At 39.2% G+C, this 144,179-nt stretch overlaps 4 protein-coding genes and 10 non-coding genes across 14 annotated transcripts; all 14 read right to left on the bottom strand.

Annotated features, from left to right (window-relative positions):
* Positions 1-13,971: 13,971 nt before the first annotated feature.
* TRNAE-CUC (transfer RNA glutamic acid (anticodon CUC)) lies at positions 13,972-14,043 on the bottom strand. The gene has a single exon. It is a non-coding gene; the product is annotated as a tRNA-Glu (tRNA).
* Positions 14,044-15,205: 1,162 nt separating this feature from the next.
* TRNAE-CUC (transfer RNA glutamic acid (anticodon CUC)) lies at positions 15,206-15,277 on the bottom strand. Its single transcript has one exon. It is a non-coding gene; the product is annotated as a tRNA-Glu (tRNA).
* Positions 15,278-34,416: 19,139 nt separating this feature from the next.
* Positions 34,417-34,489, bottom strand: TRNAP-AGG (transfer RNA proline (anticodon AGG)). The gene has a single exon. It is a non-coding gene; the product is annotated as a tRNA-Pro (tRNA).
* A 248-nt stretch (positions 34,490-34,737) lies between these two features.
* Positions 34,738-34,809, bottom strand: TRNAP-AGG (transfer RNA proline (anticodon AGG)). Its single transcript has one exon. It is a non-coding gene; the product is annotated as a tRNA-Pro (tRNA).
* Positions 34,810-35,058: 249 nt separating this feature from the next.
* Positions 35,059-35,130, bottom strand: TRNAP-AGG (transfer RNA proline (anticodon AGG)). The gene has a single exon. It is a non-coding gene; the product is annotated as a tRNA-Pro (tRNA).
* Positions 35,131-35,537: 407 nt separating this feature from the next.
* TRNAP-AGG (transfer RNA proline (anticodon AGG)) lies at positions 35,538-35,609 on the bottom strand. Its single transcript has one exon. It is a non-coding gene; the product is annotated as a tRNA-Pro (tRNA).
* Positions 35,610-50,606: 14,997 nt separating this feature from the next.
* Positions 50,607-51,034, bottom strand: LOC149655830 (uncharacterized). Its single transcript, XM_089845048.1, has 2 exons — positions 50,834-51,034; positions 50,607-50,768 (listed from the first exon to the last, which is right to left on the bottom strand). Exons 1-2 carry the CDS (start codon positions 51,032-51,034, stop codon positions 50,607-50,609), a joined length of 363 nt encoding a protein of 120 aa, XP_089701174.1.
* Positions 51,035-53,995: 2,961 nt separating this feature from the next.
* TRNAE-CUC (transfer RNA glutamic acid (anticodon CUC)) lies at positions 53,996-54,067 on the bottom strand. The gene has a single exon. It is a non-coding gene; the product is annotated as a tRNA-Glu (tRNA).
* A 1,300-nt stretch (positions 54,068-55,367) lies between these two features.
* TRNAE-CUC (transfer RNA glutamic acid (anticodon CUC)) lies at positions 55,368-55,439 on the bottom strand. Its single transcript has one exon. It is a non-coding gene; the product is annotated as a tRNA-Glu (tRNA).
* A 1,300-nt stretch (positions 55,440-56,739) lies between these two features.
* Positions 56,740-56,811, bottom strand: TRNAE-CUC (transfer RNA glutamic acid (anticodon CUC)). Its single transcript has one exon. It is a non-coding gene; the product is annotated as a tRNA-Glu (tRNA).
* Positions 56,812-57,973: 1,162 nt separating this feature from the next.
* TRNAE-CUC (transfer RNA glutamic acid (anticodon CUC)) lies at positions 57,974-58,045 on the bottom strand. Its single transcript has one exon. It is a non-coding gene; the product is annotated as a tRNA-Glu (tRNA).
* A 4,824-nt stretch (positions 58,046-62,869) lies between these two features.
* LOC149655825 (uncharacterized) lies at positions 62,870-63,458 on the bottom strand. Its single transcript, XM_089845047.1, has 4 exons — positions 63,408-63,458; positions 63,209-63,345; positions 62,971-63,140; positions 62,870-62,895 (listed from the first exon to the last, which is right to left on the bottom strand). The coding sequence occupies exons 1-4, from the start codon at positions 63,450-63,452 to the stop codon at positions 62,870-62,872; spliced, it is 378 nt and encodes a 125-aa protein (XP_089701173.1). The 5' UTR covers positions 63,453-63,458.
* Positions 63,459-63,583: 125 nt separating this feature from the next.
* Positions 63,584-102,141, bottom strand: LOC149655823 (uncharacterized). Its single transcript, XM_089844918.1, has 5 exons — positions 102,077-102,141; positions 101,878-102,014; positions 101,640-101,809; positions 63,808-63,897; positions 63,584-63,723 (listed from the first exon to the last, which is right to left on the bottom strand). Exons 1-4 carry the CDS (start codon positions 102,119-102,121, stop codon positions 63,860-63,862), a joined length of 390 nt encoding a protein of 129 aa, XP_089701044.1. The 5' UTR covers positions 102,122-102,141; the 3' UTR covers positions 63,584-63,723; positions 63,808-63,859.
* Positions 81,729-82,876, bottom strand: LOC149655824 (uncharacterized). Its single transcript, XM_089844960.1, has 4 exons — positions 82,746-82,876; positions 82,399-82,475; positions 82,130-82,327; positions 81,729-81,848 (listed from the first exon to the last, which is right to left on the bottom strand). The coding sequence occupies exons 1-4, from the start codon at positions 82,816-82,818 to the stop codon at positions 81,729-81,731; spliced, it is 468 nt and encodes a 155-aa protein (XP_089701086.1). The 5' UTR covers positions 82,819-82,876.
* Positions 102,142-144,179: the final 42,038 nt, after the last annotated feature.

The following is a 144,179-nucleotide window of genomic DNA, read 5'->3' as shown; positions in this document are numbered from 1 at the left end:
TCTTATGCCGCGGCGGAGAGTTACTTTCGCGTAGTTTTACACAAGGTACATGCGTAAGTTGGCTCGAAAATATAGTTCACTTATTTCTTTATTTTCATGTCGTCTGCTATAGTTTAATTCCAAGGCCTAATATAATCTAGTCATTTAGGTAGTCAGGAATCGGCGCATTTGTCAAAATGTCAGATTTGAATTTTGCAAACATTTTAGAAAGCTACGAGAAGGATGACTTTTTCCTGATTGATAAAGACGGAAAACTTAAAGGTGTAATAGAATGCATGAAAAACAATATCAAAATTCAACTTAGCGAAACTTGAAAATTCAACGACGATTGAACCGAAAGAGCGCTAAAGAGCAACCGTTAAGCCTAGTTAAGCAGCCGATTTCTCAATAGTATTCCCCACTATCCCCAGGAGCCGCTAGCATCGCAAACTACTTTCCGCTTGCCACGTGACATTAACTATGACCTAATATATCTCTGATTCGATTGGTAGTTGAAAACGAGGCTCACCAACCACCCATTTGTGTCCCCCCTTTCTTCTCATTTTACACGAATACCGTTGCTAAAGGCTGGAAAGGTTTAATGTTCTTCACTTTCTGATCTATGCGCTTTTGGTTTTACTAAATTCAATTAAAAAAATGAAACTTTTGTCAAAAAATGGCTATAAAGCTCGACCGAAAACGTTCTGTAAATTTTTAGCGCATGGTCACGAAAGGGTCTACCAATGCCATCCCATATTACTTCCATTCCCTCTTGAATTTGGACAGCTGGCAAAAGAGGCAACACCATCATTTTGATTAAATCGCGGATGTTGTTCTGTTCCCGTGGCTAGTCCCTCTCTGTCTTATAATGACGATGAAGTTCAGGGCTCGCGGCGACTCTGCGATAAATTGCCTGAAGAAATTTTCACGGGGTTGGCATTTTTCTATTTTTTTGAAATGGAATTTAAAAACGATAACCTGTGTAGTGGAACCAACACCCACGTAGCCTCGCCAAAGGGAAATGGTCATGCTAAGTCCTTTGCATTCCCATTTCAAAGTCAGTCATGATGTCAGTAGACTGAAAATCGAGGTATTCTCGGCATAAGAAATCAAGAACCTCATCATACGCCCCCGCTGTTTTTCTGGTCATGAAAGCGTACACAAAAGGGATTACGTATTTAAAAAATAATAAGAATAAAATCTTGCTATCGCGATCAAAGGGAAAAAAATCGCTGACGTAATGCTTTGGTGGGCCGCCTTCAAAAAAAACTTCGAAAGTTCCATCTAAGAAGATTGACTTCATATCCGCCATAAAATGCTGCATCATATACCATGATACGAAAAAGTATTCCACACAGGTAGAATGCCCTGCAAAAAAGATTACGATTAAGAATGTTCTTATCATACCTGTATTGTTCCGCTTTGGGATCCTTGTTTAGCGCTTGAACAAGGCCTTCAAAAGTACTGACACTGTTAGGTTCGTTCCTTTCCATGGCGCGGTGCATTGAACGACAACTTGGGAACGATACACCCATCACATTGTGGCTAAATTTGTATTAACGGGGTATATGGTCAGTAAAATACAGTATCGTTAATTATGAATATAATTAATACAAGAACGAAAAATTGCTAGGCTCCAATGTGCTAAGATAGTAAAGCTGGCTGAAGGTGCTAAGGCCTCTTTCTCTATTCCATATACAGGGTGATTCTAAAATGGTGGTATAACCGAACTACTGCGGGTTCTATGAGCGATTTTAAGTCGAAAATGTTCTATGGCATTTTGTCATCCAGGCCACCGTTTAAAAGTTCTGATAAGGATCATTTACGGATGACCCCTTAAAATTAATTAAATTAATCAAAAGCCCAGCGGGTTGAATACATTTTTTAAGGGAACTCACGTGTTTAGTAATCGCGCTCGCGATTTACTTCCCCGTGAACTCCATAAAGAAGTCCTCCACCAATGTAAGCTTGAAAATGGGTTCAAATGGGAAGATTCATGCCGAATTGAGAAAAACCTAACCCAATGGGGAAATGGATTGCAAATTAATAAAAAAGGACCAAATGGGAAGATTCTTGCCGGATTGAGAAAAACCTTACCAAAGGTTTAATGTTTTATTTCCACTCTCTTCTGAGAATCGCAAAATGAAGTGAAGCTTTTCAAGCAAAATTACACGTATTTTTGTTTAAAGCGGATCAAAACTTAATTTTAACAATTTGATCGTCAAAGGAGTAAGAAGTTACGGAACACATGGGCTCTACTGCAATGTAACGTATAAATTGTAAAGTCAGATGCCAAATTAAGAAATCAACTAAATGCCAGTTTTTGGCGGTGTAGCGTGTTTTGCCTCATGGAATGAGAGTCTGTTCTCACATTCGATTCTCAAAACTTGATGCATCGCTGGCTTTTGTTTGCTTTCGTGGCCGGATTTAAAATACTAACTGTAAAGTCAGTTGGAATTTGGAAGGGTATTAAAGCTGCAAAACGCGCAAGAGTTCAAATTGTAGTGGTTTTCTGACATCTTTGGCGGTAATTTGGAAAGTTTATGAAGAGTGGACGTAATAACCCGCCAATTCTTTTCTGTGGTGAATCCAAGAGTTAAAGTAGCATCGCAACGACCTTGACGACAAGTGGCCATTATCAGTTTAGTTTTTGATTAAGCGCTGTAATTAGTGGAGGGCCATACCAGCGCCCTCGAATCGCTTTTTACTCTCTACCATCGGGCGCAATGTAACCGCAGCAATCAGAAGTAATGCAGGAAGCTAGGAATGAACCAAAGCATTTCCCAGGCGAGGGCGAAGTGAAGTGGTCGAGCATACCTCTCGCGGATTCTTATTATAGGAATTGCTGGAACTGTCCCCCTTCATGGTCTACGCATAGCCGTGACCGTCGGACTATGGAAAAGCATGCCCTCCTTGTCTCACCACTTTGTCTGATGATGTCAAACGCACCAAAGATCCTCGCGGGAAGGGTTTCTTCGTCAGGGACTTCCGTTGCGTAAACTAAATCCTTCACGCGGCCCCAAAGGAAGTAGTCGAGTGGTGTAAGGTCTGGCGATCTGGCAGGCCAAGGCGTGGGTCAAACGCCTCGTCTAGATATGCCCGCACTTGACGGCCAATGTGCGGCGGTGCCCCATTGTGCTGAAACCATAGTTGCGCACGATCAGCCAATGGTAGTGTTCGTCCAACACATCTTGAACATCCGTTTGCAAAAACTCCAAATAACGTTCCGCGTTAAGACGAAACGGAAGGATAAATGGACCAATCAGGGTGTCGCCTAGCATACCGGCCCAAATGTTTATACGCCATTTTTCTTGAAAACTTGCGTTGCGAATGAGATGCGGATTTTCGTGAGCCCAATAGTGCAAGTTGTGTAAGTTTAGAATGCCCTTCCTTGTGAACTGTGCCTCATCCGACCAGAGAATACGGCCACGGAAATGGTCGTCCACATCATGATGTTCCAAGAGCCATTGGTAGAACAATTAACGCCTTGGAAAATCGAGGGGTCGCAATTGCTGCACTCTTTGGTAATGGTATGGGTGTTGATTATCATCGTGAATGGTTCGCCAAACGATCGGCTGGGGAATGTTGAGCATCCTACTGACACGTGTAGTGCTGAGAGTGGGGTCGTTTGACACCATATCCAAAACATTTTCCTCGACTGCCACTGCTCTTAATGCTGGACGTCCACGATCCACCCCTTGAATCAAAACGCTTCCAGTTGCCCGCAATCTTTCCTGTGTTCTTGATATCACGCGAGAATCTGGGTGACGCCTATTATATGGAAACAATTCCGCGTAACGACGCGATGCGGCTTCGTAGTTTCCTTCACAATAGCCTAAAGCTAGTATCATATCGGTGTATTCACCGGTTGTATAAACTGCCATCAGTCGTTCTAGGCTCAAAAAGCGGTTTACTAAAACTTGGTTTTTAAAAAAGCGGGTTGGTTTCGTTCACTGTCTGCGCTGTTTAAAATCTAATTTTAAATAGGCTTAAGAATTGTTGGGAAGATCCTAGTCACGAGACTTTAGCACAGTAAAAGGCTGCACGTGCCATTACAAAATTTTTATATGTTTACGCGCGACGGCGAATATCAGTTTGAAATTTCAAGAAAACCAAGGCTTAGCTCAAAAACACAAGCAAGGAGCTTTAATACCCTTCCAAATTCCAACTGACTTTACAGTTAGTATTTTAAATCCGGCCACGATATTCTATATGATTCTAGTTGGCGGAGGAAGGACACTGAACCAAAAAAATCAATGAAACTGAAATATCAATCAATCATCTACTGAAAGAGGTACCAACCTACTTTTTTAAAAAGAAGGTAAATAAGGATTAGATGGCTTGCTGCTTCAAACAAGATTTTTAATCATGAAGAGAATATTTTGTTAATTTAGGTCAAATTTAGAAATTAGGTAATCGAGTTGATATGAATAAAGCACTTTTTGCCCGTGTCTATTTTAAACTTTAATCACAGATTTCGCTTACCATTTCACAAGCATAATAAACACTACTGAAGGATGCAAATCTATCTGTGATAGGTAACGGTGACCAATGTAGCAATTTTCCCAATTTATCGGCTTCAACTTCATTTGCACATTTCTAGTCTTTAATTTGAAATGTTGCGAGAAATTTGAATTGAATATAAGTAGATATCTCTTTCAGTAGATAATTTTTGATGTTGATATTAAAGATTTATTAGGTTAAAAAAAATTGGTATTGGTATTTCAATTAAGCTTTGATATCAACATCGGTTAATTTAAGATATGGGCTTATGATGGTAGTCTGTTTATAAGATTAAATCGTTACTTTAAGTGTCACTAGACAGTATCTACCTACAAAATCGAAAGTTAACTTTATAACCATCTCCTCATCACAGGAATCCGAGGGTCAATTTCTTATATCATTGACATTTGATAATCTGACGAAGGCTCACTATAGCTCAGACTGCTCAGTCAACTTTTGGCAAGGCCTAATACCGTTTTGCTTGACTGTCGCCGTCAAATTCCTTTTAAAGCATAGATCATATAGTATCAACCCTTGATTTTCATTTCGCAACACACGTTGGATTCGTAAACCTCGACGCGTACCACGATTAGAAGCATTAAAATGTAAAAACAACACACTGACCGCATACATTTTTAATAAATTTCTCACCACAACGGTTTTCGGGGCTGAAGCGACCGAAAACAGCCGGCGATAAAGAAAAACCCTCCGGCCCGTTAAAGGGGGTAGTTTCGAGGGAACGAAATTCAAATGCATGGCGCGTCCCTTCAACAAAAAACATTGAATTCGTAAATGCGGATGTTTTACGCAATTACAATATTGAAATTTTATACAATTAAGTAATATCAGAAGGGGATAATAGAGGAAGGACGACACTCTGTAGCCTCTTAATACTTTAGTTATGTAACGTCATTCTTCCCAGGCTCACCCTTTTCGTTTGCTTTCCCGCTCTTCAAACTTCAGACGGGAATCGCACCGTAAGATGAATTTTTTAACTGTTTGGAACTAAATCCCCAGAAATCCACTCCCTAACGTCGTCCCATAACGTGGGACAAAAATCCACAAGCGCGTCTTGCCAAATATTTATACGCTAATAGAGTAATGATGATGGAACTATTTATCATATATGTGATTCGGTTTAGTAACCTTGATCCAAATGTTCCGATGTTGAGAAGAATGACGTTACACTTACCCCGCTTTGTGGTACACTTCTCTCGAAGAGAAGTATTATATACTTCTGGTAATATTTAAGAAAACAAAGCACTCATTTTAAGTCTAAACTTTAAAAATACGACGCTACGAGATGGACAAGTATCGGGCCTTAAAACGAGGGGCAAAAAATATTTTTTATTAAATGCCAAAAATCAACGGTGCGAAGTTTAGAAATAGATTATAGGTGGAAAATTATGAAATTAGGCTTATATTAAAGCTTGAAACCTAATTTATATTATATTTAAAATCCAGCCATGTGCAAATCCTCAAAAAATATGAAACTGACAACGAAAAAGGACCCTTTCTCAATTTTTTTCCCCTTAAAGAAAAATGGCGGACACAAACGGGGTGAAAATGGGGAAAAGAGCTATCCAAATGACAATTTGGCCGAAGATTGTTTTAGAGAATCGAAAACGAAAAGTAAAATTCTTTGGAAAACGTGCCAATTTTCGTTACATCACGGGAGGACAGATGAAAGACAGAGTTAAAGTATTAAATAAAAAATAAGGCGTTAAAAAAAGGAATAATGTATTGGAATTGAAGGTAAAGAAGAGCTTTAAAAAGGACGCAATTTTTATGTTGTAGAGGCAAGTCTTGATTTTGAAGAAATAATCAGAAAAACTCCATTTGAGAGCAAATCGGTTTTCCAAAAGTTATTGATGAGCGAACAATTGAAATTACTCCAAACCAAAAAATCCAGGCCAAGAAAATGGCATCCAGCAATAATACAGTGGTGTATTTCGATAAAAGCTAGGTCTCCTTGTGCATACGAAGCCGTGCGTTAAGTAATTTCATTGCCTTCTCAGCGTACTCTTTATAAGTACTCTGTGGACCTAACTACAAAAAGTGAATTTAACGATGCCAGTCTCTTGGAAATGAGAGGAAAAATTGATATAGAAAATATGGACGAACACCAAAAGTATTTCACGTTAATCCTTGACGAAATTCAAATAAAACAGGAACTGGCATTCAACAGCAGTACAGGAGAATTAATTGGAGCTGCAAATCTTAATGAATTCCGAAATAAATTCATTGAATTAGATAATTACTTTAAAGGAAAGGTTGAAATTGCAAACATAAACTTGGCAAATCAAATTCTTCAGTACATGGTCAGAGGACTGATGACCAATTTTAAGTATCCATTCGCGTTATTTCCTTGTGGAAATATATACGCAGAAGAGTTATTTCCTTAATTTGGGAGGGAATCGAGAATTTACAAGCAGCGGGATTTCGAATTCTCGCTGTAATATGTGATAAAGCTTCCACGAATATGAAACTAATTAAAATTTCTACGGAGATTGATAAAGAAGTAAACAATCACAGAGTGGGGTATAAAACCAAAAATCCTTTCAATAACGGTGAAACCTTGTATTTCGTGTCGGATGTTTGTCACATAAAACATCTAAAAATGGACTAAACAAGAGTGGTAAAATGAAGAAACACAAAGGTGGTTCAGTTAAACCAATCAGACTTTTAAAAAAATGGAAAACATTTGCTATGGCAGCATATAGTTGATGCTTATGAAATTGATTCAAAGTCCTTGCTAAGGTTAGCGCCCAAGTTGACATACAATCATGTGTATCCTAATGCGCACAGTTGTATGAGAGTAAAGCTTTCAACCCAAATCCTGAGCAGTACTACCGCCAACGCTGTCGAGCAATTGGTTGGGAGATAAAGCGGAAGAGGCTGTCAAGTTTTTAAGACTTTTTGACGCTTTTTTTGACATCTTGAATATTTCTAACACCTACGCATTCTTCACAAAGAAGAAACCTGAATTAGAACCATTGATGAACATAACCCACTGGCGTTTTAAGGTATTAAAGTACAAAAACTAACAAAATGTATAATTCCAGAAATTTTAAGAACTTTAAATTATTTCTAGTGGCTAGAGGATGATTTTCTCGGTTACTTAGACGAATGGGAATCTGAAGTAAGCCAATTGAAGTTGAAGAAGATTTCGACAACAATAAAATGCTACTTAGTAGGGAAACTCTTGAAGGCATAAGAATAACAGGTAAAATAAACTAGAATAATCCCAAATTCGAACTCTCTTTAATTCTTTTAGTTTATTCAACTATAGAGATTGTAAAATTTTTGATAGAAAAAGGAGCACCCTACATATTAACAGCGAATTTAAATCAGGATTTGGTTGAAAACTATTTTGGACGTCAGAGAGGATCTGGTGGTTCTAGGGAAAATCCCACCGTTAGTCAATATGGGCAAGAGGCTAAAAGACTTAAACTCATGAAATCTATTATACCTAAAGTTAAAAATGGAAATTGCACGCCAACCCAGAAAAAACGGTGTAACCGAAAAACAATTGCTCGTAAGGAACTTCATGAAGAGCCACAAGATGTTGCACAAACCCATAATAAATCAGAAAATTTATTGGAGAAATAAATAAATAAATACATCTATCAATCAATCAAGTTTTCTTTACTCTTAGTGAAAGGCTTATTTAAATTTCTATGGGTTAGAACTTTAAGCTCTTTCCTTATACCGCTGCTAGTTAAACTGTCCTTTTTTGCATTCTGGTATACATTTTTATGCTTCTCGTTAATCCCTTCAAGTGACAGTTAATAAGAATTCTAAAACATTTTCTCCTGGCCGATTTCAAATTTTTCTTCTCATCCCCCCTCAAATTTTTCTTCTCATCCCCCCATCGTTTTTCCCAATTTTCCATTATAAATATATCTTCCTCTAAAATATCAATGATCTTAGCATTTCTACTTTCATTGTCTCTTAAAGGTGCATCAGACTGCACAAAAGGAACTATCTTCTCACAGGTATATTTAAAAAATCATATGCTAGTTTTGACAAATATAACAACCCTCCCTATCTTGAGTTGCAGTCCACCGGTGATATGCTTCGGTTGCATCACTCTTCTTAACTAAGCACTTTCTTGAAAATTTTGGGCTTCCGTAGAGGCTAATTAATTGGTTCACGGTGTACCGAGATATCTGATGAATTATTTTCAATTCTTTGTCTCTTGCTGCATCACTTAAGTCTGACTTTTTGATTTGTGTTTCTTTGACCTTCTTAGCGAATTTTTCTTTTTCCAAATAATTAGAATAAAGTTCATTGAAAAGACGTTGAGTAAACATTTAAGTCGATACACCCTGATCCTTTGGTCCAAGCATCCTAAATGGCTCCATATGTAAAAAAGACATTTTTAACTTCTCGGCAAATTCTCCTTTGGTAAAAAGCCCGTGTCTTTTACTGTAAAATTTTCTTTATCTAAAAGCCCCGGTGTGTCATCCATAAATACTGATAAAAAGTCGAATCCATCTTCTGAAAGCTCTGTAATTTTACTTTTCTTGATTTCTTCTAAAGCGTCCTAACACAAGAGATATTATTTTTAATTGGGAGCTAACATTATAACATGGCACTAAGAACTTACAACAATTGGCTTCGGCCTCCCAACAAAAGTCACCTTTTGTAAATCTGAAGAACTACAAAGAATCGCCCCTAAATTTTCTTATAAGTACTTTTCATCAAGTTTAATGCCTGAAAAAATAAGAAAGTATTATATTAGCACGCGCTTTATACAAGTTTGTCAATAGATAGTTGGGTACTGGCAAGCTGGCTCCCAAGTTTTGTAAATATTCACTTACCTTCTTCACTCTTTTTTCGTTGGGCCTTTGTGGGTTTCTTTGAATTGTATTTTTTGATATAATTATGATCTACCGAAATATCCTTAATTACGCTTTTATTCTTGATTTTATAAAAGAGAAATCGCGTCTACATCTCCACTGGTAAGAAAAATGCACGTGTCATGGTCTCCTTGACAGACCAAGGGCCAAAATCGAAGATTTTCCAACCGGTTTTAACATATGTTTTTTGTTATTATTTTTCTGGGGCGAGATGGCGCGAAGCAGTGTATCCAATGAATGACGTCATATTTTTTATCAGGATATTCCCCCGTTTTCGAGCCCCCCATAGCCATTACGGACAGGGAGAGGGAAAGGCTTTACAAAACAACTCCGTACCCAGGGACAGGCTCCAACGATCCCCGTTGGCTTCCAGCAGCCCCTTTTATCGGAATTGTATAATATAACTGTAAATTTTAACCTTTAAGCAATAAATGATTTATACCACGGACTCGTCTTCGTTCTCTTGTAGCAAGCCCGAGTGGCCTTACCGACATCCTCTACCACGGCCTCGGGATGGCATGATATCCCCACGTTCTTGGGGTGGCACGATACCACGGCCTCGAGGCCTTCCAATACCACGGCCTCGGGGCCTTCCAGATCGCATTCCATGTGGAGGGATCGGCCCAGGGCCTTTGGGCCTTCCAGATCGTCGACCGATCGCCGCCCCACGGCCTCGGGCGGGTCGACCTATGGCCCTATTATCACCTCGGCGGCCTCTTGCGCGATTAGCTTCATCCCATTTAAAGAGTTGAACTCTTACCGTGCAATTTTCGGAAATTTGAAATAGGCGATCCATATTGTTAACTAGTAGATGGATTTGACTTATGGATCTTCGGCGACGCAGTTTGATTTTTTTTCGGCGCATGAGCAGCCGGTGTGTTCGTCCAACAGCCATTCACTGGCTTTCAATTTAAAGGACGATTTTCGACAAACTGTCGTCAGCAATTTGCGAATGGTTTTTTCCGCATGCGAATGAGATTTTAGTTCCTAATCGGGATAATTTACATTTAATAAATTATTATAAGATAGGCAAGTTAGAAGGCACATTATAATTCAATTATCCGTTTTTAACAACTGCTCTTTGTTAAGATTATGGCCAAATGAATATTAATATAAAAGAAGTGTGATTTAATCCGTGTACACACCGTTAAGCGACTGATTTGCTCCTCGCATAAACATTTAAAGATAATTATTAAATCTTACTTCTTGGGCAGCTTGATTACCGAACCCAAATACCATTACCTTAGCGTTACCCTCAACGCACATTTTACCAATAATGCTTAGAAGACGTTTTTCAATCTCGGTTAATTCTACGGGGCTTTTCTTCCCACCACCGGTCCCACAGGCTGAATTCTTAATTGCAGCTGCCTTCCCTTTGGTGTCCGATTTCCAATCAGCCCATGACTGAAGCAATAAACAATAGTCAAATGACTGTACTTAACACAAAACCACGTCAAAGGTGTACCAACCTTCCATTTTTTCACGTCTTTCACTGCACCAAGTGCATCCGTATTTAACATCTCTGCCAATTGAGCCCACGATCTATCTTGCGCGAATTTTGTGTATTCCGCAGATAACCTCGCAGAAACTAATTCAGGGTGAGCCTCAAAATGGTCTAGTATCACTAGACGTTGTTTTTCCGATACTTTTATCGCAAGTGGAGCCATTCTCAGCTTTAAATGTAGAAGAAAGTATACCATGAATTTATAAGATATATTCAAAATTCATGAAAATTTTATTTTCATACAGCATTATGACATTTATAATTTGGACTTCTTTGTCAGCCTATTTGAATTAGTTAAGAAACCACTTTATTAATTACAAATGCAGACTATGTGGATAAACTAAGAATTGGATAGTTAACTACTATTTAATGTAATGTCATTTAGTAATTATAACCAAAAAGCCTATTATATGTGAGAGTGGAAAATGTCCTCACATGAGATTATTTAACTTAGGTTTACCGTAAAAATAGCAACTTCTTCACCATTAACTCGGTAAAGCAATAATAGTATTAACGCAACATAACATATAAACACAATTTAAACATATTTTCATAGTTAACAATAAAATATTCAATTGTTACTTATAATTTTTGTTGATTTAATGGCCTAAGATGGGCGTCTTGAGGACGTTGGTTGCGATTCACTTGTCCTATATTTCTTGGCAAATTTTGCCGACCACCTCTAGGTCGGCCAACAGGCCGCCGTATTTGCGGCTGTGCGGCGGGTTGTTCCCTAAAATTCTCCTGGTCCATTTCTTCTGGTTCTAGAGGCGGATCTTGGTCCTCTTCAACCTGGTCTTGTGGACGGTTGATATTATCATGGGGGGGCTCGAACAACTGGGCGTCGCCCTTCATAAAGTCTTTCTCCGCGGCCCATTTCAGGTCATTCGTAAGCTCCTTCGTAATATACGTTCATAGTAATATTACAATTATCCGAAGTAGATATCAGTCTATCCATGTTGTTGACTAGATTGTTGTTAACGGTAATAGTTAGTATAGGGCGCTGTAGGTTAGCGGTGGCATAGGGGCTAGCCACCACCCCTCTATGCATTGTAAAGGGGCCCACCTGTAAATAAGTCGCGAGTTGACTTAGTGTGGACATCCCTTCCTAGACCAAGCTTAGATTATTATTATTAGATTTTGAAATAAAAACATTTATTATTTTGGTATTAACCTTAGTTTTACTTAAGGGTAAGACTATGAGAAATTTCATCCTGTATTGCTTACAGACTAGGAGGATTCATACCATTTACATTAGGAGGCCTGGTTTTAGACTCATTCAGTGAGTCAGGCCTCCTTGCGTAACACCTTAAGCCTGGCCTCCCGTGTAAATGGTATGAATCGTCCTAGTCTGTAAACTATGTATAAACTGAAGCTGCACTATCCCTTTAAATTTTAGGCGGTGGAAAAATTGGAAAGATTAGGGTGCCATAGCCGAGGGTAGAGAATGGAATTGGCTAGACCGAGCATGGATAACTCATAAGTTCATAAGATATGTTCACCAAAAGTTTGTATCTGGAGCTTGTCATGAAGTGGCCAAATCTGGACAATAACAGTAAACACTGATTTCAATAGAGATTGAACTTACATGGTAGCAGCAACAGTAAAATGCACAGAATTCTTTTACACAACAAACTAGCTAAGCCTAATCCTTCCGTAAAGAATGCGCGTGCTGAAATAAAATATCAGTTGTCAGCACGCGCAAAGCTATAGAGCTATTTCAGAGGGGGTAATGGCTACGTTAAAAAATGCTATTTGCTCATTGTAACAGATACATAAAAATATCTGAGAACTGAACCCTTGGCCATTCTGATGCTTCACTGGTATAATTATCAAGTTTCTCCTCGTAAGGATCGTTGACTAATAAAGTTTTTAGAAAACTGACCTCCGATACCGGGAATTGAACCCGGGCCTTCTGGGTGAAAGCCGGATATCCTATCCACAAGACCATATCAGATCCGTTCAGTTTTACACAATTAAGCTCCTAGTATCGTTGATTAATAAAATTTATAGAAAACTGACCTCCGATACCCGGAATTGAACACGGGCCTTCTGGGTGAAAGCCTGATATCCTATCCACTAGACCATATCAGATCCTTTCAGATTTTCACAATTGAGCTTCTAGTATTGTTGATGAATAAAGAATTTAGAAAACTGACCTCCGATACCGGGATTTGAACCCGGGCCATCTGGGTGAAAGCCAGATATCCTATCCACTAGACATTATCGGATCCAGTCAGTTTTTCACAATTGAGCTCCTAGTATCGTTGATTAACAAATAATTTAGAAAATTGACCTCCGATACCGGGAAATGAACACGGGCCTTCTGGGTGAGAGCCAGATTTCCTATCCAATAGACCATATCGGATCTGCTTGGGTTTTCACAATTGAGCTCCTAGTATCGTTTCTTAATAAAGTTTTTGGAAAACTGACCTCCGATACCGGGAATTGAACCCGGGCCTTCTGGCTGAATGCCAGATATTCTAGCCACTAGACCATATCGGATCAGTTTGGTTTTTCACAATTGAGCTCCTGGTATCGTTGATTAATAAAATTTATAGAAAACTGACCTCCGATACCGGGAATTGAAACCGGGCCTTCTGGGTGAAAGCAAGATATTCTATCCACTAGACCATATCGGATCTGTTTGGTTTATCACACTTGATCTCCTAGTATCGTTTCATAATAAAGCTTTTTTAGAAAACTGACATCCGCTACCGGGAATTGAACCCGGGCTTTCTGAGCGAAAGCCAGATATCCTAGCCACTAAACCACATCGGATCTGCTTGGATTTCACAATTGAGCTTCTTGTATCGTTTCAAAATAAAGTTTTTTAGAAATCTGACCTCCGATACCGGGAATTGAACCCGGGTCTACTGGGTGAAAGCCAGATATCCTAGCCACTAGACCATATCGTATCCAATTGGCCTTTCACAATTGTGCTCCTAGTATCGTTGATCAATAAAATTTATAGAAAACTAACCTCTGATACCAGGCAATAAACCCGGACCTTCTGGGTGAAAGCAAGATATTCTAGCCACTAGACCATATCGGATCTGTTTGGTTTATCACTAGTGAGCTCCTAGTATCGTTGACTAATAAAATCTATAGAAAACTGACCTCCGATACCGGGAATTGAACCCGGGCCTTCTGGGTGAGAGCCAGATATTCTAGCCACTAAACCGTATCGGATCTGTTTGGTTTATCACAATTGAGCTCCTAGTATCGTTGATTAATGAAATTTATAGAAAACTGACCTCCGATACCGGGAATTGAACCCGGACCTTCTGGGTGAAAGCAAGATATCCGAGCCACTACACCATATCGGATATGTTTGGTTTAGCACAATTGAACTCCTTGTATCGTTGATTAATAAAATTTACAGAAAACTGACCTCCGATACCGGGAATTGAAACCGGCCTTCTGGGTGAAAGCCAGATATCCTAGCTTCTAGACCATATCGGATCTGCTTGGGTTTTCACAATTGAGTTTCTGGTATCGTTTCATAATAAAGTTTTTTAGAAAACTGACCTCCGATACCGGGAATTGAACCCGGGTCTACTGGGTGAAAGCCAGATATCCTAGCCACTAGACCATATCGTAACTAACCGGCTTTTCACAATTGTGCTCCTTGTATCGTTGATCAATAAAATTTAAAGAAAACTAACCTCTGATACCAGGCAAAAAACACGGACCTTCTGGGTGAAAACAAGATATCCTAGCCATTAGACCCTATCGGATCCGTTCAGTTCTTCACAATTGAGCTCCTAGTATTGTTTCTTAATAAAGTTTATGGAAAACTGACCTCCGATACCGGGAATGGAACCCGGGCCTTCTGGGTGAGAGCCATATATTCTAGCCACTAGACCATACCGGATCTGCTTGAATTTTCACAATTGAGCTTCTTGTATCCTTTCATAATTAAGTTTTTTAGAAAACTGACCTCTGATACCAGGCAATGAACCCGGACCTTCTGTGTGAGAGCAAGATATCCTAGCCACTAGACCATATCGTATCTGTTTGAATTATCACAATTGAGCTCGTGGTATCGTTGATTAATAAAATTTATAGAAAACTGAGCTCCGATACCGGGAATTGAACCCGGGCCTTCTGGGTGAAAGCCTGATATCCTAGCGACTAGACCATATCGGATCTATTTGGTTTATCACAATTGAGCTCGTAGTATCGTTGATTAATAAAATTTACAGAAAACTGACCTCCGATACCGGGAATTGAACCCGGGCCTTCTGAGTGAAAGCCTGATATCCTAGCCACTAGACCATATCGGATCTATTTGGTTTATCACAATTGAGCTCGTAGTATCGTTGATTAATAAAATGTATAGAAAACTGACCTCCGATACCGGGAATTGAACCCGGGCCTTCTGGGTGAGAGTCAGACATCCTAGCCACTAGACCATATCGGATACGTTTGGTTTATCCAGGGAGCCCACTCTTAAATTTAAATTCCTTATGGGAAAAATAGGAATTTTTTTCCGGAATTATAGGATTTTATAGGAGAAAAAATGTGTTTTTATAGGAAAATATAGGACTAAAAATGCTCATATATAATACAAATCGCAAAAAATAAAACATAACAAATTGGATTTTACTTTGAAAACTCAGAAGAACTTAATTAAAATATAATATAATATTTAAAAAATTCTAAGCGAGCTCCGCAATTTCGGTGTCTATTCAAATGTCATCTCGATAAAAACAGCTAAATTTTGACAAATTTGATGCTAAACTATACGAAAACTTCGACTTAGTCAAAAATATAGGATATTATAGGACCTTTCATGAAATTATAGGATAATATAGGACTGCTTCAAAAATATAGGAATTATAGGACCGGTGCGCTCCCTGAATGGTATAAACTGAGGCTGCACTATCCCTTTAAATTTTAGGCGGTGCAAAAATTGGAAAAATTAGGGTGCCATAGCCGAGGGTAGAGAATGGAATTGGCTAGACCGAGCATGGATAACTCATAAGTTCATAAGATATGTTCACCAAAAGTTTGTATCTGGAGCTTGTCATGAAGTGGCCAAATCTGGACAATAACAGTAAACCCTGATTTAAATAGAGATTGAACTTACATGGTAGCAGCAACAGAAAAATTCTTTTACGCAAAAAAACTACCTAAGCCTAATCCTAAGAATGCGCGTGCTGAAATAAATATCAGTTGCAAGCACGCGCAGAGCTCTAGAGCTATTTCAGAGGGGATAATGGCTACGTCACTAATGCTACGTCACTATGCTAACATGGCTTTCACAGCAGAGCAAATTCCTCTGGCCAATTGTTGGCTTGAATAAGGCGAATTTAACGGAGGAATATGAATAAAAGCCGTAGCTTATGGGTTTATGTTGAGTGAAGTGTAAAAAGTGAATTCACACAAATACCTTAGGAAGAAAATGTTATTTACACACTTATTGATTTTAAAACCTGAAATTCTACCAGTTTACACTACTTTACCTTCCAGCATCTTTGGAAACTGCGGCTATTACATCAGTTTCACATTGATTAACCTCTTGGCTGACTAAATCCATGTTAATTTTAGCAATTAAACAAGTGTCTCCGCATTAACAACAACAATTTTCATCAGGCAAATTGCCACAAACATCAGGGGCAACGTAATTAACGTTAAAAGCTCTTGATTCCAAAACTATCGAAGTTGCTTGGTGTAATTAGCTTTTTTAATTCGTTAACCACAACCCAACTAGGGTTAACGTCAAAATTACGCAATGGTCCAAAACCTATTGGATATAATATAAGATCAAATATAGGCAAATAATAAGTTAATTAGGGCCAATTAAATTAATTACCAGTTACAACAATCTTTTCATTTTCCATCGTAATTTCGGTACAAGACTCTTCATCAGAGGTTACTAATTTATTTTTTAATAATAGAAATCAATTAGCTAAATATTAACAATTAATATGATTTACAAATGCACTAACCTTTAGGAGAATTCTTTTATTAATTTATTTCTTTATTATTAAACGATGCTTAAAGATAAGAAAAAATAAAAACACCCCCTACAGATTGGACTATTATAAAAAAACTATTTATATTTAAGCAAGTGTAAAATTAATTTCGAGAGAAAGTAATAAACAAATAATTGTTAAAGTTAAAATTATATAAATTTAAAATGAATATTAATATATCCTAATATTCATGGCAACAGAAAAAATTTTTTTGTGAAGTTTATGAAAATTGTGAAGAAAAAAAGACGGGACAATGTGCTCCGTCACTCTCTCAAATTGATACACCGTGGACATTGACATGGTCTATGCCCTCTGGGAAGATAATTTTGAGGGTCGGCGTTAAAATTAAATTGGTTGGCTCGTTGCGGATTTCGAACGCGAACTCTTTCTCCAATGTTTCTTGGGAAATTTTCCTGTTCCGCTCTTGGTCTGCCCACAGGCCTCCTTTCTCGTGCTGGAGGATTGTTTAATAGTTCCCTTTCCACGAATGGTTCATTTTGACGAGCTGCCCTAGCTCTACCCACAGGCCGCCTTCCTCGTGCCGAAGGATTGTTTAATATTTCCATTTCCACGAATGGTTCATTTTGATGAGGTACCCTAGTTCTACCCACAGGCCGCCTTCCTCGTGCTGGAGGATTGTTCAATACTTCCCTTTCCACGAATGGTTCATTTTGACGAGCTGCCCTAGCTCTACCCACAGGCCGCCTTCCTCGTGCCGGAGGATTGTTTATTATTTCCCTTTCCACGAATGGTTCATTTTGATTAGCTGCCCTAGCTCTACCCACAGGCCACCTTCCTCGTGCCGGAGGATTGTTTAATATTTCCCTTTCCATGAATGGTTCATTTTGATGAGCTGCCCTAGCTCTACCCACAGGCCGCCTTCCTCGTGCCGGAGGATTGTTTAATATTTCCCTTTCCACGAATGGTTCATTTTGATGAGCTGCCCTAGCTCTACCCACAGGCCGCCTTCCTCGTGCCGGAGGATTGTTTAATATTTCCCTTTCCACGAATGGTTCATTTTGATGAGCTGCCCCTAGCTCTACCCACAGGCCGCCTTCCTCGTGCCGGAGGATTGTTTAATATTTCCCTTTCCACGAATGGTTCATTTTGATGAACTGCCCTAGATCTACCCACAGGCCGCCTTTCGTGCCGGAGGATTGTTTAATATTTCCCTTTCCACGAATGGTTCATTTTGACGAGCTGCCCTAGCTCTACCCACAGGCCGCCTTCCTCGTGCCGGAGGATTGTTTAATATTTCCCTTTCCACGAATGGTTCATTTTGACGAGCTGCCCTAGCTCTACCCACAGGCCGTCTTCCTCGTGCCGGAGGATTGTTTAATATTTCCCTTTCCACGAATGGTTCATTTTGACGAGCTGCCCTAGCTCTACCCACAGGCCGCCTTCCTCGTGCCGGAGGATTGTTTAATATTTCCCTTTCCACGAATGGTTCATTTTGATGAGCTGCCCTAGCTCTACCCACAGGCCGCCTTCCTCGTGCCGGAGGATTGTTTAATATTTCCCTTTCCACGAACGGTTCATTTTGATGAGCTGCCCTAGCTCTACCCACAGGCCGCCTTCCTCGTGCCGGAGGATTGTTTAATATTTCCCTTTCCACGAATGGTTCATTTTGATGAGCTGCCCTAGCTCTACCCACAGGCCGCCTTCCTCGTGCCGGAGGATTGTTTAATATTTCCCTTTCCACGAATGGTTCATTTTGATGAGCTGCCCCTAGCTCTACCCACAGGCCGCCTTCCTCGTGCCGGAGGATTGTTTAATATTTCCCTTTCCACGAATGGTTCATTTTGATGAGCTGCCCTAGCTCTACCCACAGGCCGCCTTCCTCGTGCCGGAGGATTGTTTAATATTTCCCTTTCCACGAATGGTTCATTTTGATGAGCTGCCCCTAGCTCTACCCACAGGCCGCCTTCCTCGTGCCGGAGGATTGTGTAATATTTCCCTTTCCACGAATGGTTCATTTTGATGAACTGCCCTAGATCTACCCACAGGCCGCCTTTCGTGCCGGAGGATTGTTTAATATTTCCCTTTCCACGAATGGTTCATTTTGACGAGCTGCCCTAGCTCTACCCACAGGCCGCCTTCCTCGTGCCGGAGGATTGTTTAATATTTCCCTTTCCACGAATGGTTCATTTTGACGAGCTGCCCTAGCTCTACCCACAGGCCGTCTTCCTCGTGCCGGAGGATTGTTTAATATTTCCCTTTCCACGAATGGTTCATTTTGACGAGCTGCCCTAGCTCTACCCACAGGCCGCCTTCCTCGTGCCGGAGGATTGTTTAATATTTCCCTTTCCACGAATGGTTCATTTTGATGAGCTGCCCTAGCTCTACCCACAGGCCGCCTTCCTCGTGCCGGAGGATTGTTTAATATTTCCCTTTCCACGAACGGTTCATTTTGATGAGCTGCCCTAGCTCTACCCACAGGCCGCCTTCCTCGTGCCGGAGGATTGTTTAATATTTCCCTTTCCACGAATGGTTCATTTTGATGAGCTGCCCTAGCTCTACCCACAGGCCGCCTTCCTCGTGCCGGAGGATTGTTTAATATTTCCCTTTCCACGAATGGTTCATTTTGATTGTGTAATATTTCCCTTTCCACGAATGGTTCATTTGGACGAGCTGCCCTAGCTCTACCCACAGGCCGTCTTCCTCGTGCCGGAGGATTGTTTAATATTTCCCTTTCCATGAATGGTTCATTTTGATGAGCTGCCCTAGCTCTACCCACAGGCCGCCTTCCTCGTGCCGGAGGATTGTTTAATATTTCCCTTTCCACGAATGGTTCATTTTGACGAGCTGCCCTAGCTCTACCCACAGGCCGCCTTCCTCGTGCCGGAGGATTGTTTAATATTTCCCTTTCCACGAATGGTTCATTTTGATGAGCTGCCCTAGCTCTACCCACAGGCCGCCTTCCTCGTGCCGGAGGATTGTTTAATATTTCCCTTTCCACGAATGGTTCATTTTGATGAGCTGCCCTAGCTCTACCCACAGGCCGCCTTCCTCGTGCCGGAGGATTGTTTAATATTTCCCTTTCCACGAATGGTTCATTTTGATGAGCTGCCCTAGCTCTACCCACAGGCCGCCTTCCTCGTGCCGGAGGATTGTTTAATATTTCCCTTTCCACGAATGGTTCATTTTGATGAGCTGCCCCTAGCTCTACCCACAGGCCGCCTTCCTCGTGCCGGAGGATTGTTTAATATTTCCCTTTCCACGAATGGTTCATTTTGATGAGCTGCCCTAGCTCTACCCACAGGCCGCCTTCCTCGTGCCGGAGGATTGTTTAATATTTCCCTTTCCACGAATGGTTCATTTTGATGAGCTGCCCTAGCTCTACCCACAGGCCGCCTTCCTCGTGCCGGAGGATTGTTTAATATTTCCCTTTCCACGAATGGTTCATTTTGACGAGCTGCCCTAGCTCTACCCACAGGCCGCCTTCCTCGTGCCGGAGGATTGTTTAATATTTCCCTTTCCACGAATGGTTCATTTTGACGAGCTGCCCTAGCTCTACCCACAGGCCGCCTTCCTCGTGCCGGAGGATTGTTTAATATTTCCCTTTCCACGAATGGTTCATTTTGATGAGCTGCCCTAGCTCTACCCACAGGCCGCCTTCCTCGTGCCGGAGGATTGTTTAATATTTCCCTTTCCACGAATGGTTCATTTTGATGAGCTGCCCTAGCTCTACCCACAGGCCGCCTTCCTCGTGCCGGAGGATTGTTTAATATTTCCCTTTCCACGAATGGTTCATTTTGACGAGCTGCCCTATATATATATATATATATATATATATATATATATATATATATATATATATATATATATATATATATATATATATATATATATATATATATATATATATATATATATATATATATATATATATATATATATATATATATATATATATATATATATATATATATATATATATATATATATATATATATATATATATATATATATATATATATATATATATATATATATATATATATATATATATATATATATATATATATATATATATATATATATATATATATATATATATATATATATATATATATATATATATATATATATATATATATATATATATATATATATATATATATATATATATATATATATATATATATATATATATATATATATATATATATATATATATATATATATATATATATATATATATATATATATATATATATATATATATATATATATATATATATATATATATATATATATATATATATATATATATATATATATATATATATATATATATATATATATATATATATATATATATATATATATATATATATATATATATACCTTGTAAATAAAATAACTAATCCATTTTTACCTCTCCGAGTGACGATGACGTCACGGAGAGGTATTGCACTGGACCTGTCTGTGTGTGTGTCTGTCTGTCTATATTTATATATATATATATATATATATATATATATATATATGTAAAAAAATATAGCGCGCTTAAAAGAGAAAAATGATAGTTGCGAAACTTTTATTTAGAGAACTCTTTGAATATATTAATTTTAATCAGTATTTATTTAAAATTTGAATACGAGTGGTTTAATCTCAGCTTAAAAAATCTGTTCAATGTTAACTAAAAGGATGCGTTTGTCTTAATAGTTTCACCAGCTTATTAAAGAATTATATTTAATCACATAGCATTACCAACAGGGGTTACGTTTTTAGCGTGTTTTTTACATAAAACACCATTGGGGCAAGACTAATACAGAGTACTAAAAACCCTTCACTAGAAAATTCTAAAATTAATGCAAGAATCATCGCCTTTTTTTCGTAACAATAGCATGGCCCTACAATCCTCCCTCCTCTCCCTTTCACGGTTATTATAGTAGGCAACATCAAAATTACTCCAGAACCATCGTTAACCTTAATTTTGCTCGAGGATTAACAATCTTACCCAGTCATAAATTACTTTAAAGGGCTATGAAACTATTAGTATATCTTTGACAGATATGATGCTCCTTTCTGGTACAAATATTGAAATTTTGGACTTTACTCGGGGTAAATTTGATATGGATTCTTCAAGCACGCTAGATTCCCTTTAATGTGTCTGGACTCTTTCCAAGAGCAGAACAGTGACGTCAGTCAAGTAACTGACGAATCTCTCCCTTTTTCTGATCATTGTATCACTGACCTCGTACCAGCCGTTGTCTTTTCTCACAAAGTTCACATAACGTCCCTCGGCCAACGATTCACCTTTATGAATAATCACCCCTTTAGTTTTAAAAAGCATCTTGCTCATAGTGACATTTTGATTTTCAAAACTTGATATTTTGGTCGAAATCTTAATTGGTCGACCATCTTTGTAATCGCCACGGAGAAGACACAAAAATACGTACTTCCCGCTGGATATCAATACATCACGCTCTTGTATTTTTGGGTTGTTACAAAATACGCATGGCCCCTCTGTTAATATCATACTTTTGTCTAGAGATTTCCAATCAATTTTATGTCGGTTTTGTAGTGGAAGATTGAAAATGTTGCTTTCAACAATATTCTCCGAATTTTGTTCAACTTGACATTTGGGGCATTTGGTAACGTTTCGTGACTTTGACCAAAAAAGATCTTTTAGAGCCTTAGAGTAATCGGCTTCCATTTCTTGGCTTAGTGTCGTCAAAAGGACCATCAAAAATTCACTGGCGTCTTGTTGATCGTTTTGCGTAAAATGATTTCCGACAGCCATTCTCAGTTCCAACCCTTTACGACTGAAACTTCCTTGAGAACTCTCGATGTCGTTTATCGTGTTATGGAGGCAACGTAAAACTGGTTTTTCAACGAATGATCCATGGTAAGATTTAACCAATTCTCTTAATTCCGGCACTAATAAGAGTAGTTGCAAAACGCTATTAGAATAGCACGTTACTTGGTCATCGTTAGCTAAACCCTTCAAGGACAAACTATCCGAACTATCTTGGGCTTTCCTTTTCTTCTTCGGTGTTTCTGCACATCTCTCTTCCTCGCCTTCTAAAAGGCTTTTAGATAGTGTAGGCGCACTTCTTTTGCCACCTCGACTTTCCTTCGACTCCGTTATTTCCAAAAGAGGCAGATCTGGCCTAAATTTTTTGCGAAGCCTGTTATACTCCATAATGGCTCGTCTATCCGCCTTAATTTTAGTCGGATCGAACTGTAATAGATGGAGTCCGGCCTAGGACGTCACTCTCGATAAAGCCACATACGCCATGCCCGTTCCGAATAAATTCGGACCCAAATCCATAATGGCGCATTTTAAACTCATGCCTTGGCTTTTGTGTATCGTAATAGTGTACGGCAGGATGACGGGAAACTGGGAGCGCTTAATGTAAATGTTTGCCATGAGCAAAAATTTGACGCAAATTTTCTCAACTAAAAAGTCAGTGTTAGCGTCGTCGTTATTCGGTTCGCGATCTACTCTTAGAAAAATCCCAGTAACGTTTCCTTGTTCGTCCTTCTTGAACCCAGTTACGAAACCCATCGTACCATTTACAACGCCTTTTTCAAAACTGATATTCCTTCTGACCATTATTCGGCAGCCAACGCAAAGAACTAACTCGCTCTCCAAACCGCCTGTTTTGGACGGTTCGTTTTGTAGCCCTTGCAGTCTCCTGAGAATGTTTTTATTCATTTTTCTGCCATAGTCAGCGAGTCTATCCTGACAAGGAATGACTTCAACTTTCTCGCCGTTTTTTCGCAGCATATCAAAGTTGAATTTTACGCACATGGCTAATTTAGGCATCAAACAAATTGGGTGAAACCCTTCATTGGACAGCCACCTCGATGTTTTTTCCTCTAGCAACCAATCTAGTTCCTAAGGTTGCAACATCAGCTTCGGAAATATTTCCAATTCTAACTCTGCTTTGAATGTCGCCGTAACTTTGGTCGTTGGCTTGTCTAACATTTTGCGTTAGTTCATCTTATTTAAAAAACTTCCAAAGATCACTTCCTCCGATGCAGTTGAATCCAATTCTGGCTTCTTCGGAAGTGATTTTGATAAACGCGGGATTTCCTTGAACCGGAGGCAATTGAAAAAAGTCTCCTAAAACAAGAATAAATACAACTCCACCAAATGGTTGGTTCATTTCCCAAAATTCGTTCAGCCTCAAATGAACGTGAGTCAGTAAAACCGATGACACCATAGAAATTCATCAAATAATTAACAGTTTTAAATTACCCAAAGTTTCTTTCATAATGCTTATATTCTCACAACTCAGGGAATGGTATTCGGCGATACGCCCATGATCTACCGGCAACATTAGTAATCTGTGTAACGTTACGCCATTAACATTCAACGCTGCCAAACCCGTTGGCGCGGCAATGGCCACGCTAGCAGGATTTTGAAAGCGTCGCCTTACAGCGCTGGCGAGTGTCGATAAGAAACGATTTGCCAGTTCCACCAGGTCCCGACACAGAAAGGCACTTGTTTCTAGATTTTTCTCCCTCTTGGGAGAAGTGATTCATGATCTGACCATAAATTCTCTTTTGATCCGAGTTTAGTGACGCCACATTGTCAACATCAGTCTCGAAATTCATTTCCATGGCAGCTTCCACATCAGCCATCGCGTGTTCGGTTTCGATAACAATTTCTTTCCCTTGCAGCGCATTTTCATCGTCCTCACTTTCTGCCTCCGAAATTATGGTTTCTGGCTCTTTCGCCTTTTTAGAAACCTCCCGTTTCTTTTCAACTTCTTTGGAAACCGAGAGTTTCTCGTGATATTCTCTCATGTCCTTCAACACCGAAAGCGAGTTTTCGAAAGCATCGGCGTATGTTTCAAAATCGCCCAATAGCTCAGTTTCAGCACGCCACGGTTTGAATAGGATCAATAGAGCGTGACAATACTGTTCTTTCTCCTCTATCGGGTCGTGAATAAAGTGCTCTATTATGTAGGGCTTAATGCTCTTTCTCATGAAACCCAGATTGTTTTTCAACTGGATTACATTCGCATTTTTCTCGACACCCTCAGAGCGCATCGCATAATCGTAAAACTGACCAAATTCCCGCAAACTAAGATTTTCCAAGCTGTCAGGACGATTCGGATATTTGTCGTCGACGAACCCTTTTTGGCAAGTGTCCTTGCTTTCGGGGTCAGTTTCCCTCAAACAATCGAGTTCCTTCGAGTTCCTTGTAACCTTTCAAAACTCTCGATCGGTTTTCTTTCAAGTTAGTGTTTATAAATTTAGTGCTGTCAGACTTGTTGTAAAGGTCTTGGCCCAGCATCATATCGAGAGCTTCATAAATTCCTATTTGCTTGCACGTCAAAGATTTCAATCTATAGGCAAATAATTTTTTGGACAAACTTTCGTTGGTCAACTAAGCATAAGTTTGGTCCATGTCAGCCCAGTCTCCCTTTGTCACGTACGCAGTGACATTGTTTGCCACTATTTCCGATTTGTCAGCGACAAATTGCAAATCCATATTGGCTTTTGAAGCCAAAAGAAGCGTGGGATTATAATCATTTATTAACTCTTCGTGCTGTTTTCTCGGCAAGTCGTACAGTCGTTTCTGCACCTTTTTCATTTTACGGTGACCAGTAACTGATCTAAAAGGTGGTTGGACGTTCACCGGATGAGTAGAGTAATGATCGTACAGATCATTGGCTTCGCCTTCAGAAAGTTTTCGCAACAAAACCTCGGGTTGTGTTATAATTGCGTAGTCATCTGCTGCATAGGTCAACTGATTTTCACCCTGAAGGCTCATATTTGAAGCGTTTTGGTCAACTTGCATGTCATGACTGCAATCCACTGGAAGCGCAGCGGAACCACGTAGCACCGCGTCACAGCCATCGTTGATCAGCGGAAGTGGATCTGCAACGCTCGGTAATTCATTGGAAATCAATGAATTTTCCCCGCCATCGATATTTTGCGTCCCACAAATACAATCCTCGTTCATTACCGAAATATCAATGTGTTTGTAAAAAGGATTAATTTTTTTCAGCACATTGAACGCTTTCAACACTTTCTAGGCAAACAACCTGCTGCCAAACCTTTTTGTCCGCGGTGGGAACGCCATTCACCAAGATATGCAGTTCGTGATTTTTGGGCAACGTCTTGGGAATCATCTTCAATTTTTTTTCCACTGGTATTGGAAGATAAATTACTCTTCCCTTTAAAGCTTTAACCGTACCAAACTTCACGTTGGAATTGGTTTTAGTGCCTAACCGCACCACAGTGTGGAAGGGCTTCACAAGCTGAATTAAAACTTTTTCGAACATGTTTAAATTGGTGACATCTGGCGGAGGATTGTCAACCGCCAAGTTGTTCAGAAAACATCTAATGGGAACTTTACCCTTTCCCAAATCCGTATCGCAGTAACGACATAGAAGCATGTCCGCTTCTCTAGCGTCCGAATTATTAATTATCCAGCCAGCTCTTAAAATCAGATAGGCCTCGTTATCAAAAATAGCACTGTTTACTAGTTTTTCTACAGCTCTTAAATCAGTTTTTTTCAGTAATCTAAAACAGCAGTCGCAGGGCGTGTCGTGAAACTCGTTGGTGTTTAGCAAATTGATTCTCGTAAAGACTGAAAATTTCACTTTCATCGAGACTCGGCCGAGGAGCGTTAACGCTTATTGTAGGAGCATCGTTTTGTTCCTTATTCAAATTTTTTCCACGTGTGACAAGGATTTTTCTCAATTCCGCCATGACATTCGTCAGAGAATCGTAATCACCACGTTCAATTTCAGTTGAAATTTTAGTTAACGCGTTGAGCAAGGCTTTGACTTGATACATCTTATTCAGAATAGTTCTAATTCCGGAATAATGAGGAGCCAATTCAGCGAAAGAACGCAAATAACTTTGGCATTCTTCGCTATCAGCGCAGTAAGAGGTGTGTCCTAGGAACGGAACTATTCTCACCACTACTTCGTCCCCATCTGGTGGTATAAACACGTTTGATTTTTTGCAAAATTCTTTTCTTAATTCGCAAAGGTCGAAATCAGACTCAAAAATTTTAGTCAAAGATTTTTCATTAGCATTGGCAACTGTGTTTATGAAAGCTAGTACTTTTGCAATGGCTCGAGTTCGAACATTACAAATATCACTGCATTCCCAGTATACAGTTTTGTTTTGGGTTTCAATAAACCCCCCTTCATTGATCACAAAATCTGCTTTCGGATTCTTCTCTTCAGTTTCAACAATTTTGAAAAGATTCGTAACAATTCCCGACTCATTAACTCGTTCTACGTTACTAGTCTCGTTATTGTTTTTTATGTCAACGAAATTTCCCATTTCGTCAACAAACAATTCTTTAGTCGAATTCGTAACACGGTCTCTCAGAACTTTTCGTACACGACCATTAGAATCCAATTGAAAAATTTTGCCGTAATGTGACTCATCGCCAGTTTTCAATATTTTACCATTATTCCAATCAGATAATAGGAAGTTTCATGGAAATAGGCCTCTTTCATGCTACTGTGAAGCTTTTTCCCACCCACAACTTCTGCCAAATTGTCAGGATCAATGGACCCAATTTCTTTGATTTTCTTGACAAAATCCTTAAATTCACTAACAATGGCCGTTAGTTGGGCGTGATAAGCGGAATACAATTGCCTTTTCAAATGCAATATTCTACCAGCTAGCACTTGGCATTTTAGCTTGTGAGAGATGGACTTTGTGCGTCTATTTTTGGTCTCGGTGTCAAAAGACTTTGACGCCGCCAATCTTTCAGTGAGACGTTTTACTAAAAACCTTTTATAGCTTTCGGCTATAATTTTTTTGTTTTTCGTTTTGAAAATTCCCGCATTGAGGAGCTTTTTCGCAAAACCAAATTTATCTACTTTAGTTGGTTTATGTTTGGGTTTTAATTTTTTTGAACGGAAACCCACATTAGTGGTGCGACCTGGTGCCATGGCCCTTTTACCACCTTTTGCTGTACCATGCGCAAGTTTATGCTGAACATGGCTATTTGCTTTTCTTTTCTGCAAATTATCTTTGTTTTTCAAATAACATTCCTTATTCTTAACTCGCTTAGCTTTCTTTTTTGCAAAGCTTTACTATTAACTAACAGTTGCAATTTACTTTGCGCTCTTTCTTTTTGCTTTGCTAAGCATCTACATTGCATGCTGGGAAATAAGGTTTTTTTCATATGCCCCCTGCGCATGCGCGAGCGGTGTATTTTTTTAAGTCAGAAAGACTAGAGTAAAATGGACGTAGTTCAGGATATAGTTTTTATAGTCCCATTTCAAAATAAAAATTCTAGATTTGGTAAGACGAGTGCTTGGAGGGTAAATTTAACATTAGTTTCAATTGCAAAACTTCAAGCACTATACAGACTAAAGAATCTATACCACTCTTGGCCTCTTGGGACTTATATTTTGAATGGGCCAAGGCTTAGTAATGTATATACTAACTAGTGCAAAGCTTATATGTTTAGAGCTTGACACAATATCGTGAACCACCTTTCACACTCATTTTGATATTATCTTAATTAAATTAGACCGGTCACTGATAATATGATGCTCAATTTATAATAACTACTTGGAAAGACGCTAAGCCTAGGTCTGAAAACATTCAAAATTGATGAAGCAGACGATTGTTAGCCTATGTTCCCAATAAAAATATATTATTTTACTCTCTAGATAGCACCAGCATCGTAACAAGTTTCACCCCTCTTGCAGCCCCCTTTATGAAAAAAACCTTTTCGGCCTCGCGCGACAGGCCAACTTGTTTAGTTTATTTCATGGTCTATTATAAAAAGTATATTGCACACAATCCAGCCAAAGGTGTTAAAGGCTCTAGCATATTTATACCATAGATATATATACGGGTCTAGATACACTTCCCCTCTGTTAGGCCCTTTAAAAAATGCGGAGGTGAGAACTAGCAGTCGACGCTTTATGGCGGGGGAATTAGATCCAAACGCCATCTATTGAGAGTTTCAAGAAACAAAAAACGAAAAATTCGAATATGGAAAGCGCGGGAAATTCGAATATTAATTAATTAAATAAATAAAACAAACTAAGATGAAGAAGACTTGATTCACTAGAACAATGATTTTAAGACTTCGACAATAAAATCAACTATTTTGGTTTGAAGCAACAGGTTTTTATTTACAAAATGATTTACTTACGAACAGAATAAGAGGACCTCCCCTTCAGATTAGGAAATAGTTTTACTTTGAACAAACATTCGCTTAAATCTCTTTAAATATCAACTGTTATTGCAAAGCATCAGCACGCCCGCTGGCATAAGTTATTTATCCAATTTTTTAGCTTTCAAAGTTCAGCGATAGATGGCGCACTAGGTATCTTCCCCCGGGAAAATCGCGTCGACTGCTAGCTGTCATCTCCGTATTTTCCCCGATTCAGTAGGGTATCTAGACCCGTATATATATATCTATGATTTATACTTGACTTATATACGGTTGCATGGTAGACGACGCGTTGCCGGTTTCACCGGCGGAAACCGGTTCGGTGGGCGTCGAGTCGCCTGTGGTAGTGGTGACACCCCCACCATCACCACCACAATCATCATCAACAACGGCACCACAAGAGGGTGGAACAATGGAGGCGTCATTGTAAATATTTTGTAGGGTTGTAAGTCGGAAAATTTTCCGCGGAACATTTTCAGCTCGGAAAATTTTCCGGAAAATGACCGAGCTATATTTTTCCGGAAAATTTTCCGTATTTTTCCGCTACCGGTTTTTCAATTAAAAAGTTAAAACTTTAAAATTTTTCAATTGCCTTTCTTTTCAAAACATTCATTATTTTATTTTAGGTGAATTCGGAGGGGTAAAAAATTGTCCAAGGGCACAGAGTCTAGTGACCCCTATTCTCTATAGGAAAAGCTCACTCATTTGCTATCGCTTGCATGCATAGGGTTACTGTTTGCTCTTATGACGGTATAAGGCGTTAGAGAGTCGAGACCTAACCGTTAAGAGACCCAAGTGAAACTAACATTATCAGGCATAAAGGATAGTGATCGTCTGCGTCATTGTAAGGGAAACGAGGTGTTTTGTTGTTAATGTTATTAAGTTTGTTAACCCTGTTTAAAGTCACAAATTATGGGAAAATCAACATACTAATATTTGGTGGTACTTTAATAGATCTACTAAAGATGGCAAAATAACTGGAGAATGTTTTAGATCTTTAAAAGTTAGATAAATTGACTCAAAGCTCACATAATTGCTAGTTTTATATTTTTCCGATTAGCGGAAAATTTTCCGCGAGCCGTAAAATTTTCCGCGTTTTATTTTTCCGGAAAATTTACAACCCTAATATTTTGTAAGTACTAAGCCACATTTAAAAAAGTTAACACTTTTATTAAATTGGGGGACAGGAAAAGAAGTTACATTTGGTTTTTTTCATGAATCTTTTGAAAGCCCTAAGTCTTAAATACGTTTACAACCTCAATTCTTTTCTAGAGTTTCAATTAAAAATTTTCGTTGAAGATAATTAATATATATTTCTTATATTTTTGTAGCATGATCACCATATTAATCTTCATTTAATTTTTATGCCACAATTTGTTTTCAATTAAAATTTCATTTAACCAAATAAATTAATTTCATCCATAATTATTCCATTCTTTTTAATTAATTTTAATTCCATTCTTATTAATCCATTTTAGTAAATTTTTATTTCTTTTAACATAAGAAATGGTTTTCGAGCCATTTTTTTTTTATCCTTTGAACCTGAGAAATGCTTTCGGAGCCATTTAGTTATACCTTAAAGCATAGCGCGGCTCCAGTGAATCCCCTACAAATTTGCTTTCCTTACGAACCCCAGTTTTGGCTGGGCAAAGGCAAGAGGCATTTGTGGGCGAGATTTATAAGTGCACTTATAAATCCCGCCCACTAGTCTTTGCCAAGCCAAACCTGGAGTTCAGGAGGAAAGTCGCCTTGTAGGGGATCCACTGGAGCACCGCTATGCTTAAAACTTAAGGAAGTATTAATGGTCCGTTTAAATCAATCCATTTTAATAAAATTTATCCTTTGAACTTAAGAAAACGTTTCCCAGTTATTTCTTTATCCCTTGAATTGAAGACTCATTTTCCCAGCCATGTTGTTATTTTTTTTAAAAATTTAATTAACTTTCCCATCATTATTCCATTCTTTTTGATCCATTTTAATAAATTAATGTTCGTTATAATTAATCCATTTTAATAAATTTTATCCCTTTATCTGAAGAAAAGGTTTACCAGTCATTTCATTACCCCTTGAACATAGGAAATGATTTCCCAACCATTATATCTTTTGAAAAAAATAAACTAACTTTTCCATCCTTATTCCATTCTTTTTGATTCGCAACCATTTAGTTTTCCAATTATCTAAAAAATGGTTGACCCGTTTAAAGCTACAAATATATTTCATAAAGAAATTTTCTTATCCCTTTAACTAATATTAACAGAAATAAACAATTTATACTAATATGAATGGATCATTAATTGCTGTAAGCAAATATTAACAAAGTAAACAATTTCTTTATCAACTCGCGTTAATCAATTTCTTCAATCTTCATAACTCAATGAAATCTCGTCGAGTTTTAAAGCAAATAAATGGTGTGGTTTCGATTAAAAAAACGCCACTAGATGCTCCCAGGGTCGAAAAGGTGTAGCAAACTGGCCTGCTAAGCTCAGTAAAATTAAATTTCCTAAATTATCATGTTTTTTGTAAAAGATCCGAAACTTATTATTTCCTGATTTTAAAAAAATATCTACCTCTTTTTAGTTAAAACAAACGCCACTACATGCTCCCGTAGTCCAAGAGTGGAGTTGACATGGTTTATTTCTTTATTAGTGTGTAAAGGGATTTAATTAGCCTCTATGCCTAATTGCTAATTAAGTCATAATTGTCCAATTGCTAATTCCAATTCAATTAATTGCCAGATAATTAGCACAGCTCTGGTTTGTTTGGTGACAGGGTTTTGTGATTGTGTGATTTAATCAATCATTTATTCTAACAGCAATTTGACAAACAATTTATCTTCGTAGCAGTTATCATTGGCACCTGGTGAGAATTAAAAACCGGCTATAGACGATATTTAAAATTGAATCGCGCGCGCTCAGAGCAGCTCCAGTGCAGACACAGTGCAGAGCAGCCGCTAGGGTGCAGTCAAGGTATTGTCGGTCCCCAGCAAAACATACGAGAAGAGTGTTAAATTTAAAAATTAAATCTAAACTTATGATAGGGTTTAAGAAATAAATTGTAAATGCCTGCTGTTTGTTGCGTTCCCTTGTGTACCCAGCGAGGGTATAAAAAGGTTTTGGCAGATGGATCAGTAACAAAAGTAAATAAATAAACCCAACCGAGGCTTAGACCGTCAAGATCGCGATAACACGGGCACGTTAAACTGATAAAATTTGAAATCATTATGTTAAAAATTGAATACCTGTAGCGAAAACCGATGATTTAATATGCAATAATACCGCTAAAAAAGAAATCGAACCCCTAAACTAATTTGTATAATTTATAATTAATCTCAAAGTTTAATATACTGCCATAGACTTTACATTAGCTCCATTTTTTTTTGACTGCACCCCTCCCCGACAGAGTACGCTAAGTTCTCAGTGCAGCTCGCGCGCAATTTTAAATATTGTCTATTGCTTATTGTTTTCTTGGGCAATGTTAAAATAATCATTATATAAATAAACTGGTCATCGTTTAATTTTTTCTTAGGTAACTTAAATATAAGCACTAAAAAGAAATAATTACAAATTTAATAGTTACCCAACAAAAATGATTGGAAGAGTTCGAATAAAAAATATTAATTGGTTTTTTGACAGGGTTTAGTGATCGTGTGATCTATCGATTAATTTTCCAGCAATTTAAACGAACAAAATGATCTACGTAGCACCAGTTAAGAAACCTGGTAACGAACCCTTATGCGTAGAGTTTGCATTAATCTACTTTAAACAACAAACATTTATTTAATTTAGCAAAAAATTAATACTAATCAGCGGTTATCGTTGGCCGGTAACACACCTAAAGACGAACCCCACACGGCCAATTGGTCTTCTAACTACAACAACCAGCTGACACTGACAGCAGACAGCTGTCTTGAACTTTTGACCGATACTTACTAAAATCAATGAATTTATAAATTATCGGCTAAAACCTAACTTTAAATTCTTTTGAAATAAATTATAATTAAGTTTTATTTACGAAAAAAAATAAAATTAGACCTAATTAGCCCCTTCTTTTACATGAAAAGTGAAAATATTTCCCTTAAGGCTCAAGCTCGAGCGATAGGCAGAGCGGACCATGGAGCGGACGACGTATTGTCTATACAAAAAAATGTCTATAGCTGTATATCTCCTACTTACCGTACTACCTACAGCCGAAAACTACCATTGCTAAGACCGAGGCTTAGCAATAATAAATGAAATTCATTTCATAAATTATTGACTAAATCGTACCCTTAAATTTTTTTTGTATTGAATCAAAATAAAGTATTACTTACGAAAATTATTAAAATCAGATCTTTTAAAGCTCAACAACGTTCTCAAAGTCAAACATATCGTTTCTCCCTCTATACATAGTTTTCATACCTACGTCGTAAATGACGTGGGCTGCATAACGTCAGTCAAAGCATGATTAAAAACCATGAAATTTGGCACTTAAACTTAATTTTTCTCAAAAACTTTAAAAATGGTCCTAGAAAAAGGTTTAAATTTTGATATAAAACCGTTCCCAAACGTAATAAACGTATATTTCATTGCAAAGGGTTTGCGACAAAATGGGTGAAATGGAGAAAAACTCCATGTTATTTCTATGGGAAAATTTAACTTTTTCACAAAAAGGGCTGAATCATTTTATGCAAATGAAAACCACCCTTAGCAACTTTATTTTCTATAAAAGAAACTAATGGAGGGATCTCTTTGCAATTTTAACCACATATTCAGGGTCCGAATTTTAGTTCAGTGGAATATTTTTCAAAACAATTAATACAATACAAAAAAAACTACATCCAAACAAAAAACCCTCCTTTTACATTAAGAGCAGTATGAGGTCTTATCTAAGAGAGCTATCGCTCTCCTAGAATACTGAAACATGCTAAACTCGTAGGCCTACCTTGTTGTTAGTTGCATTTAAATAGTCACTAAATTACTTCTGCAAAAACTCGGGTTCGTCCGGGATTTTAACCCGGGACCACTCGCACCCTAAGCGAGTATCATACCCCTGGACCAACGGACAATGTTTGTAACTTACAATGCTCAACTATAGGCCTACCTTGTTGTTAGTTGCATTTAAATAGTCACTAAATTACTTCTGCAAAAACTCGGGTTCGTCCGGGATTTTAACCCGGGACCACTCGCACCCTAAGCGAGTATCATACCCCTAGACCAACGGACTATGTATGATACTGAAACATGCTAGACTCGTAGGCCTACCTTGTTGTTAGTTGCATTTAAATAGTCACTAATTTACTTTTGCAAAAACTCGGGTCCGTTCGGGATTTGAACCCGGGACCACTCGCACCCTAAGCGAGTATCATACCCCTAGACCAACGGACTATGTATGATACTGAAACATGCTAGACTTGTAGGCCTACCTTGTTGTTAGTTGCATTTAAATAGTCACTAATTTACTTTTGCAAAAACTCGGGTCCGTCCGGGATTTGAACCCGGGACCACTCGCACCCTAAGCGAGTATCATACCCCTAGACCAACGGATCATGTGTGTAACTAAATATGCTCAACTCATAGGCCTACCCTGTAGTTAGTTGCATTAACATAGTCACTAATTTACTTCTGCAAAAACTCGGGTTCGTCCGGGATTTTAACCCGGGACCACTCGCAGCCTAAGCGAGTATTATACATCTGGACCAACGGACAATGCTTGTAACTAAAAATGCTCAATTCATATGCCTACCTTGTTGTTAGTTGCCTTTAAATAGTCACAAAATTACTTCTGCATAAACTCGGGTTCGTCCGGGATTTTAACCCGGGACCACTCGCACCCTAAGCGAGTATCATACCCCTAGACCAACGGACCATGTATGATACTGAAACATGCTAAACTCGTAGGCCTACCTTGTTGTTAGTTGCATTTAAATAGTCACTAAATTACTTCTTCAAAAACTCGTGTACGTCCGAGATTTGCACCCGGGACCACTCGCACCCTAAGCGAGTATCATACCCCTAGATCAACGGATCATGTGTGCAACTAAATATGCTCAACTCATAGGCCTACCCTTTAGTAAGTTGCATTAACATAGTCACTAATTTACTTCTGCAAAAACTCGGGTTCGTCCGGGATTTTAACCCGGGACCACTCGCACCCTAAGCGAGTATCATACCCCTAGACCAACGGACCATGTCTGTAACTAAATATGCTCAATTCATATGCCTACCTTGTTTTTAGATGCATTTAAATGGTCACTAAATTACTTCTGCAAAAACTCGGGTACGTCCGAGATTTGCACCCGGGACCACTCGAACCCTAAGCGAGTATCATACCCCTAGACCAACGGATCATGTGTGTAACCAAATATGCTCAACTCATAGGCCTACCCTGTAGTTAGTTGCATTAACATAGTCACTAATTTACTTCTGCAAAAACTCGGGTTCGTCCGGGATTTTAACCCGGGACCACTCGCATCCTAAGCGAGTATCATACCCCTGGACCAACGGACAATGTTTGTAACTAAAAATGCTCAACTATAGGCCTAGCTTGTTGTTAGTTGCATTTAAATAGTCACTAAATTACTTCTGCAAAAACTCGGGTTCGTCCGGGATTTTAACCCGGGACCACTCGCACCCTAAGCGAGTATCATACCCCTAGACCAACGGACCATGTCTGTAACTAAATATGCTCAATTCATATGCCTACCTTGTTGTTAGATGCATTTAAATGGTCACTAAATTACTTCTGCAAAAACTCAGGTTCGTCCTGGATTTGAACTCGGGACCACTCGCAGCCTAACGAGTATCGTACCCCTAGACCAACGGACAATGTTTGTAACCAAAAATGCTCAACTATAGGCCTACCTTGTTGTTAGTTGCATTAAAATGGTCACTAACTTACTTCTTCAAAAACTTGGGTTCGTCCGGGATTTTAACCCGGGACCACTCGCACCCTAAGCGAGTATCATACCCCTAGACCAATGGACCATGTATGATACTGAAACATGCTAAACCGTAGGCCTACCTTGTTGTTAGTTGCATTTAAATAGTCACTAATTTACTTTTGCAAAAACTCGGGTCCTTGCGGGATTTGAACTCGGGACCACTCACACCCTATGCGAGTATCATACTCCTAGACCAACGGACCATGTAAATAACTAAAAATGCTCAATTATAGGCCTACCTTGTTGTTAGTTGCATTTAGATAGTCACTAAATTACTTTTGCAAAAACTCAGGTTCGTCCGAGATTTAAACCCGGGACCACTCGCAGCCTAAGCGAGTATTATACCCCTGGACCAACGTACAATGTTTGTAACTAAAAATGCTCAATTCAATGCCTACCTTGTTGTTAGTTGCATTTAAATAGTCACTAAATTACTTCTGCAAAAACTCGGGTTCGTCCGGGATTTTAACCCGGGAACACTCGCACCCTAAGCGAGTATCATACCCCTTGACCAACGGACCATGTATGATACTGAAACATGCTAAACTCGTAGGCCTACCTTGTTGTTAGTTGCTTTTAAATAGTCACTAATATTGTGATAACCAAGCTGCCATTTACTTCACCAAAAACCCCGTCGAAAACCATCGGACGAAACACATCTATGTCAGATACCACTTTATCCGTGATATCCTCTCCAAAGAGACATTCATTCTGCGCTATGTTTCCTCGAAAGAAAATATAGCAGATATATTCACGAAGGCGTTACCAAAACTTAATTTTGAGAAGTTCGTGCTAATGTTAAAATTAACTGCTTAAAATGTCACAATTAATATTTATTAATGTATATTAACAGTAAGATGTTGACCGAAATGTAATATAGTTAGGGGGAGTTTTGTTGACCTTTGACCTGATAGTGAACTATATTACTAGCCTAGGTGGCGTGACGGCATCTTTTATGACTGGTTCAAAGGTTACCTTTACGCTAATCTGTTATAATACTTATCAGTTGTTTTTTTGCTTCGCTTCTTGCTAGTCGGTTTAATTTTCTTGAGCTGTGAACAACCCCAATTGTATATTATATTTTGATGCCTAATTAAATTAACTCTATGTTTTCTATAAACGAGTTTCATTTACTCAATGTTCACCCTAACCCTAATTAGTCTAACAAAAACTGTATTTTGAATGCGCGAGCTAAAGTAAAGTTTTTCCAATGTAGCAATATTTTGAAGTAAAACATACAATTTTGGAAAAGGGGGAAATTTATTCAGTTGATTTAACTTGATAATAACAAAAACAGGCGCACATTTAGCTGCTTATATAAAAACTTGAAGGTCTTACCTTTGCTGGAAAATTTTGTTGACTTTGCTGGAATATTTTGAAATTGAAGTTAGGCCTAGCAATTTTGAATCGCGCGTGATTTGAAATATTTTAAAATCACGCGCTCCTATAATCACGTGACAAAATGTAAAGGCAACGTGTATGGGTGTGTGTGATATTTTCAAAAGGGATACTAAAAGCTAAAATTTAGATATTTTGTTAATCATATATCATAATGACGCAACGTTCAATTAAAGACACGTCATATCTCGTAAATTATACATATAAGTCACGTGAAGAGTTCCTTTTGTAATTCCAAAACATCGGATGCGAATCCGGACAGACATAGCTAACGATCTCGTAGACAGACGCTATCTCAGAAATAGGCCAAAAAAATTAATATAAATAATATAAAATAATGAAGTTGAACCCCAGGCGTGACCCGAAGTTTAAATACTTGACATCACTGTGAAAACTAAGTACTAATCATACGACTGCGAACAACGATTTCCATTTCAAAGAGAATAGAACTATTCGGTAATGAAGAACAGTCAACCATGAAAATTTCACCGACGCTGCTGTAAAGACCTCGGTCACGGCCAACGAAAGTGTACCTACCTCTCAACTAAGAAAACAAAGAAGGGACACATGATGATACGTTCCGTAAGTTTGTCACTGGTTACTTAGAGCTTGTCATGATGTGACGTAGGTGAAACGTCTAAGATTCTCTGGTGAGGCGCTGTCAAAAATAGGAAAATGGACTGAAATAACGCGTGTAGTCAATTCTGCCGTCGTTCTCGAACTAGCTCTTAGTAAGTCTCTAGTGTTACGAAGTATAGGTAGTGTCATACTTATGAAACACATCTTATAAACTTATGATGATACTTATAGATATATGAGGCGCTTGTACTGTATCCCATTTTGACGTCACCATGGTTCAAGCGTCAAGCTTATTAGAGTACCCACCAACATCGCCTTTGACAGCGACTAACCAGGCGTGTCTTTACGAGAATCTATGACGTTTCACCTACATCACTTCATGACAAGCTCTCAATAACCAGTGACAAACTTATGGAACATATCTTATCAACTTATAGTGCACTACCCGAGCTAATAAGTAATCAGTATGTGTACCAACGGGTAAAATCACATTGACAAAGAAAACAATTTTGTAATTATTATATAATTATATATTATTATTTAGATGTAAGGAATACTCACATTGACAAAGAAAACAATTTGTAATTATTATATAATTATATAATATAATTAATAGTTATCCATTTCGTTAGCTGAAGTGTCATTGAAGAATACTCCCGCGTTAGTAGGCCAATTGGCCACATTTCTGCCAGCGTATCTCTCATATCCCGGTATGTTATGGATATTTTCCCAATCTGCGAATGCTTCGTCAAGTACAAACGTCACGTTTAGATCATGACCAGCACTGCTGACCGCGACAGTCAAATTAGGATCAGGTTCGTATGACCCATCCAGTCCGTGTATAAAATCGTTTTCCATGCCGTAACTCGCGTTCAAAGATTCTCTATCAGAGATGGGAGATTCGAGTGGTCTAAATGGTGTGGGATCATCGTCGGATATATCCAAATTAAGTGAGCGTGGCATCAACCTTCCTTGTGATTGTGCGGGCGAAGATTTGTATCTTATTGCAACTGGAGTATTGGAGTTGTTCATGAAGAGTGTAATGTTTGGCGGGGTCCCGATGTGCGATTGAGCCTCGGAACTGATGTCGTTGATGAAACTCAAGTTGGGTGAATGCACCTTACGTATCGAAGATGGACCCACGGTGGGACTCGAATGGAGCATATTGGGTTTAAAATGTGCACTTGGACTTGAATTCATAGTGCACGCATTGTTTGCAAATGACGTTTGCACACTCGGACTTGAATTCATAGTGCACGCATTGTTTGCAAATGACGTTTGCACACTCGGACTTGAGTTGATGATAAATGTGGTGTTACCAGTTCTGATACCGATGTTGGAAGAAAATCTGGTCATTTCGATAGTTAAGTTTGGTTTTGGGCTATTGAAAGTTAAACTATGTCCTCTGCGTCGTATTCTTCGACGATTTATTGGCGATATTGAGGTCAGGTTGTGATTTATTCGAGAGTTTGATCTTGGTGAGCTGGCAGCTCTCTGTGGTGTTCTGAATGCACCATGTCTCCATACTGGGACACGTGAACCTTCGGGGATGTTCGGGGCGGGATTACCTGTCGAGTTGGCGGACTTCTGAACGCTCCACTTTGCCGAACGTTCCGCGATTGACGAGGAGCTCTTCGTTGACGATTTGGTGGACTCATTGGTATTGTAGATGGCAATAACCGTAATCTACGGCGGTTTTCCAGCGCCAGTGTCGTAGCTCGTTGTAGCCATATAATTGGTGAAATAAATCCATAAAGCTAGATGGGTCTGGAAAAGTACCTTCATCAATTGCGTAGATGAATTCCCTCATTCCACGTAATAGATGTTCTACTTCATCTGATGTTGCTTCGACGTTTACACCAAGCTCTCGTAACTTGGAGATTAATTTCAAGTATTTCTTTTTTTCTAGTTTTCCAATATTTAGAAGGATGAATCTTAAGGCGTTTAAGAATGGTACCCAACATTGTCCGATAAAATGGGAAGATGCCGAGAATATTATTTCGAATGCTCTCGAGTTCAGATAAACCACTCTGTGGACCTGACGCTTGTTAAGGAACCTCACTAAAAACACGTCGAGGGCTTCGGCTCTGGCTACGGCCTCTTCGATGGTGTTAACCATTGGGCCTTCTAAGTAAATCCGTCTGAAAAGACAGCGTGCGCTTCTCATGATGTTAAATCGATCTTGGTAGTCATCTTGAATGCTGTTGATTTTGTGGCAGAGTTCCTGGTAATCGATGGGGTGAGCGTCTGCCATGGGACTGTAAAGGGTGAAATCGTATTTGGTCAAACAATATAAATTACTAGCTCTTAGCAGCGGCGTCGCTCGCGTGTAATAAGAACTTCCATCAAAAGGATATAAAGAATGGGTGGATTTTACTGATGACTAATATTATTGCAGCACCCTAGGAGCGAAGGCACTCGGCGTTGCCCGTCAGCCCGTTGGAACATTTTTTATTACTATTCACGCGGACATTATTCTATAAAGAAGGGTTTTTAAGTTTTTGGCCGCCATTTAAAAAGATGGAAACAAATCGAAGCCAAAAGACCATTCAGCCCGTCTATAGGTTAAAGGAAACCAGTGTACTAAATATTTTTGAAATCGGTTGAAACGCGCGGACTTTGTTGCATAGAGAAATTTTTTACATTTCTGGTCGCCATTCCTTAAGATGGCGGCGGATTAAAAAATCTTTCTTAGTACGCGCCTACTACTTATGAGTAACGTTCCTGTAAATTTTCAGCCTTCTAGGGCAAGCGGTTTGGGCTGGGCGTTGATTATCAGTCAGTCTGTCAGTCAGGACTTTGATTTATATAGATATAGATGTTGCTTTAAACAATAAGCACTTTGGTGGATTGGTAACTTTGAATCCCTATCAAATGAACGTCTTTGGATCCACGTCTAAGTTCTTAACCCTATATCTAGCAGATAATACGGCGGTCTAATAAACCTAACAGCTAGAAGACGGCAAACGTGACCAGCTCATTGAGCCTAATGAAACCGAAGCAAGCCAAATATATCCTACCTATTTTTAGAGACTACTTAACCTAATCTAACAAAACGTAACCTACCTATTTTTAGACTACTTAACCTAATCTAACAAAACGTAACCTACCTATTTTTAGAATACTTACCCTAATCTAACAAAACGTAACCTAGCCTAACACAGTAGTATAAATACTACGGGGGGTTAGGGGTCAGGTTGCCATCTTATCTCTAACCTATCATAACTAAACCTAAACGTAACCCAAACATATACTTTACCGCAGTCAAGCTTAACTTACCTAACAAGTCATCAAATGAGCGGCTTAATATGCGCCTCTTTTTAGGATAGAATGTTTTGGAAAAGGTGGCAATAAACAAGCTAATTAGCAATTATTTATAAAATGAAGCAACATTTTGGAATAAACTATACAATTTTGGAAAAGGGGGAAATTTATTCAGTTGATTTAATTTGATAATAACAAAAACAGGCGCACATTTAGCCGCTTATAAATTTTAAAATTAGGGATAAAATGATGTTGCCGAGATTCTATTGGCTATCGCGAAAGGGTGACGCGACACCTAGAAGTAGTTTTGGAAACTACTCTAACGGAGTATTGTTTATCTACGAAGGCGAAGCTGTACAGCCTGTATTGCGTGTAGCGAATGTATTATACAGTGACAGTATATATACACATTGGTATTGTATATTTCGTTTGGCTTAAGTTATCATATGAATCATTACATGGCGCCTAGCAAAAAGTATTGCTGTGTCCCACAGTGTAATTCTAGATTAAAACTAAATATCCCAGGGTTAAGTATGCATTATTTTCCCAAAAGAAATCAAGTTGCGTAAACAGTGGCAACGCGTCCTAAAAATTGGAAAACATATTTCAAATCACATGGTTTTATGTAGTTTACATTTCAAGAAGACTGATTACTTTTTTCCTGGTAAGTTTTCTTTTCAAGTATTAAGAATTGAAGAACGATATTTAATGTACTTGTTACTTCAGATATGCCGACAGGGAAAAGGAAAGTAAAGCTTGGAACTTCCCCTTTCCCAATGTTTGCCTATATTGAACGACGACAAAATTATTTCTGAAGATACCAGAATTTTAATGGTTTGAAGAAAAGGCTTGATAATCGACAAAGAAACTTTAAAAGCTATGCAAAACCTTCAATTTATAGCCAGTCGAGTTCAGAAAGAGAAATAGAAGATGCCCCAGAATCCACAGACAAACAAGCAAACATTGAAATTGGTTTGAATGCTCTCGCAACTGAGGTTTGTGAGACTTTGCATCAAGAGAGAAAAGATGTTTCAGTGCAAGTCAACACTTACTATTCTGAAACCTTTAATATTATGAATTCAGTTAAAACTGACACGGATTTAAGTCCTATGACCGGAATCACCAATTTCAAATAATTTTACGCCATTGTGGAATCTATGACAGTGTTAATAAATTTTAAAACTCAGATCCCAATAGATGGACTTTCTCTTCTTGTTTTAACGTAAATTTAACTAAACTTGACGTACGGGGTTCTTTCTACTATGTTTAATATGTCTGAAACAAGTAGCCGCCGATACTTTAAACAAACAGTGTTTATTGTCGCGCAAGTTTTTAAATGGCACTCAAAGGAAGAAATCATTAATAGCATGCCCCAATGTTTTAAAGGCTTTGAAAAAACTGTGTTGGTATTGGATTGTACTGAAATTCCAATAGAGAAACCAAATTGTCTTAAATATAGAATCTTGTCTTATTCAAATTATAAATGTAACCACACTCTTTAAATTTTGGTTGGCTGGTTTTATTTCTTTTTTCAGTAGAGCTTATGTAGAAAGAGCATCCAACAAAGTTATCACTTTGCACAGTGAAGTATTGGACAAATTAACGGTTCACGGGTAGTTGAGCGGTTTTCAAAAGAGCGTTTTGGAATAAAGCGGTTCCTAAAACAGCGGTTTGCAAAACCGCGTGGAAGCAAAACCGCGGTTATTGTTTCCGCGTTTCTCAATACAGCGCTCTTTCCCAAAACAGCGGTTGCTGTTTCCGCCCAAACTGTGATTGATAGGGAGGGAAATATCTATTATATTAAGTATATAGGACAAAAAGGAGTAATGTTATATCGGAAGTAAATATAAAATATAATTTTTTGGAAAAGGCATATTATTTTAGGAAGTTAATGAAGATAAACAACAATATTTTGGAAAGGCGTACTTTCGTACGCTCAAGATATAAACGCTGTAATCAAAATGCGCTAAAACGAGAAATGGCTATATGGCAAACGCGTTTATGAAAAAGCCGTTTTGGACAATGCTGTTTTGATAACACGCCCAATCGATAACATACCCAAATGAACACCCTATGTAGACACATGCATGGTAAGTAAAGGATTCAGAATAGAGACTGAATGTTTAGAAAAAGGTATTGATTTTTTCATGCCACCATTTCTGATAGGATCTAATCAGTTTACGGAAACAAAATCACTCGATAACTTCAAAATAGTAAAAGCAAGAGTGCACATAGACAGTTTGATACAAAGATTAAAACTTTTTTCAATCTTTAATGAAAAACTGGATTGGAAGATGACGTCTTTCATTAACCCTATGTTTTTAATTGCAGCTGGTATTGTAAACTTGTCATCACCAATATTAGATAAAGTTAGATTTTAATAAAATGAATATTTGGTTTTTAAAAAATTATTTTAATTGTAACTCAGTTTTACAATTTTATAACACTAAACATGTTTTTACTTTTTTTGCTACAGTGACTAGTATGTCATTGAATTTCTTGCTTTAAGTGGCCAAGACATTGTTCCAAATTTAAAAATGCCATATCCTGCCCAAACCTGTTTGTGATATTTTTTTCCTTAAAAATAAAATTGTCTCCTTACGCTTATAAATATGGAATCTGCGCGTTTCATTAACTCAGCGATTGAAATGGTGGCTTCTTTTGTGGTGTGTCAAACAGAAAATAAATATCAATATTGAGTTACCTTTCTTGTTATTAATAATCTAGGCTTTGTCTATATTATTGCGAAAACCATTGATTTTAAAGAAATAATTCTTCATTAAAGCCTTGCTTGAGTACATCTCCTAGAGGAGACGAAGAGGGTGTTGGCGATCCGGTGGCAGACGAAGAGGGTGTTGGCGATCCGGTGGCAGACGAAGAGGGTGTTTGCGATCCGGTGGCAGGCGAAGAGGGTGTTGGCGATCCGGTGGCAGGCGCAGAGGGTGTTGGCGATACGGTGACTCGCATAGAGGGTGTTGGCGATCCGGTGGCAGGAGAAGAGGGTGTTGCCGATCCGGTGGCAGACGAAGAGGGTGTTTGCGATCCGGTGGCAGGCGAAGAGGGTGTTGGCGATCCGGTGGCAGGCGCAGAGGGTGTTGGCGATACGGTGACTCGCATAGAGGGTGTTGGTGATCCGGTGGCAGGAGAAGAGGGTGTTGGCGATCCGGTGGCAGGAGAAGAGGGTACTGGCGATCCGGTGGCAGAAGAAGAGAGTGCTGGCGATCCTATGGCAGACGAAGAGGGTGCTGGCGATCCGGTGGCAGGCGGGGAGGGTGCTGGCGATCCGTTGGCAGGATAAGAGGGTGCTGGCGATCCGGTGGCAGGATAAGAGGGTGCTGCCGATCCGGTGGCAGGAGAAGAGGGTGCTGGCGATCCCGTGGCAGGAGAAGAGGGTGCTGCCGATCCGTGGCAGGCGAAGAGGGCGTTGGCGATACGGTGGTAGGAGAAGAGGGTGTGGGCGATCCGGTGACAGGCGAAGAGGGTGTTGGCGATCCGGTGGCAGGCGTAGAGGGTATTAGCGATCCGGTGGCAGGCGTAGAGGGTGTTGGCGATCCGGTGGCAGGCGAAGATGTTGGCGATCCGGTGGCAGGCAAGATGGGTGCTGGATATCCGGTGGAAGACAATTTGTGCTGGCTATCCGGTGGAAGACAAAATTGGTGTTGGCTATCCGGTGTCAGGCGAAATGGGTGTTGGCGATGCGGTGGCGGGCGAAGAAGATGTTGGCGATGCGGTGGCGGGCGAAGAAGATGTTGGCGATGCGGTGGCGGGCGAAGAAGATGTTGGCGATGCGGTGGCGGGCGAAGAAGATGTTGGCGATGCGGTGGCGGGCGAAGAAGATGTTGGCGATGCGGTGGCGGGCGAAGAAGATGTTGGCGATGCGGTGGCGGGCGAAGAAGATGTTGGCGATGCGGTGGCGGGCGAAGAAGATGTTGGCGATGCGGTGGCGGGCGAAGAAGATGTTGGCGATGCGGTGGCAGATGAAATCGGTGCTGGCGAAATGGGTCTGGCGAACCGGTGGCAGGCGAAATGGGTGTTGGCGATCCGGTGGCAGGCGAAATGGGTGTTAGCGATACGGTGGCTGGCGAAATGGGTCTGGCGATCCGGTGGCAGGCAAAATGGAGGCTGGCGATCCGGTGGCAGGCAAAATGGAGGCTGGCGATCCGGTGACAGGCGAAGAAGATGTTGGCGATCCGGTGGCAGGCGAAGAGGGTGTTGGCGATCCGGTGGCAGGCGAAGAAGATATTGGCGATCCGGTGGCAGGCAAAATGGGTGCTGGATATCCGGTGGAAGACAAAATGGGTGCTGGCTATCCGGTGGAAGACAAAATGGGTGCTGGCTATCCGGTGGAAGACAAAATGGGTGCTGGCTATCCGGTGGCAGGCGTTGTGGGTGATCTCTTAAGTCTCCTTTTTGCCTCGCGCCTTTTCTCTTTTTTTTTGCTTGTTCACTTGCTGGTGGAGTTCTTCACCAGTTAATTTAATTGTTGGAATCTTCAATAGTAACGTCATTGAAGAGAATTGGTGAGCATGTAATCATTCATCTTATAATTGAATTTGCGTCACTCGTTACTTGAAATTCTCCTTTACCGGGCCAAGGAGAATGGGTTACGGAGTCGTTTTGAAGAGTTGAAATCGTAGCTAGCTGTGATGTGAACTCCCACAACGGGTGAACGGGGTGCGTTGAAAAAGTGTAGATCGCATACTAGTAAAACGTTTACCCAAGTTCTACATTACCATAGAAACCAAACCTCTTGCCAGAACCCTGTAGCTCGCACCATCTAGTGCCGCGGTTTGGAGATTTAATGATAAAATAGAGAAAGGCTTAGTTTTGGCGGTTTTGGGTTTGGCAAGGTCTTCATCTGTCTTTGATTGAAAGTTTTTCCAACAAATTTTTAATGTGAAAATGGGAAAATATTGTGTGTACAAAAGTTGTAAAAACTACAACACGTCAGATGAGTCCCGTAGTCAAAGCATAAAATATTATCCAGTTCCAAAACCAAGGAAAAACTATTTCAAATGTATGCGGTGGCTTATGGCAATAAACCGTAAGGATATAAGAACTCATAATGATGTTAAGTCACATCATTATGTCTGCTCTATGCATTTTATTGTTGGGAATGGGCCCACAGATTATAATCCTGATCCAGGGAATAGTTTTAGTTGTAGTACTAAAATTACAATCATAACCATTTATGATAGGCGAACATTACTTTGGAAATCAAATCTTATTCAAATTCTCAGCAAGCCCAAGGAACAGGTAAGTTTCCTAATATTTAACCTGGGTTGTGCATATTTTAACAGGGTTCAAATTTTTCAAGTTGTTCGAAATTCAGCTTCAGGTGAAGCAAATCGGTTTTCCAAAAGTTATTGATGAGCGAACAATTGAAATTACTCCAAACCAAAAAATCCAGGCCAAGAAAATGGCATCCAGCAATAATACAGTGGTGTATTTCGATAAAAGCTAGGTCTCCTTGTGCATACGAAGCCGTGCGTCAAGTAATTTCATTGCCTTCTCAGCGAACTCTTTATAAGTACTCTGTGGACCTAACTACAAAAAGTGGATTTAACGATGCCAGTCTCTTGGAAATGAGAGGAAATATTGATATAGAAAATTTGGACGAACACCAAAAGTATTTCAAGTTAATCCTTGTCGAAATTCTAATAAAACAGGACCTGGTATTCAACAGCAGTACAGGAGAATTAATTGGAGCTGCAAATCTTAATGAATTCCGAAATAAAGTGATTGAATTAGAAAATAACATTAAAAGAAAGGTTGAAATTGCAAACTTAAACTTGGCAAATCACATTCTTCATTTCATGGTCAGAGGACTGACGACCAATTTTAAGTATCCGTTCGCTTTTTTTCCTTGTGAAAATCTATACGCAGAAGAGTTATTTCCTTAATTTGGGAGGGGATCGAGAATTTACAGGCAGGGATTTCGAATTCTCGCTGCGGTATGTGATAAAGCCTCCACGAATATGAAATTAATTAAAATTTGTACGGAGATTGATAGAGAAGTAAACAATCACAGAGTGGGGTATAAAACCAAAAATCCTTTCAATAACGGTGAACCCTTGTATTTCGTGTTGGATGTTTGTCACATAAAACATCTAAAAATGGACTAAACAACAGTGGTAAAATGAAGAAACACAAAGATGGTTCAGTTAAACCAATCAGACTTTAAAGCAAATGGAAAACATTTGCTATGGCAGCATATAGTTGATGCTTATGAAATTGATTCAAAGTCCTTGCTAAGGTTAGCGCCCAAGTTGACATACAATCATGTGTATCTTAATGCACACAGTTGTATGAGAGTAAAGCTTTCAACCCAAATCCTGAGCAGTACTATCGCCAACGCTGTCGAGCAATTGGTTGGGAGATAAAGCGGAAGAGGCTGTCAAGTTTTTAAGACTTTTTGACGCTTTTTTTGACATCTTGAATATTTCTAACACCTACGCATTCTTCACAAAGAAGAAACTTGAATTAGAACCATTGAAGAACTTAACCGACTGGCGTTTTAAGGTATTAAAGTACAAAAACTAACAAGATGTATAATTCCAGAAATTTTAAGAACTATAAATTATTTCTAGTGGCTAGAGGATGATTTCCTCGGTTACTTAGACGAATGGGAATCTGAAGTAAGCAAATTGGAAGTTGAAGAAGATTTCGACAACAACAAAATGCTACTTAGTAGGGAAACTCTTGAAGGCATAAGAATAACAGGTAAAATAATTTAGAATAATCCCAAACTGTTTAATAATTCTAACTCTCTTTAATTCTTTTAGTTTATTCAACTATAGAGATTGTAAAATTTTTGTTAGAAAAAGAAGCACCCTAAGTATTAACAGCGAATTTAAATCAGGATTTGGTTGAGAACTATTTTGGACGTCAGAGAGGATCTTGTGGTTCTAGGGAAAATCCCACTGTCACTCAATATGGGCAAGGGGCTAAAAGACTTAAACTCATGAAATCCTTAATACCTAAAGTTAAAAATGGAAATTGCACGCCAACCCAGAAAAAACGGTGTAACCGAAAAACAATTGCTTGTAAGGAACTCCAAGAAGAGCCACAAGATGTTGCACAAACCCATCATAAATAAGGAAATTTATTGAGAAAAAAAATAAATAAATAAATAAATACATCTATCAATCAATCAAGTTTGCTTCACTCTTAGTGAAAGGCTTATTTAAATTTCTGTGGGTTGGAGCTTTAAGCTCTTTCCGTATACCGCTGCTAGTTAAACTGTCCTTTTTTGCATTCTGGTATACATTTTTTATGCTTCTCGTTAATCCCACCAAGTGACAGTTAATAAGAATACTAAAACATTTTTTCCTGACCGATTTCAAATTTTCCATCTCATCCCCCCATAGTTTTTCCCAATTTTCCATTATAAATATGTCTTCCTCTAAAATATCAATGATCTTAGCATTTCTATTTTCATTGTCTCTTAAAGATGCATCAGACTGCACAAAAGGAACTATCTTATCACAGATATATTTAAAAAATCATATGCTAGTTTTGACAAATGTAACAACCCTCCTCTATCTTGAGTTGCAGTCCACTGGTGATATGCTTCGGTTGCATCACTCTTCTTAACTAAGCGGTTTCTTGAAAATTTTGGGCTTCCGTAGAGGCTGTGTACCAGCGAATTTTTCTTTTTCCAAATATTTAGAAAATAATGTTCATTGAAAAGACGTTGAGCAAAAATTGAAGTCAATACACCCTGATCCTTTGGTCCAAGCATCCTAAATGGCTCCATATGTAAAAAAGACCTTTTTAACTCCTCGGCAAATTCTCCGTTTGTAAAAAGCCCGTCTTTTACTATAAAATTTTCTTTATCTAAAAGCCCCGGTTTGTCATCCATAAAAACTGTTACAAAGTCCTTCTTGTGAAAGCTCTGTAATTTTACTTTTCTTGATTTCTTCTAAAGCGTCCTAACACGAGAGATATTATTTTTAATTGGGGGCTAACATTATAACATGACACTAAGAACAATTGGCTTCGGCTTCCCAACAAAAGTCACCTTTTGTAAATCTGAAGAACTACAAAGAATCGCCCCTAGATTTTCTTTTAAGTACTTTTCATCAAGTTTAATGCCTGAAAAAATAAAAAATATTATATTAGCACGCGCTTTATACAAGTTTGTCAATAGATAGTTGGGTACTGGCAAGCTGGCTCCCAAGTTTTGTAAATATTTACTTACCTTTTTCAATCTTTTTTCGTTGGGCCTTTGTGGGTTTCTTTGAATTGTATTTTTTGATATAATTATGATCTACCGAAATATCCTTAATTACGCTTTTATTCTTGATTTTATAAAAGAGAAATCGCGTCTACATCTCCACTGGTAAGAAAAATGCACGTGTCATGGTCTCCTTGACAGACCAAGGGCCAAAATCGAACATTTTCCAACCGGTTTTAACAAATGTTTTTTGTTATTATTTTTCTGGGGCGAGATGGCGCGAAGCAGAGTATCCAATGAATGACGACATATTTTTACCAGGATATTCCCCCGTTTTCGAGCCCCCCATAGCCATTACGGACAGGGAGAGGGAAAGGCTTTACAAAACAACTCCGTACCCAGGGACAGGCTCCAACGATCCCCGTTGGCTTCCAGCAGCCCCTTTTATCGGAATTGTATAATATAATTGTAAATTTTAACCTTTAAGCAATAAATGATTTATACCACGGACTCGTCTTCGTTCTCTTGTAGCAAGCCCGAGTAGCCTTACCGACATACTCTACCACGGCCTCGGGATGGCATGATATCCCCACGTTCTTGGGGTGGCACGATACCACGGCCTCGAGGCCTTCCAATACCACGGCCTCGAGGCCTTCCAGATCGCATTCCATGTGGAGGGATCGGCCCAGGGCCTTTGGGCCTTCCAGATCGTCGACCGATCGCCGCCCCACGGCCTCGGGCGGGTCGCACTATGGCCCTATTATTACCTCGGCGGCCTCTTGCGCGATTAGCTTCATCCCCTTTAAAGAGTTGAACTCTTACCGTGCAATTTTCGGAAATTTAAAATAGGCGATCCATATTGTTAACTAGTCGATGGACTTGACTTATGGATCTTCGGCGACGCAGTTTGATTTTTTTTCGGCGCATGAGCAGCCGGTGTGTTCGTCCAACAGCCATTTACTGGCTTTCAATTTAAAGGACGATTTTCGACAAACTGTCGTCAGCAATTTGCGAATGGTTTTTTCCGCATGCGAATGAGATTTTAGTTCCTAATCGGGATAATTTACATTTAATAAATTATTATAAGATAGGCAAGTTATAAGGCACATTATAATTCAATTATCCGTTTTTAACAACTGCTCTTTGTTAAGATTATGGCCAAATGAATATTAATATAAAAGAAGTGATTTAATCCGTGTACACACCGTTAAGCGACTGATTTGCTCCTCGCATAAACATTTAAAGATAATTATTAAATCTTACTTCTTGGACAGCTTGATTACCGAACCCAAATTCCATTACCTAAGCGTTACCCTCAACGCACATTTCACCAATTATGCTTAGAAGACGTTTTTCAATCTCGGTTAATTCTACGGGGCTTTTCATCCCACCACCGGTCCCACAGGCTGAATTCTTAACTGCAGCTGCCTTCCCTTTGGTGTCCGATTTCCAATCAGCCCATGACTGAAGCAATAAGCAATAGTCAAATGACTGTACTCAACACAAAACCACGTCAAAGGTGTACCAACCTTCTTCCATTTTTTCACGTCTTTCACTGCACCAAGTGCATCCGTATTTAACATCTCTGCCAATTGAGTCCACGATCTATCTTGCGCGAATTTTGTGTATTCCGCAGATAACCTCGCAGAAACTAATTCAGGGTGAGCCTCAAAATGGTCTAGTATCACTAGACGTTGTTTTTCCGATACTTTTATCGCAAGTGGAGCCATTCTCAGCTTTAAATGTAGAAGAAAGTATACCATGAATTTATAAGATATATTCAAAATTCATGAAAATTTTATTTTCATACAGCATTATGACATTTATAATTTGGACTTCTTTGTCAGCCTATTTGAATTAGTTAAGAAACCACTTTATTAATTACAAATGCAGACTATGTGGATAAACTAAGAATTGGATAGTTAACTACTATTTAATGTAATGTCATTTAGTAATTATAACCAAAAAGCCTATTATATGTGAGAGTGGAAAATGTCATCACATGAGATTATTTAACTTAGGTTTACCGTAAAAATAGCAACTTCTTCACCATTAACTCGGTAAAGCAATAATAGTATTAACGCAACATAACATATAAACACAATTTAAACATATTTTCATAGTTAACAATAAAATATTCAATTGTTACTTATAATTTTTGTTGATTTAATGGCCTAAGATGGGCGTCTTGAGGACGTTGGTTGCGATTCACTTGTCCTATATTTCTTGGCAAATTTTGCCGACCACCTCTAGGTCGGCCAACAGGCCGCCGTATTTGCGGCTGTGCGGCGGGTTGTTCCCTAAAATTCTCCTGGTCCATTTCTTCTGGTTCTAGAGGCGGATCTTGGTCCTCTTCAACCTGGTCTTGTGGACGGTTGATATTATCATGGGGGGGGGGGCTCGAACAACTGGGCGTCGCCCTTCATAAAGTCTTTCTCCGCGGCCCATTTCAGGTCATTCGTAAGCTCCTTCGTAATATACGTTCATAGTAATATTACAATTATCCGAGATAGATATCAGTCTATCCATGTTGTTGACTAGATTGTTGTTAACGGTAATAGTTAGTATAGGGCGCTGTAGGTTAGCGGTGGCATAGGGGCTAGCCACCACCCCTCTATGCATTGTAAAGGGGCCCACCTGTAAATAAGTCGCGAGTTGACTTAGTGTGGACATCCCTTCCTAGACCAAGCTTAGATTATTATTATTAGATTTTGAAATAAAAACATTTATTATTTTGGTATTAACCTTAGTTTTACTTAAGGGTAAGACTATGAGAAATTTCATCCTGTATTGCTTACAGACTAGGAGGATTCATACCATTTACATTAGGAGGCCTGGTTTTAGACTCATTCAGTGAGTCAGGCCTCCTTGCGTAACACCTTAAGCCTGGCCTCCCGTGTAAATGGTATGAATCGTCCTAGTCTGTAAACTATGTATAAACTGAAGCTGCACTATCCCTTTAAATTTTAGGCGGTGGAAAAATTGGAAAGATTAGGGTGCCATAGCCGAGGGTAGAGAATGGAATTGGCTAGACCGAGCATGGATAACTCATAAGTTCATAAGATATGTTCACCAAAAGTTTGTATCTGGAGCTTGTCATGAAGTGGCCAAATCTGGACAATAACAGTAAACACTGATTTCAATAGAGATTGAACTTACATGGTAGCAGCAACAGTAAAATGCACAGAATTCTTTTACACAACAAACTAGCTAAGCCTAATCCTTCCGTAAAGAATGCGCGTGCTGAAATAAAATATCAGTTGTCAGCACGCGCAAAGCTATAGAGCTATTTCAGAGGGGGTAATGGCTACGTTAAAAAATGCTATTTGCTCATTGTAACAGATACATAAAAATATCTGAGAACTGAACCCTTGGCCATTCTGATGCTTCACTGGTATAATTATCAAGTTTCTCCTCGTAAGGATCGTTGACTAATAAAGTTTTTAGAAAACTGACCTCCGATACCGGGAATTGAACCCGGGCCTTCTGGGTGAAAGCCGGATATCCTATCCACAAGACCATATCAGATCCGTTCAGTTTTACACAATTAAGCTCCTAGTATCGTTGATTAATAAAATTTATAGAAAACTGACCTCCGATACCCGGAATTGAACACGGGCCTTCTGGGTGAAAGCCTGATATCCTATCCACTAGACCATATCAGATCCTTTCAGATTTTCACAATTGAGCTTCTAGTATTGTTGATGAATAAAGAATTTAGAAAACTGACCTCCGATACCGGGATTTGAACCCGGGCCATCTGGGTGAAAGCCAGATATCCTATCCACTAGACATTATCGGATCCAGTCAGTTTTTCACAATTGAGCTCCTAGTATCGTTGATTAACAAATAATTTAGAAAATTGACCTCCGATACCGGGAAATGAACACGGGCCTTCTGGGTGAGAGCCAGATTTCCTATCCAATAGACCATATCGGATCTGCTTGGGTTTTCACAATTGAGCTCCTAGTATCGTTTCTTAATAAAGTTTTTGGAAAACTGACCTCCGATACCGGGAATTGAACCCGGGCCTTCTGGCTGAAAGCCAGATATTCTAGCCACTAGACCATATCGGATCAGTTTGGTTTTTCACAATTGAGCTCCTGGTATCGTTGATTAATAAAATTTATAGAAAACTGACCTCCGATACCGGGAATTGAAACCGGGCCTTCTGGGTGAAAGCAAGATATTCTATCCACTAGACCATATCGGATCTGTTTGGTTTATCACACTTGATCTCCTAGTATCGTTTCATAATAAAGCTTTTTTAGAAAACTGACATCCGCTACCGGGAATTGAACCCGGGCTTTCTGAGCGAAAGCCAGATATCCTAGCCACTAAACCACATCGGATCTGCTTGGATTTCACAATTGAGCTTCTTGTATCGTTTCAAAATAAAGTTTTTTAGAAATCTGACCTCCGATACCGGGAATTGAACCCGGGTCTACTGGGTGAAAGCCAGATATCCTAGCCACTAGACCATATCGTATCCAATTGGCCTTTCACAATTGTGCTCCTAGTATCGTTGATCAATAAAATTTATAGAAAACTAACCTCTGATACCAGGCAATAAACCCGGACCTTCTGGGTGAAAGCAAGATATTCTAGCCACTAGACCATATCGGATCTGTTTGGTTTATCACTAGTGAGCTCCTAGTATCGTTGACTAATAAAATCTATAGAAAACTGACCTCCGATACCGGGAATTGAACCCGGGCCTTCTGGGTGAGAGCCAGATATTCTAGCCACTAAACCGTATCGGATCTGTTTGGTTTATCACAATTGAGCTCCTAGTATCGTTGATTAATAAAATTTATAGAAAACTGACCTCCGATACCGGGAATTGAACCCGGACCTTCTGGGTGAAAGCAAGATATCCGAGCCACTACACCATATCGGATATGTTTGGTTTAGCACAATTGAACTCCTTGTATCGTTGATTAATAAAATTTACAGAAAACTGACCTCCGATACCGGGAATTGAAACCGGCCTTCTGGGTGAAAGCCAGATATCCTAGCTTCTAGACCATATCGGATCTGCTTGGGTTTTCACAATTGAGTTTCTGGTATCGTTTCATAATAAAGTTTTTTAGAAAACTGACCTCCGATACCGGGAATTGAACCCGGGTCTACTGGGTGAAAGCCAGATATCCTAGCCACTAGACATTATCGGATCCAGTCAGTTTTTCACTATTGAGCTCCTAGTATCGTTGATTAACAAATAATTTAGAAAATTGACCTCCGATACCGGGAAATGAACACGGGCCTTCTGGGTGAGAGCCAGATTTCCTATCCAATAGACCATATCGGATCTGCTTGGGTTTTCACAATTGAGCTCCTAGTATCGTTTCTTAATAAAGTTTTTGGAAAACTGACCTCCGATACCGGGAATTGAACCCGGGCCTTCTGGCTGAAAGCCAGATATTCTAGCCACTAGACCATATCGGATCAGTTTGGTTTTTCACAATTGAGCTCCTGGTATCGTTGATTAATAAAATTTATAGAAAACTGACCTCCGATACCGGGAATTGAAACCGGGCCTTCTGGGTGAAAGCAAGATATTCTATCCACTAGACCATATCGGATCTGTTTGGTTTATCACACTTGATCTCCTAGTATCGTTTCATAATAAAGCTTTTTTAGAAAACTGACATCCGCTACCGGGAATTGAACCCGGGCTTTCTGAGCGAAAGCCAGATATCCTAGCCACTAAACCACATCGGATCTGCTTGGATTTCACAATTGAGCTTCTTGTATCGTTTCAAAATAAAGTTTTTTAGAAATCTGACCTCCGATACCGGGAATTGAACCCGGGTCTACTGGGTGAAAGCCAGATATCCTAGCCACTAGACCATATCGTATCCAATTGGCCTTTCACAATTGTGCTCCTAGTATCGTTGATCAATAAAATTTATAGAAAACTAACCTCTGATACCAGGCAATAAACCCGGACCTTCTGGGTGAAAGCAAGATATTCTAGCCACTAGACCATATCGGATCTGTTTGGTTTATCACTAGTGAGCTCCTAGTATCGTTGACTAATAAAATCTATAGAAAACTGACCTCCGATACCGGGAATTGAACCCGGGCCTTCTGGGTGAGAGCCAGATATTCTAGCCACTAAACCGTATCGGATCTGTTTGGTTTATCACAATTGAGCTCCTAGTATCGTTGATTAATAAAATTTATAGAAAACTGACCTCCGATACCGGGAATTGAACCCGGACCTTCTGGGTGAAAGCAAGATATCCGAGCCACTACACCATATCGGATATGTTTGGTTTAGCACAATTGAACTCCTTGTATCGTTGATTAATAAAATTTACAGAAAACTGACCTCCGATACCGGGAATTGAAACCGGCCTTCTGGGTGAAAGCCAGATATCCTAGCTTCTAGACCATATCGGATCTGCTTGGGTTTTCACAATTGAGTTTCTGGTATCGTTTCATAATAAAGTTTTTTAGAAAACTGACCTCCGATACCGGGAATTGAACCCGGGTCTACTGGGTGAAAGCCAGATATCCTAGCCACTAGACATTATCGGATCCAGTCAGTTTTTCACTATTGAGCTCCTAGTATCGTTGATTAACAAATAATTTAGAAAATTGACCTCCGATACCGGGAAATGAACACGGGCCTTCTGGGTGAGAGCCAGATTTCCTATCCAATAGACCATATCGGATCTGCTTGGGTTTTCACAATTGAGCTCCTAGTATCGTTTCTTAATAAAGTTTTTGGAAAACTGACCTCCGATACCGGGAATTGAACCCGGGCCTTCTGGCTGAAAGCCAGATATTCTAGCCACTAGACCATATCGGATCAGTTTGGTTTTTCACAATTGAGCTCCTGGTATCGTTGATTAATAAAATTTATAGAAAACTGACCTCCGATACCGGGAATTGAAACCGGGCCTTCTGGGTGAAAGCAAGATATTCTATCCACTAGACCATATCGGATCTGTTTGGTTTATCACACTTGATCTCCTAGTATCGTTTCATAATAAAGCTTTTTTAGAAAACTGACATCCGCTACCGGGAATTGAACCCGGGCTTTCTGAGCGAAAGCCAGATATCCTAGCCACTAAACCACATCGGATCTGCTTGGATTTCACAATTGAGCTTCTTGTATCGTTTCAAAATAAAGTTTTTTAGAAATCTGACCTCCGATACCGGGAATTGAACCCGGGTCTACTGGGTGAAAGCCAGATATCCTAGCCACTAGACCATATCGTATCCAATTGGCCTTTCACAATTGTGCTCCTAGTATCGTTGATCAATAAAATTTATAGAAAACTAACCTCTGATACCAGGCAATAAACCCGGACCTTCTGGGTGAAAGCAAGATATTCTAGCCACTAGACCATATCGGATCTGTTTGGTTTATCACTAGTGAGCTCCTAGTATCGTTGACTAATAAAATCTATAGAAAACTGACCTCCGATACCGGGAATTGAACCCGGGCCTTCTGGGTGAGAGCCAGATATTCTAGCCACTAAACCGTATCGGATCTGTTTGGTTTATCACAATTGAGCTCCTAGTATCGTTGATTAATAAAATTTATAGAAAACTGACCTCCGATACCGGGAATTGAACCCGGACCTTCTGGGTGAAAGCAAGATATCCGAGCCACTACACCATATCGGATATGTTTGGTTTAGCACAATTGAACTCCTTGTATCGTTGATTAATAAAATTTACAGAAAACTGACCTCCGATACCGGGAATTGAAACCGGCCTTCTGGGTGAAAGCCAGATATCCTAGCTTCTAGACCATATCGGATCTGCTTGGGTTTTCACAATTGAGTTTCTGGTATCGTTTCATAATAAAGTTTTTTAGAAAACTGACCTCCGATACCGGGAATTGAACCCGGGTCTACTGGGTGAAAGCCAGATATCCTAGCCACTAGACCATATCGTAACTAACCGGCTTTTCACAATTGTGCTCCTTGTATCGTTGATCAATAAAATTTAAAGAAAACTAACCTCTGATACCAGGCAAAAAACACGGACCTTCTGGGTGAAAACAAGATATCCTAGCCATTAGACCCTATCGGATCCGTTCAGTTTTTCACAATTGAGCTCCTAGTATTGTTTCTTAATAAAGTTTATGGAAAACTGACCTCCGATACCGGGAATGGAACCCGGGCCTTCTGGGTGAGAGCCATATATTCTAGCCACTAGACCATACCGGATCTGCTTGAATTTTCACAATTGAGCTTCTTGTATCCTTTCATAATTAAGTTTTTTAGAAAACTGACCTCTGATACCAGGCAATGAACCCGGACCTTCTGTGTGAGAGCAAGATATCCTAGCCACTAGACCATATCGTATCTGTTTGAATTATCACAATCGAGCTCGTGGTATCGTTGATTAATAAAATTTATAGAAAACTGAGCTCCGATACCGGGAATTGAACCCGGGCCTTCTGGGTGAAAGCCTGATATCCTAGCGACTAGACCATATCGGATCTATTTGGTTTATCACAATTGAGCTCGTAGTATCGTTGATTAATAAAATTTACAGAAAACTGACCTCCGATACCGGGAATTGAACCCGGGCCTTCTGAGTGAAAGCCTGATATCCTAGCCACTAGACCATATCGGATCTATTTGGTTTATCACAATTGAGCTCGTAGTATCGTTGATTAATAAAATGTATAGAAAACTGACCTCCGATACCGGGAATTGAACCCGGGCCTTCTGGGTGAGAGTCAGACATCCTAGCCACTAGACCATATCGGATACGTTTGGTTTATCCAGGGAGCCCACTCTTAAATTTAAATTCCTTATGGGAAAAATAGGAATTTTTTTCCGGAATTATAGGATTTTATAGGAGAAAAAATGTGTTTTTATAGGAAAATATAGGACTAAAAATGCTCATATATAATACAAATCGCAAAAAATAAAACATAACAAATTGGATTTTACTTTGAAAACTCAGAAGAACTTAATTAAAATATAATATAATATTTAAAAAATTCTAAGCGAGCTCCGCAATTTCGGTGTCTATTCAAATGTCATCTCGATAAAAACAGCTAAATTTTGACAAATTTGATGCTAAACTATACGAAAACTTCGACTTAGTCAAAAATATAGGATATTATAGGACCTTTCATGAAATTATAGGATAATATAGGACTGCTTCAAAAATATAGGAATTATAGGACCGGTGCGCTCCCTGAATGGTATAAACTGAGGCTGCACTATCCCTTTAAATTTTAGGCGGTGCAAAAATTGGAAAAATTAGGGTGCCATAGCCGAGGGTAGAGAATGGAATTGGCTAGACCGAGCATGGATAACTCATAAGTTCATAAGATATGTTCACCAAAAGTTTGTATCTGGAGCTTGTCATGAAGTGGCCAAATCTGGACAATAACAGTAAACCCTGATTTAAATAGAGATTGAACTTACATGGTAGCAGCAACAGAAAAATTCTTTTACGCAAAAAAACTACCTAAGCCTAATCCTAAGAATGCGCGTGCTGAAATAAATATCAGTTGCAAGCACGCGCAGAGCTCTAGAGCTATTTCAGAGGGGATAATGGCTACGTCACTAATGCTACGTCACTATGCTAACATGGCTTTCACAGCAGAGCAAATTCCTCTGGCCAATTGTTGGCTTGAATAAGGCGAATTTAACGGAGGAATATGAATAAAAGCCGTAGCTTATGGGTTTATGTTGAGTGAAGTGTAAAAAGTGAATTCACACAAATACCTTAGGAAGAAAATGTTATTTACACACTTATTGATTTTAAAACCTGAAATTCTACCAGTTTACACTACTTTACCTTCCAGCATCTTTGGAAACTGCGGCTATTACATCAGTTTCACATTGATTAACCTCTTGGCTGACTAAATCCATGTTAATTTTAGCAATTAAACAAGTGTCTCCGCATTAACAACAACAATTTTCATCAGGCAAATTGCCACAAACATCAGGGGCAACGTAATTAACGTTAAAAGCTCTTGATTCCAAAACTATCGAAGTTGCTTGGTGTAATTAGCTTTTTTAATTCGTTAACCACAACCCAACTAGGGTTAACGTCAAAATTACGCAATGGTCCAAAACCTATTGGATATAATATAAGATCAAATATAGGCAAATAATAAGTTAATTAGGGCCAATTAAATTAATTACCAGTTACAACAATCTTTTCATTTTCCATCGTAATTTCGGTACAAGACTCTTCATCAGAGGTTACTAATTTATTTTTTAATAATAGAAATCAATTAGCTAAATATTAACAATTAATATGATTTACAAATGCACTAACCTTTAGGAGAATTCTTTTATTAATTTATTTCTTTATTATTAAACGATGCTTAAAGATAAGAAAAAATAAAAACACCCCCTACAGATTGGACTATTATAAAAAAACTATTTATATTTAAGCAAGTGTAAAATTAATTTCGAGAGAAAGTAATAAACAAATAATTGTTAAAGTTAAAATTATATAAATTTAAAATGAATATTAATATATCCTAATATTCATGGCAACAGAAAAATTTTTTTTGTGAAGTTTATGAAAATTGTGAAGAAAAAAAGACGGGACAATGTGCTCCGTCACTCTCTCAAATTGATACACCGTGGACATTGACATGGTCTATGCCCTCTGGGAAGATAATTTTGAGGGTCGGCGTTAAAATTAAATTGGTTGGCTCGTTGCGGATTTCGAACGCGAACTCTTTCTCCAATGTTTCTTGGGAAATTTTCCTGTTCCGCTCTTGGTCTGCCCACAGGCCTCCTTTCTCGTGCTGGAGGATTGTTTAATAGTTCCCTTTCCACGAATGGTTCATTTTGACGAGCTGCCCTAGCTCTACCCACAGGCCGCCTTCCTCGTGCCGAAGGATTGTTTAATATTTCCATTTCCACGAATGGTTCATTTTGATGAGGTACCCTAGTTCTACCCACAGGCCGCCTTCCTCGTGCTGGAGGATTGTTCAATACTTCCCTTTCCACGAATGGTTCATTTTGACGAGCTGCCCTAGCTCTACCCACAGGCCGCCTTCCTCGTGCCGGAGGATTGTTTATTATTTCCCTTTCCACGAATGGTTCATTTTGATTAGCTGCCCTAGCTCTACCCACAGGCCACCTTCCTCGTGCCGGAGGATTGTTTAATATTTCCCTTTCCATGAATGGTTCATTTTGATGAGCTGCCCTAGCTCTACCCACAGGCCGCCTTCCTCGTGCCGGAGGATTGTTTAATATTTCCCTTTCCACGAATGGTTCATTTTGATGAGCTGCCCTAGCTCTACCCACAGGCCGCCTTCCTCGTGCCGGAGGATTGTTTAATATTTCCCTTTCCACGAATGGTTCATTTTGATGAGCTGCCCCTAGCTCTACCCACAGGCCGCCTTCCTCGTGCCGGAGGATTGTTTAATATTTCCCTTTCCACGAATGGTTCATTTTGATGAACTGCCCTAGATCTACCCACAGGCCGCCTTTCGTGCCGGAGGATTGTTTAATATTTCCCTTTCCACGAATGGTTCATTTTGACGAGCTGCCCTAGCTCTACCCACAGGCCGCCTTCCTCGTGCCGGAGGATTGTTTAATATTTCCCTTTCCACGAATGGTTCATTTTGACGAGCTGCCCTAGCTCTACCCACAGGCCGTCTTCCTCGTGCCGGAGGATTGTTTAATATTTCCCTTTCCACGAATGGTTCATTTTGACGAGCTGCCCTAGCTCTACCCACAGGCCGCCTTCCTCGTGCCGGAGGATTGTTTAATATTTCCCTTTCCACGAATGGTTCATTTTGATGAGCTGCCCTAGCTCTACCCACAGGCCGCCTTCCTCGTGCCGGAGGATTGTTTAATATTTCCCTTTCCACGAACGGTTCATTTTGATGAGCTGCCCTAGCTCTACCCACAGGCCGCCTTCCTCGTGCCGGAGGATTGTTTAATATTTCCCTTTCCACGAATGGTTCATTTTGATGAGCTGCCCTAGCTCTACCCACAGGCCGCCTTCCTCGTGCCGGAGGATTGTTTAATATTTCCCTTTCCACGAATGGTTCATTTTGATTGTTTAATATTTCCCTTTCCACGAATGGTTCATTTGGACGAGCTGCCCTAGCTCTACCCACAGGCCGTCTTCCTCGTGCCGGAGGATTGTTTAATATTTCCCTTTCCATGAATGGTTCATTTTGATGAGCTGCCCTAGCTCTACCCACAGGCCGCCTTCCTCGTGCCGGAGGATTGTTTAATATTTCCCTTTCCACGAATGGTTCATTTTGACGAGCTGCCCTAGCTCTACCCACAGGCCGCCTTCCTCGTGCCGGAGGATTGTTTAATATTTCCCTTTCCACGAATGGTTCATTTTGATGAGCTGCCCTAGCTCTACCCACAGGCCGCCTTCCTCGTGCCGGAGGATTGTTTAATATTTCCCTTTCCACGAATGGTTCATTTTGATGAGCTGCCCTAGCTCTACCCACAGGCCGCCTTCCTCGTGCCGGAGGATTGTTTAATATTTCCCTTTCCACGAATGGTTCATTTTGATGAGCTGCCCTAGCTCTACCCACAGGCCGCCTTCCTCGTGCCGGAGGATTGTTTAATATTTCCCTTTCCACGAATGGTTCATTTTGATGAGCTGCCCTAGCTCTACCCACAGGCCGCCTTCCTCGTGCCGGAGGATTGTTTAATATTTCCCTTTCCACGAATGGTTCATTTTGACGAGCTGCCCTAGCTCTACCCACAGGCCGCCTTCCTCGTGCCGGAGGATTGTTTAATATTTCCCTTTCCACGAATGGTTCATTTTGATGAGCTGCCCTAGCTCTACCCACAGGCCGCCTTCCTCGTGCCGGAGGATTGTTTAATATTTCCCTTTCCACGAATGGTTCATTTTGATGAGCTGCCCTAGCTCTACCCACAGGCCGCCTTCCTCGTGCTGGAGGATTGTTTAATATTTCCCTTTCCACGAATGGTTCATTTTGATGAGCTGCCCTAGCTCTACCCACAGGCCGCCTTCCTCGTGCCGGAGGATTGTTTAATATTTCCCTTTCCACGAATGGTTCATTTTGACGAGCTGCCCTAGCTCTACCCACAGGCCGCCTTCCTCGTGCCGGAGGATTGTTTAATATTTCCCTTTCCACGAATGGTTCATTTTGATGAGCTGCCCTAGCTCTACCCACAGGCCGCCTTCCTCGTGCCGGAGGATTGTTTAATACTTCCCTTTCCACGAATGGTTCATTGCCCTCTTCTCCTGGGTCAGGGTCTTCCAGTAGGTCGTCTCTTTGACGGTTTAAATTGTTTTCTATGTGGTCTCGTTCACCCCTCCTTAAATCACCTCCTTCGTAGTAAAAGTGTAGTGTAACTGGACAATTGTCGGATATTGAGATTATTCTATCCATCTTGTTGGCTAGATTTTGAAATAAAGACATAGGATTTTATAGGAGAAAAAATGTGTTTTTATAGGAAAATATAGGACTAAAAATGACTGGAGCTTGTCATGAAGTGGTCAAAACTGGACAATAACAGTAAACACTGATTTAAATAGAGATTGAACTTACCTGGTAGGCTTGGTAGCAGCAACCGTAAAATGCACAGAATAGTTCTTTTACGCAACAAACTAGCTTAGCCTAACCCTAAGAATGCGCGTGCTGAAATACAATATCAATTGTCAGCACGCGCAAAGCTATAGAGCTATTAAATATTAAAATATTTTTGTTTGTTACCCTTCGGGTAAAGGTGGAGCACCCTCTTCTTGCCCAGGCGCGTTAACATGATAAACGCAAAAACTTTACACCCTGAAGCTTCGGAGCTGCAAATACTTTCTCTAGAGGCGCTTATATCTTGAGCTTTCTGAAGTCGACTCAAAACGGACGACGTAATTGTACATTCCATTCTAAAACATCGGAAGAAAAAGAATTATAAATAAAATTATAAATTATAAAAACTAAACATTGAACATACCTAAGTGATTTCACAAGCATTTTCATTTGAGTTTTGAGCATGGAAACTTCTCCTTTAAGAAGTTCCACCTCTTTATCTTTTTCCCTACGTATACGCTGCATTTCAATTATGGTTTCTTCTAAACTTTCGCATAATGCCTATTAACAGACAGTTTTAATGGTTCAATTAAATATAATTGGTAAAAATAAGGGTTAATTACCCTGCTTTCTTCGAAACCATCATCAGGACCAGGTGGGTCATCCATACAAAAAAATTCTTTACAGGATGACTATACGAAACAAATTTAAAATAAAATTAATCACTACATTAAAATAGCTCATAATTAAAATGAAAGAGTACATTTTTTTAATTATTAATATGTAATACCTTTTCATTACTTCTTAATTCATCATTAGACTATTTACAAAAGATTGAAGTCCGTTTACACGATCTTCAAGAAATGCTGTGTCAAAATTATCACCAAACCACCTTTTCGGTGGTATTGTGAATTTTAAATTAGGGAATAAAGTTTTGAGCTACGTTTCAAAAATAAAGCAAATATTTTAATTATTTAAAACTTTAGAAATTTAATTATTTATAGATAGTAGAAGCCTAAGTACTTTTTTATTAAGTCTTGTAAAATCAGTGTAACGTCTGAAAACAAACCAACGTCTACATGTGGTGGAATGTTCCACTTGAACTTTGTATATCTTAAAAAGAAATAAATAAATAAATAAATATATAAGTCGTGTACAATAATTATCAATTTTTAAGATTATTTGAAGTATTTAATGATTTATTATCTTGGTCTGTTTCTGTCTCGGTTTAAATATGGTATTAATAACCACAATTTCGCAATGAAATTAAATTATCTGCCATAATCAATCAATTATTTAAGTTTAATTGAAAATCAGATAGAGTTAAGATGTCCTTGAAAATTCTAACACCAAGTTCCCCTAATTAGCTTGTAAAACAGCTCGAAGTCAGAAATGATTAATCAAAAATGTCTTGATTAGAACCAAGACCTAAAAAGTATCGATAAGACTGAGGTTATCACTTGTCTGAAGGATCAGATATTAATTTTTCTTTTTAATTGAAACTTAAATGCATGCTTAAGAAAAAAACAACGTTCCATTACCGTTTTCCGTTGAAATAAATTATTTTACTGGTAATCAATTTCAAAAATTTACTTATCTCGGCTTTTCGACCACAATTCCATTCCCCGAAATATTTTATCATTACATTAATTACTTTTGGGAGAGTACGTGTATCGTATTGCGTTTTAAAAGGTTCCTAAAGACGTTACATCCCCATTCGTGACCAGCACGCTTCGCAGTGGAACATTTTAATTATTCTAAAACCAATGGCGCCAAATTCAATAGGGACAGTAACATTTTTTCTCGCGGTTTTGCAAATTGATGTAATATCGAGTGTACTTTAGTGAACCGTCGTATTGTTCTTTCTCATAGTTCAGGGCATGATCAGTGTTACCGCCCAATTTCTCTCTCTAGTTTCTAACAATGGTTAGAGGCTATTTGATATGGCACGGCACAACGTTATATACATTTGTAAATTCTAAGTACCACAAAAGGAAAAAGAATTTTGGTTTGAAATAAATAAACTCATGATAGTAGTTATAACGAACAGAAAGTCATGAGAATGGCAACGGTAATGAGCAGAAAAAAGAGAGGAAAGTTTGCTTCAAGGTAGCAGAGGGACATGGTAGTGAAAATAGTAATCTAGAATTTTGTTCGTTCAAACCTTAATATATCATGAAAAACTCAAGTGAGGAGGCGGCACTACCTTGAAAGATTGATTTTGGTAGATAACAGCGAAAAAATTATGTTCTACACACACTGGGACTATGGGAGAGTTTCTGGGCCGCAGGTCGCACATGATGAAATTTCTCCTCCAGTTTACATCAATTCTCCCTGGTCGTACTAGTAGCAGGTTAAGCTATAGTTTTCTCAGGTCCTGTTAGTCTCGAAAGGGTTATATAGTCCTTGTAACTTTTAAAAGGTTGTTGTCATGGCTAAACAGACCGCTATTACAGTTTTTTATTGTTTTATAGGTTATTTTGACACGTTATCTCCCAAAAGTAATTAATGTAATGATAAAATGTTTTCGGGGAATGGAATTGTGGTCGAAAAGCCGAGATAAGTAAATTTTTGAAATTGATTACGAGTAAAATAATTTATTTCAACGGAAAACGGTAATGGAACGTTGTTTTTTTCTTAAGCATGCATTTAAGTTTCAATTAAAAAGAAAAATTAATATCTGATCCTTCAGACAAGTGATAACCTCAGTCTTATCGATACTTTTTAGGTCTTGGTTCTAATCAAGACATTTTTGATTAATATCTGTTCCTTCAGTCTTCATTTTAATTAAGAATGTTAAGAAACTGTTTTACATTTTCAAAATCTTCACTTAGCAGAAACATATATAAAGGGGACCATAACTTTAGCTCAATCAGACATTTATTTATAATGATACTTCAAAAAAAACGTAAATCAATATAAAAGTTTGTATTCTCATTGCAATTAACATAATACAATTTTTTACAATCATTTATTGAAACGCGAGGGGCCCCCTAAAAATTCCAGAAATAGGACCAAATTGACAATTTTACAAAATTTTTAAAAATGCTGATTTATGTCCGTTTAACATTTAGCTCAAAATTGTCATAAGCCGAATATGAAATTCGGATATCCTTAAAACTTCATAAAGACGATCCGAGATTGTCAATTTCAAACATTTTTGTAGCATAAACTCTAGTCTGTTTGATATTAAGCTTAAAATCTTAAACAAAATATAGTCAGGGCTACCCTAAAATTTCACAAAGATGATCCAAGATTGTTAATACGCCTAAAAAGTGCCATCTTCAAAATATGTAGCCGGGGAAAAGAGAGCGTGATCGAGTGGGCTATGCTAGTGGTTGGAAGTCACGGGGGTTGGGACAGGGATAAGGGAGTTGAGATGGATTGGGAATGATGATGGCGACCTGCGGCACCGTATCTCTCCCAATTTACCTCGCGCACGCCCCTACCCTTCGGTAGGCGATTGCTAAGTGCTGCCGCGGAGCGCCATTTTATTTGTATGAGAACTAACTTCTATTTTGAAGATAGAGGGAGCGCCCTTTACAATTTCGTCCAGTACGACCCTAACCGCTGAGGATGCTGAGAGGACTATGTTGCCGTAGGTGGGGTACACAGGCAACGCTATAGGTATGGGGGTTTCTACTCCATTCCTCTCTCCTTCAAGGTTGGGACTCCAGGCATAGCCAACTCCATCACGCACTCGACAACGCAAAGCAACTCGCGCCAGCGTGGGAAATAGGGCGGTGACACAGGGCAAGTGACCAGTTTAAAAATTGCCTGGTCCAGTTCAAAAATTAAATCGGAGGGGGGGGTCAGTGGTCCACGAGACTACTAAGAAAGTACAAGGGTAATCAGACTCCACACATTATAATTCTAATATTTTAATTATCCACTTCCTTTGTTTAGCAGACGACGTGCTCTGGTCAATGGTCACGGACCAGTTTATTTATTCCAAGTCAGGAAAGTCGCTGGCCTAATATCCAGTTTAAAAAATGCTTATTTGGTCACGGACCAGAAAACTCACGTAAACGCGACGCGAATGACGAAAACTACGTATTTTCCGTCTGAGGAGAGGCGAAATAGCCCGGCCTCCTTTTACGTCCCCCCTTGTATTTTGAAAGTGGGACAGGGACTCTGGCACGCGAATACTTAGGCATCTTATACCTTCTCCCTAGTAAACTAGATATCGCTTCTTGGTAAAACTTTATATAACTAAAACCATGAGTTTATAACATATGTTCCATAACAAGCTCATACAACTTTTGGAAAACAAATTTCCCGGAGATTTCCAGGCTTTCCCCCATATACTTCCCTGAGTTTTCCAGGTTTTTCCCGTATATGGAGTATCCTATGGAGCAAATGTTAACGAAGGAGGGAAGGGGCAAATAGGATTATTACATAATCAGAGGATATCCCCGTATCTCTAATATAATTAGAGTTACGAGCTTCCAAAATGTAGTGTAATGTTAATCCTAGGGAGGAGGCAAAGTACCTAGAAGCACCCGGGGCAAGTACCTACAAGCACTCACAAGCACCTACAAGAACCCAGGGCAAGTACCTACAAGCACCACGAGCAAGTACCTACAAGCACCACGAGCAAGTACCTACAAGCACCACGAGCAAGTACCTACAAGCACCCGGAGCAAGTACCTACAATCACCCGGAGCAGGTACCTACAAGCACCCGGGGCAAGCACCCAGAAGCACCCGTGGGAAGTACCCACAAGTACCTACAAGCACCCACAAGTACCTACAAGCACCCACAAGTACCTACAAGCACGCACAAGTACCCACAAGAACCCACAAGTACCCACAAGCACCGACAAGTACCCACAAGCACCGACAAGTACCCACAAGAACCCACAAGTACCCACAAGAACCCACAAGACCCTACAAGCACCCACAAGTACCCACAAGTACCTACAAGTACCCACAAGTACCCACAAGCACCTACAAGCACCCACAAGTACCTACAAGCACCCACAAGTACCCACAAGCACCCACAAGTACCCACAAGTACCTTCAAGTACCCACAAGTACCTACAAGCACCCACAAGTACCCACAAGTACCTACAAGCACCCACAAGTACCCACAAGTACCCACAAATACCTATAAGTACCCACAAGTACCCACAAGCACCCACAAGTACCTACAAGCACCCACAAGTACCTACAAGCACCCACAAGTACCTACAAGCACCCACAAGTACCTACAAGCACCCACAAGTACCCACAAGCACCCACAAGTACCTACAAGCACCCACAAGTACCTACAAGCACCCACAAGTACCTACAAGCACCCACAAGTACCTACAAGCACCCACAAGTACCAACAAGAACCCACAAGTACCTACAAGTGCCCACAAGAACCCACAAGTACCCGGGACAAGCACCCACAAGTACCCAAAATTACCTACAAGAACCCACAAGTACCCGGGGCAAGTACCCACAAATACCTACAAGTACCCACAAGTACTTACAAGTACCCACAAGTACCCACAAGTACCTACAAGCACCAACAAGTACCCACAAGTACCTACAAGTACCTACAAGCACCCACAAGTACCTACAAGTACCCACAAGTACCTACAAGTACCTACAAGTACCTACAAGTACCCACAAGCACCCACTAGTACCCACAAGCACCCACTAGTACCCACAAGTACCTAATAGTAACCATAAGTACAACAAGCACCCACAAGTACCAACAAGCACCTACAAGCACCTACAAGCACCCACAAGTACCTACAAGCACCTACAAGCACCCACAAGCACTTACAAGTACCCACAAGCACCCACAAGCACCCACAAGTACCCACAAGCACACACAAGTACCCACAAGTACCTACAAGCACCCACAAGCACCCACAAGTACCCACAAGTACCTACAAGCACCCACAAGCACCCACAAGTACCCACAAGTACCTACAATCACCCACAAGTACCTACAAGCACCCACAAGTACCTACAAGCACCCACAAGTACCTACAAGCACCCACAAGTACCTACAAGCACCCACAAGTACCTACAAGCACCCACAAGTACCCACAAGAACCCACAAGTACCTGCAAGTGCCCACAAGAACCCGGGACAAGCACCCACAAGTACCCAAAATTACCCACAAGAACCCACAAGTACCCAAAATTACCCACAAGAACCCACAAGTACCTGGGACAAGCACCGGGGCAAGTACCCACAAGTACCTACAAGTACCCACAAGTTCCTACAAGCACCTACAAGTACCTACAAGTACCTACAAGTACCCACAAGTACCTACAAGTACCTACAAGTACCCACAAGTACCTACAAGTACCCACAAGTACCCACAAGTACCTACAAGTACCCACAAGTACCCACAAGTACCTACAAGTACCCACAAGTACCTACAAGTACCCACAAGTACCCACAAGTTCCTACAAGCACCCACAAGTACCTACAAGTACCCACAAGTTCCTACAAGCACCCACAACTACCTACAAGTACCCACAAGTACCCAAAAGTACCCATAAGTACATACAAGTACCTACAAGCACCTACAAGTACCTACAAGCACCTACAAGTACCTACAAGCACCCACAAGTACCCACAAGTACCTAAAAGTACCCATAAGTACCCACAAGTACCTAAAAGTACCTAAAAGTACCCATAAGTACCTACAAGTACCTAAAAGTACCTAAAAGTACCCACAAGAACCCACAAGTACCCACAAGAACCCACAAGAACCCACAAGTACCCATAAGTACCCACAAGTACCCACAAGAACCCTTTAGTACCTACAAGCACCCACAAGTACCCACAAGCACCCACAAGCACCCACAAGTACCTACAAGCACCCACAAGTACCCACAAGCACCCACAAGTACCCACAAGCACCCACAAGTACCCACAAGTACCTACAAACACCCACAAGTACCTACAAGCACCCACAAGTACCTACAAGCACCCACAAGTACCCATAAGTACCTACAAGCACCCACAAGTACCTACAAGTACCCACAAGTACCTAAAAGCACCCACAAGCACCCACAAGTACCCACAAGAACCCACAAGTACCCACAAGAACCCGGGCAAAGCACCCACAAGTACCTACAAGTACCCACAAGTACCTACAAGCACCCACAAGTACCTACAAGCACCCACAAGTACCTACAAGCACCCACAAGTACCCATAAGTACCTACAAGCACCCACAAGTACCTACAAGTACCCACAAGTACCTAAAAGCACCCACAAGTACCCACAAGAACCCACAAGTACCCACAAGTACCCACAAGAACCCGGGCAAAGCACCTACAAGAGCTCAAACGCCATGTTTTTCTTGCTTAATATCCCTCTAACGGCGTGAATCACAACAAAAACGCCGTAAGTCCAACATAAAAAATTAGGGCTAAAATGCGTGTCTCTAACAGTGGTAAAACGCCGTAATTCCAATGCCCAAAACAACGTAAGTCAAAGTATGTGTTAATAATGATAAAAATCAATACTTAAACTTAATTTATCTTAATGAAACTAAGAAAAGGCACATCTATGGACTGTTATCTTTCATTTAAGATGGTTCCCAAACGTAACGAATGAATAGTTTTCTTTATATGCCTTCCTAGAGAAGGTCACTTTTCAAAAAAATCCCATGCTATCTCTATGGAAGAATATTGTATCTTTCACCAAATGTCGGATTCATTTTATGGATTCTAAAACCACCCTTAACAACTTTTTTCTTTATAGAATTAACTATTTGTTGGATCTCTTTGAAATTTTAACCACAAAATTAGGGCCCAAATTTTAGTTCACTGGCAAAATTTCAAAGCAGCAAACACAATACGAAAAAAGTTACAGCCAATCAAAGAACCCTCCTTTAGCATTAGAGGCAGTATCAAGTCTTATCTAAGAGAGCGACCGCTCTCCTAGAATTTCTCTTTTTGATGCACGTACTTTTTATGGGTGTTTTAGATTAAAATTGAGGGAGAGAAAAGTTTCAAGGTAGCCTAGCATCATTCTAGGCCTAGAGTCTTAAGACATTCTTAGAAGAATAAATAACATAATTATATTTATTCATAGTAATTCTCTTGATTTTGTTTAAATCCTATTGAATTTTTCTCAAGCATGACAACAATATCAGGGACAATTTTATTGCCGAAAAGAAATTTTTTGGAAGGGAGTTACAATAAATGATTAACCCAAAAGGGAGTTCCAAAGTTAACCAGGATGACTTAAAATATCGTGGGATTCCACACAATTTAAGTGAAAAATGGGGACAAAACGTTATTTGAAAGTAAATAACTACGCAAAAATTTCTGTAGGATGCTAAACTTTTTTTTCAACCACGCCAGGGATGATCTTTTGCGTCTTTGTGGCAGATGCCAAAGCACACGTTGAAATTACGTGAAAAACACCTTCAACGTACCCCACACTTGAAAACAAAAGAGAAATACGCCTAATGCCTTTAAGGGAAAGTGACAAATTTAATTAAATTAAAGGGAGAATGAAGATAAGAAATAGTTAAATTATTTCTTTTTACACCCATTGAAATAACATTGGCGTATAACAAATCTAAATTAATTAATTTCTCAGAAATTAAATATCTGATTGATACATCATTTATACCACCGTATAGGGCATGATTGGTAGTATATTTTATCAAATTTTGATATATATAAACAGAGCCATTTTCGAGAAAAATGACTTTTTGACTTTTGTGTACGCCCATAGAAATAACATTAGCGTACAACAAACCTAATAAAATTAATTTCTCACAAACTAAATTTCTGATAGATACGTCAATTATACCACCGTTTAGGGCATGATTTGTAGTATATTTTATCAAATTTTGATATAAATATACCGAGCCATTTTCGAGAAAAATGACTTTTTGACTTTTGTGTACGCTCATAGAAATAACATTAGCGTATAATAAAACTAAAATAATTAATTTCTCACAAACTAAATTTCTGATAGATACGTCATGTATACCACCGTTTAGGACATTATTGGTAGTATAGTTTATCAAATTTTGATAAAAATACACCGAGCCATTTTCGAGAAAAGTGACTTTTTGACTTTTGTGTACGCCCATAGAAATAACATTAGCGTACAACAAACCTAAAATAATTAATTTCTCACAAACTAAATTTCTGATAGATACGACATTTATACCACCGTTTAGGGCATGATTTGTAGTATTTTTTATCAAATTTTGATATAAATACACCGAGCCATTTCCGAGAAAAATGACTTTTTGACTTTTGTGTACGCCCATAGAAATAACATTAGCGTACAACAAACCTAAAATAATTAATTTCTCACAAACTATATGTCTGATAGATACGTCATTTATACCACCGTTTAGGGCATGATTTGCCTTCATTTCTGAAGAGTTAGAGTTTAAAGAAATTGAAGCGGAGCGTAGCCAAATTATGGAAGAAATTAGCAACTTTTAATTCAATAAAATAAATTTAAAAAAACATGGCAGTAACGGAGCTTTACAAGATTTGCCTTCATTTCTGAAGATTTAGATGAAATTGAAGAGGAACGTAGCGAAATAATGGAAGAAATGACCAACAGTTAATGTTTTTTTCCCAACGTTTTGTTTTAATAAAACTGTTTTGAAAAACCTGGCAGTAACGGAGAATTACAAAACTTACACACCAGGAGTCCCTCGTCCCCTACCTCTACCAACCCTCCCACAGCTTTACCTACACTCCCATCAGGTCTATCTGCAAGTGCAAATCCTTTATATATACCATCCTCGCTAGGATACCTATTTCTAATTTTATTAACGGCACAAGGTGGGACAACTTTCCCGTTCCCTCTTCCTAAGGGACCATTGTGCCAAGAACTAAAAGCTGCGTAAGCAGCGAAGCGATAGCGTGTATTGAGTTCAGCTTCATACCGTATATTTCCCCAGCCGGATAATAATTCCATTTGGATATGGAGGGCTTCTCGATCGAGAATAAGTTTCTCAAATCGGACAGGAGGTAATGTAATACAACCAAGTCCCCTAGAATAATTTAGGTAATTAGTAAATTATCTGAATGGGTAATTTTTCTAAGTCAACTTTTGTCTAGACGCACAGCATACCCTTTCTATAGGGGTAGGCATTTCGGTACAATTCCTACATTTGCACCAACTAGGGCTTTCACCTTGATCAGGTGGCGCTAACGGACAATCAGTCGGAGATGTTCATGGAATGATTACATTGTCCAAGGTATCAATATCATCATATCATTCATTAATGATAATGGTCTTTCGGGGTTATCCTGGTCTGCCATATTTGAAATATCTTTCAACGCCTTGTTGAAAGATATTTTTGGACTCTTTTCTAAAACTCCATCAAAAGTTTCACAAAGAAAGGGATGGGCATCTTCATAATCTAGACGCAAATTAAAGTTGTACGCCTAAATTAAACAATTGTTTTTAAATAATTACCTTTGCTGTTTGTATAATCGGCTTTGGTTTAACAACGCGCCACTCCTTTGGCTTTGGGTTATGAACCACGGCAACAGTCTCCATTTTAATGATTTCACTAAGACTTTGCTAGGAAACACGGCTGGAGTGCGGACTGGAGAGGCTATTCCAATAGAGAGAATACAAAGGGGGCTAACAACCAATCACAGGAGAGATTGGGCGTATGTGAGAAACCACTTTACTAGCAAGAAATTATTCCTTTTTGACGCGTTTTACGTCAGCAGCTGACGTCAAAAGAAAGGGCGAAGGACTTTTTTTAAAAACATTCAACGGTCCGCCGACCGGTTTAGAGTCCCTTTAACAGCGGCCGTAGGAATTTTCCTAATAATTTATTTAATAATGTCAGGGGCGTCGGAACGTTTTTGAACCTGGGGGGCTGAGAATTTTAGCTGGCCTTATGTGTGTTTGAGAGAAATCCTTGAATAGTGGGAAAGTTTGAAACAAAGGTGGACATGAAATCAGGGATGTCCTTATTCACGTACACAATCAAACAAAATGCAATTATGAATTTTGTTTTGATGTAAGCTGGGTAAATTCTACTGGTTTTAAGTTTCACTTACTGACCCATTAGTCATTTTAAAAAAGAGAAACTTATAAGCATAGTCAAGTATTACGCACGATAATTATAATCCGTTTCAACGTAAAAAATATTTGCAGTTAATATCGAATAAATGAAAATTCACTTTGAGCAAGCACTATATGCAGCCTTTCTTTCGGGGGGGGGGGGGACTGTGAGAATTTACTCTGACAGTCAGGCCGCCTTGAAAGCGCTGAACCAGTGTCAGATAACTTCTCATCTGGTGCGCAGTTGCCTTGATCTGCTTGCGCGACTGGCGTCCCGCAACATGGTTCAGTTGTACTGGGTGCCGGAGCATAGCGGACATCATGGCAATGAGCAAGCCGATAGGTTTGCTAAAAGGGGGCGAAGGCCAAGTTCTTGGGACCGGCACCGGTCGTCCCCATACGCTAGACGGAGTCTGCATGACAGGTTGACTGTCGTTCAAAATAAGCTCTGGCATAATATGGAGAGTGAGGGCCAGAGACAGACGAAACAGTTTGTCAATGGCCCCTGCAGGTCTAGGGCTAGGGACCTTATTGCGCTCAGCAGATGGAATATTTGGTTGGCCACCGGTCTTTTGACTGGACACTGTCGACTAAATAGACACCTCCATCTGATGGGCCTTGCTGACGACCCTCTCTGAGGGTCGTGTCGGGAGAAGGAAGAAACTCCTTCTCACATACTGTGCGAGTGCGATTACTTCGCCTCACTCATATTAGAACACTTCGATTCACATACTGTGGAGCCCTCGCGGGTCCCTTCCATAACGGTGGAACGAATTCTACGCTACACCGCGGCCACAGGTCTCTTCAAGGCCTGAATATGAGGGTGCACAATATGCTTCTGGCATCGGTGCAAGGACGTGAGCCGCCCTCTCCCCCAATAATAATAATTCAATACTTTGGTTGTCTTTATTACTTGAAATATTTGTTAAATCAGTTCGTTTCGTTAACCACTCAAGAGCAGATTTTGTTCTTTGACATTTTGGTTAAATTATGTCAGCTGCTAATTTTTAATGGTGGCAAAGGGTTGATCTCTGGGTTGACCGTTGTCGTACAAAAGGTAATTTTTAAGTAGACGACACGGTCACGTGAACAACCGGAACTAGTTTCTCCAAATTCAGAGCCGGTCCCTATTTACAAAGTTTCTGCTCCTCTTGGTATATTGCTCAAATTGAGAGAAGTATCAAAATTGGACGATTTTTGCCTTAGAACATTTGTGAATAGCCCCTAGTGAGATTTTGAGAAAAAGCAAGTAAAATCTACTCTATCCGCATTGTGGATCGGGCCTATTTAGGAAAGGGGGGTTGTTCATTGTCTTGTCAGTGAGGTCTATTATAGGCCTAACTCTCTCGAGAGTGACAAAAATATTTTTCACCCGGGGCCTAGCACTTGTCGAGAGGGGTGGAAACTGATGCCTATTTTTGTTTTTGAGTCACGGGATCACCTAATGACAGCTGAATAATATAATATTTTAAAAAATTTTATTACTATTAACATTTATACTATTTTTACATTTTTTTGGCCTAAATTCTGAGGGGGCTCAGCCACCATAGTTCAAAAATCGAGGTGGCTTGAGCCCACCCTGCCCCCGGCTTCCGACGCCCCTGCCAGTTATCGTGTCCATATATTAAAAGCTCATTAAGTTTCCAACGAATATACGAATAGACCATAAGCTCGCACTAAAGCCGGAGAATTAAGGTACTGATTCTATTATAGCGAAAAATTAAAACTTAAGTTGTCGGAAATGTTTATGAAAGGAGAATATGCCTATAAGAACTCCTTATTAGAGATGATCTTTGAAGAAAAATACCTATTCCAAATACTGGGGTTAGATGTTAGTTAATTTTCTTGAGAAATTTTAACATGAAAGGATATTTATTGATCTGGGAAAATTTCGGACGCGAGAGATTTTGATGAAACAGATCCAAGGCATTTATTCAAAAGCATAAGCATGATAGAAAAGCCATATAACGAAGAACTTTAGGAAAAACATATATCAAGATTTTAAAGAAATCTTAAAATGTCTTTTATTATTTAAAATAAACATCAATATTCCTCAATTATTTTTCCTCTTACAAATGCCTTGTACACCCCTGTTGTGTATATTACACTACAATGATTACGACTAGGATCGATGGTATAAAACGGAAGTTTATTATTTACATGGTTTAAAAAGGTATAACAATCGTCAGTGTTATTGTGCCTGGCAAACATCTGTTATAATTTATATACATCTTGCTTATCTTACCAATAGGCGATTTGGTCTAAACTTATGTTTTTTATAGATAAACATAACAAAAAGGAAACATGGTGCCGATTTTGTCGATGACCTAGACGAAGAAATTGATAAAGAAATAAACAAAGTTGATAGGTGCTTAAAACCAGGTCTATCTATTATTTAATGGTTATGCACAATAATCAATGATGACAGATTGCTTCCATCGTACACGAAAGCGAGGAAGAACGGAGAAATTCTGCTAATATGTAGCGGAGCGAGTGAAGTTGAATATGTAGCGGAGCGAGTGAAGTTGGTTTATGTTGATTTTCAAAGGCCTTGCGAAGCTACCATTTTGGAGGTGGTAGATAAATATACTGAATTATCTAAACAGGGGACGGATAATAATTAAGCTAGAAATGATGAATAACGATTTTTATTCATGCTTAGTATTGTTTGTATCAAACATACATTCTTTGTTTTTAGCAAAGAATATAAAGGAAGGTTGTGATACAAATTCCAGATAATTAGGGTTTAATTATTATCAGAAGTCCATTAAATTAGCCTAGGAAGTAACCAAAAGCGGGGTTTGGGACTCCCCTCTCTTTCGTTGCAATACTGGAGAAGGGGGACACATTCGCCACCTCGCGATAATTTTTCTCAGATCTCCGGTTTAGGTGCGACTCGTACGCCAAAATTTCTCTATTGAGAGAGAAAAAACTATTGGCTGAAAATGAACACTGTATCTCTATGGGGCCGGAAAACGCCCCCTTCCACTGTGAAACCGAGCCCTCTTTAGCATAGAATCAGGAGAAGGGATTCGGGGTGTGAATTTTGGAACAATCAAGGTCATTCAGTTTTTTATGACTCTTCATAAACCTATTGAAAAAAACTATTTAACGACCTTGGCCGGTCCTTGTTTTATTTTTTTATAAAGCAAACAATCTACCCTTTAGAGATCCAGCGTTCATGGGCTGAAGAAGTCACGCCCCGCTGACGTCCAGAAAGACTTCCTAGAGAGGAGCTCGGGAATTCTAACAACGTTAGGAAAGGGTAAAATCTTTAACCCCATATCCATGGAGTTAAAAAGAGTTCTTTCCCCATCAGAGACGTACGATATGCCAGCTATTGTAATTGTTTACTTCCTAGGCTAATTTAATGGACTTCTGGTGTTACTGATATCAACCATTGAGATTGGTTAGTGAATTAACGAGTTGTGACTTTCCATAAAAAAGAACTTTATATGTTGGGGCTTGTTTTCTAGTTTAACAAGGTTTTCAATAATTTTAACACGACAACTAGAGAATATAATATTTGAGGCAAAGCTGCGCAAAATTGGAATGCTCGTTTCCTTTGCTTTAAAGGGATTTTTGAGTTACATTTTTTGAAAAACCAAATAAAAACAAAAGTGATCTACTAATTTTGTTCTGTTATTTGAAAATCGTAGTTATTTCGAAACGGAATATAAAAAATAGAAAATCATTCCACCGTTTTAATTATGGTGTTGTCTTCTGTCGCCAAAAAGTCTGTCGCTCGCGAGCCGTGACAGGTAATTTGCTCCATAGAGCGTGTTGCATGCGACACCGTTACTATGCCAACAGGGACACGTCTTAACTTAAATTCTTCGATAACGGCAACATTTTTCATTTAAACTGTAGGCTCAGACTGACAGAAAACTATTTTCAAATTTTGATGCTGAGAATTATATTAATCTACGTACCCTCGAATCATTTCACACGTGATTAGGTAAAGGCAATTGCATTTCAGAGTAAAGAACTTTTGAAGTGTGAATAAAAAATGGAAATGCAATGGAAAATAGGACAGTCAGAGGACCTTATTAGGCGCTTTTCTTGAGCGCGGGGGCATCTACTGCGTCCCCAAATTGTCGCTCATCATTGAAAATAGGAGCCACGATTATGGTAATTTAAAAATGGGTGATCATTTCAAAGATTACATACTTTCTTTTTATTGAGAACGAGATAATCCGCCCAGTGTTCTGGACTGGTCAATAAATACGGGATTTACGTTCATTTTTTATAGAACGTTACACCATTTAATGCATAAGGAAAAAGACTGTATACTTTTATTCAAATTAATATGTTTTGTAATGGTTGACTTAGAGTTCAAAACCGATAACTTAACTTGCGAAGGAATTTATAGAAAGTTATTAGTAATAACCACAATAGGCGGAGACTAGTCCGCTATAGACTAGTCAATAAGATACTTTTACATTTTTACGAATTTAAATCCTTTACAGTCACTCACTATGCATACCATCATTTGGAGCTGGGTTCCAAGCCACAACGACCATTCCTAAGGAGTAATATCAATACATTCCGGTTAATGAGAGTAACTTCCCGAATGACTAATTGTTGAATGTTAACACTAGAAGTTGCCACTCTCATTGTTTCTATAGAGTCGTCAGGCTAGTTTCCCTTAATGTTCTAGAATCTAGAGAATTTCTAGTTAACTGTAATTTTTAGTACTGCTTAACGATTTAGTTCTCTTTTCCTAGTCGCCTATTGTTTAACTTATTTACTTTAACGTCAGCGATTAATCTTCTTGTTTGTGTATTGTTTGAAATATTGAATTGTTCAATGTTTTTTGGTTCGAGAATTCACTGAATGACAAAAACTATTTTAAATTGGTTTTAGTACTTAAACTAAGATAATTGCTACTAAAATGTTCATTATTTTAAGATTTTAAATCAAGTAAAAACGTGACAATAATCATTTTGAAAATTGTATTAATTTTTGAACTATGTGACTAAATGGATTTCTTCACATTATCACTCGTGAATCAAACTCTTATTGCCGCAATCGAAAAGGCAAGACATTATTTAAATAATATTCTATTGAATGGTGGTTGCCCGCGTTTCAGCAGAGTTTCATTTTTCACACCTTAATAACGTATCTTAAGACTACACAAGGCTGCACAAATAATACAGACACCATCAAATTTTGTATAACTACAAGTGGTTTATTTTGTGAAAGAACCGCTGCAATAACAAATTAAAGCTTTAAAATTAATTTTAAATGAATAAATTTCCGACCTTGTTATCATCTGCGGCTGCACTATCGATTTAGATCAGTATCATCCTTTTTATTTGTAATATCGATACAGTCGAATAATGGAAAATACGGTTTTGATGAAAGAGTATGTCTGCACAGGAAGAGATTTAAATCGGTGTATTAAAGGGAGGGTGAAGTGGAAAATCAAGTGATATTTTATCGATTCTTCTACTAATTACAAGACCAGTCTCCATAGTGAAACATCCATTAAATATCTCCGAATGATTTTAAAATTCAAATTATGTTCAGGTTTTAAGGCTAATTTGAAATAAGCCCCTCCGACCAATCGCGTAACGCCCTGCGTTTTAATTAACAAAATTCACGTGGCACGCTCCGTGTCGAATGAAATTTATCGCGAGATTTGATAAAAATTGCGCGCGATGAGACTGTCGTTAGAGGACTGCAAAGGCTTTGGGAAAACTCCAACTCCATAGAAAGCCAAGGGACTCCCTCATTTTTGGTCGGAGTTGGAGTTGGGTAAAATAAATAATTTGGCTTTGGGTGGCTTTGGGAATATTATCTCTGAAATGAAACGGAGTCGGAAGGGAGTGGAAATATTTCGAAAACTTATACGGGAGTCGGTCGGGACTGGATTATTTTTGGATTCAGGTGGCTTTGGCTGGCGTTGGCATTTATAGCATCCAAATGGAGTTGGTGGCATTGAGAGCCAGCCTTATTTTATTCAACCGGAGTTGGGTGGCATTAGTGATAATAGTCAATTTATCCTCTTTGAATTTCCCACGCGGTTGTTTTGGCGCAAGCTGAATGAATGAAGTTCAACCCCACACAGACGGCACATGACGGTCGAGGCTGGTACAGCCGTCCCTCCGCAAAAAAATCAAATTCATTGCTGTGCGAGAGAAAACGAAACTAAAACTATTTGTTCTTTTTAAGTTAGAGGGTCATAATTTTTCCGTCGCCTTAGATTAAACGTAAAAAGGAAAACTACAATTATAAACAATGTTCAAGTTTATAATAAAAATAATTTAAAAAATGCAGTGGGATAACGTTGCAAAACCTTCATAATATATAAGTTCATAATATATCACACGGCCGGCTCGGAAACGTTGGGGTAAATATAAATGAAAATTGGTTAGGTTAAATGCTTTTGTTTTTGGAGTAAGAAAGTTTGTTGAAGCTCTCATTGGCTTTGGCAGAGATGCGAAAACTTGTCGGATATCTCATTAGTTTGGTCAAGTATTAGAAAACTTGTCGCATATCTCATTTGCTTTGGCAGGGATTATCAGAAAAGTTGTCGGATTTCTCATTGGCTTTGGCAGGGATTGGAAATATTATTGAATTTATCAATTGGCTTTGCTAGGGATTGGAAAGATTTTTAAATATGTCAATCGGCTTTGACAGGGATTGGAAAGATTTTTAAATATGTCAATCGGCTTTGACAGGGATTGGAATTCGTGTGAAACTATACAATTGGCTTTGGCAGGGATTCAAAAATGAAATGAACTTTAGTGCGGCGTTAGGGAGGAGTTGAAAATATAACAATGGCGTTAGGGTGGCAGTGGCGTTTGTGAAAATTTTACCATTGGAGTTGGCAGGCTTTGGGAATGACTTTTTTCAGTTTGCAGCCCTCTAACTGTCGTGGCACGAAACATGGAGCGTACCACGAGAATTTTGTTGATATGAAGGCAGTGGTTTACGCGATTGGTCGGATGGGCTTATTTTAAATTATCCTTAAAATCTGAACCCAATTTGAATTTTAAAATCATTCGGAGGCATTGCCTGAATGTTTCACCATGCAGACTGGTCTTATAATTAGTAGAAGAATCTATGAAAAATCACTTGATTTTCCACTTCACCCTCCCTTTAACGGTAGATACTGAAAACGTGCCCTTCTAATAGCTTAAATCATCTTAATGATGAGTAGAACTAAATCGTAATTAATATAGCAAATAAAATATCAAGCGGTCTTGAAGCTGACGCTGTAACATAACTCGATCGTCGCCTCTAATGTTTAAGGTAAACATTTCTTCTCTTATTGTTTGAAGGGAACACTGTTAAAAAAAACTGTTCAATCTTAAACAAAAACATGTGCAGAGTGGTGACTCTGAGACAGCACAGATTTTTGACCAAATCTGCACAGATTGACCCATGTCCTAATGTGCACATCAATTTGATTGTGCAAAGTTACACAGTAGCACGGACATCTTTGAGCAGGCAACCGACCAGCGACAGCAAGAAAATTTACCATCTTTGAACGGACAAGCGACCATCAACGGCAGGAAAAGCGACCATCTTTGAACAAAATTTCGACCATCTCTGAACGGAATATCGACCATCTTTGAACGGAATATCGACCATCTTTGAACGGAATATCGACCATCTTTGAACGGAATATCGACCATCTTTGAACGGAATATCGACCATCTTTGAACGGAATATCGACCATCTTTGAACGGAATATCGACCATCTTTGAACGGAATATCGACCATCTTTGAACGGAATATCGACCATCTTTGAACGGAATATCGACCATCTTTGAACGGAATATCGACCATCTTTGAACGGAATATCGACCATCTTTGAACGGAATACCAACCATCGTTGAACGGAATATCTGCCATCGTTTAACGCAATATCGACCATCTTTGAACGGAATACCGACCATCGTTGAACAAACTATAGGCCATCGTTGAGCAGAATAGCGACCATCCTTTTACAGAATAGCGACCATCCTTGAACAGAATAGTGACCATATTTGAATAGAATATCGACGGCTGGTACGTCGACCATTTTAGACTAGAAAACTCATTTTTGAACGGAACAACCACAATCGCTAAACGCATAACCGACCACCTTTGAATGCAAAGCCGCTCGATGTGCCTTGATGAAAACAATCATCCAGCTTTAAGCACCTTTCAGTTTGAAAATTAACCTGACAGGGACTATATAAAACAGTTCCATCGTTTACGTCAAATGACCACTTTATTTTTCTTTTATAAAAATATCTAACTTACAATTAAGTTAACAATATTGCAAACACCAGAAAATATTTTCTCACAGCTAATTTTAAAAACCACCTTTTGAATATACTCCAATGTTTTTTGTAACCCAATCGGATATTGGAGTTGGAATGCATAATAGCCAGCAAACAAGGTGGTAACTCCATCTTGAATGATTTTAACATCAAAGGTGACACCTTCAATTTGTACCGTCAAAGGTGCATCCAAATAGTTATTATTCGAAAACATCAATACAGGAGTTGGTGCCTTGGACTTCTAAAATTGAAAATGCACGTTTCAAATTTGACTATTTAACAGCAAAAAATAAATGAATGACTATTTCATACAGTTGATGTTAAGTATAAATCAAGTTTTTCCCCGAAAATGCATGGTAACAAAAGCAGACTGGCATTGAACTGCATAACTAGTATAAATAGAAAAAATCCAGTTATCCCAAAACTAAATCGTCACAAATTACAAATCTCCATAGACATTTCTGATGAAATCTTAAGCTACGTATAAATATTCAACGTCTAACAAGTTAAATATTAGAAAAATCTCCATGGCATTTTATTGAAGGGCTAACCACTTAGGAAATTTTGTGGACAAGATGGTAGATTTAAACTTCCGTTTTTTAAGAAAGAAGTTTGTTTTTAAATCAATGTTCATTGCAAATATACATTGTATCAATTACCCTTAAATGCCTCTTCTGAAGGAACCTCTTCTTTTTCCCTAAGAAGGCCTAGAATTGGTTTCGCATGTTTCATCTTAGCACATAGCTGAATTATTCGGGTTGCAAGGGGCTCGATATGGTGTTCTAACACCTTTTCTGCATTTATTAAGAATTATTTGTAAATGAAAAATCATAGCTGAAAATGGAAGTCAAATTATTGAAGGGAACTCTAAGCTAATATTACTTTTGGTTAATAAAATTACAGCGTGTCTTTCTGTGCACTTACATATGGATTTCCATTTAGATTGTTCAGCTTGTCCTTAAGGAAAGGATATTTTCGAACTATTGCACTCGCTACCTTGTTACGTTCATCTTTGGATGGATAACTGTAAGAAATAGGAAATTAAATTATGGTCCCTTCTAGAGTGTACGTCGACGAAGTATTATCTTACTAATTTTTATATTTTGTCAAGTCTTCGTAAAGAATACTTATTATTCGGGGCCTATATTTTCTACCAAAAACCCTTGCATCTTTCTCGTTTATTAATTTTACTACATCTGACGGAAGAGTTGGTATGATGTAGGGGTCTGGGATTCTCTCCTCAGCTTTGCTGCAGGAAGGCTGATGTTCCTCTGGCTCTTTCCTAAAAGGGACATAGGCGTAGAGTTTCGTAAATGTTTGGTGGGGCCCGGCCCAACCGGCCTGGACCAATACATAGATAGAATCATGCATGATGCATGCATATGATGTATATAAATTCCTAACGAATATTAAGTACTAAATTTATATATGGTACACTATATAGTATATTTATTAAGTATATCCATGTACTATGTTTTCCTCTAAAGATAATCTAGGCCGTTTTAAAACAAATTTATCCGTATTTGCGCATTGTAATGCGAATGTAAAAATCCTTACAAAAATTTCGAGACCACTTTTAAAACTCGGGAAAATCACCAAATTAGGAAACTATGAGAGCGACTTAACCCATAAGACTAATTTATACTTGTGCTTCGAAAAACATTTTGAAAATTGTTTATCTACTCTATGGAGTTTTACCAGCGCCGCGCCTTACCAGGGATACTAGATGTTTAAAGAGGGATTATCAGCTTGAGCATTTCACGTACGTTCAGACGAGACTGGGGCAGAGGGTTTTTTAACGGGGATCTATAACGCGCGACGCCTTGTTTTTCCCTATCAAAGACAAATTGAATTCCTATTCCGAGTATTCTCCCATTTTTTGCGTTCCACAGCGCGCCTGTTTCTCTCAGATTTCGCATCCTTCCGCCTTCATCCTTGATTTGGCTTTGAATTATACTAAAATCTAGAAGTCCGGTAGACTGTACTGCGCATGACACGCCGATAACTCTGTCGCAATTTCCGTCTCCCTTCGAATCCCTCTTAAAGCATCTAGTATCCCTGGCCATACATTCGTCGCACTATTCCAAAAGCGGATTATGCTTCACACATAAAGTACGTAAGTCCCAATTTTCCATAGCTTTGGCCATAGATTTCATGACATTTCCGAAGTAAAAACAAAACACAAGAGCAAAAAACTTTTTAACCAATCAAAAGTCCCCTAACCGTAGATAACCTTTTTAATGCCGGACCAATCGGCGACGGCTATTACTATTTTTTTGAATGGGACCTCGACTCGACCTCGCCGGCGACATAACCGGGAAGCTCGAAAGGCAAATTTGCGGTATCGTTCGTTAGTCGATATATTATATTAAACGTTTTAAAGCTCAAGTTTCGAAAATTTTCGAGTCATTTAATAAGCCTTCAACTAAATATTATAAGATTTTTTTTTAATTTCAACAGAAAAATAGCTCTGCGAATAATAGTAGACTCGAAAACTACACTAAGCTTCGGCTAGGTATCGGCGGTATCCCGAATTCCTGATTCCCGAGCCGCCAGCGGCTGGGATCGCCGTAGCCGCGAGAACAGAAAATATCCTCGTAAAAAATCAGATACACGGCGTCTTAAATAGTCTAAGCAAAAGCTACCCAGATTTATATGATTTTCGTGCCTTACTCCCAAGTAAGTAGTCTAAGCAAAAGCTACCCAGATTTATATGATTTTCGTGCCTTACTCCCAAGTAATCTTTGGTATTGTGTATAGTTTTAACCTAAGCTTTCAGTCTTTATAGTAGTTCCCTAATTTATGTACCTGGTTTATCGGTTCTTAAAGCGGAAGGATCACAAGGATCCGAAGGAGCCGCCCTACCGAATTATATTCCTCCGCATAAGGGGAGGGGGTTCTTTCCCAGGAGCTTGGAGAATATCGTGTAGCTCCTCCAGGCACAATGACACAAGATACTTACTTCATGTGTAAAGCCTAATCGGCTTCTGACTATACTAGACGAGAGCATGCTAAAACGGGTTATTTTAAGACCAGTTGCACTTTTCAATCCCATCCCTCATTCCTTCCATTATTTGTGTCATCGGTCAACGAAATTGTTGTAGTATCTAAATTTAATTGACGTGAAAACCATGAAAACCAGCCAATCTGGTTAGGATGGCCTGCCAGCCGCTGCTGCCTTGACCGGTCAACTCACTTTCTCAACACTTTTAGCCACATCGTATGATGTACATCTACGATGTGGACATTAGTATGACCTGCCCTGTTGGCAGTGGCATTGTAGGAGAATCTCTGTACTGCCCTCTTTGTACTGCCTTTGGCAGTAATAAAAGTTTCTTTCCTCATTGAAGGGAGAGTCAATGGGAGCTGATGGGAGAGGATTGTGGTGAGGTTATATTTTTCGTTCGTCATTGAAGTAAGAGTTAATATGAGAGGATTAAGCATTGCATTAAATTGTACTAGTAAGGCTAAGCAATGTTTGTTTCACATTTGCTCTATGTTTCAAGCGAGAGAGAGAGAGGATTATGATATAGCCTTAAAAAGGAAGGTTTAATACTCCCTTTAAAATTACTATCACCCGTCGACAAGTATTTCACGCTTTCAATCCCACTCCCCTATTTCATCATTCAAAGAAATCGTGAGGAATTTTAAAAGCAAAAGCTTCTCGGAACCGGGTTATTACAATTATAATATAAGTTAATTTCAAGCTTTCTGTTTAAGTCGCACTATTTCAATTAGAACATAAGTGAATTTATTGAAGTAACAATAATTAAGTAGATAACAATGTGGCTACTATTATGGCCCAGCTTTTGGGGTCAAGACATTTTACAGAACAAAATAAAATTCTTCTGTTCGGAAAACACTGCTTTGTAGTGGTTTTAAAGGTTTTTTGCAGTTAGTTAAACGAAAAATTATTTTTATGAGGTCTCTATCTTCATGATTTCGGTATTATGGATGACAAATTTTTGGAGGGGCCCGTGGCCACTTCTAAAATTTTTGGGGGGGCTCGGGCCCCACGGGCCTATAGAACTCTACGCCTATGAAAAGGGAAGATTGGAACTGGACCTTCAATTCTATAGTTCCAGGAGTAGTGTGATTCTTAGAGTATATTTTATGTATTAATAATATATATACACAGAAAAAAAGTGTTTAGGTTTGCGACATCTGAACATGTTACAAAGTTAAACATTGGTGTGAGGTAATGTTTATTGCTTCAATGTTGATGTCTAATTACATCTCTGTTTCTCTAAGGATCCTTAAAATGTGTTACAAATAGAAACACTTCTTATTTTATCACGTTTAAGAGGTAAACACAGAATAATCTTAACACTAAGCTAAACATCAACGCTTGCCAGGTGTTATTTAATGTAACATGTTTTAATACGTTGGTATATGGTTTCAATTTTTTAAATCTTTATTTTATGAAGAATTATATTTTAGGAAAACAATTAAAAAGTGGAGGTATATTTTACCGCAAGGTGAATAATCTAACACCTTGTGGCTATATTAATAACGTAAGCCACAAAGACTTTAATTTTATATTGAGAAAAGGACTTCCTTTACTCAAATTTTGAGCAAAATATATGTTTAAAGTGATGGTTTGACATGAAGAATAAATAAGCTTTCTTGGCTTTCATAATAGAACAACATTTCCAACAGGTCGGCTAGATTTGATTAAATAGGAATATTCCTAATGCGCAGAATTCCATTAGACCGAATCCCGCCAAAGTTTCTAATGAACTCAGCCCAACCGCGGGTTTGGTATTTACAATTCAAACTACGCTATTTGTCGAATTAAGCGATCCCAAAAGTGCTAGCGTTTTCAATACATTCGTACTGCCTTGGAAGCGCCACTATTTGACGACTGTGTAGTGGTCGGCGTTTGGACATGATAATCCAAAGAATTTTGGTTAATCAGTTTTTCATGGATAATAATCAGACATTGCATTAATCATAGACTTCCCGTGGATAATTTCAAATTATGAATAAAGAATTAACAAACAGATATTTTCCTATCCAAATGCCGACCACTACGACTGTGCAACAAGATGATAATAAAAAAGGACCTCGGTAATTTTTCACAAAAAGTGAAAATTGGACTTGGATTAAGCATTTAACAAAAGCAATTTCGTCCAATAAAGCCTTTTTGTTCAAAATCAGGTTAGGTTAGTAATATTTTATAAATCATTTAACATTGTTAAGCCTTTTCCAAAATATTGATGTTTATCTTCATTGACTTCTCAAATAATATGCCTTTTCCAAAAAGTTGCTGTTCGGTTAGGTTTGGTTTGGTTAGGAGGACGTCTCGTCCTCTTTGGGGCGGTTATACACTTCAAATACAGTAAAACGGCAGGCTTAATGTATTTTCATAATGAATTTAACATAAAAAATAAATAAAAAAATATTAGCAATTGATTTTATTATGCCATGTATTGCTGATTTATTACTATTATGTTCTTATAATCCTTAGTTCTAAAATAATAATTTAGAAAATGTTTGGATCTAGTGTTCATTTTACGTAGGCCGTAAATTGTTTTAAGTTAAATTAATTTAAATTCCATCGGGAAAAACCCGAAGTTTGGGTTTTACGGTGCAATGGGATTGTCCCATTGGACAGCATCGTAAATCCGCCCAAAAGCGAGTTTCGGTCGAATGGGATTCGGCGCATTGCTACTGAAGCGTATAAATAAAGCTAAGTTTACGTGCAACGGAAATTTTGTTTTCCAACGAGAAGTGGCACGTGTTTTTCTGAAAACAATGTCTCTTATTTCGCAGGAATTAATTCAACCTATGTATTTAAACCGACACCATTCAAATATTTCAAGATAAACCTGCAAATATCTTTAAAACTAAGCTTATAAACCCTTAAACATGATAGGAAGCTAAGCTTATAAACCTTTAGTCATGTTTCAAACCTAAACCTATAATCCTGAAAACATGTAATACAACTAGGCATATAATCGTGTAAACACGTCTTGTTACTAAGCATTATAATATAATAACATGACATTTACCACCCTAAACATGTTTAAATACTAGATATGACAAGCGATCAACACATTTTGAACCTAAACATAAGGTGTTGCAAACCTAAACACCATTCTTACTTAAACATGACTGTTTTAAAACGTGATAAAATATCTGTTGCAGTGTCGTGTTTAGGCACGTGTTTAGTTTCTAAACACTTTTTTTCTGTGTAGACTTGCATCAGGCGACGCCTACAAAAGTCTAACACAGCCCGAGGCTTTGTTGCGAAAACTATCTGAGGGTGAAGCCAATGATCTGTACGATCATTACTCCATTCATCCAGTGAACGTTCAACCACCGAAAGATTTACTTGGCGCTTACCAAATGAAGCGCGTCGAAGCCGAGCCAGTTAGCACTTGGGACAAAAACTGGAATACATGAGCTTCGTTCATTTTTTCCCTCGGGGTCGCTTTGGCAAGCACGATGATAGACCATTTGGGAAAATAACGGAAACCGAGTATCGTTTATCCCGTCTTTTGAACAAAAGTCCTATTTTTAGACGAGATTAATTCAATCTTATCAAGAATGCGAAATGAAAGCGATTTCTAGCAGTTTGAACTACGTTCTTCGTGTAAAAAAACCCATGCCAATTGGGGTTGAAAATTTGCTCAGTCGCGTTGAATCTGGCGATAAAGAACTTGAGAGTAATTTAGCTACTTTCTTGGGTCATATTCGAGGAACGAAGGACTACTGGTATAAAGTTCTTAGAAACGTTTTAGCGATGATTCGGGAATTTGGTCCTCCCACCTGGCTTCTAACTTTTAATCCGGCCGAGTACGATGATATTTAACTGCACGATCACTTGAGAAAAGTTAATTCAGACGATCCGGGAGTAGAGTCGATGACGGTGGCTGAATTGTTGAATTTCGACCCTCTTAGCGTCAATTTGCACTTTCACAACAAAGTGTGGTCGCTGTTAAACAACTTTGTCTTGTGTAAGCAAAATCCAGTTCTTGGCATGATAGAACATTATTTTTGGCGGGTTGAATACCAATCTCGAGGTTTACCTCACTACCATATGCTTTTGTGGGCCAAGGACGCTCCAAAGATTGGAACTTCTTCGACCGAGACTATTTTGGATTACGTGCAAAAAGAGCATCGGTAAGTCCGGAACTACACCGGCTGGTAAAAAAATTCCAAACTCACAAATGCACCTCCAGTTGTTATAAGAAGGTGAAAAATTCTAAAAAAGGATTGAAAGTGTGTCGTTACGGTTTCCCTCGAAACGTAACAAACATTGCTACTATGAATTCTGTTAGATCAGTTAATCGTCACCGTAAAATGAAATAGGCGGAGAAACGACTGTACGACTTGCCGAGAAAACAGCACGAAGTTTTAATCAATGATTACAATCCCACACTACTTTTGGCTTCCAAAGCCATCATGGAATTGCAATTTGTCGCTGACAAATCGGAAATAGTGGCAAACTATGTCACGGCGTACGTCACAAAAGGAAACTGGTCTGACATGGACCAAACCTTTGACAAGTTAGGCAACGAAAGTTTGTCCAAAAAATTATTTGCCTATAGATTGAAATCTTTGACGTGCAAGCAAATAGGAATTTATGAAGTTCTCGATATGATGCTGGGCCAAGACCTTTACAACAAGACCGACAGCACTAGATTTATTAACACTAACTTAAAAGAAAACCGATCGAGAGTTTTGAAAGGTTACAAGGAACTCGCGCGTTTGAGGGGAAACTGACCCCGAAAGCAAGGACACTTGCCAAAAAGGGCTCGTCGACGACAAATATCCGAATTGTCCTGACAGCTTGGAAAATCTTAGTTTGCGGGAATTTGGTCAGTTTTACGATCATGCGATGCGCTTTGATGGTGTCGAGAAAAATGCGAATGTAATCGAGTTGAAAAACAATCTGGGTTTTATGAGAAATAGAATTAAGCCCTACATAATAGAGCACTATATTCACGACCCGATAGAGGAGAAAGAAAGTATTGTCACGCTCTATTGATCCTATTCAAACCGTGGCGTGCTGAAACTGAGCTATTGGGCGATTTTGAAACATACGCCGATGCTTTCAAAAACTCGCTTTCGGTGTTGAAGGACATGAGAGAATATCACGAGAAACTCTCGGTTTCCAAAGAAGTTGAAAAGAAACGGGAGGTTTCTAAAAAGGCGAAAGAGCCAGAAACCATAATTTCGGAGGCAGAAAGTGATGACGATGAAAATGCGCTGCAAGGGAAAGAAAATGTTATCGAAACCGAGCACGCGATGGCTGATGTGGAAGCTGCCATGGAAATGAGTTTTCAGACTGATGTTGACAATGTGGCGTCACTAAACTCGGATCAAAGGAGAATTTATGATCACATCATGGATCACTTCTCCCAAGATGGAGAAAAATCTGGAAACAAGTGCCTTTTTGTGTCGGGACCTGGTGGCACTGGAGAGTCGTTTCTTATCGACACTCTCGCCTACGCCGTAAGGCGACGCTTTCAAAATCCTGCTAGTGTGGCCATTACTAATGTTGCCGGTAGATCATGGGCGTATCGCCGAATACCATTCCCTAAGTTCTGAGAATATAAGCATTATGAAAGAAACCTTGGGAAATTTAAAACTGTTAATTATTGATGAAATTTCTATGGTCTCGTCGGTGTTACTGACTCACGTTCACTAGAGGCTGAACGAATTTTGAGAAATGAACCAACCATTTGGTGGAGTTGTATTTATTCTTGTTTTGGGAGACTTTTTCCAATTGCCTCCGGTTCAAAGAAATCCGGTGTTTATCAAAATCACTTCCGAAGAAGCCAGACTTAGATTCAATTGCATCGGAGGAAGTGATCTTTGGAAGTTTTTTAAATACGATGAACTAACGCAAAGCCAACGACCAAAGTTACGGAGACATTCTAAGCAGTGTTAGAATTGGAAATATTTCCGAAGCTGATGTTGCAACCTCAGAATCTAGATTGTTTGAGGGAGGAAATGACATCGAGGTGGCTATGGAGCTTTTCATTAGGCTGTCCAATGAAGGGTTTCACCCAATTTGTTTGATGCGAGAAAGTTGAAAGCATTCCTTGTCAGAATAGACTCGCAGACTGTGAAAAAAAAATGAATAAAAACTTTCTCGGGAGGCTGCAAAGGCTAGAAAACGAACCGTCCAAAACGGGCGGTTTGGAGAGCAAGTTACTTCTTTGCGTTGGCTGCCGAATAATGGTCACAAGGAATATCAGTTTTGAAAAAGGCGTTGTAAATGGTACGATGGGTTTCGTAACTGGATTCAAGAAGGACGAACAAGGAAACGTTACTGGTATTTTTCTCAGAGTAGATCGCGAACCGAATAACGACGACGATATCTCCGATTTTTTAGTTGAGAAAATAAGCGTTAAATTTTTGCTCATGGCTAAAATTTACATTAAGCGCTCCCAGTTTCCCGTCATCCTGGCGTACCCTATTACGATTCACAAAAGCCAAGGCATGAGTTTAAAATGCACCATTATGGATTTGGGTCGAAATTTATTCGGAACCGGCATGGCGTACGTCGCTTTATCAAGAGTGACGTCTTTAGCCGGACTCCATCTATTACAGTTCGATCTGACTAAAATTAAGGCGGATGGGCGAGCCATTATGGAGTATAACAGGCTTCGCAAAAATATAGGCCAGATCTGCCTCTTTTGGAAATAACGGAGTTGAAAGAAAGTCGAGGTAAGAAAAGAAGTGCGCCTACAATATCTAAAAGCCTTTTAGAAGGCGAGGAAGAGAGATGTGCAGAAACACCGAAGAAGAAAAGGAAAGCCCAACAGAGTTCGGATAGTTTGCCCTTGAAGGGTTTAGCTAACGATGACCAAGTAACATGCTATTCTAATAGCGTTTTGCAACTACTCTTATTAGTGCCAGAATTAAGAGAATTGGTTAAATCTTACAATGGATCATACGTTGAAAAACCAGTTTTACGTTGCCTCCATAACACGATAAACGACATCGAGAGTTCTCAAGGAAGTTTCAGTCGTAAAGGGTTGGAACTGAGAATGGCTGTCGGAAATCATTTTACGCAAAACTATCAACAAGACGCCAGTGAATTTTTGATGGTCCTTTTGACGACACTAAGCCAAGAAATGGAAGCCGATTACTCTAAGGCTCTAAAAGATCTTTTTTGGTCAAAGTCGCGAAACGTTTCCAAATCCCCCAAAAGTCAAGTTGAACAAAATTCGGAAAATATTGTTGAAAGCAACATTTTCAATCTTCCACTAGAAAACCGAGATAAAATTGATTTGAAATCTCTAGAAAAAAGGATGAGATTAACAGAGGTGCAATGCGTATTTTCAGAAGAAAATAGGGGAAGTGGGTAGCCGTAGCCTTGAGCCATACAAGTCGTCCAGTGATTCTCACTTACAATGGTCGATTCCCCTACCACCCTTAAAATTTGAATCTGGCCAATCGGCGCGAAGCATAAAATAGTACCAGATTTCATTGCGAACGCCACCATGTAGCGAACTGTGGAACTAACTTGTGTAGTCTGCTTATATTTCTGCTGTGCTTCAGTTTGAGTTAGGGTTACGTCAGGCAACGGGTTAATGCGGATATTGGTTTAATTAAGGACGAAAATTCGATTATTTAATAAAATGAATGTCGTTAAGAGTACGCAGTGTGATTTAACGTACAAGGAAACTACCGATAAGAAAACTCAGGCTGTGTTGAAAGGAAAAGCAAGATCTACCCAAACCAATCCCAATGTTAAAAATCAAACTACAAAAACTTGGATACAACTTTATTACTTTGAACTCTTCCCTATCACAGTTTAAAACTTCGGACAAGTTAATTTTTTCCCTGGAACTTAGAAATACCATTGTATTTAAAAATAAAGACATATTTTAAAATAAGTTATGAATTTAGTACTTACCACTCGATTCCAGCCTCTGCCATTCTGCCTGAGTGCCTCACTGCCTCTAGCAGACGCGTCTAGTCAGTTGGAAGGCGTAGGACCGTACTGTCCACAGAATTACGTCACTCGTGTGTTAATGCGCGTAAAAATCCTATCTCTCTTCACCGCCACGGGGAGGGGAATGGCGCGAAAAATCCGTAAACGGGACGCCTCGCGAAGTTGCCCAAGCTACCCACTTCCCCTATTTTCTTCTGGTATTTTGTAACAACCCAAAAATACAAGAGCGTGATGTATTGATATCCAGCGGGAAGTACGTATTTTTGTGTCTTCTCCGTGGCGATTACAATGATGGTCGACCAATTAAGATTTCGACCAAAATATCAAGTTTTGAAAATCAAAATGTCACTATGAGTAAGATGCTTTTTAAAACTAAAGGGGTGATTATTCATAAAGGTGAATCGTTGGCCGAGGGACATTATGTGAACTTTGTGAGAAAAGACAACGGCTGGTACGAGGTCAGTGATACAATGATCAGAAAAAGGGAGAGATTCGTCAGTAACTTGACTGACGTCACTGTTCTGCTCTTGGAAAGAGTCCAGACACATTAAAGGGAATCTAACGTGCTTGAAGAATCCATATCAAATTTACCCCGCGTAAAGTCCAAAATTTCAATATTCGTACCAGAAAGGAGCATCATATCTGTCAAAGATATACTAATACTTTCATATTCCCTTTAAAGTAATTTATGACTGGGTAAGATTGTTAATCCTAGAGCAAGTTTAAGGTTAACGATGGTTCTGGAGTAATTTTGATGTTGCCTACTATAATAACCGTGAAAGGGAGAGGAGGGAGGATTGTAGGGCCATGCTATTGTTACGAAAAAAGGCGATGATTCTTGCATTCATTTTAGAATTTTCTAGTGAAGGGTTTTTAGTACTATCAGAAGAAAATAGGGGAAGTGGGTAGCTTGGGCAACTTCGCGAGGCGTCCCGTTTACGGATTTTTCGCGCCATTTCCCTCCCCGTGGGGGTGAAGATAGATAGGATTTTTACGCGCATTAACACACGAGTGACGTAATTCTGTGGACAGTACGGTCCTACGCCTTCCAACTGACTAGACGCGTCTGCTAGAGGCAGTGAGGCACTCAGGCAGAGGCTGGAATCGAGTGGTAAGTACTAAATTCATAACTTATTTTAAAATATGTCTTTATTTTTAAATACAATGGTATTTCTAAGTTCCAGGGAAAAAATTAACTTGTCCGAAGTTTTAAACTGTGATAGGGAAGAGTTCAAGGTAATAAAGTTGTATCCAAGTTTTTGTAGTTTGATTTTTAACATTGGGATTGGTTTGGGTAGATCTTGCTTTTCCTTTCAACACAGCCTGAGTTTTCTTATCGGTAGTTTCCTTGTACGTTAAATCACACTGCGTACTCTTAACGACATTCATTTTATTAAATAATCGAATTTTCGTCCTTAATTAAACCAATATCCGCATTAACCCGTTGCCTGACGTAACCCTAACTCAAACTGAAGCACAGCAGAAATATAAGCAGACTACACAAGTTAGTTCCACAGTTCGCTACATGGTGGCGTTCGCAATCAAATCTGGTACTATTTTATGCTTCGCGCCGATTGGCCAGATTCAAATTTAAAGGGTGGTAGGGGAATCGACCATTGTAAGTGAGAATCACTGGACGACTTGTATGGCTCAAGGCTACGGCTACCCACTTCCCCTATTTTCTTCTGGTACTCTGTATTAGTCTTGCCCCAATGGTGTTTTATGTAAAAAACACGCTAAAAACGTAGCCCCTGTTGGTAATGTAAAAAACACGCTAAAAACGTAGCCCCTGTTGGTAATGCTATGTGATTAAATATAATTCTTTAATAAGCTGGTGAAACTATTCAGACAAACTCATCCTATTAGTTCACATTGAACAGATTTTTTGAACTGAGATTTAGACACTCGTATCCAAATTTTAAATAGATACTGATTAAAATTAATATATTCAAAGAGTTTTCTAATTAACAGTTTCGCAACTACCATTTTTCTCTTTTAAGCGCGCTATATTTTTTTTACATTAAGACTCTTATAATTTTCTTTACATAAACAATTTCAAACCGTTCCAAAAAAAGTCCACGAGATTTTATAAATTAAATTAATTTAATCTAATATTATACTGTTTTAATTTCAACCCCTGTAGCGAAGATTTTGTGTTTCAATATTATTTATTAATATAACCTTTCCTTTGTATAACTTATCAATAATGTGTACCCGACCCAATCTAATACCACTTACAAAAATTTATTTTAAAGTATTTAATAGCCATATGAACTTATTAATTTGTCCCACTAACTAATATCCTACTATTGTTGGATAATTTGTTTTTATAAAGTTTGAGAATTATTTCCCCAATTGCGGTTACCAATATATATATATATATATATATATATATATATATATATTGGTTTTATATATATATATATATATATAAAACATTTTTTTTCAATTAATATTCCAGGAAGTTTTGCATATTCTCTATGTGTTTCTCACCAGCTGGAGTAGTCTGAGTGACGGGTGGCATTGATTAAAACCCACAGGGGTAGAATTTGCAAAGCCTTTTGGAATAATTTTTTTTCTTCAAAATTTTATAACCTTTTTATTGTCCCTTTTGTACCCCACGCAAAAAAACAATAATTGTCATGTTCTAGCTGCACTGTTTCCAAACTTAAAGTTAAGAGTTGCGTGAGAAAATTTTAAAAATAGACCCTCAAAATCTTATATTTAAATGAACATATAATAGCCAGTAAATGGTAAAGTTTTCTTTCGCGTCCTCCCCCTCCGCCCCTTTACATAACTAATATAACGAAGAACAAAATTATTTCGACATAAATACTACAAGCAGTGCATATTTTCAAGTTTGAAACATGCAATTTAAAGACTATTTTCGTACAACTACAAGCGTATTGTATCAACACGTGCCAGCTGCTAAGCTTCAACAGAAAGATAATTCATCATAGCCTTTACCAGTATAATAAAAGGTTAAAACTACACAGCTAAAAAAAATTATCATCATCATTATAAAAAACAACACCACAAGACTTCGATAGACAGATCAAGAAATAAAATATTCAACTTCTATGCCGAAACAACAGACACTTTAGACTGGCGTGTTCAAAGAATGAGAGCGACTTTGGATTAAAAAAAAGCAAAGATATCAAAGGTTATTTACCTTCGTATTGGTTGAGCGAGTGTCTATAGAACGTCAAGGTGTACCAAGGCCAAATAATACATGTCAATTATTTGATTTCCCTGCATTTATATAACGGCTTGGCAAGCCTTGCCTTCAAGTTCATCAACACAATAGAAGTTCATAACAGATATGAATTCGCAAAAAAAACTTTTTTGAACAAAAGTTGCTTCAACGTTATTAAAATTTAGAACAGCAATGGTTTGTTACTAAAATTATGTACTTCACTATGTTGGGAGTTTGGGCGCACTCCTGTAAGCCAAGCTTCTGGGCGACAAAGTTTTTAGGGAATAAGGGACTTGTCAGCATGCCTACCCTACAGGAACTGACTACCCCGTGTCCGCGGGTGGTGAAATACCCCAAATCCCCCCTCCTTCACCACCCGATTAAACCTCAAGTACTTCACTCATAACTCTAAAAAACCCAACTGTGATTAACCACCTAATCACTTTGGACTTCAATTTAAATTTCCATTAAAACGCCTTATGAACGTTATTTTACGGACGTTTGCCAAACAAAACAAGCTCGGTGGAATAAGTAAAATAAAGCTGTCAATTAATGACGTTAAGCAGTAATGCTATCTGAGTTCAAAAGTAATAAATATAAAAAAAAATAAAATGGACTGGAGATGTCGCTACCAAACACAAGGCAATTCATTAAATCTCTGAAGTAAATTGCAGATTCTACATTAACAAAACAAAATCACGCGCGATGGCGCTAGTAAAAAAGCTACCGGTTAATGACATTAACCACTAACGCCATCTTAGTTCAATAGTGAAACACGAAGCTCCTCATTAACTGTGAACTAAACTGCAGACTCTACATCAATAAAACAAAACCAAGCGCGATGGAACCAGTAAAAAAAGCTACCAATTAATGACATTAACCACTAACGCCATCTTAGTTCAATAGTGAAACACAAGGCTCCTCATTAACTGTGAACTAAACTGCAGACTCTACATAAATAAAACAAAACCAAGCGCGATGGAACCAGTAAAAAAAGCTACCGATTAATGACATTAACCACTAACGCCATCTTAGTTCAATAGTATGAAATATAGAAAAAAAATAAATCAACTGGATTGAAGATGTCACTAACGAAATACAAGGCGCTTCATTAACTCTCTAAGCTAAACTGCAGATTCTACACCAACAAATCACTACCCTTTTTAAAAAGCATCTTTAAGTATATTAGCAGTATTTTAACAAACTCCCCTTTCCCTTTTTTATACCTAAAAAAATTTAACATTAAAATCCATGCTTACTATTTTTCTCGCTATTATATATTCTCAATTTTACAGTCCTAGGATTAAATGTGTATAAATAATTTTTCAACATTGAATTATTCACTTGAGAGATTAACAAAATGATTATTGGTGCTCTAACGTTAATGTTGAACTTTTCACACTTTTTAAATCCAACCTTCGCGTATGACTGTCTTTGAACATTTTTTAATCCATCTCATGTATTCATAGTGAAACTTACATTTTAGATTCAGTTAAAATTAATTATAGTTATTCATAGCTTTTTCCTGTTAAGGTCTATTTTTTGCCAGTTAGGACGCAATCACTAATTATTCTTAAAAGGCTTTCGTGTGTCAAAAATTATTTTCCTTATAAAGTTACGAATGAAACCCTTTAAAAAAATACGCAACTATTAGCTTTAAACGTGAAAAACAAAATTTTAATTTTCTGGAAAATTATTATAATGAATACCATAAATAAATAACAACCAGGGAAATATAATTCCAAATTGCATGCTATAAATAAACGTAGCAATTATCAAACCAAATGTGTTTTTAAAATAAATCTTTAGCACTTTCCAATAAATTAATCATGCGTGTTTAAACCTTGACAAAAAGTTTAACCAAAATATTCTTAAAGCAATTTATTGTTTTAATGATTTCAAAGTAATTATTGAACAGCCATAACTTTAAAAAATTGCAATTTATATTTTAAATAAATAATATAATTAACCCTAACTTTTGTCATCAATAAACTACTGTAACTCTCATTTGACTTAATTTATCTAAGGTAAATTAGTTACCATTTGTTTCATAAATACTAGTAAATAATTTGTTGATCCTATTATTTCCTATATTCAATGATTTAATAGTTCCCTTTCCACGAATGGTTCATTTTGACGAGCTGCCCTAGCTCTACCCACAGGCCGCCTTCCTCGTGCCGAAGGATTGTTTAATATTTCCATTTCCACGAATGGTTCATTTTGATGAGGTACCCTAGTTCTACCCACAGGCCGCCTTCCTCGTGCTGGAGGATTGTTCAATACTTCCCTTTCCACGAATGGTTCATTTTGACGAGCTGCCCTAGCTCTACCCACAGGCCGCCTTCCTCGTGCCGGAGGATTGTTTATTATTTCCCTTTCCACGAATGGTTCATTTTGATTAGCTGCCCTAGCTCTACCCACAGGCCACCTTCCTCGTGCCGGAGGATTGTTTAATATTTCCCTTTCCATGAATGGTTCATTTTGATGAGCTGCCCTAGCTCTACCCACAGGCCGCCTTCCTCGTGCCGGAGGATTGTTTAATATTTCCCTTTCCACGAATGGTTCATTTTGATGAGCTGCCCTAGCTCTACCCACAGGCCGCCTTCCTCGTGCCGGAGGATTGTTTAATATTTCCCTTTCCACGAATGGTTCATTTTGATGAGCTGCCCCTAGCTCTACCCACAGGCCGCCTTCCTCGTGCCGGAGGATTGTTTAATATTTCCCTTTCCACGAATGGTTCATTTTGATGAACTGCCCAAGATCTACCCACAGGCCGCCTTTCGTGCCGGAGGATTGTTTAATATTTCCCTTTCCACGAATGGTTCATTTTGACGAGCTGCCCTAGCTCTACCCACAGGCCGCCTTCCTCGTGCCGGAGGATTGTTTAATATTTCCCTTTCCACGAATGGTTCATTTTGACGAGCTGCCCTAGCTCTACCCACAGGCCGTCTTCCTCGTGCCGGAGGATTGTTTAATATTTCCCTTTCCACGAATGGTTCATTTTGACGAGCTGCCCTAGCTCTACCCACAGGCCGCCTTCCTCGTGCCGGAGGATTGTTTAATATTTCCCTTTCCACGAATGGTTCATTTTGATGAGCTGCCCTAGCTCTACCCACAGGCCGCCTTCCTCGTGCCGGAGGATTGTTTAATATTTCCCTTTCCACGAACGGTTCATTTTGATGAGCTGCCCTAGCTCTACCCACAGGCCGCCTTCCTCGTGCCGGAGGATTGTTTAATATTTCCCTTTCCACGAATGGTTCATTTTGATGAGCTGCCCTAGCTCTACCCACAGGCCGCCTTCCTCGTGCCGGAGGATTGTTTAATATTTCCCTTTCCACGAATGGTTCATTTTGATTGTTTAATATTTCCCTTTCCACGAATGGTTCATTTGGACGAGCTGCCCTAGCTCTACCCACAGGCCGTCTTCCTCGTGCCGGAGGATTGTTTAATATTTCCCTATCCATGAATGGTTCATTTTGATGAGCTGCCCTAGCTCTACCCACAGGCCGCCTTCCTCGTGCCGGAGGATTGTTTAATATTTCCCTTTCCACGAATGGTTCATTTTGACGAGCTGCCCTAGCTCTACCCACAGGCCGCCTTCCTCGTGCCGGAGGATTGTTTAATATTTCCCTTTCCACGAATGGTTCATTTTGATGAGCTGCCCTAGCTCTACCCACAGGCCGCCTTCCTCGTGCCGGAGGATTGTTTAATATTTCCCTTTCCACGAATGGTTCATTTTGATGAGCTGCCCTAGCTCTACCCACAGGCCGCCTTCCTCGTGCCGGAGGATTGTTTAATATTTCCCTTTCCACGAATGGTTCATTTTGATGAGCTGCCCTAGCTCTACCCACAGGCCGCCTTCCTCGTGCCGGAGGATTGTTTAATATTTCCCTTTCCACGAATGGTTCATTTTGATGAGCTGCCCCTAGCTCTACCCACAGGCCGCCTTCCTCGTGCCGGAGGATTGTTTAATATTTCCCTTTCCACGAATGGTTCATTTTGATGAGCTGCCCTAGCTCTACCCACAGGCCGCCTTCCTCGTGCCGGAGGATTGTTTAATATTTCCCTTTCCACGAATGGTTCATTTTGATGAGCTGCCCTAGCTCTACCCACAGGCCGCCTTCCTCGTGCCGGAGGACTGTTTAATATTTCCCTTTCCACGAATGGTTCATTTTGACGAGCTGCCCTAGCTCTACCCACAGGCCGCCTTCCTCGTGCCGGAGGATTGTTTAATATTTCCCTTTCCACGAATGGTTCATTTTGATGAGCTGCCCTAGCTCTACCCACAGGCCGCCTTCCTCGTGCCGGAGGATTGTTTAATATTTCCCTTTCCACGAATGGTTCATTTTGATGAGCTGCCCTAGCTCTACCCACAGGCCGCCTTCCTCGTGCCGGAGGATTGTTTAATATTTCCCTTTCCACGAATGGTTCATTTTGACGAGCTGCCCTAGCTCTACCCACAGGCCGCCTTCCTCGTGCCGGAGGATTGTTTAATATTTCCCTTTCCACGAATGGTTCATTTTGATGAGCTGCCCTAGCTCTACCCACAGGCCGCCTTCCTCGTGCCGGAGGATTGTTTAATATTTCCCTTTCCACGAATGGTTCATTTTGATGAGCTGCCCTAGCTCTACCCACAGGCCGCCTTCCTCGTGCCGGAGGATTGTTTAATATTTCCCTTTCCACGAATGGTTCATTTTGATGAGCTGCCCTAGCTCTACCCACAGGCCGCCTTCCTCGTGCCGGAGGATTGTTTAATATTTCCCTTTCCACGAATGGTTCATTTTGACGAGCTGCCCTAGCTCTACCCACAGGCCGCCTTCCTCGTGCCGGAGGATTGTTTAATATTTCCCTTTCCACGAATGGTTCATTTTGATGAGCTGCCCTAGCTCTACCCACAGGCCGCCTTCCTCGTGCCGGAGGATTGTTTAATACTTCCCTTTCCACGAATGGTTCATTGCCCTCTTCTCCTGGGTCAGGGTCTTCCAGTAGGTCGTCTCTTTGACGGTTTAAATTGTTTTCTATGTGGTCTCGTTCACCCCTCCTTAAATCACCTCCTTCGTAGTAAAAGTGTAGTGTAACTGGACAATTGTCGGATATTGAGATTATTCTATCCATCTTGTTGGCTAGATTTTGAAATAAAGACATAGGATTTTATAGGAGAAAAAATGTGTTTTTATAGGAAAATATAGGACTAAAAATGACTGGAGCTTGTCATGAAGTGGTCAAAACTGGACAATAACAGTAAACACTGATTTAAATAGAGATTGAACTTACCTGGTAGGCTTGGTAGCAGCAACCGTAAAATGCACAGAATAGTTCTTTTACGCAACAAACTAGCTTAGCCTAACCCTAAGAATGCGCGTGCTGAAATACAATATCAATTGTCAGCATGCGCAAAGCTATAGAGCTATTAAATATTAAAATATTTTTGTTTGTTACCCTTCGGGTAAAGGTGGAGCACCCTCTTCTTGCCCAGGCGCGTTAACATGATAAACGCAAAAACTTTACACCCTGAAGCTTCGGAGCTGCAAATACTTTCTCTAGAGGCGCTTATATCTTGAGCTTTCTGAAGTCGACTCAAAACGGACGACGTAATTGTACATTCCATTCTAAAACATCGGAAGAAAAAGAATTATAAATAAAATTATAAATTATAAAAACTAAACATTGAACATACCTAAGTGATTTCACAAGCATTTTCATTTGAGTTTTGAGCATGGAAACTTCTCCTTTAAGAAGTTCCACCTCTTTATCTTTTTCCCTACGTATACGCTGCATTTCAATTATGGTTTCTTCTAAACTTTCGCATAATGCCTATTAACAGACAGTTTTAATGGTTCAATTAAATATAATTGGTAAAAATAAGGGTTAATTACCCTGCTTTCTTCGAAACCATCATCAGGACCAGGTGGGTCATCCATACAAAAAAATTCTTTACAGGATGACTATACGAAACAAATTTAAAATAAAATTAATCACTACATTAAAATAGCTCATAATTAAAATGAAAGAGTACATTTTTTTAATTATTAATATGTAATACCTTTTCATTACTTCTTAATTCATCATTAGACTATTTACAAAAGATTGAAGTCCGTTTACACGATCTTCAAGAAATGCTGTGTCAAAATTATCACCAAACCACCTTTTCGGTGGTATTGTGAATTTTAAATTAGGGAATAAAGTTTTGAGCTACGTTTCAAAAATAAAGCAAATATTTTAATTATTTAAAACTTTAGAAATTTAATTATTTATAGATAGTAGAAGCCTAAGTACTTTTTTATTAAGTCTTGTAAAATCAGTGTAACGTCTGAAAACAAACCAACGTCTACATGTGGTGGAATGTTCCACTTGAACTTTGTATATCTTAAAAAGAAATAAATAAATAAATAAATATATAAGTCGTGTACAATAATTATCAATTTTTAAGATTATTTGAAGTATTTAATGATTTATTATCTTGGTCTGTTTCTGTCTCGGTTTAAAATAAGGGTATTAATAACCACAATTTCGCAATGAAATTAAATTATCTGCCATAATCAATCAATTATTTCAGTTTAATTGAAAATCAGATAGAGTTAAGATGTCCTTGAAAATTCTAACACCAAGTTCCCCTAATTAGCTTGTAAAACAGCTCGAAGTCAGAAATGATTAATCAAAAATGTCTTGATTAGAACCAAGACCTAAAAAGTATCGATAAGACTGAGGTTATCACTTGTCTGAAGGATCAGATATTAATTTTTCTTTTTAATTGAAACTTAAATGCATGCTTAAGAAAAAAACAACGTTCCATTACCGTTTTCCGTTGAAATAAATTATTTTACTGGTAATCAATTTCAAAAATTTACTTATCTCGGCTTTTCGACCACAATTCCATTCCCCGAAATATTTTATCATTACATTAATTACTTTTGGGAGAGTACGTGTATCGTATTGCGTTTTAAAAGGTTCCTAAAGACGTTACATCCCCATTCGTGACCAGCACGCTTCGCAGTGGAACATTTTAATTATTCTAAAACCAATGGCGCCAAATTCAATAGGGACAGTAACATTTTTTCTCGCGGTTTTGCAAATTGATGTAATATCGAGTGTACTTTAGTGAACCGTCGTATTGTTCTTTCTCATAGTTCAGGGCATGATCAGTGTTACCGCCCAATTTCTCTCTCTAGTTTCTAACAATGGTTAGAGGCTATTTGATATGGCACGGCACAACGTTATATACATTTGTAAATTCTAAGTACCACAAAAGGAAAAAGAATTTTGGTTTGAAATAAATAAACTCATGATAGTAGTTATAACGAACAGAAAGTCATGAGAATGGCAACGGTAATGAGCAGAAAAAAGAGAGGAAAGTTTGCTTCAAGGTAGCAGAGGGACATGGTAGTGAAAATAGTAATCTAGAATTTTGTTCGTTCAAACCTTAATATATCATGAAAAACTCAAGTGAGGAGGCGGCACTACCTTGAAAGATTGATTTTGGTAGATAACAGCGAAAAAATTATGTTCTACACACACTGGGACTATGGGAGAGTTTCTGGGCCGCAGGTCGCACATGATGAAATTTCTCCTCCAGTTTACATCAATTCTCCCTGGTCGTACTAGTAGCAGGTTAAGCTATAGTTTTCTCAGGTCCTGTTAGTCTCGAAAGGGTTATATAGTCCTTGTAACTTTTAAAAGGTTGTTGTCATGGCTAAACAGACCGCTATTACAGTTTTTTATTGTTTTATAGGTTATTTTGACACGTTATCTCCCAAAAGTAATTAATGTAATGATAAAATGTTTTCGGGGAATGGAATTGTGGTCGAAAAGCCGAGATAAGTAAATTTTTGAAATTGATTACGAGTAAAATAATTTATTTCAACGGAAAACGGTAATGGAACGTTGTTTTTTTCTTAAGCATGCATTTAAGTTTCAATTAAAAAGAAAAATTAATATCTGATCCTTCAGACAAGTGATAACCTCAGTCTTATCGATACTTTTTAGGTCTTGGTTCTAATCAAGACATTTTTGATTAATATCTGTTCCTTCAGTCTTCATTTTAATTAAGAATGTTAAGAAACTGTTTTACATTTTCAAAATCTTCACTTAGCAGAAACATATATAAAGGGGACCATAACTTTAGCTCAATCAGACATTTATTTATAATGATACTTCAAAAAAAACGTAAATCAATATAAAAGTTTGTATTCTCATTGCAATTAACATAATACAATTTTTTACAATCATTTATTGAAACGCGAGGGGCCCCCTAAAAATTCCAGAAATAGGACCAAATTGACAATTTTACAAAATTTTTAAAAATGCTGATTTATGTCCGTTTAACATTTAGCTCAAAATTGTCATAAGCCGAATATGAAATTCGGATATCCTTAAAACTTCATAAAGACGATCCGAGATTGTCAATTTCAAACATTTTTGTAGCATAAACTCTAGTCTGTTTGATATTAAGCTTAAAATCTTAAACAAAATATAGTCAGGGCTACCCTAAAATTTCACAAAGATGATCCAAGATTGTTAATACGCCTAAAAAGTGCCATCTTCAAAATATGTAGCCGGGGAAAAGAGAGCGTGATCGAGTGGGCTATGCTAGTGGTTGGAAGTCACGGGGGTTGGGACAGGGATAAGGGAGTTGAGATGGATTGGGAATGATGATGGCGACCTGCGGCACCGTATCTCTCCCAATTTACCTCGCGCACGCCCCTACCCTTCGGTAGGCGATTGCTAAGTGCTGCCGCGGAGCGCCATTTTATTTGTATGAGAACTAACTTCTATTTTGAAGATAGAGGGAGCGCCCTTTACAATTTCGTCCAGTACGACCCTAACCGCTGAGGATGCTGAGAGGACTATGTTGCCGTAGGTGGGGTACACAGGCAACGCTATAGGTATGGGGGTTTCTACTCCATTCCTCTCTCCTTCAAGGTTGGGACTCCAGGCATAGCCAACTCCATCACGCACTCGACAACGCAAAGCAACTCGCGCCAGCGTGGGAAATAGGGCGGTGACACAGGGCAAGTGACCAGTTTAAAAATTGCCTGGTCCAGTTCAAAAATTAAATCGGAGGGGGGGGTCAGTGGTCCACGAGACTACTAAGAAAGTACAAGGGTAATCAGACTCCACACATTATAATTCTAATATTTTAATTATCCACTTCCTTTGTTTAGCAGACGACGTGCTCTGGTCAATGGTCACGGACCAGTTTATTTATTCCAAGTCAGGAAAGTCGCTGGCCTAATATCCAGTTTAAAAAATGCTTATTTGGTCACGGACCAGAAAACTCACGTAAACGCGACGCGAATGACGAAAACTACGTATTTTCCGTCTGAGGAGAGGCGAAATAGCCCGGCCTCCTTTTACGTCCCCCCTTGTATTTTGAAAGTGGGACAGGGACTCTGGCACGCGAATACTTAGGCATCTTATACCTTCTCCCTAGTAAACTAGATATCGCTTCTTGGTAAAACTTTATATAACTAAAACCATGAGTTTATAACATATGTTCCATAACAAGCTCATACAACTTTTGGAAAACAAATTTCCCGGAGATTTCCAGGCTTTCCCCCATATACTTCCCTGAGTTTTCCAGGTTTTTCCCGTATATGGAGTATCCTATGGAGCAAATGTTAACGAAGGAGGGAAGGGGCAAATAGGATTATTACATAATCAGAGGATATCCCCGTATCTCTAATATAATTAGAGTTACGAGCTTCCAAAATGTAGTGTAATGTTAATCCTAGGGAGGAGGCAAAGTACCTAGAAGCACCCGGGGCAAGTACCTACAAGCACTCACAAGCACCTACAAGAACCCAGGGCAAGTACCTACAAGCACCACGAGCAAGTACCTACAAGCACCACGAGCAAGTACCTACAAGCACCCGGAGCAAGTACCTACAATCACCCGGAGCAGGTACCTACAATCACCCGGAGCAGGTACCTACAAGCACCCGGGGCAAGCACCCAGAAGCACCCGTGGGAAGTACCCACAAGTACCTACAAGCACCCACAAGTACCTACAAGCACCCACAAGTACCTACAAGCACGCACAAGTACCCACAAGAACCCACAAGTACCCACAAGCACCGACAAGTACCCACAAGCACCGACAAGTACCCACAAGAACCCACAAGTACCCACAAGAACCCACAAGACCCTACAAGCACCCACAAGTACCCACAAGTACCTACAAGTACCCACAAGTACCCACAAGCACCTACAAGCACCCACAAGTACCTACAAGCACCCACAAGTACCCACAAGCACCCACAAGTACCCACAAGTACCTTCAAGTACCCACAAGTACCTACAAGCACCCACAAGTACCCACAAGTACCTACAAGCACCCACAAGTACCCACAAATACCTATAAGTACCCACAAGCACCCACAAGTACCTACAAGCACCCACAAGTACCTACAAGCACCCACAAGTACCTACAAGCACCCACAAGTACCTACAAGCACCCACAAGTACCCACAAGCACCCACAAGTACCTACAAGCACCCACAAGTACCTACAAGCACCCACAAGTACCTACAAGCACCCACAAGTACCTACAAGCACCCACAAGTACCTACAAGCACCCACAAGTACCTACAAGCACCCACAAGTACCAACAAGAACCCACAAGTACCTACAAGTGCCCACAAGAACCCACAAGTACCCGGGACAAGCACCCACAAGTACCCAAAATTACCTACAAGAACCCACAAGTACCCGGGGCAAGTACCCACAAATACCTACAAGTACCCACAAGTACTTACAAGTACCCACAAGTACCCACAAGTACCTACAAGCACCAACAAGTACCCACAAGTACCTACAAGTACCTACAAGCACCCACAAGTACCTACAAGTACCCACAAGTACCTACAAGTACCTACAAGTACCTACAAGTACCCACAAGCACCCACTAGTACCCACAAGCACCCACTAGTACCCACAAGTACCTAATAGTAACCATAAGTACAACAAGCACCTACAAGCACCCACAAGTACCAACAAGCACCTACAAGCACCTACAAGCACCCACAAGTACCTACAAGCACCTACAAGCACCCACAAGCACTTACAAGTACCCACAAGCACCCACAAGCACCCACAAGTACCCACAAGCACACACAAGTACCCACAAGTACCTACAAGCACCCACAAGCACCCACAAGTACCCACAAGTACCTACAAGCACCCACAAGCACCCACAAGTACCCACAAGTACCTACAATCACCCACAAGTACCTACAAGCACCCACAAGTACCTACAAGCACCCACAAGTACCTACAAGCACCCACAAGTACCTACAAGCACCCACAAGTACCTACAAGCACCCACAAGTACCCACAAGAACCCACAAGTACCTGCAAGTGCCCACAAGAACCCGGGACAAGCACCCACAAGTACCCAAAATTACCCACAAGAACCCACAAGTACCCACAAGTACCTACAAGCACCAACAAGTACCCACAAGTACCTACAAGTACCTACAAGCACCCACAAGTACCTACAAGTACCCACAAGTACCTACAAGTACCTACAAGTACCTACAAGTACCCACAAGCACCCACTAGTACCCACAAGCACCCACTAGTACCCACAAGTACCTAATAGTAACCATAAGTACAACAAGCACCTACAAGCACCCACAAGTACCAACAAGCACCTACAAGCACCTACAAGCACCCACAAGTACCTACAAGCACCTACAAGCACCCACAAGCACTTACAAGTACCCACAAGCACCCACAAGCACCCACAAGCACACACAAGTACCCACAAGTACCTACAAGCACCCACAAGCACCCACAAGTACCCACAAGTACCTACAATCACCCACAAGTACCTACAATCACCCACAAGTACCTACAAGCACCCACAAGTACCTACAAGCACCCACAAGTACCTACAAGCACCCACAAGTACCTACAAGCACCCACAAGTACCTACAAGCACCCACAAGTACCCACAAGAACCCACAAGTACCTGCAAGTGCCCACAAGAACCCGGGACAAGCACCCACAAGTACCCAAAATTACCCACAAGAACCCACAAGTACCCAAAATTACCCACAAGAACCCACAAGTACCTGGGACAAGCACCGGGGCAAGTACCCACAAGTACCTACAAGCACCCACAAGTACCCACAAGAACCCACAAGTACCTGCAAGTGCCCACAAGAACCCGGGACAAGCACCCACAAGTACCCAAAATTACCCACAAGAACCCACAAGTACCCAAAATTACCCACAAGAACCCACAAGTACCTGGGACAAGCACCGGGGCAAGTACCCACAAGTACCTACAAGTACCCACAAGTTCCTACAAGCACCTACAAGTACCTACAAGTACCTACAAGTACCCACAAGTACCTACAAGTACCCACAAGTACCCACAAGTACCTACAAGTACCCACAAGTACCCACAAGTACCTACAAGTACCCACAAGTACCTACAAGTACCCACAAGTACCCACAAGTTCCTACAAGCACCCACAAGTACCTACAAGTACCCACAAGTTCCTACAAGCACCCACAACTACCTACAAGTACCCACAAGTACCCAAAAGTACCCATAAGTACATACAAGTACCTACAAGCACCTACAAGTACCTACAAGTACCTACAAGTACCTACAAGCACCTACAAGTACCTACAAGCACCCACAAGTACCCACAAGTACCTAAAAGTACCCATAAGTACCCACAAGTACCTAAAAGTACCTAAAAGTACCCATAAGTACCTACAAGTACCTAAAAGTACCCACAAGAACCCACAAGTACCCACAAGAACCCACAAGAACCCACAAGTACCCATAAGTACCCACAAGTACCCACAAGAACCCTTTAGTACCTACAAGCACCCACAAGTACCCACAAGCACCCACAAGCACCCACAAGTACCTACAAGCACCCACAAGTACCCACAAGCACCCACAAGTACCCACAAGCACCCACAAGTACCCACAAGTACCTACAAGCACCCACAAGTACCTACAAGCACCCACAAGTACCTACAAGCACCCACAAGTACCCATAAGTACCCACAAGCACCCACAAGTACCTACAAGTACCCACAAGTACCTAAAAGCACCCACAAGCACCCACAAGTACCCACAAGAACCCACAAGTACCCACAAGAACCCGGGCAAAGCACCCACAAGTACCTACAAGTACCCACAAGTACCTACAAGTACCCACAAGTACCTACAAGCACCCACAAGTACCTACAAGCACCCACAAGTACCTACAAGCACCCACAAGTACCCATAAGTACCTACAAGCACCCACAAGTACCTACAAGTACCCACAAGTACCTAAAAGCACCCACAAGTACCCACAAGAACCCACAAGTACCCACAAGTACCCACAAGAACCCGGGCAAAGCACCTACAAGAGCTCAAACGCCATGTTTTTCTTGCTTAATATCCCTCTAACGGCGTGAATCACAACAAAAACGCCGTAAGTCCAACATAAAAAATTAGGGCTAAAATGCGTGTCTCTAACAGTGGTAAAACGCCGTAATTCCAATGCCCAAAACAACGTAAGTCAAAGTATGTGTTAATAATGATAAAAATCAATACTTAAACTTAATTTATCTTAATGAAACTAAGAAAAGGCACATCTATGGACTGTTATCTTTCATTTAAGATGGTTCCCAAACGTAACGAATGAATAGTTTTCTTTATATGCCTTCCTAGAGAAGGTCACTTTTCAAAAAAATCCCATGCTATCTCTATGGAAGAATATTGTATCTTTCACCAAATGTCGGATTCATTTTATGGATTCTAAAACCACCCTTAACAACTTTTTTCTTTATAGAATTAACTATTTGTTGGATCTCTTTGAAATTTTAACCACAAAATTAGGGCCCAAATTTTAGTTCACTGGCAAAATTTCAAAGCAGCAAACACAATACGAAAAAAGTTACAGCCAATCAAAGAACCCTCCTTTAGCATTAGAGGCAGTATCAAGTCTTATCTAAGAGAGCGACCGCTCTCCTAGAATTTCTCTTTTTGATGCACGTACTTTTTATGGGTGTTTTAGATTAAAATTGAGGGAGAGAAAAGTTTCAAGGTAGCCTAGCATCATTCTAGGCCTAGAGTCTTAAGACATTCTTAGAAGAATAAATAACATAATTATATTTATTCATAGTAATTCTCTTGATTTTGTTTAAATCCTATTGAATTTTTCTCAAGCATGACAACAATATCAGGGACAATTTTATTGCCGAAAAGAAATTTTTTGGAAGGGAGTTACAATAAATGATTAACCCAAAAGGGAGTTCCAAAGTTAACCAGGATGACTTAAAATATCGTGGGATTCCACACAATTTAAGTGAAAAATGGGGACAAAACGTTATTTGAAAGTAAATAACTACGCAAAAATTTCTGTAGGATGCTAAACTTTTTTTTCAACCACGCCAGGGATAATCTTTTGCGTCTTTGTGGCAGATGCCAAAGCACACGTTGAAATTACGTGAAAAACACCTTCAACGTACCCCACACTTGAAAACAAAAGAGAAATACGCCTAATGCCTTTAAGGGAAAGTGACAAATTTAATTAAATTAAAGGGAGAATGAAGATAAGAAATAGTTAAATTATTTCTTTTTACACCCATTGAAATAACATTGGCGTATAACAAATCTAAATTAATTAATTTCTCAGAAATTAAATATCTGATTGATACATCATTTATACCACCGTATAGGGCATGATTGGTAGTATATTTTATCAAATTTTGATATATATAAACAGAGCCATTTTCGAGAAAAATGACTTTTTGACTTTTGTGTACGCCCATAGAAATAACATTAGCGTACAACAAACCTAATAAAATTAATTTCTCACAAACTAAATTTCTGATAGATACGTCAATTATACCACCGTTTAGGGCATGATTTGTAGTATATTTTATCAAATTTTGATATAAATATACCGAGCCATTTTCGAGAAAAATGACTTTTTGACTTTTGTGTACGCTCATAGAAATAACATTAGCGTATAATAAAACTAAAATAATTAATTTCTCACAAACTAAATTTCTGATAGATACGTCATGTATACCACCGTTTAGGACATTATTGGTAGTATAGTTTATCAAATTTTGATAAAAATACACCGAGCCATTTTCGAGAAAAGTGACTTTTTGACTTTTGTGTACGCCCATAGAAATAACATTAGCGTACAACAAACCTAAAATAATTAATTTCTCACAAACTAAATTTCTGATAGATACGACATTTATACCACCGTTTAGGGCATGATTTGTAGTATTTTTTATCAAATTTTGATATAAATACACCGAGCCATTTCCGAGAAAAATGACTTTTTGACTTTTGTGTACGCCCATAGAAATAACATTAGCGTACAACAAACCTAAAATAATTAATTTCTCACAAACTATATGTCTGATAGATACGTCATTTATACCACCGTTTAGGGCATGATTTGCCTTCATTTCTGAAGAGTTAGAGTTTAAAGAAATTGAAGCGGAGCGTAGCCAAATTATGGAAGAAATTAGCAACTTTTAATTCAATAAAATAAATTTAAAAAAACATGGCAGTAACGGAGCTTTACAAGATTTGCCTTCATTTCTGAAGATTTAGATGAAATTGAAGAGGAACGTAGCGAAATAATGGAAGAAATGACCAACAGTTAATGTTTTTTTCCCAACGTTTTGTTTTAATAAAACTGTTTTGAAAAACCTGGCAGTAACGGAGAATTACAAAACTTACACACCAGGAGTCCCTCGTCCCCTACCTCTACCGCTTTGGTCCCATTGAACCGAATTCCCATTCGACAGAAGGAGGTTTTTTTTGGGGTCCCATTCGACCGAACGTAGCCAAAGGTGCGATTTTATTATAGTCCCATTGGACCGAAATTCTATTGAACTGGAAGAAGACATACTGTGTGGTTTTGCATTAAATATATTTTTAATTTCACAACTTATTATTGTTAAAATAAATGTGAGTTGAAAATGTATTACTGCACTTATTTTAACTACGTTTTAATTACGGCGAACCTCACCTACCCTAACCTAACCTAACCTAAACAAACGTAACCTAACCTAACCCAACCCAACCTTGTTTGGAGGTAAAAAGATTATTTATATGAGTATTAAAAGCTAGCCTCTTACCACGAACAGTTTATTAGCAATAATAGAAATATTTTGGAAAAGATGTCAGATAATTAATTGGAGAATATTTTGGAAAAGGTGGCAGCTAATTAATAGGAGAATATTTTGGAAAAGGTGGCAGCTAATTAATAGGAAAATCTTTTGGAAAAGGTGGCAGCTAATTAATAGGGGACTATTTTAGAAAAGGTGGTAGCTAATTAAAAGGAGAATATTTTGGAAAATGTGGCAGCTAATTAGTAGGAGAATGTTTTGGAAAAGGTTGCAGCTAATTAATAGAGAATATTTTGGAAAAGGTGGCAGCTAATTAATAGGAGAATGTTTTGGAAAAGGTGGTAGCTAATTAAAAGGAGAATATTTTGGAAAAGGTGGTAGCTAGTTAAAAGGAGAATATTTTGGAAAATGTGGTAGCTAATTAGTAGGAGAATGTTTTGGAAAAGGTTGCAGCTCATTAATAGGAGAATATTTTGAAAAAGGTGGCAGCTAATTAATAGGAAAATCTTTTGGAAAAGGTGGCAGCTAATTAATAGGAGAATGTTTTGGAAAAGGTGGTAGCTATTTAAAGGGAAAATATTTTGGAAAAGGTGGTAGCTAATTAAAAGGAGCATATTTTGGAAAAGGTGTCAACGAATTATTGAAACCAAACCAAACCAAACCTAACCTAACCTAACCTAACCTAACCCACCCGAAACCAAAATATTAAAATTTTAATTTAAAATTTAAAGACATTGATGGAACTACCATTAAGACTGTACTTCATTTTAAGCACAATTTGTTTATTAATTCTATATATCTCTTGCCTTGAAAGGAATGAAAGTGAGCGTTTTAATAAGTATCACGAAACATTTACTTTTAATATTATTAACATACCTTTCGGAGATTCGAACCAACAACCTTTCGGAGATTCGAACCAACAACCTATCGCTTCGCAGTCCAACATCGTATCCACTACACCACCGAATCGCTGACGGCTACTGTGTTTAAAGTTATATTCATGTATTTTTTAGGGGCATATTCGGACGATTGGGATTTCGGTCCATCGGGAATATAGCCATTGGGCTGGAAATCTAAAATCATTGCGGGATATTCGGTCGAATGGGATTTCGGTCCATTGGGAATTCGGTTGAAAGGAACGATACCCCTCTACCAACCCTCCCACACCTTTACCTACACTCCCACCAGGTCTATCTGCAAGTCCAAATCCTTTATATATACCATCCTCGCTAGGATACCTATTTCTAATTTTATTAACGGCACAAGATGGGACAACTTTCCCGTTCCCTCTTCCTAAGGGACCATTGTGCCAAGAACTAAAAGCTGCGTAAGCAGCGAAGCGATAGCGTGTATTGAGTTCAGCTTCATACCGTATATTTCCCCAGCCGCATAATAATTCCATTTGGATATGGAGGGGTTCTCGATCGAGAATAAGTTTCTCAAATCGGACAGGAGGTAATGTAATACAACCAAGTCCCCTAAAATAATTTAGGTAATTAGTAAATTATCTGAATGGGTAATTTTTCTAAGTCAACTTTTGTCTAGACGTACAGCATACCCTTTCTATAGGGGTGGGCATTTCGGTACAATTCCTACATTTGCACCAACTAGGGCTTTCACCTTGATCAGGTGGCGCTAACGGACAATCAGGCGGAGATGTTCATGGAATGATTACATTGTCCAAGGTATCAACATCATCATATCATTCATTAATGATAATGGTCTTTCGGGGTTAGCCTGGTCTGCCATATTTGAAATATCTTTCAACGCCTTGTTGAAAGATATTTTTGGACTCTTTTCCAAAACTCCATCAAAAGTTTCACAAAGAAAGGGATGGGCATCTTCATAATCTAGGCGCAAATTAAAGTTGTACGCCTAAATTAAACAATTGTTTTTAAATAATTACCTTTGCTGTTTGTATAATCGGCTTTGGTTTAACAACGCGCCACTCCATTGGCTTTGGGTTATTAACCACGGCAACAGTCTTCATTTTAATGATTTCACTAAGACTTTGCTACGAAACACGACTGGAGTGCGGACTGGACAGGCTATTCCAATAGAGAGAATAGAAAGGGGGCTAACAACCAATCACAGGAGAGATTGGCCGTATGTGAGAAACCACTTTACAGCAAGAAATTATTCCTTTTTGACGCGTTTTACGTCAGCAGCTGACGTCAAAAGAAAGGGCGAAGGACTTTTTTAAAAACATTCAACGGTCCGCCGACCGGTTTAGAGTCCCTTTAACAGCGGCCGTAGGAATTTTGCTAATAATTTTTTTAATAATGCACTATTTTCACATTTCCATTGAAAGGGCTTTGCAACATGGGAATAAATTGTATTGATGTAATTTAAGTGCATTTTTTGGAGGAAACAACTTCAGTGACCATTGAATGAACTCTTATAATCGCAAGATAGGCTATAAGAAGCCTTGATGAATATTTCAACCCTCCCTATCCTGGAACTAAATAAGGGTTGATAAAGGCGTATTTTAGGTTGGTTGAATTAGTTTATCTAAAAAATCCTGGCACTCTATTGTCTTCGGCAATCTTCACAATGTAGCCACCAATCATAGCCCTAGATAGGGTTTTAATTGTTACGAGAGAATTTTCGTCAGGGGTTAATTGCTCCATTTGAAAAAGCAAAGACTTTAAATATTCTGGTAAAACTATACCTAGTTCCTCTGGTTTCTACTAATTTTCTTCTCCCTGCACTAATTTGGAACTTGTTTCTGAGGCAGTGTTCATCACAATTTCTTTTGAGAACGACCCTCGACTTCAGCTTTAAGCAGTTGAAGCCTTCAGTATTCCTATTTTTAAGTGATACTTCAACGATAAAACACAGGAGCGCAATACAGTGCAACGGCAATGTCAATACTGTGAACAAGATAATCTTTAAAGTACAGCCAAGACTGCACCAGGTAAACAATCAATAGGTGACCAATCTACGTCCCTTAGAAGACGATTGAGGGCAGAGTAATCCGCTCGGGTATAGTCGTAGTCGAGACGAAAGTGTTGCCCAGGTATAGTTGAGCACTGTAAGGGAATGGAGGTGCGTATAACCAGATGATCACTACCACCAAGGGGTGGGAGATCGTTTAGTTGCGGAATAATTACAACCAGACCAAGAGTATTGAAGCGGAGGACCGAATACGTGTGGGAAAACGTAAATGTTGCGTTAGCGCCGAGGTAGTGAGATGGTTATTAAATTGAGCATTGAGGGAGGCATGCTTCACGGAAGATAGGGTATCCCAGTCAATGTGCGGAAGGTTAAAATCACCGGTAATAATTAAATTCAGATTAGAGGCGGCAATACTTTCTAAGTCGGCAAAGAGAGTTTAAGTTTGATCCCGAGGTGTATTAGGGGGCCGACATACACAACCCTAGGTGGCCCATGTGCCGGAAGTAGACGTTTTAAGTTCAACCCAAAGGGATGCTGGGTATTGTATAGTTAAAGGAACTTCATGGCATGTATGGGAACTTTTAAAAAACATCATGATTCCACCCCCAGTACGGGTGAGACGATCCTTACGGTATAGACTAGTTAGGTAAATTGAAAGTTGCATCATCTCGGGTTTCTAAAGCCCAGGTTTCACAAACGCAAATACAATCCACATCACTGGAGGCCAAGACATTTGCCTTTTCTCAGAAAGCTCACATAATGTCCCTCGGCCAACGATTGACCTTTATATCCATAAAGGTCAATCGTTGGCCTTTAGTTTTACACCTTTAGTTTTAAAAAGCATCTTTGCTCAAAGTGACATTTTGATTTTCAAAACTTGATATTTTTGTCGAAATCTTAATTGTATGACCATCTTTGTAATCGACACGGAGAAGACACAGAAAAACGTACTTTCCGCCGGATATCAATACATCGCGCTCTTGTATTTTTGACACCTCTGTTAATCTCATACTTTTTTCTATAGATTTCCAATCAATTTTATCTCGGTTTTCTAGTGGAAGATTGAAAATGTTGCTTTCAACAATAATTTCAGAATTTTGCTCAACTTGAAATTTGGGGCATTTGGTAACGTTTCGCGACTTTGACCAAAAAAGATCTTTTAGAGCCTTAGTGTAATCGGCTCCCATTTCTTGGCTTAGTGTCGTCAAGAGGACCATCAAAAATTCACTGGTGTCTTGTTGATCGTTTTGCATAAAATAATTTTTCCAACAGTTATTCTCAATTCCAAGCCATTACGACTGAAATTTCCATGAGAACGGTAACCCTCTGTAGAGTAAAACTAAAATAGGGAGATTCTCCCGAGGGCCATAAAAAAGAATAAAGACAACTTACTTTAATAATCCAAAAAATAGAAGATTTCCTTCTAACTTTATTGAAGTCACTCAAAAATACTAAGGGATAAAGATCCCGCAACTATCACGTTTATACAAATACTCCGTCTTTGGAGAGGTTAACAAAAAGGAGAAAACTGCTCTCGACCAGAGGCTAATAGTAACTAAAAATTGTTCTTGCGAAAATATCGCAGTAAGTAAAGTGGGGGAGTATGTAGCATGGAGGCATAACACCCTGCCAGATCCAAGGAGTAGAATCTCCATGAATCTGGCAGCCATGACACATCCCCCCATTAGGAACTCTGATTATATTGGAAAAATGTCAATTAATCAAAACGAAAAAGGTTACCCCTAGGAACCTTGTAATTATTAGCAGGGGTCATTAAGTAGTATCACAAGTATCACAATTTTTTTTTCATACTGGATCGAGGTCCTTGCTGGGATCGTCCTTCTTCTTGTTTGCCAAACGGGCCAGTCTTCAAACTTCCCTCCTTTCTAAAGCGGCTTTACTCCGCTTTCCTGGGCAGTCTGACACAACGTGATGACCGACGTTTCTACAACGCCAGCAGATAGTAGTGGTCCAAACTAACGGGTGTTTTGCATCAACAATTTTTGAAGGGGTTAGTATTTTCGGAGGGAATTTCGGGGTCCACCCCATTGATCCGAATCGCTCCCAATTCATTTCATCTTCATTATCCTCATCATCAGTATCTACCAGGGGAATCCATTGGCGTGGTACTTCGTTGGTTTTCGGGGAGGTTTCCCTCTTGGTGACGGCTGTTTTAACTTCGTGAACCACTATTTGAGGTTCTTTAACTTCCGTGTGTTGAGGAGGAAGGGAAAGGAAAGGTGTTAACGACCAAATAAAGGAAAGGTGTTAACGACCAAGGGTCCTCGACGCCCTGGCTTACTGAGGGAGGCGTAATCGGGAAAAACCCTCGTGACTGGTCCGGGACCGACTGTCACTGAGGAACTGTGATTCCTTCCATTTCCTCTCTAGAGTCTTCTAACACCAGAAACTCTTCGTCATCTTCTTGGAACGGGCAAGAAGTAGAATTATGTCCCGGCGTATAGCATTTTGAGGAGGAGTCAGTAGAGTCAAGATATTTATTGGGCATATAGCAGTCATTGGCGACATGTCCATAACCGTTGCAGTTGCGACATATAGGGAGTTGATTTTGTTCGTTCGGGCAATATTCCTCCAAAATTCTAACTGATTGTTCCGTCTTACTTAGTACTTTTTGATCCTTTTTACGCAAGGTCAAATCTTTAGGAAGGTTGAACATCCAATTACAAGCCATCTGCAAGTATACAATATTAATATTGTCTTTTATTGGCTTGGGAGATAAACTCCCATGGGAATATAGAGATTGGCTCTCGGGAAAAACAGAAATATTCCATTTTTAGGTTCTGGACGTTATTATTATTATGGTAAACTTGAACCTCATAAGGTGACCTTAATCTTGAATTATCAGGAGGTCGATAATAGATGTCAACTTCAATACCTCCGGGCTGAACTGTCGCGCTCTTACATACCTCTCGTCGCCATCCCAACTTAAAGGTTCTAAATAAATGTCGGGTAATGTAGCCCTATTTAGACGAGGAGTTCTCATAGACTCCGATAACGTGGTCGAAGATCTGTCAGACGCAGGCAGCGATTGGGATTTCGATTGAGGGATCTGTTCATGGGTTGATATTTCTTCTGTAAGAGTAGAAATCGGTTCAGGAGGTACTATTTCTTCCGAAAAACCAGAAGAAGGAGAATGGTGTAACGCAAGTTCCGATATGGACCTTTCAGAAGACGTTGTATTGTCTTCCGGCGTTACAATTTCTTCTGTAAAACTGGATGTTGGTGTATGTAGCTTAGTTTCCACGACTGATTCATGATCAGACGGGGAACCCTCCCCTGCCGCAGAAGGCGGACTATCGTTAGAGGGATGATCGAGCTGAAAAGCCCTCATATCATGAATGGTAAAATGGAGGAGAGGAGGGTCTTCAAAAAGGGCCATGCCCGGTTCACTATCAGAGTCCGATGGTTGATGAGAATCATCTGGAATAGCAGGAGGGATCTGTTGATCCGTTGCTTGATCATCTAGAGTAATAGATGTCGGCGTATGAGGGACATCTGGAATAGCAGGAATGATCTGTTGATTGGCATCCTGACCGTCCTGAGGAGGTGACGGTGACGTAGAAGATGATGATGATTCAGATGAAGTAGTGGAGGAAGTCTCTTCAGGCTGGTGGTGCGCGCTACCACCATCCGTAGAAGGACTAGGCTCAATTTCATCTGCAACTTCTGATTGAGAAACGGGGGCATTTCCGACATAGTCGAAGACAGCTACGTTTGTCCAGTAGAGTTTTAAATGCTCTAGGTTGAATTTCCCTACATTTTGTCATGAGTTAGCATCTTCTAACTCGTAAAGTACGGGAGAATGTTTTGCTACTATTTTAAAGGGACCTGTCCATTTAGGACTAAGCTTTTTCATAAGCTGACCTGTCGTACTTGATAAAGGATGTGTTTCCATCCATACTAATGTCCCTACCTCAAACTCAAGAGGGTCATGGCGGAGGACATAGTATTTTTTCTGGTGTGCTTTAGCTAACTTAGACAATTCATTACTGAATGCTAATTGTTCCTTAAGAACCTTCAAAGCCTTACTACGACTGGGGTCATCAGGGTCCTGAATGGGTTCTTCAATGTCTAAATCCCAAGGGAGACGTGCCTCCCGCCCCCGTGGTTTCATGGGGTGCGGAATTTATAGCAAATTGAAGAAGGTCAAGGGATTCATCCCATCTATCATGGTGATTCCCTACATAGAATGATATTATCTCGCCTATTTCTCTATTTACTCTTTCGGTGGGATTTTCCTTAGGTGTGTAGGGGGTAGTAAACTTTGGGTTTATTTTAAAAGCTCTGCACGTCTGCAGTCAAAGTTTCGAAGTAAACTGTAGCCCTCTATCACTAAGAATAGCTTTCGGTGCTCCCCACCTAGTAATAATAGACTTGAAAGCCTGCACACAAGTCTTGGCAGTAATAGTTTTTAGTGGAATCATTTCCACGAATTTAGTCATGTAATCGACAAAAACTATTAAATATTTATAGTGGTGTCTACTTGAAGGGAAAGGTCCCATGATATCGACACTGATTTGGTCCCAAGGACTTGTTATTTCTGAGGGTTGCATAAGCCCTGGCTTTTTTCTATTCCTAGCCTTAAATTGTTGGCATAAAGAGCATCCTCTAACATAATCCTGGACGTCACTAACTATAGTAGGCCACCAATATCTTTTTTTTTGAATTTTGACTTGTACTACTACTAGTTGGATCTTGGTTACTAGTAGAATTAGATGTAAAGGAGCTAAAGTTAATACTTAAAACGTTTATCGGGGCCCTCGATAAAGCGTCTGCAACTACATTTTCTACTCCTTTTTTATGCTTAATTGTAAAGTCGAATGTTTGAAGGTACATAGCCCATTAAACTAGTCGAGAATTTGGTTCCCTGATGTTAAATAACCATTGTAGAGCCTGATGGTCAGTGAGGACAGTGAATTTACCACCTTCTAGAAAGGGCCTAAACTTCTTAACCGCCCAACAAATGGCTAAACACTCTTTCTCGCTAGTGGAGTACTTTGTTTCCGCATCTTTTAGTCCTGTACTAGCGTAAGCTATAGGAACTTCTACACCATCTTGTATTTGGGAAAGAAGGGCACCTAACCCTGCATCACTAGCATCTGTAGTGAGAATGCACGGGGAATCCCTTCTAAAGGAAGCTAAGGGATGAGCCTTACAGATTTCTTCCTTGATCTTTTCGAACGCCTGTTGCTGTTCGAAACCCCAATTAAATCTTTGATCCTTTCTTTTAAGTTTATTTATAGGGGCCACTATTTGAGAGTAGTGATTAATGAACCTATTGTGCCAACCTGCCATCCCTAAAAATCTCTGGACTTCCTTAACATTTTTAGGAGGAGGGAATTTCTGAATAGCTTCTATTTTAGAAGAATCTATATGCACTCCTGTTTCGTTTACTATGTGACCGAATATGGTAGCTTCTTTTTGAGCGAAACGACATTTTTTTAACTGTAGGGTGAGACCCGCTTCCTTTAATCTATTTAGGACATATTCTAAACACGTTAAGTGTTGATCCCAATCTTCGCTAAGCGAGATCAAATCATCTAAATAATCGATTAATTGGAAGTAATCCGCGTCTATAAAAATTTCGTCAATTAAACGCTGAAAAGAGCTAGGGGCGTTACACAGCCCAAAAGGGAGTACATTAAACTCGTACTTTCCCATGTGAGTCACGAAAGGGTGCATTTCCACTTGCAAATACCCTTAAGGTCAAGTGTTGTAATAAATTTAGGTCTTCCAACCCTAGCTAACATGTCCTCTATATTAGGCAAGGGATAAGGGTCCTTAATGGTAACCTGATTTAGTTTTCTGTAATCAATACAAAACCTATAGGGTTTACCCCGTTTTGTTTGATCAACTAAAACTACGGGCGAAGCCCAAGGAGATACTGAAGGTCTGATTATCCCGTCATCTAGTATTTCCCTGACATGTTGTTTAATAATTTTCCTTTTCTGGTCATTAGCACGATAAGGTTGAGATTTGATGGGCGGACCTGTATGAATCTCATGGAAGATTAGTCATGTTCTTCCTACTTTATCAGAAAACAACTCAGGAAATTTCAATAAAAGAGTTTCTAATTGATGACGTTGTTCCTCAGAGATAGGGGCTGCGGAAACTGCGTCCCTAATACTATTTATAATCTCCTTTTCTATTGGATCCTTTTCAGAAGGAATTGAAAAAGGGATCTTTAAGTTACCCACTGAACATTGTGAAGATTCAAAGTCTAATTTGACCCTATTTTCTTCAAGAAAATCTTGACCCAATATAAAGTCACTATTTAGGGAAGGAACAATGTAGAATTTAAATTTGAATTGTTCCTCACTTTCATTAGATTTGAGAGTAAACTCTAATTCGTGAGAACCTTTGGTAAATGTATAACGGCCATCGCCCCAAACTACACAGTCTAATTGTTCATCTTCAGGTAATTCTGAAGAATTTCTATGTTTACAAATTTTCTGCCACTGATCTAGACTAACAAAAGAGGCATCGGCCCCACTATCTAATTTAGCGTGAACTGTCGCGTGTTCAAAAATAACGGGAATGGTAACCCTTTTATAAACTGAACCCTTCCGGACGGATTCAATCCTCAAGGGAAACGCGACACGCTTCTTGTTAGGGGAATTTATTAGGCACCGGGAGAGGGACCACGAGGGACCTCTCCCGTCTGGGCTTCCCCCGACTTGCTAATCTTTTTGTTTGCACAGTCGGGTGCAAGATGACCTGGTTCCTGACAACTATAACATGTGATAGTACGTGTAGAGGGGTATGATAAGGCCAATTGACGACCAGGAGACTTAGATCTCTGATTATTATATCTAGCAAAAGACCTTTGACCTCTATTGGAGTTATTAGCTCTAGCTTTGGCTCTAGAGTCTAGAGGTTGTAAGGGATATTCCCATTGAGGAGAAGTAGGAGGATTGCAAGGGCTTTTACAATGCCCGGGGGAACACTGACTATGGGCAGAGCCCTTATTTGCTGGGCAAGAAGACTCAGCTTTAACCTTAGGTTTTGGGGGTGATTTCCTCTTTTCCCTTTTCTCAGCATTCTTTTTCCTAACTTCAATATCCTTTTCTATTGTTTTACAAGAATTTCTTAACTGTTCCATTGTAGTGAATTGCAAAAAGAGAAGCGGAGTTCTAAGTTCGTCTTTCAAATTACTTTTTATAATTGGAACTAACTCCTTTTCGGTAAGAGGATGGGTCATCCCTAAGTTTAACTTCATTACATCCCCGAAGAAATCCTCTACTGATTCCTTATCTCTCTGACTCCTTTGGGAAATCTCTATTTTGAGTTTAGAATCAGCTTCGGAGTCTCTAAACTGAGCTTTAAAATGCCTTTTAAATGTCTTCCAAGCCAAATGAGGATGGGCAGGGTCTGAGTTGCAAATATCGTCATACTGACGAAGTAAATCCCTGTTCCAATGCAAGGCATGCCCTCGTAAAAGGAGAGGCAATGCCGCTAACTTGTCTTCATTTGATAGCTTGTGAAATTTTGCACACTCCTCAAAAGCAGCTAAAAACTCTGAGGCGTTATCGCTAGAAGATCCCGTGAAAGCTAACCTTTCTGGTGTTTCAATTGGGACTTTGCCGTCTGAGGAATTGAACTTCTATTTATTAAGCTGGGTAGATCCCTAACTAACTTATCCAAACTAGTAGCTATAGCTTTATTTATCGCTACATTTTGGGCTACTGCATTAGCCTGGGTGGTAGAATTTTCTGCCAATGTCTGGAGTAAGGGTAATATAAAGGATCTTTTCTTAATTCCTCGTCAGTCGTGTCTGGTCCCAATCGAGGGACGTGTCGAGAAGGAGACATTTGGGTTCCGATAGTTCTAACTCTTGGATTAGGTAATGTGGTTGTAAAACTAACTTTAGGCTGATTTGGGAGGAACAAGGGAATCAATCCCAGTTTGAGGAGGGAAATTTGAGGGAGTTGAACTTCCCTGGGGAGCAGGAATGCTCTTATGAGGGAAGAGTTGATAGGGAGAAAATCCCAATACTGGCGAGGCGGCCGTCCTCTTTCTCGTATTAGTATCTTCTTCATTCTTCTCTTCTTCAGTGCGAAGAATCCGGTTAAAACCCTCCAAAGGACTATCTGTTTCTGGCGGTGCTAGCGTGTCGCCATCGTCTCCCATGGAGGCTAACAGATCTTCCTTCGTATTATCCTCCCTTCTATGTAAGGTAGAATCGTCCTCCTCATCCTCAGATGTTTGAGGTGATCTCCATGATTGTTTATCGTCCGAGTAGGCCATAATTAAGGTTAAGTTTACCAATATACAAGTAAGTTAAATTTAATTAAGTTTATACAAAATAACCAATGTAAGTTATCTTTAATTCGATACATTAATCATAAGGATACTTTTATTTTAATTTATTATTTAAATTAGTAATGATTAATTAAGATTAAAATAATTATCTTTAATTACCAACCAACGTGGAGAGCCAAGACTTAACTTCACGTGGGGGGCGGATATAACGACAATGATAAACAATTTAATCTACGGGACAGACCGAGGCTTAAGGCCTAGTCATTTCAATTCGACGTCAATTCGAGTCCCTGTTCGGGCGCCATTTATGTAACCCTCGGTAGTAATTAATTAAAATAAAGAGGGATTCTCCCGAGGGCCTTAAAAAGAATTAAGACAACTTACTTTTTCATCCAAAAATAGAAGAAATTAATCTTCTAACTTTTATTGAAGTAAATAACAAAGGGATAAAGATCCCGCCTTAACCCGTACACTTTACGGTTCTTGACCAACTAATTACAAAACAGTTCTCATTGAGAGATAACTGACGACTGCGCTTTTGATCGCAGTGATATCCAGTCTGGGAAATAGCACACTTCCTCTGGTCCAAAACCAGTTTATTAATTGTTTGGACTAGTTTTTTAATTCAAGAAGTGGGGGTTACTGGTCCTCAGGACCAGTTTATTAATTGCAAATCTGTAGGAGAACAAAGGCTGGGACCAGTCCGGAGACCAGTTAATTATTTCGGGGACTAGGGGGGTCTCAAGGACCAGTTTAAAAAATATCCTTATTTCCCAGACTGGTGATATCACTAAAGAAAAGCAGGGAGGAGGAGCCTGTAACATGGAGGCATATATACCCTGCCAGATCCAAGGAGTAGAAACTCCAAGGAATCTGGCAGCCATGTTACAACGTTGCCTTTACATTTTGTCACGTGATAATAGGAGCACGTTTTCAAATCACGCGCGATTAAAAATTGTTAGGCCTCACTTATATTTCAGAATTTTCCAGAAAGGTAAACAAAATTTATGCAGCAAAATCAACAAATATTCCAAAAAAGCCAACAAAATTTTTCAGAAAAGGTAAGACCTTCAAGTTTTTATTTGAGCGGATAAATGTGCGCCTGTTTTTGTTATTATCAAGTTAAATCAACTGAATAAATTTCCCCCTTTTCCAAAATTGTATGTTTTACTTCAAAATAATTTCCTTTATTGATTTAGGCTTAGACAAATGGAGCCAGAGATGAATTTTCAAGGGTGCCATCTTTGGTGTCAGGTCAATATCAATATTTTTGGAGGTGGAGCGCGAGAAGGGGAAGGGCGAGGACCACCTCGTACGGGGCGCTTGCGGCCAGAAGATAAAATGTGTTCAAATTGCAAAAAAGCGGGTCATTTCGCCCGTAGTTGCCCAGAAAAAAAATGTGAGTTAAATACTTATTTAAACTTATAGCGGATTCCTAACGTGAATGAAGTTTTATTTTTTAAAAAAGTGGCGAAAATGAAAAAAGAAAAAAATGCGAAAAAAAAATACGAAAAAGGTACACAAGAGCCCGAGAAGCGATGAGAGCCCGAGCAGCAGCGACGAGAAAATGGAAGTGGACCCGAACCCGAGCAGCAGCGATGAGAATTTCAGCTAGCCTTTTAGTATCCCCTTTCGATTACTCCCGGGTAAGTCTATTTTCTACTTTGGCAGTCACCCATGCTGTTTTTCCATAAAGAAAAAACGGTAACTGTTTTGACCGCCCATTGCTAAAGGTAGACTCATGACGTTTAACCTTGGATCCAACGTCACAACTGACAGCACTCTATAATCTTTTTGGAATGAAGGTTCTAGAGATACAGTGTCCTGCAACCATTGTAAGTTAGGAATATTTCAGGAAATATTAAGTTATCCTATATAAGAATATGATTCTTATATAGGAGGTAGTGATGCACCATTTCTGTTAAAGCGCGCATATTTCAAATAACACAAAAATCTGTAGATAAACAGGGTCATTTATGTTAAATGATGAGCGGCTAAATGTGCGCATGTTTTTGTTGTTATGAAGTTTTAATTTAACAACTGAATAAATTTCCCCCTTTTCCAAAATTTTACTGAATTGGATATGTTTTTACCCCTTAATATTGCTACCTATTCCGAATTATTATTATTGTTAAATTAGCACAGTGCACAGGCCTTGATAGATAAAAGAGGCAACGGTCGAGCTGCAAATTCACGATCACCATTGAAAATGGTAAGACGTTTCGCCGCGGTGAAGGCTGAGGTTACGTGAGGTAGAAGCCAAGGAAATTTTGGAAAAACTTTACTTTAGCTCGCGCATTCCAAATAAAGGTTTTTCAATAAATATCATTTCTTGGAGGTTAATTATATGATAATTAATTACATTTAAGTCGCGGAAACTATTTTAATAAATATTTTCACGACCATAAAAACCCGACCAGTACCATAAAACATCTAAAACTATAACCTAACCTAACCTTTAATCCTTTAATATGAAGGGTAAAATATAGAAAAACATGGAAAATATACATTTTAATTAATTTCCGCACCTTAATTTTAACTAAATATCCTATAATTAACCTTGAATAAACGATATTTATTGAAAAAACTGTATTTTGAATGCGCGAGCTAACGTAAAGTTTAGCCGCTACATTTTCTAAATAAATGCTAATTAGCTTGTTTATTGCCACCTTTTCCAAAATATTATTCTATCCTAAAAAGAGGCGCTATTTTAGCCACTCGTTAAAATTTGTCAAGTGCTGTGATTGAAAGTAAGTTCAAGTAAACAATTTAATATTAATATGTCGTGATTTTCAGTTATTTTTAAACTTCGGCGTATAAAAAGAATTTACAACACTTAATTTTGTTGCCGAGTTTAAAAATACTTGGGAAGTAATGACTTTAAATTAAAAAAAAATAATTTTTCCTTTATTGATTTAGGCTTAGCAAATGGAGCAAAAGTTCAGTGTCACCATCAATATTTATGTAGGAGGAGGGGGACGTGGTGGTGGACGGCATAGAGACTATAAACCCCAAGGAGTGGCAGGTCCCCCGCTCTACAAGCGCAAATAATGATGTTGCTCTAAAATTGGTACATGAGAGCTTCAGGCCCGTTTAATTTTGCTTAGCGGAAGTTGCCCTGTACCAGCAAAAGGGCAACAAGTTGAGGCATTCCTTCCACTCCTCTACTTCCATTCTCTTTGTGGACGGCAAGGTGGAAGGGGCGCAAGCGCCCCCGAAGTTAAAATTTGTTCGCAATGTAGAAAGGCAGGGCATTTTGAAGTTTTATTTTTTAAAAATGTGGTGAAAGAAAAAAGAAAAAAAACAGGAAAAGGTACAGGAGGGCCCGAGCAGCGAAGATGAGAACATGGAACAGGGCCCGAGCGGCGAAGATGAGAAAGCAAACCCATTTTACCTTCATGTTAACTGATAACCACACCAGTATACAAAGTTTCATACTCCTTGTTAAAGCCCTATTAAAACCATGCAGATAGGAATTATGTTTCTATCTCTATGATCAAAACCGGTTTCCCCCTATTTAAACCTAATTAAAAAAATTAAACAATGTAACATAAAATTCTTTATTGTTTTGTAGCAAAAACAACCCTAATTTTTGCTCTGGAAGCGCTGTTGCACCAGACACTCCTGGTTAGTCGCTGTCAAAAGCGATGTTGGTGGGTACTCTAATAAGCTTGACGCTTGAACCGTGGTGACGTCAAAATGGGATAGAGTACAAGCGCCTCATATATCTATAAGTATCATCATAAGTTTAGAAGATGTGTTTCATAAGTATGACACTACCTATACTTCGTAACACTAAAGACTTACTGAGAGCTAGTTCGAGAACGACGGCAGAATTGACTACACGCGTTATTTCAGTCCATTTTCCTATTTTTGACAGCGCCTCACCTGAGAATCTTGGACGTTTCACCTACGTTATTATATCTCTCTTTTTTTGAAGTAAAAATTTACGAATTATTAAAGCAGTATTCCAACCATAGAGAATATGTATATGGTAAAGCAAATGACACTTTACATCCAATAAGAATGTGCCTTGGACACGTGAAATCAGTTAGCGGGGAAAAAACAGGAAATTAAGTGTATATTACCAAAAGTTTATTGATATTACTTTGGGAGAAATATAACCTTTATGTGTTTGAAACAGGCCAGTTGTCTACCCCTCAACTGTTAACCCTATATTCTTATTAATAGAAACTGTCTTTGCAGACAAAGACTAGAAAGAGTAAGGGATAAGTTTATAAATTAATTGCCTGAAGTAACAGATATTAAAATGTTGACTTTTGAAGAGATGATTTTAAACATTTAAAAATTCTTATCTTATATTAAACATATAAATATCGTACGCGTTGATAGGGGCCAAGTTCTTTGATAGGGGCGCTGTATTGTTTTCAAAATGGCCGTTTCAACGGGGTATATAATGTGTTTATCGACATAGCGCAACTGAAGAATTAAAAATTTTAAATGTTGACAAGTTTAAGGTAACATTATTTGAAATTTATATATACGCGAATTACAACGAAGGGATTGAAAACGATGTCAAATAGGAGAACAGATACATAAGTGCAAACACGTCGTATTATGTGGCAGTGGCTGCAAGTTTTATACAAACTTGTAGAGAAGACCAAGGCTTGACAATCGTAAAGCTTTACTTAAAATCTTCAATAAATAATAATAACTAGTTATCTTAAATAAATTTGAAAATAACGTTTTTTCAATTGCACAAGAAATTGGATTTTAATTTATTTAAGTTATCTTGCGCAAGGTGCTTCTAATTTTTTCATTCTAACTAGTTATCAAATAATCGTAAATTGAAAGGTGAAGATGAATTCACTATTCATTGCTCTTGTAATGCAGGATTAAGCGGAAAATGTAAATGTTGGAGTGGTTGGGGTGAAGGTATTAGTTTAATTAATAAAGCCGTTTGTTAAACATGAATGATTTAATACTGTTGGTTGTTACAAAGAAAAAGGTATCTTATTTGCTCTAGGGTTACGCGCTGACTGAGGAGCGCTCTGTTGGTTTTAGCTAGGTTGGAGGTAATGTTTTTTATGCGCTGGTGCTGCCATCTATGACATTGTCAGAGTTAGGATGAGGCGCGAAATATAAACGGGTTTCAAACTGATATGACCCTAACATCACCTTCCCCGTTTATAGTACAGGAAAAATAGGTTTTAACCCGCAACAAATTGAAACAAAGCTGAAAATTTCAGATCTTATAGATTTTTGGGCGCTCTTTAACGTGGTGTGGTCTCCCACACTCTCCCATTGGAGGAATTTCCGCCATATTGGAAAATGGCGGACAAAATCGAGAAAACGTTTGATAACTCCGGTTTTACTTAACCGATTATCACGTAATTAGGCTTCAATTGTAGATCGCCTTCAAACACATAATTCACCTCTTAAAATATTTTGTCCTACAACTAACCGGAAGTTCACAATCTGACCCTGAAGATTAGCCTCATATAAAAATGGGGATTTAAAGCATTTATAGTCTCTATTTTCAGAATACGTTTCCAAAATTAAACATATAGTTCCTATTACTGACAAATTTTGTTTCTTTTCTGACAAGAGCTATAATGTATAGTACGGGAGAGGGTAAAACAGCCTTTGTACCATTGTCCGCCCACACTTGTCAATATGGCTAAAGTTGAGTTAAAGCATGTGAAACAAAGTTGACAAAACCAAGTGTATACTTTAAATGAAGATTATGGAATTGAGCTTTTGAATTAGCTTCTCTTCCACCAACAAGTGCGGCAGCAAAGCAACATTCAAATAGAGTTTATCACCAAGTTCAAACGTGGCTTGGAAGCAGCCTAAATGCTAGAGAATGGGGTTGGACACAGGTAGGATCTGAACTCAAACCAATCGTTACCACTCTACAACCTGCTCCAGCTGAGCTTCTGCAGATGATCCCTCGTAAATGCAAGGAAGTCTGTGATTTGAAATGTGAATGCGGTAAAACTTGTCCAGTCTGTTCTTCAATTTGTAGACAATGCAAGGGAGTATCTTGTTCAAATGAGCATAGAGATTTTGAGGCTCAACCTCAAGTAGAGGATTATGATTAAACTTAAGCTTAACCAATATTGATAAATATACTAATATACAAGTTGGTAAGCCAAAATAAACCTCTCCGATACGAGACGCAATTAATAATATTAAGAAAATAATTAAGAAAATATAATTGATATTAATTACTTTAGTCGTCAGTAGTTTAACGTAATTCTACTGAAGTCGTTTTAAGAAACTTAATTCCTAAAATAATTTTAAACATAGCTATTGTTGACGGTTGAATTCTAGCCTATGCCTCTTTAACAATTTTTGGAAATAAGGCGATTGATTCACAATAAATGATAAGAAATCCGCAATTGCATGAACCTTTGGTTGAAGCCCTGCAATTGGGATGCCAGACGTTTCTAGTAACCCTAGCCGATCGCCACGAACTTCTTGATCCTAACGTTGTGAGTAGAAGCAAAACGTTTGCTCCGATTTGCCAACTGCAGACGCGGTGACCGACACACAGACCACACAGACAGACAGACACCCCTCCCCCACACACACGTCCAGTATAATACCTCTCCGTGACGTCATCGTCACTTAAAGAGGTAAAAATACAGTGGGAATAAAATATTTTAGGTTTAAAACCCTCTTTGCATTTATTTCGCTTGAAACCTTTTCGAAATACTCAAAAATTAGATTTTCCTTACTTTCCGGGCTGGATTGTGAACTTCCGGTTAGTTGTAGGAAACATATCTTTTGGATGAATTATGTGTTTGAAAGTAATCTACAATTGAAGCCTAATAACTTGTTAATCGGGTTAGTAGAACCAGAGTTATTAAACGTTTTCTCGATTTTGGAAATGTATTCTGAATATAGAAACCATAAAATGCTTTAAATTCCCATTTTTATATGAGGCTTATCTTCAGATTCAGATTGTGAACTTCCGGTTAGTTGTAGGACAAAATATCCGAAGAGGTGCATTATGTGTTTGAAGGTGATCTACAATTGAAGCCTGATTACGTGTTAATCGGTTAAGTAGAACCGGAGTTATTAAACGTTTTCTCGATTTTGTCCGCCATTTTCCAATATGGCGGAAATTCCTCCAATGGGAGAGTGTGGGAGACCACACCACGTTAAAGAGCGCTCAAAAATCTATAAGATCTGAAATTTTCAGCTTTGTTTCAATTTGTTGCGGGTTCCCTCTATTTTTGGGCTAAAATGACTGTACTATTAGAGAAAAAGTTGTACATCAAATGGTACGCGGATTTTTCGTGCACGTTGCGAACGTCGTGGTTCGGCGACGGAGGTTCCGGCGGCTGCTTGGAAACCTGTGGTTGTTCGGGTCGTCGTCTAAGGACTTCTGTCGGCGGGCGTGTTTTGGTCAGGGGTAGGAATTGAGGCACGAACTGCCGATTGTGTAGGTGATGCATTGGCAGTCATTTGTGGAAGTGGTTGATTAACGAATCCCGGATTTCTAGGAGTTTGGCAGCGGAAAGTAGATATGGCGGGGATCGTAGGTTTGGTTTGTTGAGGCAGCAGTGGCTGGTCGGCAATGTTTGTACGGAAACGAATTTGGTTTCTATGTCGTTGAATTATATGACCGTCCTCGGTTCGAATTCGGTACATCATGGTTCCAATGGGTTTTGTGATTTGTCCCTTTATCCATTTGGTACCTTTTCCGTAGTTGCGAGTGTAAACTACGGTTCCTTCAGTTGTCGATTGTGAGGAGACGATTGGTTCTAGTTTGTTTTGAGTTGCAAGGTGTTCTGTTTTTGTATCCTTTTTTAAAACTGGAACTATGGGCGTAGCGTAGTCGGCGTGACTAATGGGACTGATTATTCCTTCTTACTCTAGTCTCTTGATTTCGTTTTCAACTAAGTCTTTCAAGTGGTACGGTATAGACCTAGCCTTGAAAAACTGCGGCGTGGGGGCGTCAGAGCGAATGATTAATTTGACTTGATGACCCTTTAGACGTCCTATGCCTGGCGAAAAGAGATTGGCATGTTTTTCTACCAGAGCAGTGAGCGCTGCGTCTGGGGCAGCTACGTGTTGGATGACGGTTGGTTCCACTTTAATGTCTGGTTTTGCGATGACATTAAAATTGGAAAAAATCCAATCACGCCCCATGAGAGCAGGTCCCGGTTAGGAGGGTATGCAATATTGCTGAGAAGCGTTCGAAAATCTATGCAACTTTGGTTTTGTTCTATCAGAGGTAGTCCCGACTCGGACACATTCTCAACTATTTCAGTTTTCAATAAACATTGAACTTTCGAAAATATTTGAATGTTATATAAAATGAAGAGGGTATGCAATATTACACGTCGCACTAGAGAAAGGTACAAGAAGCCTTCGAAAGTCAATGCAACTTTGGTTTTGTTCTATCAGAGGTGGTCCCGACTCGTACACATTTTCAACTATTTCAGTTTTCAATGTACATTGAACTTTTGCAAAATATTTAAATGTTATATAAAATTAAGAGGATATACAGTAACAGAAACATATATTGCACGTCGAGCTCAAGAATGGTCTGAGAAGCGTTCCAAAATCTATGCCACTCTAGTTGTGTTCTCAGAGGTGGTCCCGACTCGGACCCATTCTCAACTATTTCAGTTTTCAATAAACATTGAACTTTGGAAAATATTTGAATGTTCTATAAAATTAAGAGGGTATGCAATATTGCATGTCGCACTCAAGAATGGTACAAGAAGCGTTCGAAAATCTATGCAACTCTAGTTTTGTTCTATCAGAGGTGGTACCGACTCGGACGCATTCTCAACTATTTCAGTTTTCAATAAACATTCAACTTTTGGAAAATATTTAAATGTTACAATAAAATTAAGAAGGTATGCAATATTCCATGTCGCACTCAAGAATGGTCCAAGAAACCTTCGAAAATCTAGGCAACTTTGGTTTTGTTCTATCAGTAGTGGTCCCGACTCGGACACATTCTCAACTATTTTAGTTTTCAATGTACATTGAACATTTGAAAAATATTTGAATGTTATATAAAATTAGAAAGAGCCATTTGCGCTTCGTAACGTTTTGAGGGCCAGCAAGACGTTTCCCTAACTCCTATTTCTAAAACAGCGCTAACTTCAAGGGCCCAGGGGGGTTGCTGAGCCCAATGTCCAGTTTTAAAAAAATCCTTATTTCCCACCCTGGTCCCTTTTCTCTATTAAAATCAGCCTCCATTAATGTGAAAATAGTCCTTAAGTAAAACATAGGCTAATACCAAAATAATAAATGTCTTTATTTCAAAATCTAGTCAACAACATGGACCATGCCCATGTTGTCTCTCAAGCCAACAACTGTACTTTTACTGTACATATTTATAATGGTGGGAGAGCCCCAGCCGCCAGGAGGGTGCAACCATGGCGACCCCAGCCGGTAAATCTACCTACTGCACCTATTCCCCGCCGTTCTCGAAATCCTCCGGGACCTGCTAACCCCCCTCCGGCTCCTCTTCCCCGCCGTGAGCGACGTGCTCGCAACCCCCCGGGACCTGCTAATCCCGCTGCAGTCGTAGAAGTTGTTGAGCCTGCGCCTGCCGTCGAAGAACAAAATCCGGAGCATGCCAGAGGGGAAGCTGCGGTGCCGGCGGTCCGCGAAGTTCGCGAACCAGAACCACCAGCGCCTGCCCGAAGGGGGCCAGGAAGGCCCAAGGCGGAAAATAGATAATTAATCTATAATTAATCTCAATTAAGTGAATTAACTCGGCCCCGATTCTCAAATCTATGCAACTCTAGTTTTGTTCTATCAGAGGTGGTACCGAATCGGACGCATTCTCAACTATTTCAGTTTTCAATAAACATTGAACTTTTGCAAAATATTTAAATGTTACAATAAAATTAAGAGGGCATGTCGCACTCAAGAATGGTCCGAGAAACCTTCGAAAATCTTTGCAACTTTGTTTTATTCTATCAGAGGTGGTCCCGACTCGGACACATTCTCAACTATTTCAGTTTTCAATGTACATTGAACTTTTGCAAAATATTTAAATGTTACAATAAAATTAAGAGGGCATGTCGCACTCAAGAATGGTCCGAGAAACCTTCGAAAATCTTTGCAACTTTGTTTTATTCTATCAGAGGTGGTTCCGACTCGGACACATTTTCAACTATTTCAGTTTTCAATGTACATTGAACTTTTGCAAAATATTTAAATGTTGCAAAATATTTAAATGTTACAATAAAATTAAGAGGGTATGCAATATTGCATGTCGCACTCAAGAATGGTCCGAGAAACCTTCGAAAATATTTGCAACTTTGGTTTTATTCTATCAGAGATGGTCCCGACTCGGAAACATTCTCAACTATTTCAGTTTTCAATGTACATTGAACTTTTGGAAAATATTTAAATGTTACATAAAATTAAGAGGGTATGCAATATTGCACGTCGGACTCAAGAATGGTACAAGAAGCCTTCGAATGTCTATGCAACTTTGGTTTTGTTCTATCAGAGGTGGTCCCGACTCGGACACATTCTCAACTATTTCAGTTTTCAATGTACATTGAACATTTCAATGTTATATAAAATTAAGAGGGTATACAATATTGCATGTCGCACTCAAGAATTGTCCAAGAAACCTTCGAAAATCTAGGCAACTTTGGTTTTGTTCTATCAGTAGTGGTCCCGACTCGGACACATTCTCAACTATTTCAGTTTTCAATGTACATTGAACTTTTGCAAAATATTTAAATATTACATAAAATTAAGAGGGTATGCAATATTGCATGTCACACTCAAGAACGGTCCAAGAAACCTTCGAAAATATAGGCATCTTTGGTTTTGTTCTATCAGAGGTGGTCCCGGCTCGGACACATTCTCAACTATTTCAGTTTTCAATGTACATTGAACATTTGAAAAATATTTGAATGTTATATAAAATTAGAAAGAGCCATTTGCGCTTCGTAACGTTTTGAGGGCCATCAAGACGTTTCCCTAACTCCTATTTCTAAAACAGCGCTAACTTCAAGGGCCCAGGGGGGTTGCTGAGCCCAATGTCCAGTTTTAAAAAATCCTTATTTCCCACCCTGGTCCCTTTTCTCTATTAAAATCAGCCTCCATTAATGTGAAAATAGTCCTTAAGTAAAACAAAGGCTAATACCAAAATAATAAATGTCTTTATTTCAAAATTTAGTCAACAACATGGACCATGCCCATGTTGTCTCTCAAGCCAACAACTGTACTTTTACTGTACATATTTATAATGGTGGGAGAGCCCCAGCCGCCAGGAGGGTGCAACCATGGCGACCCCAGCCGGTAAATCTACCTGCTGCACCTCTTCCCCGCCGTTCTCGAAATCCTCCGGGACCTGCTAACCCCCCTCCGGCTCCTCTTCCCCGCCGTGAGCGACGTGCTCGCAACTCCCCGGGACCTGCTAATCCCGCTGCAGTCGTAGAAGTTGTTGAGCCTGAGCCTGCCGTCGAAGAACAAAATCCGGAGCATGCCAGAGGGGAAGCTGCGGTGCCGGCGGTCCGCGAAGTTCGCGAACCAGAACCACCAGCGCCTGCCCGAAGGGGGCCAGGAAGGCCCAAGGCGGAAAATAGATAATTAATCTATAATTAATCTCAATTAAGTGAATTAACTCGGCCCCGATTCTCAAATCTATGCAACTCTAGTTTTGTTCTATCAGAGGTGGTACCGAATCGGACGCATTCTCAACTATTTCAGTTTTCAATAAACATTGAACTTTTGCAAAATATTTAAATGTTACAATAAAATTAAGAGGGTATGCAATATTGCATGTCGCACTCAAGAATGGTCCGAGAAACCTTCGAAAATCTTTGCAACTTTGGTTTTATTCTATCAGAGATGGTCCCGACTCGGACACATTCTCAACTATTTCAGTTTTCAATGTACATTGAACTTTTGGAAAATATTTAAATGTTACTTAAATTAAGAGGGTATGTAATATTGCACGTCGGACTCAAGAATGGTACAAGAAGCCTTCGAAAGTCTATGCAACTTTGGTTTTGTTCTATCAGAGGTGGTCCCGACTCGGACACATTCTCAACTATTTCAGTTTTCAATGTACATTGAACTTTTGCAAAATATTTAAATGTTATATAAAATTAAGAGGATATACAGTAACAGAAACATATATTGCACTTCGAGCTCAAGAATGGTCTGAGAAGCGTTCCAAAATCTATGCCACTCTAGTTGTGTTCTCAGAGGTGGTCCCGACTCGGACACATTCTCAACTCTTTCAGTTTTCAATAAACATTGAACTTTGGAAAATATTTGAATGTTATATAAAATTAAGAGGGTATGCAATATTGCATGTCGCACTCAAGAATGGTACAAGAAGCGTTCGAAAATCTATGCAACTCTAGTTTTGTTCTATCAGAGGTGGTACCGACTCGGACGCATTCTCAACTATTTCAGTTTTCAATAAACATTGAACTTTTGGAAAATATTATGCAATATTGCACGTCGCACTCAAGAATGGTACATGAAGCCTTCGAAAATCAATGCAACTGTAGTTCTGTTCTATCAGAGGTGGTACCGACTCGGACGCATTCTCAACTATTTCAGTTTTCAATAAACATTGAACTTTTGGAAAATATTATGCAATATTGCACATCGTACTCAAGAATGGTACATGAAGCCTTCGAAAATCAATGCAACTGTAGTTGTGTTCTATCAGAGGTGGTCCCGACTCGGACACATTCTCAACTATTTCAGTTTTCAATAAACATTCAACTTTTGGAAAATATTTAAATGTTACAATAAAATTAAGAGGGTATGCAATATTCCATGTCGCACTCAAGAATGGTCCAAGAAACCTTCGAAAATCTAGGCAACTTTGGTTTTGTTCTATCAGTAGTGGTCCCGACTCGGACACATTCTCAACTATTTTAGTTTTCAATGTACATTGAACATTTGAAAAATATTTGAATGTTATATAAAATTAGAAAGAGCCATTTGCGCTTCGTAACGTTTTGAGGGCGAGCAAGACGTTTCCCTAACTCCTATTTCTAAAACAGCGCTAACTTCAAGGGCCCAGGGGGGTTGCTGAGCCCAATGTCCAGTTTTAAAAAAATCCTTATTTCCCACCCTGGTCCCTTTTCTCTATTAAAATCAGCCTCCATTAATGTGAAAATAGTCCTTAAGTAAAACAAAGGCTAATACCAAAATAATAAATGTCTTTATTTCAAAATCTAGTCAACAACATGGACCATGCCCATGTTGTCTCTCAAGCCAACAACTGTACTTTTACTGTACATATTTATAATGGTGGGAGAGCCCCAGCCGCCAGGAGGGTGCAACCATGGCGACCCCAGCCGGTAAATCTACCTGCTGCACCTCTTCCCCGCCGTTCTCGAAATCCTCCGGGACCTGCTAACCCCCCTCCGGCTCCTCTTCCCCGCCGTGAGCGACGTGCTCGCAACTCCCCGGGACCTGCTAATCCCGCTGCAGTCGTAGAAGTTGTTGAGCCTGAGCCTGCCGTCGAAGAACAAAATCCGGAGCATGCCAGAGGGGAAGCTGCGGTGCCGGCGGTCCGCGAAGTTCGCGAACCAGAACCACCAGCGCCTGCCCGAAGGGGGCCAGGAAGGCCCAAGGCGGAAAATAGATAATTAATCTATAATTAATCTCAATTAAGTGAATTAACTCGGCCCCGATTCTCAAATCTATGCAACTCTAGTTTTGTTCTATCAGAGGTGGTACCGAATCGGACGCATTCTCAACTATTTCAGTTTTCAATAAACATTGAACTTTTGCAAAATATTTAAATGTTACAATAAAATTAAGAGGGTATGCAATATTGCATGTCGCACTCAAGAATGGTCCGAGAAACCTTCGAAAATCTTTGCAACTTTGGTTTTATTCTATCAGAGATGGTCCCGACTCGGACACATTCTCAACTATTTCAGTTTTCAATGTACATTGAACTTTTGGAAAATATTTAAATGTTACTTAAATTAAGAGGGTATGTAATATTGCACGTCGGACTCAAGAATGGTACAAGAAGCCTTCGAAAGTCTATGCAACTTTGGTTTTGTTCTATCAGAGGTGGTCCCGACTCGGACACATTCTCAACTATTTCAGTTTTCAATGTACATTGAACTTTTGCAAAATATTTAAATGTTATATAAAATTAAGAGGATATACAGTAACAGAAACATATATTGCACTTCGAGCTCAAGAATGGTCTGAGAAGCGTTCCAAAATCTATGCCACTCTAGTTGTGTTCTCAGAGGTGGTCCCGACTCGGACACATTCTCAACTCTTTCAGTTTTCAATAAACATTGAACTTTGGAAAATATTTGAATGTTATATAAAATTAAGAGGGTATGCAATATTGCATGTCGCACTCAAGAATGGTACAAGAAGCGTTCGAAAATCTATGCAACTCTAGTTTTGTTCTATCAGAGGTGGTACCGACTCGGACGCATTCTCAACTATTTCAGTTTTCAATAAACATTGAACTTTTGGAAAATATTATGCAATATTGCACGTCGCACTCAAGAATGGTACATGAAGCCTTCGAAAATCAATGCAACTGTAGTTCTGTTCTATCAGAGGTGGTACCGACTCGGACGCATTCTCAACTATTTCAGTTTTCAATAAACATTGAACTTTTGGAAAATATTATGCAATATTGCACGTCGTACTCAAGAATGGTACATGAAGCCTTCGAAAATCAATGCAACTGTAGTTGTGTTCTATCAGAGGTGGTCCCGACTCGGACACATTCTCAACTATTTCAGTTTTCAATAAACATTCAACTTTTGGAAAATATTTAAATGTTACAATAAAATTAAGAGGGTATGCAATATTCCATGTCGCACTCAAGAATGGTCCAAGAAACCTTCGAAAATCTAGGCAACTTTGGTTTTGTTCTATCAGTAGTGGTCCCGACTCGGACACATTCTCAACTATATTAGTTTTCAATGTACATTGAACATTTGAAAAATATTTGAATGTTATATAAAATTAGAAAGAGCCATTTGCGCTTCGTAACGTTTTGAGGGCGAGCAAGACGTTTCCCTAACTCCTATTTCTAAAACAGCGCTAACTTCAAGGGCCCAGGGGGGTTGCTGAGCCCAATGTCCAGTTTTAAAAAAATCCTTATTTCCCACCCTGGTCCCTTTTCTCTATTAAAATCAGCCTCCATTAATGTGAAAATAGTCCTTAAGTAAAACAAAGGCTAATACCAAAATAATAAATGTCTTTATTTCAAAATCTAGTCAACAACATGGACCATGCCCATGTTGTCTCTCAAGCCAACTACTGTACTTTTACTGTACATATTTATAATGGTGGGAGAGCCCCAGCCGCCAGGAGGGTGCAACCATGGCGACCCCAGCCGGTAAATCTACCTGCTGCACCTCTTCCCCGCCGTTCTCGAAATCCTCCGGGACCTGCTAACCCCCCTCCGGCTCCTCTTCCCCGCCGTGAGCGACGTGCTCGCAACCCCCCGGGACCTGCTAATCCCTCTGCAGTCGTAGAAGTTGTTGGGCCTGAGCCTGCCGTCGAAGAACAAAATCCGGAGCATGCCAGAGGGGAAGCTGCGGTGCCGGCGGTCCGCGAAGTTCGCGAACCAGAACCACCAGCGCCTGCCCGAAGAGGGCCAGGAAGGCCCAAGGCGGAAAATAGATAATTAATCTATAATTAATCTCAATTAAGTGAATTAACTCGGCCCCGATTCTCAAATCTATGCAACTCTAGTTTTGTTCTATCAGAGGTGGTACCGAATCGGACGCATTCTCAACTATTTCAGTTTTCAATAAACATTGAACTTTTGCAAAATATTTAAATGTTACAATAAAATTAAGAGGGTATGCAATATTGCATGTCGCACTCAAGAATGATCCGAGAAACCTTCGAAAATCTTTGCAACTTTGGTTTTATTCTATCAGAGATGGTCCCGACTCGGACACATTCTCAACTATTTCAGTTTTCAATGTACATTGAACTTTTGGAAAATATTTAAATGTTACTTAAATTAAGAGGGTATGTAATATTGCACGTCGGACTCAAGAATGGTACAAGAAGCCTTCGAAAGTCTATGCAACTTTGGTTTTGTTCTATCAGAGGTGGTCCCGACTCGTACACATTTTCAACTATTTCAGTTTTCAATGTACATTGAACTTTTGCAAAATATTTAAATGTTATATAAAATTAAGAGGATATACAGTAACAGAAACATATATTGCACTTCGAGCTCAAGAATGGTCTGAGAAGCGTTCCAAAATCTATGCCACTCTAGTTGTGTTCTCAGAGGTGGTCCCGACTCGGACACATTCTCAACTCTTTCAGTTTTCAATAAACATTGATCTTTGGAAAATATTTGAATGTTATATAAAATTAAGAGGGTATGCAATATTGCATGTCGCACTCAAGAATGGTACAAGAAGCGTTCGAAAATCTATGCAACTCTAGTTTTGTTCTATCAGAGGTGGTACCGACTCGGACGCATTCTCAACTATTTCAGTTTTCAATAAACATTGAACTTTTGGAAAATATTATGCAATATTGCATGTCGCACTCAAGAATGGTACATGAAGCCTTCGAAAATCAATGCAACTGTAGTTCTGTTCTATCAGAGGTGGTACCGACTCGGACGCATTCTCAACTATTTCAGTTTTCAATAAACATTGAACTTTTGGAAAATATTATGCAATATTGCACGTCGTACTCAAGAATGGTACATGAAGCCTTCGAAAATCAATGCAACTGTAGTTGTGTTCTATCAGAGGTGGTCCCGACTCGGACACATTCTCAACTATTTCAGTTTTCAATAAACATTCAACTTTTGGAAAATATTTAAATGTTACAATAAAATTAAGAGGGTATGCAATATTCCATGTCGCACTCAAGAATGGTCCAAGAAACCTTAGAAAATCTAGGCAACTTTGGTTTTGTTCTATCAGTAGTGGTCCCGACTCGGACACATTCTCAACTATTTTAGTTTTCAATGTACATTGAACATTTGAAAAATATTTGAATGTTATATAAAATTAGAAAGAGCCATTTGCGCTTCGTAACGTTTTGAGGGCGAGCAAGACGTTTCCCTAACTCCTATTTCTAAAACAGCGCTAACTTCAAGGGCCCAGGGGGGTTGCTGAGCCCAATGTCCAGTTTTAAAAAAATCCTTATTTCCCACCCTGGTCCCTTTTCTCTATTAAAATCAGCCTCCATTAATGTGAAAATAGTCCTTAAGTAAAACAAAGGCTAATACCAAAATAATAAATGTCTTTATTTCAAAATCTAGTCAACAACATGGACCATGCCCATGTTGTCTCTCAAGCCAACAACTGTACTTTTACTGTACATATTTATAATGGTGGGAGAGCCCCAGCCGCCAGGAGGGTGCAACCATGGCGACCCCAGCCGGTAAATCTACCTGCTGCACCTCTTCCCCGCCGTTCTCGAAATCCTCCGGGACCTGCTAACCCCCCTCCGGCTCCTCTTCCCCGCCGTGAGCGACGTGCTCGCAACCCCCCGGGACCTGCTAATCCCTCTGCAGTCGTAGAAGTTGTTGGGCCTGAGCCTGCCGTCGAAGAACAAAATCCGGAGCATGCCAGAGGGGAAGCTGCGGTGCCGGCGGTCCGCGAAGTTCGCGAACCAGAACCACCAGCGCCTGCCCGAAGAGGGCCAGGAAGGCCCAAGGCGGAAAATAGATAATTAATCTATAATTAATCTCAATTAAGTGAATTAACTCGGCCCCGATTCTCAAATCTATGCAACTCTAGTTTTGTTCTATCAGAGGTGGTACCGAATCGGACGCATTCTCAACTATTTCAGTTTTCAATAAACATTGAACTTTTGCAAAATATTTAAATGTTACAATAAAATTAAGAGGGTATGCAATATTGCATGTCGCACTCAAGAATGATCCGAGAAACCTTCGAAAATCTTTGCAACTTTGGTTTTATTCTATCAGAGATGGTCCCGACTCGGACACATTCTCAACTATTTCAGTTTTCAATGTACATTGAACTTTTGGAAAATATTTAAATGTTACTTAAATTAAGAGGGTATGTAATATTGCACGTCGGACTCAAGAATGGTACAAGAAGCCTTCGAAAGTCTATGCAACTTTGGTTTTGTTCTATCAGAGGTGGTCCCGACTCGTACACATTTTCAACTATTTCAGTTTTCAATGTACATTGAACTTTTGCAAAATATTTAAATGTTATATAAAATTAAGAGGATATACAGTAACAGAAACATATATTGCACTTCGAGCTCAAGAATGGTCTGAGAAGCGTTCCAAAATCTATGCCACTCTAGTTGTGTTCTCAGAGGTGGTCCCGACTCGGACACATTCTCAACTCTTTCAGTTTTCAATAAACATTGAACTTTGGAAAATATTTGAATGTTATATAAAATTAAGAGGGTATGCAATATTGCATGTCGCACTCAAGAATGGTACAAGAAGCGTTCGAAAATCTATGCAACTCTAGTTTTGTTCTATCAGAGGTGGTACCGACTCGGACGCATTCTCAACTATTTCAGTTTTCAATAAACATTGAACTTTTGGAAAATATTATGCAATATTGCATGTCGCACTCAAGAATGGTACATGAAGCCTTCGAAAATCAATGCAACTGTAGTTCTGTTCTATCAGAGGTGGTACCGACTCGGACGCATTCTCAACTATTTCAGTTTTCAATAAACATTGAACTTTTGGAAAATATTATGCAATATTGCACGTCGTACTCAAGAATGGTACATGAAGCCTTCGAAAATCAATGCAACTGTAGTTGTGTTCTATCAGAGGTGGTCCCGACTCGGACACATTCTCAACTATTTCAGTTTTCAATAAACATTCAACTTTTGGAAAATATTTAAATGTTACAATAAAATTAAGAGGGTATGCAATATTCCATGTCGCACTCAAGAATGGTCCAAGAAACCTTCGAAAATCTAGGCAACTTTGGTTTTGTTCTATCAGTAGTGGTCCCGACTCGGACACATTCTCAACTATTTTAGTTTTCAATGTACATTGAACATTTGAAAAATATTTGAATGTTATATAAAATTAGAAAGAGCCATTTGCGCTTCGTAACGTTTTGAGGGCGAGCAAGACGTTTCCCTAACTCCTATTTCTAAAACAGCGCTAACTTCAAGGGCCCAGGGGGGTTGCTGAGCCCAATGTCCAGTTTTAAAAAAATCCTTATTTCCCACCCTGGTCCCTTTTCTCTATTAAAATCAGCCTCCATTAATGTGAAAATAGTCCTTAAGTAAAACAAAGGCTAATACCAAAATAATAAATGTCTTTATTTCAAAATCTAGTCAACAACATGGACCATGCCCATGTTGTCTCTCAAGCCAACAACTGTACTTTTACTGTACATATTTATAATGGTGGGAGAGCCCCAGCCGCCAGGAGGGTGCAACCATGGCGACCCCAGCCGGTAAATCTACCTGCTGCACCTCTTCCCCGCCGTTCTCGAAATCCTCCGGGACCTGCTAACCCCCCTCCGGCTCCTCTTCCCCGCCGTGAGCGACGTGCTCGCAACCCCCCGGGACCTGCTAATCCCTCTGCAGTCGTAGAAGTTGTTGGGCCTGAGCCTGCCGTCGAAGAACAAAATCCGGAGCATGCCAGAGGGGAAGCTGCGGTGCCGGCGGTCCGCGAAGTTCGCGAACCAGAACCACCAGCGCCTGCCCGAAGAGGGCCAGGAAGGCCCAAGGCGGAAAATAGATAATTAATCTATAATTAATCTCAATTAAGTGAATTAACTCGGCCCCGATTCTCAAATCTATGCAACTCTAGTTTTGTTCTATCAGAGGTGGTACCGAATCGGACGCATTCTCAACTATTTCAGTTTTCAATAAACATTGAACTTTTGCAAAATATTTAAATGTTACAATAAAATTAAGAGGGTATGCAATATTGCATGTCGCACTCAAGAATGATCCGAGAAACCTTCGAAAATCTTTGCAACTTTGGTTTTATTCTATCAGAGATGGTCCCGACTCGGACACATTCTCAACTATTTCAGTTTTCAATGTACATTGAACTTTTGGAAAATATTTAAATGTTACTTAAATTAAGAGGGTATGTAATATTGCACGTCGGACTCAAGAATGGTACAAGAAGCCTTCGAAAGTCTATGCAACTTTGGTTTTGTTCTATCAGAGGTGGTCCCGACTCGTACACATTTTCAACTATTTCAGTTTTCAATGTACATTGAACTTTTGCAAAATATTTAAATGTTATATAAAATTAAGAGGATATACAGTAACAGAAACATATATTGCACTTCGAGCTCAAGAATGGTCTGAGAAGCGTTCCAAAATCTATGCCACTCTAGTTGTGTTCTCAGAGGTGGTCCCGACTCGGACACATTCTCAACTCTTTCAGTTTTCAATAAACATTGAACTTTGGAAAATATTTGAATGTTATATAAAATTAAGAGGGTATGCAATATTGCATGTCGCACTCAAGAATGGTACAAGAAGCGTTCGAAAATCTATGCAACTCTAGTTTTGTTCTATCAGAGGTGGTACCGACTCGGACGCATTCTCAACTATTTCAGTTTTCAATAAACATTGAACTTTTGGAAAATATTATGCAATATTGCATGTCGCACTCAAGAATGGTACATGAAGCCTTCGAAAATCAATGCAACTGTAGTTGTGTTCTATCAGAGGTGGTCCCGACTCGGACACATTCTCAACTATTTCAGTTTTCAATAAACATTCAACTTTTGGAAAATATTTAAATATTAC

This window comes from Phalangium opilio, unplaced genomic scaffold (assembly GCF_054372755.1).
Source record: "Phalangium opilio isolate 3A_F unplaced genomic scaffold, DU_Popi_V2 ptg000078l_1, whole genome shotgun sequence".
Taxonomy (NCBI): domain Eukaryota; kingdom Metazoa; phylum Arthropoda; class Arachnida; order Opiliones; family Phalangiidae; genus Phalangium; species Phalangium opilio.
The sequence above is the reverse complement of the archived record's forward strand: the minus strand, read 5'-3'. Positions and strand labels throughout refer to the sequence as shown.

What these genes read in the sequence shown, in the direction of transcription:
- LOC149655830 (XM_089845048.1), bottom strand. Translation starts at nt 51,034, where the DNA reads ATGGCTCCACTTGCGATAAAAGTATCGGAAAAACAACGTCTAGTGATA. An exon ending in ACGTGAAAAAATGGAAGAAG is followed by an intron (nt 50,769 to 50,833) that starts GTTGGTACACCT and finishes TTATTGCTTCAG; the next exon opens with TCATGGGCTGATTGGAAATC.
- LOC149655825 (XM_089845047.1), bottom strand. Translation starts at nt 63,452, where the DNA reads ATGGATGACCCACCTGGTCCTGATGATGGTTTCGAAGAAAGCAGG. An exon ending in ATGGTTTCGAAGAAAGCAGG is followed by an intron (nt 63,346 to 63,407) that starts GTAATTAACCCT and finishes GTCTGTTAATAG; the next exon opens with GCATTATGCGAAAGTTTAGA. An exon ending in GCTCCACCTTTACCCGAAGG is followed by an intron (nt 62,896 to 62,970) that starts GTAACAAACAAA and finishes ATTGTATTTCAG; the next exon opens with CACGCGCATTCTTAGGGTTA.
- LOC149655824 (XM_089844960.1), bottom strand. Translation starts at nt 82,818, where the DNA reads ATGAAACATGCGAAACCAATTCTAGGCCTTCTTAGGGAAAAAGAAGAG. An exon ending in TTCAGAAGAGGCATTTAAGG is followed by an intron (nt 82,476 to 82,745) that starts GTAATTGATACA and finishes TATTTATACTAG; the next exon opens with TTATGCAGTTCAATGCCAGT. An exon ending in CATTGGAGTATATTCAAAAG is followed by an intron (nt 81,849 to 82,129) that starts GTGGTTTTTAAA and finishes TGAGTTTTCTAG; the next exon opens with TCTAAAATGGTCGACGTACC.
- LOC149655823 (XM_089844918.1), bottom strand. Translation starts at nt 102,121, where the DNA reads ATGGATGACCCACCTGGTCCTGATGATGGTTTCGAAGAAAGCAGG. An exon ending in ATGGTTTCGAAGAAAGCAGG is followed by an intron (nt 102,015 to 102,076) that starts GTAATTAACCCT and finishes GTCTGTTAATAG; the next exon opens with GCATTATGCGAAAGTTTAGA. An exon ending in ATGCTTGTGAAATCACTTAG is followed by an intron (nt 101,810 to 101,877) that starts GTATGTTCAATG and finishes CCGATGTTTTAG; the next exon opens with AATGGAATGTACAATTACGT.